The 144,179-nt window shown below is 44.6% G+C and overlaps 1 long non-coding RNA gene across 1 annotated transcript; it reads right to left on the reverse strand.

Annotated features, from left to right (window-relative positions):
• Positions 1–4,261: 4,261 nt before the first annotated feature.
• LOC115073020 lies at positions 4,262–75,287 on the reverse strand. Its single transcript, XR_003851918.1, has 4 exons — positions 74,996–75,287; positions 70,917–71,014; positions 13,926–14,054; positions 4,262–5,409 (listed from the first exon to the last, which is right to left on the reverse strand). It is a non-coding gene; the product is annotated as an uncharacterized LOC115073020 (long non-coding RNA).
• Positions 75,288–144,179: the final 68,892 nt, after the last annotated feature.

Genomic DNA, 144,179 nt, shown 5'->3' on the forward strand with positions numbered 1-144,179 from the left:
CAGCAATTCTATACCACTGATCAGAGCAGGAGAGGGATCAGCAGTTCTATACCACTGATCAGAGCAGGAGAGTGGATCAGCAGTTCTATACTACTGATCAGAGTGGGAGAGGGGAGCAGCAGTTCTATACCACTGATCAGAGCAGGAGAGGGGATCAGCAATTCTATACCACTGATCAGAGCAGGAGAGGGGATCAGCAGTTCTATACCACTGATCAGAGCGGGAGAGGGGATCAACAGTTCTATACCACTGATCAGAACAGGAGCAGGTGAGGCACAGATGCCCTATGACTCTGATCAGAGTAGAATTGGGGAGTAGTGACTCTTCATCACTTATCACAGCAGGGCCTAGAAAGAAAGAAGCCAATTAAATTTAGTAAGATGCACAGGGGCTGATTTGCAAAACAAAAAAACAAAGGTTTAGGAGCTACTGCCCTGAGCACTAAAAGCCAAGTAGAGCCACCCTGTTGCTCTGTCTTAACAGTTCATTGCATGCATGGCCCAGAACGCATAAACATTAGCAAAGGCAGTGTGCAGAATGTGCAGAGAAAAAGGTCCCCTAGCTTGAGATGACTAGAATGAGCTAAATTGTAATCATGCCCTGGATTGCTAAGTAGAGCAATTACAATCTGGGTTACTGTATTATGTACCAGTGCTCCCTCTGCTTATTTTAGTAGACTCTCAGGCTGTGTCCCAGTCTTTCTCTCTGCTTATATTTATTTACACAGATTCAGAACTGGTCTGAGAGACGACATAATTGCCATGCAACATCTGTCCATTCAAAAGGAGCTTCACCAAGTCTATAGACCCTCATGGATGCTGCTGGTGACCATTACTGGGACCCACCTGAGTGGCATCAGCAGAACCTGGGGATGCCATTACAGCGCCACCATAAGGAGAGCGCTGTCCGTCCGATGAGCAGTGACAGAGACAACTGGCCACAGGAAGAGTGAGGGTCGCCTGACGTGATCATCATACCCACTGGCCTGTTTTTCACATCATGCAGGCAATGGCATTCATGCCCTCAATACTAGAATAAGGAATGGAGAAAGAACCTCAATCAGGCCCCCTGTAGATCTCATCTGTCCCTAGAAATCGGTCAGGGGCATGTCCATCTCATTTCTAGAAATAGGACAACAGCTTGGAGGTGTCCCCTTCCCCTCTCTCTATTGCCGCCCACTCTTACTACCCAGGGAATGTCGGAACATCTGTGCATAGGCCTAGGCCCAGGGATAATGTAAATCTGGTTTGAGACCTTCTGCTTTATGTTTCAGGTGCTGCACCGAATCCGGTGAGAAAGGAGCGCACTGCAGTCCCACGGCAACAAGAATGCAGTCGCTGTGAGAAAACGCTAACTTTTCCTCAGACTGCGTGCCTGCTCTCTGAAACAGAGGAGTTGCAGAGCTCCTGATAACCCCTCGTAGCTGGAGTCTTGTGGCCGACTTCCCCACCGAGATAAAAAAAAACGTAATGAGCAATGCACTTGTTAACGTGATTGGCTCCTTTCTCATCTGAAGCGCACTGCAGACCTGGTTCAGTCGAGCAAGCTATTAAGACCTCGGTGTCCCCCGCTGGTGCTGGACAGCGTTCCAAGGATGTTGCTTTCTAAAGCACAATTTTCTAAAGTACTTATCCGACTGAGAGCTTCCCTCCTCAGATGCGCTCGCGTGTTTGTAGCAAGCGTGTTTAGGTCGTACGTGGAAAACAGCGCGTGCACGTTCGAGTTTTAAACACGCGCGTGCTAATTCCCTTCCCAGACATACAACAGGTGCAGAGCACACGGGTGCTTTCAACGCAGGGACTTTATTGCATCAGCCCCAGTGAGCGCAAAGTGCATCCAGCCGAGCGCATGGGTCTACGCGCGTTCTGGATGCGCTAGACTAGCGCCCGGCGCAGTGAGGAGATTAGAATGTCCAAAACGCACGCCCTAACAAACGTGAACTCATTAGCACCCATCAAATGTAAATTGCATGTAGATGAGGGGCATTAGCTATTACCCCCCCTATGCAGGAAAGTGCAGGGCACCCAAACCACACTTTTTAGGGCAGAAAATGTAACTGCAGCCTCGGAGGTGAAATAAAGTCAACGCACAGTCAAGGGCTCATGAGAAAAATAAAAAAATAGGGCTCTCTGTATGCAATAAGTGTGTCCTCCTCCTCAGTATCGTTGTGACACTTTTATTTTTCTCCACTGCAAGAAGTAAATTAATGTATATTTTGACTTAATTAAAATAAACCACTTTTCTTATGGTCACACATTTTAGACGTCCATAGCAAGGGGCGCCTAATAAGAACATAAGAACATAAGAAATTGCCATACTGGGTCAGACCAAGGGTCCATCAAGCCCAGCATCCTGTTTCCAACAGAGGCCAAACCAGGCCCCAAGAACCTGGCAATTACCCAAACACTAAGAAGATCCCATGCTACTGATGCAATTAATAGCAGTGGCTATTCCCTAAGTAAACTTGATTAATAGCCTTTAATGGACTTCTCCTCCAAGAACTTATCCAAACCTTTTTTGAACCCAGCTACACTAACTGCACTAACCACATCCTCCGGCAACAAATTCCAGAGCTTAATTGTGCCTTGAGTGAAAAAGAATTTTCTCTGATTAGTCTTAAATGTGCTACTTGCTAACTTCATGGAATGCCCCCTAGCCCTTCTATTATCCGAATGTGTAAATAACCGATTCACCCGTTCTAGATCTCTCATGATTTTAAAGACCTCTATCATATCCCCCCTCAGCCGTCTCTTCTCCAAGTTGAACAGCTCTAACCTCTTCAGCCTTTCCTCATAGGGGAGCTGTTCCTTTATCATTTTGCTGAGGTTGCTGAAGTGAATTATAACAAAAAAGAAGCAGGATGAAAATAGTCGCTCGTATGGGGCGCCGGATGCGATAAACTATTCAGCACTAAGGACTCACAATTCTTCCTTTTTAATGCTGACTCTCATTTAAATATTGCATTGGGCGCAGGGGATGTGGCTGTGCGCACGTTAAGACAACGGGTGCTCAATACCAGCGCCCGTTTTCAGCGCACGCTTTCTTGCATCAACCCCACCGTTTATTAAAAAGAAACAGTGCAGGTTAGTAAGTCTTTTGAAATTTGCATTTAAACATGTGCATTAAAGCCGATCACCAAATTTGCAGCCAGGTGGGCTTTGTAAAAATAGCCCCTGAACGAGTCCAAGAATATTTTTAGTATGAATTGAGGATCAGTGGTCAAACAGAAGATGCAAAGCAGACAACTGCGAATATATCCATTGACAAATGTGGCAAGAGTTTGATGAAAATTAGATTACGCCTCAGTAACTAAAGATGGCAGAGACCCACGCTTGTCTGCCCATCCAGAATTTACCAAAACCGTATTTACTGCTATGGTGCAATGAAGAAATATTTCAGCCTTTTTGCTTTTTGATGTCTCCAACTTTGATTCACGCCCACCCCTACCCCTGTCCGTGCCCCCTCCCACTCATGAACCGGAAAATGGCTATCCTGAAATGGGAGCCAACGTAGCACCTGCCCCAGAGATGAAACTCGGCAACCTCTGCAGCCAGAGATTTCATAGTCCAGGGCATGATTTGCACATCGGGGACAGGGAAGGGAGCGGCGAGCTCTGCAGTGTGTGAGCTCACCTTCCATTGCACAAGCCAAGCACATTTCATGCACTCAATGAAACAATTCTACACACAAAATTTAAAAATTCTGCATACTTTATATTGGTCAGAATAACACAACATACATCTCAGTCTTTGAGTAATTAATGTAAAATGTAGTACAGAAATATTATTACTCAAAGATACAGAATTTGAAATATTTTGAGCAGAATTCCCCTAGACATGCTCTGAGGGAGTGCCCTTCCACCCCCCTCTCCCTAGTCCTCTGGCCAGCGCCTTTCACTCTGCCCTCTCAGGCTCTAACTCCTCAGCTCTCCACTACCTCTCCCCTCCCACTCCAGGCTCAACCCCTTCCACTGTCTCCACCCCCAGGCCTCCACTCCCAGAGTCTGACCCTTCTCTCATACAGCCCCTCACATAGGCTCTCCCTCTGTCCCACTCTCACACAGGCTCCCGCTCTCTCTTGCATTCACAAACCCCCTCACACAGGCTCTCTCTCTCTCTCTTGCACACACACAACCCCTCACACAGGCTCCCCCTCTCTCTTGCGAACACACAACCCCTCACACAGGCTCCCTCTGTCCCATTCTCACACACAGGTTCCTTTTCTCTCTTGCACATACACGCACCCTTACACAGGGCCCCTCTCTCTTGAGCACACACACCCCCTCACATAGGTACACACATCCTCACACAGGCTCCATCTCTCTCTTGCACACTATCACACCTCTGCACATTGGTTCCCTCCCTCTCTCTCACACACAAATATATACCATCACATACACATACACACATACGCACAAACACCTCACTCAGGCACACAGGCTCCAAATCTCTTACTACACACATATCCTCTCATGCACTGTCATTTTGGGCCTTAGCGTCATCTTCAGATGCAGGCGGGATAGTCTTCACCTGCATGTCTCTTGGACCTCTCTCGCCTTCACTGCTCCTCGGCTGTCAGCAGGCTTTGCTCGCAGCCCACGAGGTGATTCTCTTCTCTCGCTGAATCCTGCGCAGGAGGGGAATTCTGCGCTGTGCGGTAGTGCAGAATTCTCCCAGGAGTAATACAATTTATTTTTGTGTCTCTGGAGTTCACTTTGATTAAGAAATAATGAAGGTCAGCATGATAATAAGATTAACATAAGTCAATTCTGATGCAGTTTTAAAAGCCACACGTTAAAGCCTTGCAGAATGTAATTGTGCATGCTAATCTTGGGAAGAGAGATGGTAGCCTAGTGATTAGCGTAATGGACTGAGATCCAAGAGACCTGAGTTTAAATCCTCTTGTTCACACTGCCACTTTCTAGGCCCCAATCTTCTGCTTAGACAAAACGTAAGATGTTTTCTTTATCTTCGAGCTGCAGGGTTAGACTGCAGTACCGTCTCTTTAACTAGGCGGCATCACGCAGCAGTGTGCAGTGGTGCTGGGAGGACGGTTCTCGTGTCCTTCCTACTGGTGAAGATTGGGACCTTCTAGAATGGTAAGGATTCATTCCACTGAGTGTGTGTATTTTTTGGGGGGGACATTTTGATTAAGCGAGATGCTGCCTTTATGGGTGGCGGTTTGGAGGCGCCTTGACAGGGGCTATTAGAATACACGTTAACCTTTAATGCATTGACCCCCCTTACTGTATGTATTTAACGTTGATGTCCGCTTGGCTAAGGGAACCAACATAGTTATCACACTGCAATAGCAACTGGTAAAAACTTTCAGTCGGCAGCAAATTCACCAGGACCCGATCTGTCGGAGATTGGTTACTGCTGAATAAGCCGTTCTTGCGTTGTCAGGAATCTGCAATAAATGTAGAAAAAAAAAAAGATCAGTAGTCTGTAGTTTATTAGTGAACATCGTTATTAATGTAGAAGTTGTGATGATCAATTAAGAGAGAAAATTACTGAGACCACAGTGCTGTAACTCATTACTTTGTGACAAGTACGTTCATATCTCAGAAAGACATTTTCCATTACAACTCTACATGGGCCGTACAACAGCCAGAGCTCCGAGGTGAGAAAAAATAAAAGAGAATTAAGTCAGTTCAGCCTGCTGAGCTCCTACACCGGCGGTGTCACAGCTAGACCCCAGCTTGGGTGCAGGAATGTTTCTTTTACAGCAGAATTGCTAACCAGGGCTGGTGCAAGCCTATTTAGCGCCCTCGGCAAACCTTCAGCGCGCCCTCCTACCCACAGCAGTGACTCCATTTCCTTCTTTGCCGCTATTGGTTCTGGTATGGCACCCCTATGGACCTTACACTGGCGGGAATTTGCAGTAAATTTAGGGAAGGAAGGGTGCCTGGTTTTAGGGTTCATGAAAGTGAAAGACTTTGTAGCTCTGCCTCTGAAGCATTGCTGGAGATACCTTGGTGGAGCTGCTAAGGAGCTCCGTGCCTTAAGAGACTGGCTGAGCTGGTCCTGGTTTTGTTCCCAACCCCTACTATTACACCTTCGGATCTGCAGATCTTGCTTTCCTTAGAGACATTGTAACTACAAGTTCACAGGTGAAAGAGGGGCAAAGCCAGGCCCAGATTAGCCAGTCCGCCCGAGGGGTGCTTGTTAGCATTCATAAACACATTTACCAAGATACACGTCCCAATCTGGTCTCCTGAGCTGGGACTGTCAATTCTGGCCAAACCCCTGCTGTTATCTTATTTACTGTTGATGCAGGCTGTACTGCCCATAGGCCTAGCCTCAATTAGTCATGAATCTCTACTCCCTCCTGACCTTTCAGCCTAAAGATAACAAGTAGAATCAATGCAATTAATGTAAAGGTGATGCAGTGGTAAACACGCCTGTTCCATTCAGATTAATTTACTTTGAACTGGTCTTTCAAAGCCATAAAATTCACTTTGCTAAAATCCCCTGTTAGCAGTTAATACTTCCTCTGTATGCATTTGGGTGCTGGAGAGTGAGGTGATCGGGAAGCGATGGCAGCTCCTGAAGGAACCTTACTCTTAGAGCGACTGGTCAGTTAAAGAATAGAAAAGCAGCCAGGAGGGAGTCCCGGTCACCTACTGACCTGGCTCTGGAGGAGGGAGCCACAGTCTGTGTTCTCCCCACCATCCCAGTCAAGGATTGTCCTTCTCATGGCTGGACTAGATGGGAAGAGGGATGGGATTAAGAAATGGGAAGAAAGAAAGCTCCAGCAGGGGAGCAGCACTCAGTGAGCAGGAAGCCAAAGGAAGCTGATGGGCCTTTGGGTTCAAGGGGATAAAATGCACCGGGCATCTGATAGAAGTTTCCCTGCCCAGAGTGAGCTAAGGGCTCTGGTACAGCTCTGGAGGTCTTGGCGGATTTGCAGTGCATCACTGCCTAAGCTTCTCGTTAGGGCTTCAGAAATTCTGGCAAATATTTTTTTACGAAAACCACGGCAGAAATTTTCTGAGAAGTCGAGAGCTCAGAATTTAGGAGACAGTTTTGTAACTGCCAGCACTGACACAAACTTGGTGGGTACCTTTTATCCAAAGATTGTGCTCTGATTTTCACAGGGGAAGTGCATGTACCCCTTTGCTTTGAGAATTATCCCAGAAAAACTAATCCCACACATTTTCACCTGCTAATTTGTCTGGGTAGGGTTTTTTGGGTTTTTTTTCAGGAAAAACTAGACGCGTAACAATTCAAAAGCATGGGCAGAGAAGCAGGCTGCTTCCCAGTACCCCTCCCCCAGGAATGGACGCCTCCCCCTACTGTGGGTAATACATGCACCGAGGCCCTACGTGTTATCTTTCACACGCATGTGGGGCGAGCAGTTTTATCCACTGAAATGGCTTTTCAAATTTCCCTCTCTATATCACAAAGGCATCAGCTGAAAGGGATGCATGAAGTGCACTGTCCTGTGCCAGAGGAATTGGGATTACAGGGTGCAGAGGTATTCATGGCGGCCATGAGTTGCAGCGGTCGATGAAACCGTGTCGATACATCCCATGGCTGGGACTGAAAGCACGCCTCCCGTGGACTATTATCTTCCAACGCGATGTGCTGCTTTATATTTTTTTTTAACTCGACATTGGTTCAGTTTCCAAGGGGTAACGGTGAAAGTAACAGATAGCAGGGGGCACAACCACAGAGTGCTGAAGATAACTGCTCGGTCTTGTTGGGCAAGTTGCCTGATGGACAGTAATGCATTCCATAGTACAGTAACCTGATTTAAAGCCTCCATTAGACTGAGGGTAATTTCGTGATAACAGTTTATCAACATGTTGACAGAAGATAATGGGAATCATGGGGAACATGGCCTATGTGTGTATATCTTCTCTTCTCCTTTCCTGCCAGCTGACATTTCTCTGCCTGCTCCACCACTGTTTTCTGTTTCTCTCCTAGATTCACATTCTGGATTATGCAAGCTGTGTAAAAAGCCAAATGTCATCAGCTGTCCTCTCAGTATTAGCTTCCCTTTTCAGTTCATTGGCAGCTGACATGACTGCCAGCCAGTGCCGCCTGCATCTATTAGGAAATTATCACAGGCTCCGCACTCAACCGTTTTTAAGGGGTCATTTGGACATCTTCAGGACCCAGGGATATTTTTTTTCAGCAGCAAACAGTAATAAGGACTTTCAATGAGAGTGAGGACAGCCAGAAAGAATAACAATAGAGAGAGGACCCTGCTCAAAGCGACTTACCCCTGTTATTGGGTCCTCCTGAATGTGGCTTAAAGCAAGGGCGCGATTTTATCCTCACTGAGAGGCAGTGTTTCCGGGGACGGCATTTCAGACCTTCATGCACGTTTCTCCAGCCAAGGTCTACGCTCAGAAGAAGCAGACGCCAGGGACCGGGCACACGCCATACCCACGCCGAGATCCAAAGAGAAAGCACACACATAGGCCCATGGAATAAAGGCCCCACTGCGCACAGTTTAAGAAATTGTTATCTGATCATTAAAGGCTGTCACTGGTAAGCACTGGGAAATAAAGTGACTTAGGAAAAAGGGACCAGAGAATTACTGGCAGAGATGGGACAAGAACCTAATGACCCTCCCCGCTCCCTCTAGAGCCAGTTTGTCGTCTGTTTTGGCATAAAAAATAAAAAAAAAAGACAAGCCCTGCTGTCCAGGTGAAATAAGAAGGAATGGGTCTCGGACACTAGTTTGGAAACGCACTCCTCGTTGTCACCATGCTCTGCTAATCCAGAGAAGCTGGCAGAAGGCTGCAGTGCACCGCGGAGGAGGCTTACTTCTAAATATGAAAACAAATCAATTCAGGAGACTGCAAGCTGGGCAGCAGCTTAAGATTAGCATTTCATACGTTTATAAAAGAGTAACAGGACGCAAGTCGACTGACCTTTGATTTGAAATGAGTGGCCCGCAGCCTCCTCCCTCCTCATCCCATTATTGGCACAGACTCAATGAAACAAGCGCCATCCGCAGAGTTACTATACCCAACCAGCCCCAAACCAGCTGGCAGAGAGATGGTTTTGTTTGTTTTGTTTTGAATTTCGAGTTTTCCCAGGCATTCTTTGGCGTGCTCCAGGGCTAAGTGGTGTCCAGCTGAGCCATCCCCTTTAGGTACATTTAATCCCTGTTGTTCACGGATATACAACTGATTTCATATCAGGGGGACCTCACTGACTCATTGCATCACCAGCTGAGCACATCGATCTCACTGCTGCTGTTGCATGTGAAGGAGCTCACATCCACCGACATCTTGGATGCATCCCCCTTTATGCTTTACGATCCCATGATAAAAGGAAGCAGGACCCAGACGTACTGTAATTCATGCATCCCCCGAAGAATCATTGCCTCTCTCCAAGAACCCATGTAGCGGTGCTTGTGCGCACTCAGAATCAGCTCGCATTCATGGAAAAGGCAAGCTTCTCACATGACCATGGGATTTGCTCCATTTCTGAGGGACTGTTTTTTTCTTGTTTGGTGTCCCACTGGAAAAACCTGTGGATACTTCAGTAGCTGGCAGCAGTTAGGTTTACGAATTACGAGCTGTATGGTGGGTATTGTTTCTTTAGGGATATGCATTCATTTTACACCAAAGTGGAAAATATAACAACCGAGGCTATTTTCAGTTCATATGAATGGCACGAACTGAAAATAGACCTTGGACAAATAAACAGGAACAGTTTCATGTATATTCATTTTCTAAAATAAAAAATGCCCAAAATACGGGCCTCTGGCAGGACCAGGCCTTAACCTAATCCCATCCTGTCACCAAGGCCCAAGTCCAACGCTGAGGCCAGGGTCTAGGCCTAATTGCATGGGGATTATGAAATAATGTAATCAGTAAATCGAATGATAATTCCAAATTTTTATTTATTTTTATTTTGGGTTTTTATATACCGGCATTCGGGAACGCAGTCCCATCATGCTGGTTCACATAGAACAGGGGTGCATCATAAAACATAAACTAAAAACAGTGGTGCGGAAAATGCAGTTACATATAACAGGGAGATTGGAACTTGGCAGAGAAAGAAGAGAAAGGACAGGTTATTAATTCAAACATGTAAACAATAATGGAGATGGTCAATCATGGTGTAATTGGAGATAAGGAATTGGCGAGGATGAGATATATTAGTTTGAGTCCGGGAATGCTTGTATGAATATCCATGTCTTTAGTCTTTTTTTGAAGGTTGAGATGCATGTTTCCAGTCTGATGTTAGAGGGGATAGAGTTCCATAACGGTGGAATGGCTGTAGAGAATGCCCGATCTCTTAGCGTGATGTGTCTGGTGGATTTGGGCGGTGGTACCTGTAGTGATCCTTTGTATGCATCTCTTGTCGGTCTTGACGAGTTATGTAGTTGGAGAGGGATCTGTAGGTCAATGGGAGCCAGTAGATGGATATTTTTGTATGTGGTAAGAATGGCCTTGTATATTATTCTAAAGTGTATGGGTAACCAGTGGAGGTTCTTTAAGATGGGGGTTATGTGATCCCTTCTCCTGGAGTTTGTCAGTATTCGTGCAGCTGCATTTTGTACCATCTGCAGCGGTTTGGTGTAAGAGGCGGGAAGACCAAGTAGGATGCTGTTACAATAGTCCAGTTTTGAAAAAATGATTGCTTGCAGTATGGTTCTGAAATCTTGGGCATGGAAAAGAGGTCTAATTCTTTTCAGCACCTGTAGTTGGTAGAAACAGTCTTTGGTTGTTTTGTTGATAGTAGCTTTGAAATTCAGACGATTGTCAATTAGGACTCCTAGGTCTCTCACTTGTGTAATTGTTGGTGTGTCTTGCTGTGTTGGGATGATGGTGCTGTTCTCAGAGGTGATGAGTAGGAGTTCTGTTTTGCCTGAATTTAGTACCAGGTTCAGGCTGGTGAGGAGGAGTTGAATTTTTTGAAGGCATGTGTTCCAGTAAGACAGCGTTTTTGCGAGGGAATCCTTAATGGGGATCAGGACCTGTATATCATCAGCGTACAGGAAATGTTTGAGGTTGAGGTCGGTGAGAAGTTGGCATAATGGTGTGAGGTAAATGTTAAATAAAGTAGGAGACAGGGAAGAGCCCTGTGGGACTCCTACTGATGAAGGGTGTTGTGAGGATTCTTTGTTCTGTAGCTTGACCTTGTATCCTCTATTGCTGAGAAATGATATGAACCAGGAGAGTGCTGTGCCTGATATACCTAAGGAGGCTAGCTGGTTAATGAGTAGGGAATGGTTAACGGTGTTAAATAAATATTGTATTTGCTGTCCATTTTTGTTTAATGTTTGTGCATATTAATGGTGAACAAACACGCCAGCAAGGAAGCCTGGACAAAGGCTCAGTGTAGTTGCTTTTACTGCAGTTGTTGCTCCATTCCCAGTTTACGTGCTCAGGGCACAGATAGAGGTTCTCAAACCTGGTGCTTCAGACTCAACCCCCAGGTGCAGGTCGGTTTTTTTGGGTAAGCAAATGGCCAAACTAACCAACCTGTTACATCGAACGCAGCCAGATTTTCCTGGCGAATGTTCATTGTGGATATCCTGAAGCCAGGCCTACTTGGGGACCTCAAGGGCCACATTTAAAAATCACTGGGCCAGTATCAAAGAAGTCTGAAAGCAAACTAAGGGTTTTAGGGGACCAGCTCTGTTCTCTTGTGAATATGTGTCCTGCAGAGGGGCTTATGTATGCTCATATATATATGTTCAGAGGGAGAGGGAGAGGTGCACTTTGGATGAAAGATGCCAGAGGATGTGGTGGAAGCCGCTAATGTAGCTGGATTTAAAAAAAACGTTTGGACAAATTCATGGAAGAAAGGTCCATAAACCATTACTAAGGTGGACTTGAGAAAATCCATTCCTTATCCCTGGGATAAGCATCTTGGAATCTCTCTACCCCTAGGGATCCTGCCAGGTACTTGTGACCTGGCTTGGCCACTGTTGGAAACAGGATGCTGGGCTTCATGGATCCTTGGTCTGACCCAGTATGGCAGTCCTTATGTTCATATGTAAGATGGAGATACATGAATACAGACCTTCCAAAAGTCAGCATCCCCCATCTGTTCCCGCAGCAGAGTAATTCAGAATGTATCACCTTTTACGTTTCATTAGCTTAAGTAATGTGGCATCTTGGTTCCATGATGGTTTACATAATAAACAAAGCTGGTCAATTGCCAACAAGGCTAGCGATTGTGAAAAGTAATAGATTCCATTAGATTTATTCTATATACCAGCCTTTCTTTTTTCATTTCACGTTCAAGAGCAATTTGTCTCATGTACATGGAAAATATGCAATCTTTCAATAAGGAAGCAAATCATCTCTCTGTTACTTTCAGGACGCTAGTTCCATTTCCATTTCTAGCCTGCAGGCTTCTCAGTGCGATTTGCAGAACAGAAAATATATTCCCTCCCTTCCGAGCCAAACTTTGCAATGTCAGAAATTAGGTCCGAAGGACATGAACTTATATCATCTCCCAGACCCTGTGCCGTCGTTCCAGGGACCCCAGCTTCTCTGTCTGTAGGGGGAAAACTTTTTCATGTCATTTCTGACTGGAAAGAAAGCAAATGTAGCTTCTTTTTTTTTTCAATGAATGCACATCCCTGTCCTCCGTGCATATTTTAAGGCATGAGCACCATGATGGTGATTATAAATCACATTTTTTTTTAACCATTTGCAAAGCAATAGATGAGGCTTTTCTTATGCAACCCCACCATCTCATTCAACATCTTCTCACGGGAAGGATAACTTTCAAACCTGTACGCATTACTGGATTTGCAAGCGGAAATGGGCTCACAGAGTATTTTATAATCCGTGCGGTGGGAGCTGCACAGTTTTCTAAAATACAGCATAGTTCAGCTCTGCAAGTACATGCATAGGTTTCGTTACATGTGAATATGAGCAGTGCATTGAGAGCACATACTTTCTCTATTATATAAACATACGCATGTATATTTTATGCATGACATGCATACATAAAAAACCCTGATTTATACACACAGGCACTGGCAGGTGTATTTTAAAGTATGCATGTTTACCTGCAATCACCAGTTTGCTGATAACTCTACCGGTTCACCCAGTCCATCTCCAGTTCACCTAGAATTTCACCCTGAATTCTCCTCAGTTCACCCAGACCTCCTACCCAAAAATGGCAGAATCCGATTTCATTCGTGGGCTTGTAATTAGCAGGTGTAAAATTGCTTGGATAAGTTGCCTAATGTAGTCACATAAATCTCATATAAAATAGCAACCTCCTCACAGAACTCTTGACCCATCATGGAATAGCCCTGGCCCTCCACCTTTTTGTGCAGGTAAATGTGTGTGCAAAACCCAAAATACTTATATACTTTTGATATTTATAAAATAGCATGTATGCGAATACAAGCTACTTATATTCTCGTTTTCCGTGAGCAAGCCTTTTGAAAATGGCTTGCTCACGGAAAACGTGAGCAAGCCATTTTGCTCGTTTTCCGTGAGCAAGCCATTTTGCTCGTTTTCCGTGAGCAAGCCTTTTGAAAATGTACTCAATAGAGAGAGTCTTTCCTATTTACAGGGAGAGGCCGACGTGAGATCTGAAGGTCTTTCCCTGATCGAAACCAACGGCATGAGATTGCCTATCTGCCTGTGACGAGAGGTAGACGGCAGAGGTGAGCTGAAAAAGTAACCATGAGAAATTGTAATCAGAAGGTCTGCCCCTAAACAGGTGGGGTTTATTGGATCAGAAGCGCTACAGGACTCCAAAACGGAGGGGGAAGCAAGCCCTCAGCGATATCTGGGAAGATCCATGGCTTATGGACGGCGTTTTCAAGTCGTAATCTTGGGGTCACAACTTTTCACTCCCTTTTCAGCAGGCAACTTGACTTACTCTCGTCCAGTTTCACATCCGTTAAATCAGGCACCCCCAGCAAACTTTGCCCTTTTAATCCCTTCCAGACATCCCATCGCGTTTCAAACCTCAAATCACCAAATGCTTCTTCTTTCAAATCCCGCATCAGAAGTACCAAGGCGAGTGCAGCAGGGAACATAAGAGCTTCCTTACGGCCGCGGCCCACAGGCCTTTTCTCTTGATTGGAGGACACCAGCACCCTTGACCCTATTAGAAGAAGAAAGGTTGAGTTTAAGTACAACTTTCCAGAGAGTAGAAATTGCATTGCTGTTAATCTAAATGGAGTTTATGGAGTGGAAATAATGAGACATTTTTGCAAGATTTTCATTTAAATTATGACAGTTATGGCCTTATCGAAATACAGCAGATGATGTTAATTATATATTTATTGCAACCAAAATATAAGACCTGAAATTAGAAATTGAAGTGAAAGATCAGTGATGCTGTCTGTCACACATTCAGCCTGAGCAGGGGTTATCATCATTTTCCTCCAATATTTCTGGTGAGGACAATGTTCTCACGTTCCTGAAGATGACCCTGTGTCTTGCCTTCACCTTGGCTCTTATATCACCAGACCTTGAGCAGTGTCCTGGGGCTACACTTACTGTCTAATGTCCTTTTCTCTCCTGAGCCCTGTCCCTTCTTTCAGGGCTGAATTTTCCAAAGGATTTACTTGCATAAAACCTGGTTTTATACACATGAATGGGCTTTTGAAAACTGCCCAGTGTGTGTTGGGGGTAAGGGGAGGTTTAAGCACGTAAATGTATATGCAAAAGCCGTTATGTGAATGCTTTTCCGTGCACAAGAAAGAAGCATTTTGGAGGTGAAATTAGGACTGGGACTCCATTTAACATAAGAACATAAGGTATGCCATACTGGGTCAGACCAAGGGTCCATCAAGGGGCCAATCCAAATCACAAGTTCTTGGCAAGTAGCCAAACATTAAATAGATCCCAAGCTACTAATCCTTATTGATTAATAGCAGTTTATTGATTTCTCCAAACCTTTTTTAAACCCAGTTACACTAACTTCCCTAACCACATCCTCCGCCAATGAATTCCAGAGCTTAATTATGCATTGAGTGAAAAAGAATCTTCTTCATTTGTTTAAAATGAGCTACTTACTAACTTCATGGAGTGCCCCCAGTCCTTTTATTGTCCGAGAGAGTAAATAACCAATTTACATTTTCCTGTTCAAGACCTCTCATGATTTTAAACACCTCTATCATATCCCCCCTCAGCCGTCTCTTCTCCAGGCTGAACAGCCCTAACCTCTTTAGCCTTTCCTCATAGGGGAGCCGTTCCATCCCCTTTATCATTTTGGTCACCCTTCTTTGTACTTTCTCCAGTGCAACTATATCTTTTTTGAGATGTGGCAACAAGAATTGCACACAGTGTTCAAGGTGTGGTCTCACCATAGAGCAATACAGAGGCATTATGACATCCACCATTGTGGGAAATTATTTTAAGCAGGAGTCAGCTTGCGGAAGAGTATTGTACCACGATAGAAAAGAATGAAGCAGAGAAATCACTGATATTATTGGTGTAATTATTTGATATAAAGCCTATAAGTTCTGAAAATACATATGCCATTTTTCTTAGCCTGCTTGTAACAAAAAAAACAAGTCCTGAGATCAGATATATTGAAAGAGCAGTTACTCAAAAAGGCTAACTGTGCAGATATTTGAGGAAAACAGAACAGTAGCCTCTTGGCCACACCTAACTGCTTTGCTGTCATAATGGACAGTTGGGGGCCTGTCAGTATGTTGATGATTTATTACTCACCACAACTACAGAGGATCTTTGTATTCAGCTGTCCATTGACCTCTTGACCACATTGTATAACCTTGGCTACAAGGTTAACCGTAGGACATTTCTGTTAGGCCAAACTTCTGTTTCCTTTCTCGGCGTTCATTTGGGAAAAGCACTTGGGAGTGGCCCAGAGAAGAAATTGGAGCAGAGGTCAGCAGAATTAACTTAAAAAGAGCAACATGAGATAGGCTGTTGGAAATCAGAGAAAAACAGCTGGGAGGAAAAGCTTTGGAACATTACCAGTGGCTAATGAAGTGACCGACGAAGGCAGGAAAGCTTTTGAAACATTACTAGTGGTTAATGGAGTTGTTTTGATTTTCCGGTGTATTGTGTTCCCAAGCTTTCCAAAAATATATAACACCGAGAACTGTGAGGAAAGTATTTTTGTGTAGATATTCTTTAATGCAGTCTCCAATCATATGCTTTTATTGCTTATTCTCAGACTTATAAGTAAACTTCTATTCTTGTAAATAAGTGTGTTGTGTATTCTGTGACATATAACCTACCAGTCAGCCACCCCCTTTTACAACCGTTTTATTCACCATTCCCTTCCTAATAATTCCTAACATTCGGGCCGATTCAGTAAAATACGCGGGAGAGCAGGTGCTCTGAGGCAAGCGCCCACTCTCCCAACGCGTGCCCAGGCCACTCTCCTGGGCACGTGATTCAGTATGCAAATGAGGGCCCATACTAATAAGGAGGTGCTAGGGACACTAGTGCGTCCCTAGCACCTCCTTATTGACAGAAGGGGTGGCTGTCAGCGGGTTTGACAACCAACGCTTAATTTTACTGGTGTCAGTTGTCGAACCCGCTGACAGCCACGGGTTCGGAAAACGGACGCCGGCAAAATTGAGCGTCCGTCTTCCGACCTGCGGGCAGATTTTTTTTTTTTTTAAGATTTTTTACTTTTTTTTATTTTTGGCGCCTCCGACTTAATATCATTATGATATTAAGTTGGAGGGTGTACAGAAAAGCAGAGTTTTTTTTCTGCTTTTCTGTACACTTTCCCGGTGCCGGCCAAAATTAACTCCTGCCTTTGGGCAGGCATTAATTTCTGAGAGTAAAATGTGCATTTGGCTGCACATTTTACTTTTTGTATCGAGTGGGACTAATAGGCTCATCAACATGCATTTGCATGTTGAGCACGCTATTAATTTCGGGGGGGTTGGACACGTGTTTTCCATGCGCTATTACCCCTTACTGTATAAGGGGTAATAATAGCCGCATCGAAAACGCACGTCCAAACGGGGGCTAATGGTGCGCTCAGCCTGAGCACACCGTACTGAATCAGCCTGATTGTTTGCTTTTTTGGTCACCACAGCACACTGAGCCGATGATTTCAATGTATTATCCACTATGTCACCTAGATCTCTTTCCTGGGTGGTAACTCCTAAGGTAGAATCTTACATTCTGTAACTACAGAAAGGGTTATTTTTCCCTATATGCATCACCTTGCGCTTGTCCAAATTAAATTTCATCTGCCATTTGGAAGCCCAATCTTCCAGTCTCACAAGGTCCTACTGCAATTTATCACAATCTACTTGAGACCGGAGGAGATAAACGCATGGCTAGCTGTTTTGAAAATGCGCTCGGCGCGCACTTGGCCTGGCTATGTGCATATCTCCTGGTATTTGCGCACACCAGGCTTTGAAAATTTACCCGAAAACTCTTAGCTTATGGCTGCTTCTGACTAGCTATTTAAAACTCACACACACTCTTAACATATGGCTGCTTCTGACTAGCTATTTAAAACACACACACACACTCTTAGCTTATGGCTGCTTCTGACTAGCTATTTAAAACACACTCACAAAACTCTTAAGGCTGAATTTTAAAAGCCCGGCGGGCGTGGATGGGATGCACGTGCACCGCAGGGATATTAAAATGCCCGCAGCCAAGCTCGTATTTGCCCATACATGTACAAGAAAGGCTTTTAGAAAAAGGAGTGGGCCAAGGGGGCATCTGGGTGGGGCGTGGGTGAGCCAGGACAGCGTCATTTCAGGCACTGTCCGGCTGAAGCGTGTGCCGGAAATGATGGACCTGCGCAACTTGCTGCTACTCCAGACTGCGGGTAAGTAAGAAAACAAAAATAACTAGGGTAGGCAGCATGGGTTTTAGGGGTCGGGGCTAGTAGGGGAAAAGGGAGGCAAGTTAGGTAGGGGGTTTAGGAAATCCGCTCCTTTACTGGGGCAAACTGGGAGGAAACAGGGAATAGGGCAATTGCATCACCACACACAGGTTGTAAAATACCTCCACTGATGCGCGTGATTCGGCAATCGTGCGCACGTGTGCACCAATATAAAATTGTGCACGCAAATGTGCATGGGTACAGGATTTTATAATATACGTGCATCAACACACGCATATTATAAAATCAGCGCGTCTATGTGCGCACACGTGGCAACCACGCACACACGGATGCCCGTGCGCGGGTCTTAAAATCTACCTTTTAGCTTTTGCCTGCTTCTGACTAGCGATTTAATGCAGATACAAAAACACAATAAAAAATATAACCCAATAAGTAATTCTCCCTCAAACTTTTAAGTTCTAAACATTTCCCAATGGAATACTTGCCGATTCTCTTCAGCCACCAGCAAGCTGATGCTCTCCTCTCAGTGCTCTGGATTTTGATTTTCAAAAGCATGCGAGTAAATGCACACATTGCAGACCCATAAATGTGTGCAGGTTTGTGCTGGGGCTGGATTCTGTGCTCACCCGCTAATTTTCAAAGCTGACCCCTCGTGAGTAAGTCCGCGTTGAAAATTCAGCCTAAAGTCTGCGGGCATTTTCTGCATGCAAACTTCAGCTCGATGAGGGCTTTTATAAAAGTACCCACTTTTCGAGAGCAATTTAAAAAAATCATTTAACTGTAGAAATGATTATTTGCCTGGATAAAAGAGCTTTGCAAACATTCCCCACCCTGTGCATGAGTCAAAGTGCACAAACTTTTATCCGCTCTGATCAGAGGCATCCGTGAGGGTGCAGTTAGGGAAAGGAAGGGAATGAAAGAATAGGCCTAGTTCTGAATTTTCAAAACTAGGCATAAGGTAAATGTCCGCAGAAAAGACACCAGGAAGACCCCCTTCTGCGGATGTGCACGGTTCATACATAAGAACATAAGAACATGCCATACTGGGTCAGACCAAGGGTCCATCAAGCTCAGCATCCTGTTTCCAACAGTGGCCAATCCAGGCCATAAGAACCTGGCAAGTACCCAAACATTAGATAAATCACAAGCTACTATTGCTTATTAGTTACCGTGATAGCAGTTTATGGATTTTATGTGCTGGAGACATCCAGCTTCAACTACCATCACAGTCCAGTTTCCCACAAAGATCTAGTGGCTTCTAACTGCTTGCACAGCATCTCTTTCTGCTTCACATATGGCAAGATTTCTAAGAAAAAGATGCAAACTACAGAGCTGACAAAAGAGATTTATTTACTTATTTTATTTATTTAGGAATTGTATACACCGTCATTCCGAAAGAAGATCACAACGATTTACAAAAGCAATATTCATATTCTAGGTCAACACAACATCAAGTAGGGGCTAATATCAAGAAACCTGTTCTTTAATTGCAGCATTAAAACGGGGAAGGATACATTTTTAAGAGATGACTTTCCACCTAGTTTGCAGAAATATTTCTCAGTATTTCCAATTAAATATCTGTCCTTTTGCATTTTGCTGTTTCAGGAATATTTGCATGACTAACAATGGAAGTCTTAGGCCCAGAAGAGTAAATTAAATACACGAATGCATGAATACACGATTCCTTTGGAAATCATTTCATGACAGCATGTGCTTTTACATGCTAATCGCAAACGATTGATATAATAACTTCATTATAATAGCCACCCACCTCTTTCTCTTTTTGGTATATACCAATGTAATGCCAAAGTATCTGAAACAAGTCCATAAACAGAGCTAGTACTGCTTACTCATGTTCTGCTATTAAATTGTACTATTTCCTTATTTGATAAAAACATAATTGGCTTCAAACAATGAATATTGCCTGATGCTACCTTGCTGGATTAGTTTTTGCCATTTTGCCTTTCCCTTTAATTTAATGGCAGGAGGGTGCCGGAAGTTAGAAGCATTTCAATAGTCTTGTGACCTTATTAAGGGAAAACACAGCCAGGAAGGAAAACTCCTGTCAGATTATTAGAATGGAGATGTCCAAGCAGGCCTCAGTGACACGCAGCACTGCTGATGGTCATCCCAAGTTATTCATTGCAGAGATTTGGGCTGGCCCAGCAGGAAGAAGAAACCCAGAAACCTGCCCCATTTAAGAATACCCAGACTGTAATAATCGGAGGGGAACTGCGCACTCCAGGCAATCGTTCTGAAAAGCTAGGTCCATCCCCCCAGCCAAGAAGTCTATAGTGTGCCAGGGAAGAGAGAAAGATGCACTCAACTCCGGTCCTCAACAGCCACAAAGGACTCTGCTTTTCAGGTTATCCACACGGAGCTGCATTTGCATGCACTGCCTTCGTTGTGGGCAAATAAATCTCATGCATATTCATTGTGGGCAGCCTGAAGACCAGACCTGCTTGTGGCTCTCAGATACAGTGGGGGATGGGGACCCTATCACATGTGCCTCTCTCTTCTCTCTCGGAGCCAGCGTCAGATATTTGCCTTGCTGAATCCCGGTGTGTCAGAGCAAGGTGTGTACAGGAAAGGGGAGGGCTCTGCACTGCACATCCAATTCTATCTGGTCCAGTGCCTTTCTAAATTACCCACCAAGGCTTATTATTTTGAACACGGCTGGTGGTAATGAAGTACGTTTCTATACCGCATTATTGCGACCTGTGACTTATCCCTGGGGCATTCCGTACACACATTTATTATTGCTGCAGAAATACATAATGGGATGAATAAATTGTTTAATCTGATATAAATTCTGGTAGAGACAGACCATCAGCAGATGTTCCTTGAAGAGGGGTGGCAGACACCAGCGTAAAGGCGGTGTGCTGGGGAGGGGAGCGATGCCTGATTTCACCCTGTGCCAGGAAACGTTTTTCATAGCATGGAGCCGAACGCAGCCATAAGGGGAAAAAGCACAGGACTGCTTCTACGGCCAAGTCCACAAGCGAAGCTCATCAAGCAGCACTGTCTGAATTTTCAAGGAATCTCGTCTCCCAGTAAAAAATGTTGCTAGCTTCAGTTTTTATGGGTTATCTTAAGGTTTGGGGGTAACTGCGTGGTCTACCCTTAAGAGAAACGTGGGGGTAATCTGCATGGCACGGCAGATTTTACCATAAGAAGCTTGCTGGGCAGACTGGGAGGACCTTTTGGTCTTTTTCTGCCATCTTCTCTATGTTTCTAGGGTTCGCCAAACTGCGATATCAGATTCCTCCTATTCTCCCCCCCCCCCCCCCAGTGAAAGGCACTGACCTTACTGGCATAGAAAGTGACAGAACTGGGGAGGGGGCTTTAAATGCACAAGGTTCAGGTCCCCTCCCTGTTCCCAAAATCTGGGCTACAGGTGCTGGGCTACAGGTGCTGGGCTACAGGTGCTGGGCTACAGGTGCTGCAGCAAAGATTCAGGCAGCCTCGCTGCCTGAATCTTTGCTGCAGGACAAAGTGTAACCAGGCCAGCGGTTCCCGCAGCTGGACCTGCAGTGGACGTTGCCGTAGTCGCCGGCGCCGGCCAAGTTCCTGTAAACCGCATTCCGAGGCGCCTGCGTCACAATCCGAAGCATCGCTGCGGGCCCCGCGCTGGTGCCGCCCTGCGATAGGGGGAGGTGGCCACGTCAGCCCATCCGGCCGTCTGATTGGCTGAATGCCCCCTGATGTTTTAGCTCCTCGCATTTCTTGTGAGGTGGAAGGCCCAATGGATTCTTGCCCTCCTGCCTGAAAGTGCAATTCTTGACCGGTACTGAAAACTACTTAGAGATCTGAATTTCCATGACAACTTTAAAGCTTTTATTGCATCAGCCTGTTTAGCATTCAGGGTTAATCAGTTGTTTATTCTTTCAAAGACTACAAAGAACAGGGGGACCAACAATGAAGTTTCTAGGAGATACATTTAAAACAAATACAATAAATGTTACTCAAAGCACAATTAAGCTCTGGAATTCATTGCCAGAGGATGTAGTGAAAGCTATTGGTGTAGCTGGGTCTAAAAAAGGTTTGGACAGGTTCCCGGAGGAAACGTCCATAAACCATTATTAAGGTGGAGTTAGGGAAATCCACTTCTTAACCCTGGGATAAGCAGGTTGGACTCTGTCTACCCCTTGGAATCCTGTGATTGTGCTCTGGATTGGCCACTGCTGAAAGCAGAATACTGGTGACCCAGGATGGAAAATCCTATGTTCTTAGGGGTCATTCTAACCCTGAATTCCATGACTAGGGCTGCCGGTTATTTCACGTCGTAAAGGACAGGCTAATGCAGTCCTTCTGGTTTTGTCCCCCTATGGAGATGGTAGTTCTGGTTTCCTTAAGGAAAGCAGCCCATGTCCAGGCACACACAAAACATGACATTTATTTATTTCATGGAGATTTACATCCCATTAGTTCAAGAGACCTGGCTCCCAGCAGATTACAACACAGAGACGCTCAATTCCCACCACATAACAAGGACCATATAATAGAACTATCGATAACCCCTACGGCCATAACTGCTTCAAGAGTCCGAAAAGGGTGTGGGAGTCCCCCGGAACCAGGCCTGGTTTTAAAACTGGCATCGTAATGCCTGATGGTATCTGTGGTTTAGCTTCTTTTCTCCTGAAATCAGCGCCACAGGCACCAAACGTTTATCAAGAGTGGTTGATCAAATTATCAGGTTGGCCCAGAGATGAAACTTGTTCTTATCTGCTTTAGAAAACGATCTGTCTCTTCCATCGAGCCTTTTGCCACCTGATTCTGGTCCTCTCTTATACTCACAACAAAGGAATGCGTGAGAGTCTGGCCACATAGGCAGGACCCCGTGGCTGATTCTTGACTGCTATTTCCCCTCTATGTTTTCCTGTGATGGCTTCTAGTTTAGGACTGGAAAGCAGTTCTGATTCTAACGTGGCATCCCACCTCCTTGTAATGGGATGCTTCTGTCCTGTCTTTCGCCTTTCTGAGGCCTGGATGGCCATCTGAAGGGGGGGTGCAGCTTTCTTGCTGGTAAGCAGCTGCGATGAAGGCTTTCCATTTACTTGGAATCTGGAAATAGCGCCTGGTGGTGAGGTTAGCTGGCTACAATATATACAGCAAGATTTCAACATGTTTTCAGCCACAGTCTAACTGAGTGAAACATTTCCTAAGCTTAGCTTCCTATAATGCCCTCGGAGAAAACCTTGCATGGAACAAACTCCTAGAACCCTACTGGGCCAAAAGATAAACAGTTTGTATGGAAGTTTAAAAGCATTGGCATTAGTTAATTGTAGTTAGCTTTGGGGCCAATACGCCAAACTTCATGAGCATTAAAACACATGTGCTAGGTAACCTGCGTTAACAGCCCTGTTAATGTGCACAACCTAGCTTGCATTAATGTTCATGCAAAATCTATGCTAGTGAGGTAATCAGATGCAAAAGTATGCAAAAGAGCTCATGACTTATTAGCTAAGCAAAAATAATGCATGTTAAAATTCACAAAATGCAATGCAGATACTTTAATGCAAAAATATAACTCTACCTCTGGGAGCTGTAGTTAGGTTTTTGGACCACAGTGTCCACATTATTTATTTATGTGAAATTCTTAGAGTCCTCCTATTTAAGGTCAGATGTACTAGGCAGATCACGTCTGCCTCATTTGCATCTCATTAAGCTGTCAATACACCTGAATGCAGTCCCCTTTATCTTTAATAGGTTTTGAGTTACAGTACCTACCTAAGTGATGTTGCAAAACCTTGTACAAGAGCGGGAGAAAGACAACATTACCGGCGTCTTCTGGGAAAACAGCAATCTGAGAAAGGAAGCGCGCTATTAAAAAATACTAATAAACCCTCCAGAGGCAGAACCGAATCTGGGTTGTGACAGAAGGCAGCACATGCAGGAGCCTTCCTATCCAGGAAGCAGGTGGGAAGTCACCTGATGTTTCCAGGGAGCAGCGGCCTGCGACTGGATAGGAAGAAGGGATGTCCTCTGCTCCACTAACCATCCTTTAAATGAGCTCTGCTGCCAAGTGCTTCATCCTGAAGGGATACGGAGGTGGCACACTGAAGATGAGATGAAATGCTAATTACCGCTGAACGTTTTGAATTTTTAATTGGGCTTCGAGCCGTCGTGGACTCGCTCCGCTGGAAAGCCGTCACTGGTTCCGAGGGGACAGGGCTGAGGGGATTCACATCATGGCAGTTCAGTCGGCCTGATTGCAGCCGAGCAGGAAAATCCTTTTCATTAGCAGCTCCGTTATCGTGAATGTCTTGAAGTCTCCGTGGTGGAGAAATCACCCTGCGTTGATCTTGTTTTACGGTGACTTGCCTATAGTCAAATATTTTGTGACTTCCCAGCTCTTTCCTAGGCCTATTAGCAAAGCAAAAAAAAAAAACCGTGTTCTGCAGGAAAGGGATTCGAGTCACAGTGAAAACCTCACGGGGCGGTACGGAGAGTCCTCAAAGAGCCATTACATTTAAGGATATTTTCACTGCTTAATAATGTAAGAAGGGGATCGTTTAACATTGCATGACAGCAAAGAAAAGTTCCAGGATTATGTAAGTACTTAGTCTACAGGGCAGATTACTGGAAATCTGTAGACAGTGGTGGATGTAAAGGCATGAAGGTTTCTCTGGGAGCCCATGGACTTTATTCCGGGCAGAATACCTAGAATTATTCGGGGGCGGATTCAAGACGACTTCTGAGGCAATCTAGTGGAGCATCGTCTCTCTCCTTGGCATTGCTCATGTCTTACCTATAGCAAATGCATTCTGTTTGTTAAAAATGTACAACTCAGGTGAACAGTGCAAGCCTGGCATCCTAACGAGTCTCTGCGGAATTTACCTTGCGTTTATGCTTACACTAAAGTTCAGGTCAATGACAGATTGGCAAGGTCAAATAACATTGCCTTTCCATTTTACAAACCAACTTGCCCTGCCCTGAGTCGTTGTGCCTTGGCACATGGTGTCCTACTTCCTCATCGCTTTACATTACCTAGCACACCTTGATCATGGTTTCATTGGGCTCTCTTGCACTTTCCGTCCATTCTTCTTAGCCTAACAGGCATCTTCTCCCCCTCAAAGCCTGCTGAGTGCTGAACTTAAATCCTTTGAAATGTAGATTCAAATGCCATTGGTGCATCCCCATCGCCTATGATGCACCTACATAATAGCGGCCTTACTGCAGGACGTGTGTATTCAAAAGCTCTCCTGGCGACATGAATTTTTAACATCTATGCACGGTGTGACCCCTTTTCTTTAAACTCCTGCATGCTCTTTTATTTTCCTCTTTGTTAAACAAAAGTTTGGGGGAAGAATAATTTAACAAAACTCTCATTTTTAATGCGTGAAATGCCATTTCATCAGAACAAAGCAGAAAGATAATTTTAGTAACAGATCTGTCCAAATGAGGTAGGAAAATAATTACTCTGAATGTATTCTTAGAAATAAATTCCCTATTAATCTTTACTTTGCTGCTTAGGTAGACGCATTCCACATCAGTAAAGATAAAAAGTTGCATTAATTGACTTAAAGCGCTTTAATGACTTGCTTTAGAATCTGGTTATTGTGATGACTGCTTTCCTTTTTTAACTTGATGTATTCAATTAAAAAGGTCATTATGAAGAATTATAGGTAGGGAAAATATTTAAAATCTTAGAGGATGTCATCGTGTTCAGGCAGTGGTGAGTGTGGTTGCAGGCAGTGAAGCAGAGAGAAAAGGTGAGGAACATCCTTCTGTAGTGACATGCAGGGGCTTTGTGATGTCACAGGCTTGCAGGACAAAGGGACTTTGTGATGTCACTGGCTTGTGGGACACAGGGGCTTTGTGATATCACAGGCTGCTCTCCCCATGCTACTGGCACAAAATGGATGCTTCACCTATGGGTCTTTCTTGAAAGCTCACAAGGCATTTTCTGGATAATTTTTATGTTGTTGGTCTTCTGACATCTTCATGTTCTCCAAGAGCAATTTCCTGACTAAGAGTTTTGCATGTGACAGTGAGGCACCTTGAATTCTGAATACAGTTCTTTGGGATCATTCTGGCAACTCAAAATATTACTATATAGGACACCTTCTAAGTGATTGCCATACTGGGTCAGACCAAGGGTCCATCAAGCCCAGGATTCTGTCTCCAACAGTGGCCAATCCAGGTCACAAGTACCTTGCAGGATCCCAGAAGGTCAATAGATTCCATGCTGCTTAGCCCAAGAATAAGCAGTGGATTCCCCAAAGTCCACCTTAATAATGATTCATGGTCTTTTCTTTCAGAAATTTGTGTAAAACTTTTTTTATATCCAGATACACTAACAGCTTTTACTACATCCTCAGGCAACAAATTCCAAAGTTTAATTATGCATTGAGTAAAAAATATTTTCTTCTATTGTCTTAAATGCATCACCTAATAACTTAATTGTGTGTCTATTAGTTTTTGTACTTTTTGGAACAACCAATTCGTATTTACCCTTTCCATGCCACTCATTATTTTATAACCTCTGTCATATCACCCCTCAGCCATCTCTTCTCCAAGCTGAAGAGTCCTAACCTCTTCAGCCTTTCCTCATAAGGGAATCGTTCCATCTCTTTTATCATCTGGGTCGCCCTTCTCTGTACCTTTTCTAATTCTGCTATATCTTTTCTGAGGTGCAGGAGCGGCACTAGGCCGCAAAGCCAGGTTCCAGCGCTGGCGGTGGCTTCTGAGCTGCGAAAAGGAAGTTGGAGGCGGCACCATGCCGCACAGGAACAGCAATAGCGGCCCAGCCTGCCGCAGGAAGAAGATGATGTTGGCGGCCTCTGGGCCGTGAAGGTGCCAGTGATGACGGCAGCCTCCGAGTCATGAGGGCTGAATGGCAGCGGCTCCGACCGCCACGGAGCACGAGAGATGGTGCGGGCAGCCTCCTGGCCGCAAGGCAGAACGGCGGCGGCTCTGGGCGCCACAAAGCCAGGCAGCGTTCTCCGGGCCGTGAGGGACGGCCGCGGGAGTCTGTCGGCGAGGTGAGAGGCTGCTCGAGGCTAGATCCATCGTCTAGCATCGTAACACTAACTCCATTTTCATAGAGGAGAGTTGTGAACAAAGGGGGCAAGCCCTAAGCTTCCAGACAGTTTGCTTCAAGATAAAGGCTCCACAGTTGTTACATTGAATAATAGTCATCTTCTTCATTTGATTTGATAGATAACTTCTTTAATCTGATTTAAAAAATTAGCAAATTGTCTGGTTACCAATTATGTACCCTAGCAAGACTATATTAGGAGAGCAACCTCTGGGGTGGGTGTAATTTTCAAAAGAAGTTGCGCACATAAATGTAAATACTATTCTAGCAATTTTCAAAAAGCATTTTCTCGAGTAAAGTGCACTTAAGCATGTAAATCCTATGGGCAATTCAATGGTATATATTGTAGCAATTTCTAAAAGCCCACTTACTTGAGTAAAGTGCATTTACTCGAGTAAAATTAAGCCCATTATCTACGAAGAAGCCTAGTCCTTTTTCTGGTTGACGACTCCCAATGTGGAACCTTGCATTGTGTAGCAATAATTTAGTGATTTAACAAATCTGAATAATTTTGTCTCATTAGCAAATTTGATCACCTCATTCATTCTCATCTCATCATTTATAAATATATTAAAAGGCAGTGGTCCCAGTACAGATTCCTGGAGCACTCCGCTATTCATCTTTCTCCATTGAGAACATTGACCATTTAGCCTGAACTCTGTAGTCTATCTTTCAGCCAGTTCTCAATCCACAATAGAACATTGCCTTCTATCCCATGATTTTTAATTTCCTAAGAAGTCTCTCATGTGGAACTTTGTCAAATGCTTTCTGAAAATCAAGATACCCTATATTAACTGGTTCACCTTTATTCACGCCTTTGAAAAAATATAGCAGCTTGATAAGGCAAGATTTCTGTTGGCTTTGTCCCATTAAACTGTGATTATCAATATGTTTGTTCAGTAATTTTGTTCTTTATAATAATTTCAACCATTTTGCCCAGCAATGACACCAGGCTCACTGGTCTGTAGTTTCCTGGATCCCCCCTGGAACCCTTTTCCTCCTTCGATGGAAATTCCTGGTGATATGGGATCCATATATCCAGAAGCTTGATTTTGAACTATTAAAACATTCTCTTATTTCCTGCTTCTGGACACTCTGGACTACGGTATCGATAGTGGATTTTTTTTCTTTTCAATATGGCCGATTCTATTATAGTAGACACAGTGTGATACTGTTATGTTTTCCGTATTATATTAGGGTGGGTGGAAAAAAGGGGGGGGGAGGGAGGGAGTGGTCTGGCGGGGGGGGGGGGGTGGATGAGTGAGTTAGGTTAACAACCTTCTACTTTTTTCAATTTCTGTAAATTTGGCAGAGGATGTAAAGAAGAAACACTGCATCTTCTGTTCTGTTGAGTTTGTTTATGACAATAAATAAAAACCATTTCACGTAAAAACTGAAAAAAAAAACTGGCATTATGTTGGCCATCCTCCGGTCTTCAGGTACCATAACGGATTTTAATGATAGTTTGCAGATTACTAATAATAGGTCTGAAATTTCATTTTTTCAGTTATTTCAGCTCTCTGGGATTTGCTACTCTTTAGTTTGCAGTTTTCTCTATTGCATCTTCCAGGTTCACTGAGATTTGTTTCAGTTCCTCTGAATCATCACTTTTAAATATCACTTCTGGCATCTGCCTTACATCTTCCTTAGTAAAGGCCAAAGCAAAGAATTAATTTAATCTCTCTGCTATGGTTTTGTCCTCCCTTAGTGCCCCTTTTACCCTTGATCATCTAACAGTCCAACTGACTCCCCTGCCAGCTTTTTGCTTCCAATGTTCTTGAAAAAGTTTTTATTATGAGTTTTGTCTTCTACAGCAAGCTTCTCTTCAAATTCAGTCTTTGCTTTCCTTATCAATGCTTTGCATCTATCTTGCCAGTGGTTATGCACATTCCTGTATTCTTCATTCAGATCCCTTTTCCATTTTTTGAAAGATGTTCTTTAGGCTAGAATAACCTCAATCACCTCACCTTTTATCCATGTCAGCAGTCATTTGTCCTTCTTTCCACCTTTTTTAATGTGTGAAATACATCTGATCTGGGCTTTCAAGATGGTATGTTTAACAACACCCATGTCTGATGTAAACTTAACCTCTGCAGTTGCCCCTTTCATTTTTTTTCCTAATCATTTTCCTCATTTTATCAAAGTCTTCCTTTCGAAGATTAAATGCTATCGCAGTAGATTTCCTTAGTGTCTTACTGTCTTCCCTCCAGTTATCAAGTCAAATTTGATCATGTTATGATCACTTTTGCCAAGTGGCCCCCAACACCGTTACCTCATGCAATCGTATTCCACTAAAGATTAGTCTGAAATAGCTTCCTCTTTTGTTGATTCTTGTACCAGCTGCTCCATGAAGCAGTGATTTATTTCAGCTAGAAACTTTACCTTCTTAGCATGCCCAATCACCCATTATTACTATATTGCTAATTTTGTTAGTTTCCCTAATTTCTGTTAGCATTTCATCATCTGTTTGTTCATTCTGGCCAGGTGGATGGTAGTATAGCCCCACTGCTATTCTAGTTTGAACATTTTTATTGAGCATAAACACAAAGACATCGTCAATCAAAATCCAGGGGGGACCTACACTCTTGCACCCCCCCCCCCACCCCCCGGGTAAAAGGCTTACAGGAGAGTAGCTAGCTCATATGCAATTTTCTCCCCTTCAAGAAGCACCCCCACTGCTATTTTATTCCCTTTCTCACATGAAATTTCTATCCATAATTGATTCTATAGTATATTTTGCTTCTGGTAGAACTTTTATACAATTTGTCTTAATATCCTCTCCATCAGTTTGATCCATTGTATCATTGTTATATCATTTGTACCCTGGTATCACAGGGGTACATTTTCAAAGATGCGCATGTGCATCCATGTACACGCAATTCCCAGCGCGAGCTCATGAATGCGCCCATTTTATAACATATGCAAGTCGCTGCATGCATGTTATAAAATACGATGCCCGTGCACACATGCATGCCCGATTTTGTATCAGCGCACGTGGGGGTAATTTTGTAAAGCACACACAGTGACGCGATCGGGCCTTTGCCCACTTCCCTCCCCCCTACCTAGCCTTCCTCCCTTCTGACTCCTAAATTTACCCTTCCTATCCTTTTTTTTGTTTTTTAACTTACTTCCTCCTGGGAGTAGAAGTAAGTTGTGTGCACCGGCACAGCGCAAAATAACACTGCCACAGCCACCCCACCCTGCCCCACCCAGATCCCGCTCCCAGCCCACCCCTCTTTAATTACCTGGCAGTTCTGCGCCTACCGAGAGATATATTCATGGCCGGGCCGTTTCTAAAATGCACTCGGTGTGCACATGGCCCTGCCAAGCGCATACCTCCCAGTATTTCCACGTGCCGGCAAATAATAATGTATTCGACAGTGTCCCATTGGTCATCCTCCTTCTAGCAGGTCTACCTCTTCATTCAATGCTATGCATTCTAATTCTCCCATCTGGGAAATTCTATGATTCTCTGCAATAGTCCTCCTATTACACTATTGGTGTAGCCATGGGTAGACCTCAATGCTTGTGCCCTTTCAGTTTTGGCTCTGGCCCCTATCCCTAGCAGCAGGGTCATGTCAGCTCCTTAAAGATGCGCACAGAGGCATTGGAATCACTACCAGTCCATGATTTCCCCTGCCTTTAAGGTGACTCACTTAAAAGGGAAATATGGCTGCCTTAGAGCTAGACATGTAAAAGTATGAGGCCATCAAATCTCTCTGTTTACTTTTGGCAGGTAATAATTTATCCCTCTCCCTCAAATCACTTTAAAAGTTCAGGAATGCCTGGATTAGGTAGAAGTCTACTTACATAATTGTTCTTCAGCAACCTGAATTAACCCTTGTACAAAGTAGGTGGCCTTAAGCATAGAAGGAGAGCCGGAGAAGAGCAGGAGACACGGGGCAGGGAGAGAGTGAAGAAGGGTTTTGTAGCCACTGCCGTGAAGACCCACATGGGATGAGGGCAGGGCAGAGGGGCTGGCTACAGTGCCCACTCATGTTAACTTTGGGCCCCCCACCCACCCCCGCAAAAAAAATAAAAATAAATAAAATCAGCTCTGGCTATGCCCTTCAGTAGGGTCCCATACAGCCCGGGTCCTTGCTGTTTCCTCACAACTGCTGCTGCTTCAGCTGATTTTGGAGTAGGAGGCTCTTATCTTAAAAGTCGAGCAGAGCACTATGGATTGCCCCTTTCAGAATGAAATCGAAATGGAGCTCCTAACTGAGCAAGAAAGCCGCCTCATGCTGACCAGATATCAGTGTCCTGAAGAGCAGCCAGCTCTTCCACTTTTAAAGGACAGCCCCTCAATTTTCAGTAATGAAAACATGGTCTGTTCTCTTCTGGTATTACTACAAAGAGTTCCCTGCGCCCCCAGCGTGCCTGTGGGAGGTTAAGGCTGAGCCGTGCTCCGCAGAATACATTTTAACTCTGCATCGTGGAAGGCCGGCAGTATTTTCTGACCGCACGTAACACATAAGACAAAAGGACCTTATTCATAAAGATTTGTTTCTATTGCAACAGAATGGGGATACCGTTATTTTTTTTAATAAATCCCAAAATACCTAATGCTCCTATCTTTTTTTTTTTCTTCTATTCATAGCTCAATAAAGGAGATTTTTTATCTTTTCCCAACTTGCTTAATAAGTAATCGGGTGTCGATTAAAATTTAATGTTTCTGGATTTCAGTGCCTTTCATGTCGTGGAAGGGCCAAGGCATAGGGAGGACGCTTGCTCTCTGTTCCCTCGCTGGGGCAGCTGCCGAGTCTGGTCTTGCTCATTACCGTTTGCTCGTATGGATGGAGCACTCATCTGAAACTGCTAACAATTAGTTAATATTAAAGCCGGCCCAGTCTCGTCCCCTTTGCTGAAATGCTACATTTTTTATTTTTCCCTCAGTATCTGCTAATGACCTTTTTTTTTTCGGCTCCCCTCCTAGGGATATCAATAGATCCGCCCAAGCTCTCCCAGGAAAGAAAGGGAATTGAAAGCGCACTCTGTGGCACTTCAGAAAGCAGCGTGGCCTCACAAAAATGTGACCTCTCCTGCCTTCAGAGAGACACTAAATGTCACCCAGGAATTTCTCATCGCTGGAGCCAAATTAAGCAGGCGCGCGCTGACTTCAGTTGCACTTTTGACAGCTGCCATTCAAGCTGCTGGGAAATATTTTTCTATTTTATTGCCCTGGAAAAAAAGTGCCCCCCCCCCTCGCACATCCCAATCGTTCGTGGCTACTGCCAACCTGCTCTTAAAAACGTCACAGACTCCAACTAACAAACTAACATTTTATCCAACACAGACAGAACCCGCACCCGAAACAAAAGCGGAAATGTCATTTGTTTTTTAGACCAACATGAAAACAAATACAATTCCATTTGTTTTCCGTTTTAGTTTGCTTTCAAATGGCTGCCACGACTGCAGCCAAGGTTCCCATAGCATCACCACCCTGGGAGCGCTGGTAGACCCCGAGCCTGCCCTGATTTCATTATTTGCAGGTATATCTGTAGCACCTTACAGAGGTGGGGATCGTTCCTGCCTCTCAGACCTGCGGATGGGGTAAGTGACTGAAGGAAGCCCCTGGGGGGAGGCGAGATTTTGGGGTGGTGGCAGAGGGGGAGGTGAGCAGAGCGTTCCTTCCTCTTATTCTCTTTGCGGTTTGTTTCATTTTCAGTAGACGAAACAAAACAGAAAACCAGAAAATTCCGCACTGTCCTGGGAGCGGAGAGATGGGCCGAGCACGGTGCCTGCCCCATGTTTCCGTGATGGCCGCAGTGGTGGTGAGGCGCAGAGATCCAGTGCGGGCCTCCCGCATGAGGTGGAGGGGGTGGGGGCAGGACTTGCTATTGCACGTGACCTCAGGAGGCTGAAATTCTGCTGCGGCCTAAAGATTGCGGAAATGTTACTCTCATCGGTGACTGATACAATACTTCAAGGTTTTGATACAGGACAGCCGTACATCTTAATGCTGCTTGATCTTTCTGCAGCCTCTGACGCCGTGGATCATGCAGTTCTAACACACAGATAAATAGAAAGCGCTATCTCCGGAAAAGTTCTAAAACGATTCAGTTCATTTTTAGGAAACCAAACTTATCAAGTAAGAATAGGACGCAGCTTCTCAGATACCCACAGGGTTCATCTCTAGCAGCTACATTATTCAATGCATGTTTGCTACCATTATGCAAACTTCTTTCTGGTCTTGGTGGAAATTTCTGAATTTACACTGATGACGTACGGTTCATCATACTGGTTGATACCTCCATTGATGTTGCGACCGTCGCTGCCCGACGTCTCCACTCCGCCCACCCTACCGCGTTGGCGACTCCCTCCGGGGTTGATGGAAGGTTGGCTGCCGCGGCGTTCTTTGGCCATCCTCGTCCGGCGTCCCCGAACTGGCCCGACGCTGCAAACCGCTATGTTGACCTGATGCCTAGGGGCATGGGCGCGGCCCCGCCTCAAGTACCAGAAGTGGCGCGAACTCAGGGGCGTCCCCCTGAGATGACGTCATCCGCTTCAGATATTTAAAGTCTCTAAATTGCTAACAACTCGCGTTAGCAAGGATAAGGATTCGTTCTATGCACGCTACTCTGCCTCCTCGGACTAACCAGGGGTACCCGCTCCTCGGGGGCCTCGTTCTCTCTTACTTTGTAGGTTGTAGTCTGGAACTGGTACTCGCTCCTCAAGGGCCCTCGTTCCCGGACTTCTTCGGAATTCACTTCTGCCTGGAAGTCATTGCTGCCTACTACATCTGTGAGTTACCATCGCACTCTCAGAGCTTTCCCTGGAACCAGGTACTCGCTCCTTGAAGGCCTACTTCATTCCAGCTCCTGGGCTTCTATGAGACATTGTGTGTGAGTGTTACCATCAGGTTCTGTCCATGAACTCTGCATACCCTGCCTACTCACTATATTTCAGTTTCTCTGCAGCTCAGCCTCCAGGGATCGCTGTTCCAGTATCTGAGGGACTACAGTCCAGCCGGGCATTCCAGCTCACTACTGCCACCTCTGGTGGTTCAGTATACTGTCTAATAAAAGAACTAGTGTGTGTCTATGTCTCCTAACTAGGGATGTGAATCGGATCCGATATCGGATCCGATTCTGGTTCCGATTCACATCTCTATAGATGTGAATCGGATCCGATATCGGATGTGAATCGGATCCAATATCGGATCCGATTCACATCCCTACTCCTAACTCTGAGCCTGACCAATGGTCCCTCTCAGGATTTTCCCCCGGGGACGTGGTCATCTGCCACCGGTCCAGTGATCCACCCACACCTCTCCTAAATAATAACAGATTGCTAACCCCTTGCAACAGATTAATAACAATTGAGCAGACATTTAAAATATTAAATAAATATATGTCTGCAATTCAAAAACTGTTATCCCATATTAAGTTGGTATTGAATGTGCAGAAACTGAAATCATATGGTTAAATAGAAAGAAATCAATGAATACATACCATTAAAGTAGTGACATTAAAGTAGTTGAAAATGTACAAGATCTTGGCCTAATACCAGACAATAATCTAAGAAGAGATATATTAACATAATAATTAAGGCTGGGTACAATAAATTATGTCTGTTACAACGATTAAAACTTCTGTTGAATCTAAACTATTTCTGCACGGTTTTGCAAGCCTTGATTTTTTCAAATTTAAATTATTGTAATGCATTATTACTAGGATCGAACACATTAAGATTACTTGAAATGCCCCAGAAAGCTACCAGAAGAGTATTCACTGGAAGTAAAAGATATGATCACATCACCCCGGTATTAGTGTCATTACACTGGTAAGCAGTAAAACTCCGCATTCAATATAAAGCACCTCGCGTCATCCATAAAATCATCAATAATAAAGAGTCTGATTGATTGGGAGCCGCCTTACACAAAGAAACCTTAGATCAGCAAACAAAGGCTCATTAAGTATTGCCTTGGATTCAGAGGGCCCATCTGAGTCAAGTTAGGGACAGGGCTCTATCAATCGCTGGAATACGATGCCTGATGAACTCCAAGTGCAAAGAGGTTTTATGAATTTTAAAAAGGACCTGAAAACATGGCTCTTTAAAATGGCCTTCCAGGGTGATTAAATACATTGAATGTAATTCAGAGAGGGAGTCGCTCTTAAGATAAGATCAATCTGGCATCCTTTTGCAGCAGAGCTTTCCTTGGAGAATAAGTGTAAATGCCATTTGCTTTGTTTTAATGTTTTAAATACCTACGGGCCGGATTTCAAGAGGTACATGCGGGTGTACATTTGCGTGCGCAACCCGGCGCGCACACGAATGTACACCCGATTTTATAACACGCGTGTGCTGCCGTGCGCATGTTATAAAATCCAGGGTCAGTGCGCGCAAGTGGTTGCACAATTGTGCAAGATGCACGCTCCGAGCCACACAGTCTTCCTCCGTTCCCTCCCGCCCCCCCCCACCTTCCCCTCCAATTCCCTACCTAACCCGCCCCCCAGCCCTACCTAAATCCCACACACACCTTTGTTTTGTTATTTACGCCTGCCTCCGGGCAGGCGTAGGTTGCGCGATCTCCAGGCCCAGTGGCAGTGGAGAGGCCTCTGGCCATGCCCACACCCCGCCCCCAGACCGCCCCGCCCATGCCCCGCGACTTACACACGTCCCGGGGCTTGTGCGCGTCACCGGGCCTATGCAAAATAGGCTCAGCGAGCGAAGGCTTTGAAAATCTGCCCTACGTATTTTGTTATACTTATTCTATGTATGTTTAGTTTGTAAACCACCGTGATTATGGACTACAACAACAGGATATAAAATGGATAAATAAACAAATAAATTGCTGGCCCCAAGATACTGGATCTGCCTGAGCTCAGTGAGTGGGGAGAGCAGAAGGAAGGAAGGAGAGACAGAGGCGAGGGTGGGCTGGAGCTGCGGGGATAGGAAGAAGAGATAGAATGGGTTGCAAGGCAGGAGAGGTTTCAGAACTTGCAGCGGCAGCAGGTGAGGGGGAGAGAGAGGAGATCTTGCAAAGAGGAGGGGAAGAGCTTGCACATACACAAACACTCTCTTCCCTGGCAATCTGACCTCCCTACCCTTTGCCCCTCCAAATGAAAGAGTCAAACCTCACCTATGGGCATTTCAAACCTACCGCAGTGCATCATCCAGAAGGAGAGCATCAATCTGATGAATCAGGAAGCAATCCTGTAGCTAGGACCTGCCTTCAAGATGATGTAGTATCCTTTCACACTGAGGATAAGTCTCCAGGGGCATGTGCCCAGGAGAGAAGGGTTAGGACGGCCGTTGTAGTTGGTGATTTGATTGTTAGGAAGGTTGATAGCTGGGCGGCTGAGGATCGCTTGCTGCCTGCCTGGTGCGAAGGTGGCGGACCTCACGCAACACATACATAGGATTTTAGACATTGCTGCTGGGGAGGGGATCTGAGGGTACCAATGACATAAAGTGTAGGAGGGGGGTTCCGGAAGATTAATTTAAGATTTCAGGTAGAAAGCTGAAATCCAGAACTTCTAGGGTAACTTTCTCATAAATGCTCCCAGTTTCACATGCGGGGCCCTAGAGGTAGGCAGAGCTCCGAAGTCTCAATGCATGGATGAGACGATGGTGCAGAGAAAAGGGCTTTAGATTTGTTAGGAACTGGACATCAGTTTGGGGAAGGGGGGGGCCTTTTCTGAAAGGATGGGGTCCATTTTAACCAGAGTGGAACCAGGCTGCTGGCACTAACCTTTAAAAAGGACTATATGATGAGAGAAAGCCGATAGTTGCTCAGAAGCCTATGGATCGCAATAATGAATCTTTCAATCTAAGAGAACAGGGAAAATAGGACATCCCAATAGAGAGGTTGTAATAAATGCCAAAGGAGACCAGGTGCCTTTAAATAAAGTGCAGAAAGATTCCAAATTACTCCTATCAACTGATGAGCAGGTTGCTAATACAAACAAGATACATACTTTCAAATGCCTATATACAAATGCTAGAAGTCTAAAATATAAGATGAGAAAGTTAGAGTGCATAGCATTGGATGAAGAGGTAGATATAACTGGCGTCTCAGGACACTGTGATACCATGGTAAAAAAGTTACATCAAAATGATAGGATGGATCAAATTGGTGGAGGGTTGGCACTATATGTTAAAGAGAGCATTGAGTCAAACAGGATGAAAGTTCTGCAGGAAACAAAATGCACTGTTGAATGTTTATGGATAGAAATTCCAGGTGGAAAAGGGAATAAAATAGCAGTGGGGGGTGTATTACCATCCACCTGGCCAGAATGAACTAACAGACAATGAAAAGCTAAAAGAAATTAGGGAAGCTAACAAAAACATCAGCACAGTAATAATGGAAGATTTCAGTTACCCCAGTACTGACTGAGTGAATGTTACCTCAGGGCACTCTAGAGAGGCAAAGTTCCTAGCTGGAATAAATGACTGCTTCATGGAGCAGCTGGTACAAGAGCCAACAGGAGGGAAACTATTTTAGTCCTAGTCCTTAGTAGAACACAGGATTTGATGCGAGAGGTAACAGAGCCACTTGGCAATAGTGATCACAACAAGATCAAATTTGACTTAATAACTGGAGGGAGGGCACTAAAGAAATCTACTGCGATTTTAACTTTCAAAAAGGTGGCTTTGATAAAATGAGGAAAATGGTTAGGAAAAAACTTAAAGGAGCAACTGCAAAAATTAAGAGTTTAGATCAGGCATGGATGTTGTTTAAAAATACCATCTTGGAAGCCCAGACCAGATGTATTCCACGCATTAGAAAAGGTGAAAGGAAGTCTAAATGAATACCAGCATGGTTAAAAGGTGAGGTGAGAGAGGCTATTATAGCTAAAAGAACATCTTTCAAGAAATGGAACAGGGATCCGAATAAAGAAAACAAGAAAAGGCATAAGAACTGGCAAGTTAGATGCAAAGCAGTGATAAGGAAGGCGAAGAGAGAATTTGAAAAGAAGCTTGCCATGGAAACATAAACTCATAATAATAACTTTTTCAGGTACATCGAGGTATAAAGCCTGCAAGGGAGTCAGTTGGACCATTAGATGATCAAGGGGTAAAAGGGACACTTAGGGATGACAAAGCCATTGCAGAGACTAAATGAATTCTTTGCTTTGGTATTCACTGAGAAAGGTGTAAGAGAGATGCCCATGCCAGGCAGAAATAATATTCAAAAGTAATGATTCAAATCTCAGTGAACCTTGAAGATGTACTAAGGCTAACTGACATACTAAAGAGAGGCAAGTCTCCTGGACCAGATGCTTTACATCCCAGAGTGCTGAAAGAACTGAGAAATTAAATTAGATGGAAATTTGTAAACTATTACCCCAACATTAATGTCTCTATGCTGGTTTCCCATAAAATTCCATATGCAGTACAAAATTCTAATCTTAATCCAGAAAAGTGTTTACAGTAAAGACTCATACTGGATAGGAGCAGCTGTAGATTATTTAGATCTGCCGATAAGGATTCCTGGACATACCATCTACTCACAATGCTCATGTAGGCCGACTTTTGAATACCAGTGCCTGATGATTTCAGATACTAAAGTCTTCAAAAAGGAACTGGGCTCTTTAAATCAGCTTACGATGTAAAATAACTGGAAGGACTAGATATATGTTTTTTAAGGGAATTGCTATTCTTGTTTTATTGATCATGTTGTTTTAAATTTGTTTTATAATATGGAAGGATGGCATATAAATACATGCAAATGAATAAATGCCCTGAATGCAGAATAAGTGCTGCAGTGCCCTATTGTGGCTGAGAGTGAAGGATGAAGCTCAGTACAGAGTCACCTCCTGCAAGATCTTGGGCCAATCGCAAGACATCACAGGCTTGGTGATCGCTTCCCTCAGAGCCTTGCACGCTGCTGTTGGCTCCTCCTATAAGTGGCTTACCCAACAAGTTTAATTGCACTTGCTTGAAATTGCAACATAAACTTCAGGCTATGCTTAGAAAAAAGTGAAACGAGAAATAAGCCCATAGTTTTAAGAAAGTGTGCCAGAGCAGTGAGAACTTGAGCCAGGAATGAAAGCTTAACTCCAACACGGCATTTGGAAGTGCAGTCCATCAATCACTCGCCTACTGGGGGGGACCATTGGACATGTAGATGTTTATTAGGGATGGTGCACTGTGCCAGTCGCTGAATCACTGTATATTGCCAAGGGTGCTTTTAATGGAGCTTCTCATGGGCTTCCCCTCAGTCTATCACAAGAAGCCAGAAAGATGCAGGTTTTCAGTGCATCTTCCTTCAATAAATATTCTATCATTATTACTGTATTATTATTCCTGTTTTTATATAGCAGCACAGACCAGGGAATGTTAGAACAAATTACATAAAGGTACAATGAGTCCCTTTCCTGGTGAGCTTACCATCATCCCCCCCAGGCATTTCTATAGTGCTAGTGGATGCACGTAGCGCTCACTATACAATGGTAGTAAGTATTCAGGTATGATAAGTTTTTCCTCAAAGATCTTACAGTCTTAGGAGTCCTGCTAAAATCAGCCACTCTAGCAGGTGTTATTGGCCGATTTTAACACAGATGACATAAGAACATAAGAACATAAGAAAATGCCATACTGGGTCAGACCAAGGGTCTGACCCAGTATGGGTATTATTTATTAAAGGGCACTAAATCAGCCCCTAAGTGGGTGCCTGGGGCAATGCTCAATGTCACAACAGACGTCAGAGTCAAAAGTAGGATTTGAATCCTGGTGTCTTGGCTCCCGTTCATTTGTTCTAACCACTAGGTCACCCACGTCTCCCATTTTCCGACTTGCTTGAACATCTGTGTTTTAATACGCCATCAATTAAGATTTATGGCTGTACTTAAAGAGATTTTAATTAGGATCTGTTAATTTATGTTTTTTTCCCCCCTTTGTCTATTATGTGTCTGTTGACGTTCAGCCATTTCATTAGGTTTATTAAAAGCATCCCATTGATGCTGTGATCTGTTCCACATCACGGTGGATGAATGAGGCGGAACAGCGAGGGGGGGCTTGGTTTAAAGAGGGAATATGCCATTTCCTGAGCTTCGGGGCAACGGTCCTCGTGATCGGAAAGCACGGGGGCTCCCGCACGGAAAACGCAGGGGAAAATGTCCAGTTGGGAGTGAGCGGATGCCGAACTGATACGGCACAGCCATCCAAAATTCCAGCTACCCGTCGGAAGGAACAATTGGTGTGGTGAAAAATGGGCCTGCCCCTGCCTCAGGCAACTGCACTAGTGGGAATAAAATTGTCTTGTGTACGCACTGCACTAGTCCATGATGCATTGAACAATGCGTTCATCGGGGGTGGTCATGGGTGTACAGCAATTACATCTAATCTGTTTTTATCATCCCACGAGATACAGGGAGAGCATTGCACCTTTTTCAATTCAACAAAAAGCTGTAATTATCTGTATTATCCTTAATTGCCTGATGGAAACCAATTTTTTTTGTTTTATTAACCACTTCTCTAATTACTGAAATAGTTTTTTTGTTTTTTACTTTGATGCCAAGAGCGAGGAAGTTTAAGCTGTAATCATATTTGCTCTGTTGGAAAAAACTTACAGAAATGACATTCCATGTCTGGGGGAGAATTGGGGGTGGGGAAAAGAGGATTGCCTGAGAAATCAGAGGGATCTCAGATCCACTACCTTGCAGTATTTAATGCAAGGACAAACAAGGTGAGAACATTGAGCTATGCTCAAATACAGGGTGCCATCCCCCTGTCTGCCTGCAGTGTTATAATTAGGGCTTCTGATTTTAGTTTAAACCAATAAAACACCCCAAAGCAAAAAAAAAAAAACCTACATATATATATATATATATATATATATATATATATATATATATATATATATATAAATGTAAATGACTACACGGGAAGGAACAGAAGTACTTAAATAACCAAAAACATGCTAATATTATCTTATATAGATAATATCTTATAAATCTATGGTAACCCTCCTCCATCCTCCCCCCCCCCACACATTCCAACCCCCCCTCCAACCCCCCTACATCCCTCCTTCCTACCCCCTCCTTGGTCTACCTTTTCACCCCTATAAGCCAATTCTCTTCAGTTCTTACCAGTTTGATACGTTACTTCCCCTTGCTTAAGTTATATCCAAGTTCTCTCTCCTCCTGTTCTATGTAAGACAACAATTTTGTCATTGTCTGTTTACGGTTGCAATGTAAACCGGAGTGATAATTAACTCTGTTATTTGAACTTCGGTATAGAAAAAGTTATAAATAAATAAATAAAATATAGAAACATAGAAATGACGGCAGAAGAAGACCAAACGGCCCATCCAGTCTGCCCAGCAAGCTTCACACATTTTTTTCTCATACTTAACTGTTTCTCTTAGCTCTTTGGTTCTATTTCCCTTCCACCCCCACCATTAATGTAGAGAGCAGTGATGGAGCTGCATCCAAGTGAAATATCAAGCTTGATTAGTTAGGGGTAGTAGGGGTAGTAACTGCCGCAATAAGCAAGCTACACCCATGCTTATTTGTTTTACCCAGACTATGTTATTCAGCCCTTATTGGTTGTTTTTCTTCTCCCCTGCCGTTGAAGCAGAGAGCTATGCTGGATATGCGTGAAGTATCAGTTTTTCTTCTCCCCTGCCGTTGAAGCAGAGAGCTATGCTGGATATGCGTGAAGTATCAGTTTTTCTTCTCCCCTGCCGTTGAAGCAGAGAGCTATGCTGGATATGCGTGAAGTATCAGTTTTTCTTTTCCCCTGCCGTTGAAGCAGAGAGCTATGCTGGATATGCGTGAAGTATCAGTTTTTCTTCTCCCCTGCCGTTGAAGCAGAGAGCTATGCTGGATATGCGTGAAGTATCAGTTTTTCTTCTCCCCTGCCGTTGAAGCAGAGAGCTATGCTGCTTTTATATAAAGATTTTATATATAAAATTTATATAAAGATGTCTATTAGTTATTATAGCAAATATTAGTAAAAGTACTAATTCATGTAAAACAATGAATCAAAAGTCAATTTGCCGACTAAATCCAACAAATGATGTGCGATATCAAGGAAGAGGTGAATTTCCATACACATGCATGCATATTAAAGAATTTCGGTATGTACTATCTGGAGTCTGTTGCTTTTACTAATCAGAGAAGGGCTACCAAAATGATAAGGGGAATGGAACAACTCCCCTATGAGGAAAGACTAAAGAGGTTAGGACTTTTCAGCTTGGAGAAGAGACGACTGAGGGGGGATATGATAGAGGTGTTTAAAATCATGAGAGGTCTAGAACGGGTAGATGTGAATCGGTTATTTACTCTTTCGGATAGTAGAAAGACTAGGGGACACTCCATGAAGTTAGCATGGGGCACATTTAAAACTAATCGGAGAAAGTTCTTTTTTACTCAACGCACAATTAAACTCTGGAATTTGTTGCCAGAGAATGTGGTTCGTGCAGTTAGTATAGCTGTGTTTAAAAAAGGATTGGATAAGTTCTTGGAGGAGAAGTCCATTACCTGCTATTAAGTTCACTTAGAGAATAGCCACTGCCATTAGCAATGGTTACATGGAATAGACTTAGTTTTTTTGGGTACTTGCCAGGTTCTTATGGCCTGGATTGGCCACTGTTGGAAACAGGATGCTGGGCTTGATGGACCCTTGGTCTGACCCAGTATGGCATTTTCTTATGTTCTTATGTTCTTATAAAGGTTTTTTAAATAATTTTGTATATATCCATCATTAGTGCTCAGTTGGAGTTTTTTTGGTATATATATCTATAGCATATATCTATAGCAGGACTCTCAAACTGGAATGATATGCCACCGGACCTCCGGCTGGAACCCTGTCCCCACAAATTAAAAAAAAAAAACCCCAAACTAAAAACCTGGCTCTTCAAACAAGCCTACACATAATCCATCTCCCCTGCTCTTTGCCCTTGCCAACCACAAAGCTGTTTTTATTGACTCTGTAAAGGCCAACTTTATAATGGTAAAATGTTATAATGTTATTTATCTATTTTCTCCTTACCCAGTTCTACCTTGTTAGTTTGCCTTATGTTCCATTTTATGTACTGCACAGTTTCCATTTTATGTTTTGCTTCTACACCTGTTACATGTAAACCGATGAGATGTCCTTCGAACATCGGTATAAAAAGTCATAAATAATAAAATAATATAAATAAATATAAAATAATAGGTGTTTATTAGATAAACCTTGGAAAATCACCCCTTCCCCTCCTACTCTCTCACCTCTCCTTTGCCTATCCTGAATCTTCCATTTTCTTTTTATGCCTTTTCCACACTAAGGACTCCTCAAGCTGTACAAATGTCTGTATTTGATTCAACTGGAAAAGGTACCCAACAACAGTGCCGGTGCCATGAAACCACCGATAAACACTAATTTTTCCTACCCACAAAGAACTCCTAATTAGAAGGAAAATAAACCCCTAGATTTACAATTTATGGACACCTAAAACCAGGAGCCCTAGTTATAATATATTGTGCCTGCCTTCACTACATTTGTTCTATAAAACAAATGAAACCGATGATTTTATATCACGGTCCTTAACTCTGCCCCATCATCCAGAAATTTGCCAGCATTATTGGTTGGCCATACAAGATCCCCCATCTTTTCAAATTTTTACAGGGGTTTTTTTTTTTTGTTTTGTTTTTTTTTAAATGGGATGTTTCATCACAAACCAAGGAACCCCTCCTATTATGTGTGTGCTTTGTGACAGCAATCCAACACAGTGGTTTCTCTCCCCCCTCCCCCCAATTTCTGTAGGGCATAAAAAAAAAAAGAAGAACCAGCGACACAAAATTGCCAGTGAAAACATCTCTGCCAATATAATTATTTTCTTATGGGTTTACTTGCGTTCCTGACCAGCCACAGTGAGCAGTTTTCCACTAATGCTTTGTAACATTGATTACAGAAAGACCTTCCACTTATGGGGCATTTCTAGGATCATACTCCTTTCTTTAATATTCAGTTTATACCGCTGTAGCGTTTACCTCATTCACCTTAAGCACTGGTGTCTAGCATCCACATGGCCAAACCCAGTCCTTAGGTACTACAGCCTGATCTGGTTTTCTGCATAGCCAAACTGTGCACATTAACTGGACTCAGAAACTGTATATATGCAAATACATTGCATGAATATTCATGATGGAAATACTGAAAAATCAGATCAGCTTGTGCCACTCAAGGAATGGAATTCACTGTCACTCACCTGCAGTCGGTTCATCTAATATTGACCTTCATTATCTTTGTCAGCAGGGGTCACCCAAGTTATGTGGCATCAAGAAGCACAAACCTCACCCCCAGTTCTAAGCACATGTGGATCCCCCACCCCCCCAGTTAGGCTACCTGTAATGGTCACTGCTATTATCTGGTCATAGGCCTAGTCTAACGCAAAGCTTGCAAATCCTTTAGTGCAGAAAGGGCTCACCCATATCAAAACCAAACTGAAGTGTTCAATGTATTGAGCTGAGAAACCATGCAGCCAAAGCCATGCAAATGAGCAATCCAGACATAATTGTTGTAGATGATTCTTAGGACCAAACGTCCTAAAGTATTTTTTGTCTTTTTGGGCTTGCAAGCATAAAACACAGGTTTATTTGAGTAAATGGCTGGTTACAGAATTGCCCTGGATTTGCACAAAGAAGATCACGTAAGAACGGCTTTTCCCCCACGTGCTTTCAGCCTGCACTGAGCGGGGTTAGCGTTTACATGGCTAATACTCCTCGACGCTGACAAGCATGCATGTACATTTTCAAGGCAAATTTGTGTGCATCAAGCACTGAAACAGTTGTAACTTGTGCTGATACTTTTGTTGGGATCATTTTTTAAGGGATCCTTATTACACAGAAGTTCCCTTTGAAAACTGGTGTAACTTATCTGCATAATTGCTGCATAAGTTAGCTGGGGGTCTACATAATTACCCTTTTTGTGTCCATGAGCAAAATGCTTACAGGTGAATTTTAAAAGCCCTACATGCAGGAGATAAGTGCAAACGTCAGGCCAGCGCACACGGCGAGGATTTAAAAAAGCATGCAAGTACGCGCGTATCTCCTGATATGCACACAAACATTTTTTGTACAGAAAAAAGGGGCAGGTTGGGGACATGGTCTGGGTGGGGCGTGCGTGTTTCTGGATTTATGAATGGAACCAGCGTGTAAGTATTTACATGCACAAGTGCACGCCAGGGTCCCCTACAGTGTAACTTTACTTACTTCTGCTATGGATGACGTGTAAGTCATAAAACAAAAAAACTAGGGTAAAAGGGAGGCTATTTAACCAGGGGGGTTAGAAAGTCCTGTCCTTTACCTGAGTTAACTAGGAACAAAATAAGGAAACTGATATTTGCGTTGGTGCGCGTCTCTTAAAATCTCCCCACTTACCCGGTAGAGGCAGCATTTGTGCGTGCCCAAATAACATTGTGCACACATGTACGCGCATACAGCCTATTTTATACCATGCACGCATCTACGTACATATGTTATAAAATGGCCCCTTCCTTTGATGTAAGCCGGCATATGTGCATACATGTGCACCCGTGCGACAGTGTATAAAAAGTGCCATCCTTGTGCATAGGGGCTGCTTAAGGACGGTGTGTACATTTGGGTTCAGAGTTCTTAGGTAGGAGCATAGTTCCCCCCGTTTCCCTATTTTGTAGGTGAAGTTGCATGCTTCTGTTGGACTTGCACACAGATGTGTTTGCATGCAAAGAACACTCCCAAATACAAACAGCCTGCCTGTTTTCCAAGAAGAATTGTATAGTACACATGATTCACTTGTAATTGCATTTCCTTGTGTACCCATGTGTGTGTGTGCCATCTTGGGTCTCTCCCATATACCGGGGGAAAGCTGAGAATCCTTCCAGAGATTGCATTGTCATTGTTCAGACAATGAATTGTCTTCCTTAATTGTTTTGGGGTTGGTTTTTTTTTTTGTAACAGTGAAATTGTTAGCCCTCAGACCGTTTGATACAAAGAGAATACCGCTGGGTTTGTGTATTCAATCAAGTAACCATTTTTAGATTCAATTTGAGAGAAAGCTTGCTTGCAATTTCAATGTTTTCCAACAGCAAAGCCCACGGAGACTAGAACACGGAGGAACATCTGTTACCATAATAATAAAAAAGGCTCAGCATTAGAAATGATTATCTGACTGATGAATTCCGGCTGTACGAGATTGGCTCTGCGCTCTTCTCATGCAATGTCCCACCTTGACGAAACAGAACTTTGAGTTCATCTCTTCCACTCTCCAAGAAATGGAGATTAGAGAACAAAAAAAAGGTGGGGGGTGGAATGATTTTTATTCAGTTCCCATTCAAGCCGGATGAATGCCTCAGAAAGACGAAGCCAGGCTCCTGTTGTTTCATTGCTATTTACGTAACTTGACTTTATGAAATAGAATGATTTAACCCAACCTTCCTTGCGATTTAAAAAATACTGTACAGAGCCCATGAACCCCTCATCACTGGCCCTGCCTCACCTTCAAAGCCATTCGCGTGCGTAACTCGTCTGTCTGGAAATTACCCTCCCTCAATACGGCGAAAAGTCAGAAATTACCTTGCACAGCCTGCTTCTTTCAAGTTAATTGCAGATGATGCCCACAGTGGACAGTCTTAACATCCCCCCCTTTAAAATTGTTCATGTGACCTGTCTCTGTCTATCCATCTGTCTGTCTTTCTATACGTACATATATGTAGACGCACACGTATAGGACCTGATTTACTTTCTCCAATCGTGTATCTATAAGGAAAAAGCTTAGATAAAGATATATAGACCATATGTGAATGTGTGTGTGCAAGAAATACGTCTCTCGACACAAACAGGCCAATACTGTAAAGTGTGCGGGAAAACAGGCACTCAGTGCTGACCGCCCCCTTTCCCAACGCGCCCAACCACCTCTCCTGGGCTCCTGATACTTTATGTAAGTGAGGGATTGCAGAAAAAAGGAGGTGCTAGGGAAAATAGCACGTCCCTAGCACCTCCTTAGCAGCGGAAACCCAGGAGAGGTTCGGAAATCGGACACTCGTAAAATTGAGCGTCCGTTTTCCTAAACGGACCTGCCGGCACATTTTTCTGTACACTTTGGGCTGCTCAGAAATTAGGCGCCTGCCCTTTGGCTAATTTCTGAGCATAAAATGTGCGGATTGGGCACACATTTTTTTATGGTATCTGGGATGAAATACTAATATTTATTTATTAATTTATTTAGGCGTTTTACATACCGTTGTTCCAAAAGAAGATCACAACGGTTTACAAAATTAGCATTCATAATCTGGGTCAACACATCAACATCAAGAAGAAGTTAACTCGGGTGCTGTGATTGTGGTTTGTAATCCATAATTTTCATTTCATTATCCTTCATGTATTAGTCAGTAACAGGCAGATTTTGAAAGGTGTGCACACGCTTCTTGGCGTGCACACATGGGCGCACTGATTTTATAACACGCACGCACATGTTACAGTTCTGCAAATTTTGCACGGCAATGCAGCCCGGCCGTCCCCAGTTCCCTACCCCCTACTCTAACCTCCCTTCCCCTTCCTCTCTCCTCCCCAACCCCTAATTCCTACCTTTTTTTGTTTTTTGTTTTTTTTCCCCAACTTACTTCAGGGCCCGACCTGAAGTAAGTTGCGCGCGCCAGGTCAGCGATCAATGCCGCTGTTCCGGCCTGCCCCCCCGTCCAGAACACCCCCCCCCCCCCCCCCGGGCCAGCCCCTTGCAGAAAGGCCGGCATGTATGCGTGTACTGGTCTTTACGCACGTGGCCAGGCCTTTTTGAAAATAGGCTCGGCGCGCATAAAGGCCGTATTTTACGCACGCGAGGTATTTAAAATCCAGCCGTAAGTTGTCTTGTTACCCTTTACATTGCTCAATACTTATTGCTCATTCTACCAACCTTCTTATGGCCTGGATTGGCCTCTGTTGGAAACAGGATGCTGGGCTTGATGGACCCTTGGTCTTAACCTTATCTATGGTTTTTACAATGAAGTTATGGGCATATTGGTGTTTTATGTTAAATCCTATGCATTTCTAAAGAGCCATGTTTTCAGTTCACGTTTGAAACTCTTTCTTTCTGTTGTAAGATGAAATGATTCTGGAAGAGACTTCCCGCTATGGAAAACATTCGGTCTCTTGTTTGTGTTAGATGTGTATTCCATGTTGTAGGCACCTTTAGAAATCCTTTGATGTGCGATCCTAGGCCTGTCTGCGTTGTGTATGGTTGAAGTGTCACTGCTATTAAGCATGGGTTAATGTTGTTGATAATATTAAAAATTAGAGTTAATATTTTATTCTGAATTCTGGATTGTACAGGAAGCCAGTGCAGTGCTATCAGCGAGGGGGTGACGTGGTCAAACTTCCTTGTCCCTAGAAAGAGTCTAGCTGAGGCGTTTTGTAGTAACTGTAGTGGTTGTAATAGCCCTGAGTACCAGTAATAGTGAGTTGCAGTAATCAGTGTTTGAAAATATCAATGTTTGTAAAACAGTACGGAAGTCGTCTTGTATTGTTAGTAATGGTTTCAGCTGATGTAATATTCTGAGCTTGGCGTATCCTGTTGTAATTAACTTGCTTATATGCTTTTTCATTGCAACGTTCTCGTCGATCTGTGTTCCTAGGTCCCGTTCTTGATCTGAGGGTGTAATGTTAACATTTCCTAGGTCTAGGGTTGGAGGTTTGATTCTATTCGCATGTGATGAACGCTATTAGTTCCAGGGGGAGCTTGGACGCCTGCTATGGATGAGCTAAACCCCTTAGGGGTAGATTTTCAGACGAGCGCGAACAGCCTACTTTTGTTTGCGCTCCAGGCGCAAACAAAAGTACGCTGGATTTTAGTAGATACGCGCGGAGCCGCGCGTATCCACTAAAATCCTGGATCGGCGCGCGCAAGGCTATCGATTTTGTATAGCCTGCGCGCGCCGAGCCGCGTTACCTCCCCCCGTTCCCTCCAAGGCCGCTCCGAAATCGGAGCGGCCTTGGAGGGAACTTTCCTTTGCCCTCCCCTCACCTTCCCCTCCCTTCCCCTACCTAACCCCACCCGCCCGGCCCTGTCTACATCCCCCCCTTACCTTTGTCGGGGGATTTACGCCTCCCGGAGGGAGACGTAAATCCCCGCGCGCCAGCGGGCCTGCTGCGCGCCGGGCCGCGACCTGGGGGCGGGTACGGAGGGCGCGGCCACGCCCCCGGGCCGTAGCCACGCCCCGTACCCGCCCCCAAAACGCTGCCGACACGCCCCCGGAACGCCGCGACGACCGGGCCCGCCCCCCCCCGACACGCCCCCGACACGCCCCCCTCCGAGAACCCCGGGACTTACGCGAGTCCCGGGGCTCTGCGCGCGCCGGGAGGCCTATGTAAAATAGGCTTCCCGGCGCGCAGGGCCCTGCTCGCCTAAATCCGCCCGGTTTTGGGCGGATTTAGGCGAGCAGGGCTCTGAAAATCTACCCCTTATTGTATAAGTTTGCAGACTGCGAGACGTTTTCAGACTTCAGTAGGGCAGTGAAAGCTGCTGCTCGTGGCTCGGTGAAAAGTCAGGATGGCAGAAGAATCACAAAGTCCTGAGGGATTCAGTAAGCCCGCGCCCCCTCCCCCCATGTGCAGCCCTGAGCGACAGGACTGGCATCAGGAGGAGCTTCCTGGAATCCAGAGAATTAGTCTTTCCAGTACCGTGTTGGACCTCTGAACAATGTCCTCTGCCTAGGTTTGGTCTTTGGTGTTTTGATCCACCCGCCCAGCAGCATGCCCTGCCAGCTCGGGGAGACATTGTCTGTGAGTGGATGCCATCTCTTGGCTGGCATCCCTGATCAGCCTCGGATCACGTTCCAGAGGGAGGGGAGTGACAGCCCCTGCTTTTTGGCATGGTGGCCCGGCAGTGGCAAACTGCCGCAGCCAGACGCTGCTGGAATCTTCTCTGACTGAAAGGTAGAGATACTTGGGCTGCCTTTGTGCCCGGGGCCCTGCCCGGATCTGATACCAAACCCAATTGCGAAGTCTGCACCTCTAGCACCGGGGAGCAGGGGGAGGGGAGGAAGCAGCTGCACGCTGAATGCCGCAGTAAGTGTTTCCCTGCCATGCACCTCAGGTGAAAGCAGAAGTCTTCGGGAACGGCAGTCCAATGTGTTGGTGCTTTATCAACTGGAGTTAAATGAAAGCCTGCGCTTCCCCTGGCGGGCCCTGGAGATTCTGCTCCCCCTCCCCTACAAGCAGGAACCTCTGCACTCGCCAGGGCTGCATAATCTCTCAACAACATTCTGTAATTTACTATAATTAAATCTACCACATGCAATGCAAGGCCCCTAAATCTCATTTACACACAATGTCAGGATATTTTAAGCACCTCTTGAGTAATACATACTGTAATTAATGCCATTTCAAATTGTGTTGTGCCAAGTTAGGTCCTAGCGTACCCAGCTGATGAATGAACGGCGTGAGCTCTTTCCAAACGGGCTGCAGTGTGCTGGCAGGAGGCTGCCAGGGGCCTTCGTGCTGAATTATTTCATCACAACAAAGAAAGTCTTTACCCAGTCAAGGGTTCATTATTAATATTCTGACATTTATACAGAATCCTGAAGCAGGGCACTTGAAAACAAAGTGCATACAGGGTCTCCGCCACAGAGAGCTTACAGTCTGCGGGCACCTAAGGCAACAGGACATAACGTCAGCAGGCACAGCAGGATCTCAGTGCAAGTTAAAGGCCTGGACTCTCTCCCCTCTTACCTTAACAAGACGTTGCTGGCATGGCACTGTACCCATGCCAGTTCTATAGAGACACTTCATGCATTCAACGCTGCGCACAAGGCAGCTGGCATCGCTTGTGGATCACTGAAGCAATGGTGAAAATCCTAGTGCCCTTTCCATACTACCCGAGTCCCCTATGATGCTATCCCATGGCGATCCTCATTGCACTGCAACCACTTCCAGGCTTTCTAAAACAGAGCCCGGCCTCTTCTATCCTCTCCCTCTTCTCCTTTGCTGAAGGCACGAGGGCCTCCTTTCAAGCAGCTGCTCCCCAATAGCGGCCATTCAGGGAGGACCTGACTCAGGGACCCGGGACAAGAATGATCTACATTTCAAAAGGACTTTTTGGTTCTCTGTTGTGCATTGGCTATTATGAAAAACTTCTACTATAAGCCAGTCTGATACTGCACGTAAAATGGGTTTTAGCTTTGTCTGATTTTCTTTTTTTTTTCTCCAATAAATTTGGATTGGAGCTGGTTTCAGACTTGCACTGCTCATAGGCTTGAAGTGAGAACAAGAGATGACTTCCCTGCCCTGTTTTCAGATCTGCAGCTTCACTCTGTCTTAAGTGCCGGCGTCCTTGCTGGCTGGAGCTTTGAAGGCCAGCTCTCTTTGAATTGATGTAAGTGATATGTCAGATCGATCTCCCTCGATTGATCAGAAGTGTTCTATCCTCAAGGACGACCGTCGGACCACAAACTGAGACCGCCCAAGTGATTAACCTTGCAGTGTAATGGAAAAGAATAAACCTTTGCAGCATCACCAGTTACCGTAGGAAGCTTTCCCCTAAAGCTTGCAAAGAGATATGCGTGCACATGCGTAGGCGCCCGTGTTACCCAATCATAGTGTCTCAGAGGAAATGCCTGAAAGAGCCCGACTTAGTAACCATGGCCAACGTTCTTCTATTTCTCCGTCTGTCTATTGAGCTCACCTGCTGCTTTTCCAGTCAGAAATGGCTTCACAATTCAATACGTAATAAATAAGCATAAGGAGGGTACTTTTTGAAGCCATTTCTGTGAAGAAAATAGGGTGTTAACTTAAAAAAACAAAAATATATATTTATGCTACATACGTGTGTTTTGGAGGTTTTTATATTAGTAGATGACTACAATACAATCAAACTAACCTCCCAATGCAAAAAAAAAAAAAGGGAAACCACGCCAAATGTCCAGATCTAGCAGCCCCCAGTGAAGGGGCACACAAAGAGGCAAACATCTTCGGTTGGCCACTTTGCTGGCGACCCTCCAGTAGTGAGCACCTGCACCACATGCGGCGGGACGCTTTTTGAAAGCAGACTCATTCTCAATCAGCGCCTTTTTTTTTTTTTTTCTTTTCTCTGTGGTCTGTGATATCTTCCATGGGAGTTGTCCAAAGATGATGCTGTCCATGAGCTTCTTTCTTTACTGCCACTGCTTATGGTTTTCCCCCCCGTGAGGAAGAGCCATGCTTGTGAAGCAAGATAAATCGCACCTCTTCACATTCATCTTTTGATCAGCTGCCGTTCCGTTGACGGACTTTTAATCTTGTGAAGGTCATTAGCATAGTCCAGGTCACCCTGTGCATGAGTGTCCCTTACCTATGGCTCTCACTCCCTTTCTGGCCCTCTCAGATCTGGGAAGTCTCGGCCTCATCTGAATTACTTTGCGGATGAAAGTCAACTACAGAGTGCGGTGTGTGGAGGCCCTGCCAAGGAATGAATAACTGATATCACACACAGGTATTTTTACAGCATCTGCTCATCTCAACCTCTTCAAAGGACACTCACTTGAACTGCCATGCGGAATTGCAATGGGCCAACCAAGCCTAGGATTTGACTCCTCTTGCCAGTTGCTGCTGGAGACTTGATGACAACTTTCATCACATTAATAAGCAAATGATGATGTAAATCCCGTGTAGGACTGCCAAATGTTTTCTCATACTTCAAATGCATTTTAAATATAAACTTATTTTAATTTAGTTTTAAAGTATTTGAATGAAGATGTCATATGACATAAAACTAATAATACATCCCTTGGGAATATAGATGGATTCTAAAATGTATTGGATTAAGGTGGATTCGTACTGGGTGTTGAATGAAGAACGGGAGAAGCAGCAGAAATGTGACAGAGAGGGCTGAAAGATAGAGGGAAATGGATGATGATGATGCTGGAACACAGGTATGGAAGAGAAAGGCCATGGACAGAAGAGAACGATCAACAAAGATGTTTAGTGGAAGCTAAGAAAGTGTGTGGTGCATGAGAAGAGAAGGGTGGAAAAGGAATTATGAAGGTTGGAGAGGACCCATGGGAAGACTGGTTAGTGATAAGGAAATAACATCTTATTATAGAGAATATTTAGGTCTAACATATTCATCCTCCGCCAATATGAAAAAACCTCCAAAACAAATAGAAAGAATTATAAAATGGCACAAAATCTAATTTTGTCAAGTCATTTATGGAAATGTTTTCTCTCTTCCATTTGATACATCACCTGGGCTTGCCATTCACCCTCAAATCTCCTGATCACCTTTCCTATGCTGCTGCTGACTTCATGTGGCTCGGGTTTCTACACCACCAAGCTAACAACACACAGAAAACGGGTTCCGTTGTTGGGACTAGCATCCTCACCACTTAATCTGGAAATATCCTTTATGCACAGTGTTGTGACCGTCGCTGCTCGACGCCCTCACTCCGTCCTCTTTACCTCTGTGGCAACTCCCTCCGGGTCTGATGGACGGCTAGCTGGTTCCGGACCCCCGCTGAACGACCTCCTGCAGTCAATCTCCTGCCGGCGCCATTTTCCGTACGAAAACGATTCGCGGCAAGAAATCGCTCCCGGAACCCCGCTGGACTCCCAGGAAAATTTTGGCCAGCTTGGGGGGGCCTCCTGACCCCCACAAGACTTGCCAAAAGTCCAGCGGGGGTCCGGAATGACCTCCTGCGTCGAATCGTTTTTGTCTATGGCCGCCGCCATTTTGCGGCGGCCATTTTGAAAAATGGCGCCGGCTGAAGACAACACGATTCTATTGCGGGGGCCGTTCCGGACCGCCGCCGTTCTGGACCACCGCCGGATCCCCAGGTAATTTAAAGCATTGGGTGGGGGATTTAATTTAAAGGGTCGGGGGTGGGTTTTAGGGGGTTTTAGTGTGCCGGTTTTCCTGCCCTCCCCCTTCCCCCGATTTACGATTTTTTAACGATAAATCGGGGGAATTGGTATTGTATCGTGGCCCTAACGATTTTTTGACGATTTAAAATATATCGGACGATATTTTAAATCGTCAAAAAACGATTCACATCCCTACTAAAAAGTGAAATGTAGTGCCCTCTGTGCTGCCGAATAAGTGCCTGCCTGCGATTACCCTTCTCCTACGGTGAGCGGTGCTGCTTGCACCTTTCAGAATATGGAGATCAGTCCTCAAGTGATCATTAGCCGCAGCAGCAGGAGCTGTTTCTGCTCTATGGCATTTTATCAACTGCCTACAGGAAGCTAAACAGCCTCTGTGGATTATTTTTGGCTTTTCTTTGCAAAGAGAGTTGATCCGTGGAATACATTCCCTACGTTGTCCAGAAAGAACAACATCTATACTGGTGGATGAGGACAGTAAACTGATGAAAAGAGATTCACCTAATAAAACAGTGAATTATAATACAGTAGTTAGAGTGTACATGATGTGCTTCCAGGGTACAGACACTTAATGTACTGGTTGAAAAAAAAAAAAAAAGACATTTTTATGCACATAGGGACAATTTCCAAACTGTCCACCTCAAGGCATGGATCTGAGTGCACCAATTTTGGACGGGAACATACACGCGTACTTTCGTTTGGAAAATCTCAGTGGGTACAAAATACCTGCAGTCATTTGCACCAGCCTCCTCTGCAGAGTTTAAAATGACTTGCATCCAAGCATTGCAGCAGGGGCTGGAGGACAATATCCGACCTATGATACAAAGCAACCTCCTGACTGGAGAGTCGTTTTCAACCCCATCATTTACTTACTGGAAATAAATGCTTGCAACATGAGAGAGATGTGCACTTTTCGAACTTCTAATGGCTCTGTAATTCATGACCGTCTTTTATCGCTTGACAAGCTATCGGGTTGTTTTTCTGCCTAATTTTGTTTTGCTTGCTACCGAGCAATTTAACTCATGAACCATCAGCTTCCGTACATGTTCATTAACTGCAACTATTTAGCTGCTTGGACAGCTGTGCTATTTAATTGAGCTGAAAAAATTTACAAATGCTGGCTTGGCAACGTCATATATTCTTTTGTTTTGCCTTCCAGTGCAAGGTTGAGTGACCAAGACAATACGTTAGCTTGACAAGCACGGCAATTAGCTCTTTATGCACCTAACTGAGCAAAGGTTCATGTGTCACTTTGGATAAAAATATTAACAGTTTAAGCTGGATAAGGCCTTTTCTTAGAAATAAAACAGGAAATTACAATGAAGTTTCCTTTCATTTTATTCTAGTTTGTCTTATTTTATATTTATTTTTACTTGTATTATTAATAATTTTAAGTTTTAATAATTTTATTTTCATTTGTTTTAGTACTGTGTATATTTATTGCATTTGGATTTGTATGTAACTGATATTATGATTCCATTCATTTTATCTTTTAAACCACTGTGATTGAATAGATAACAATGGTATAGATATTCAATAAATAAATAAATGAAGCAAAAGAAAGAGAAAATATTTTTTTAATCTGGAGCCCCTGACCACCTATTGCCAACCCATCCGAACCCCTTGGGTCCACCTCCTCAGTAGTTTACACCATCTATCAACTCCCAATGGAGCAGGAGAAACCCCAGTCATTCCTGCCTGCCTGCTGCTATGTTTTAAAATGGTGCTGTGACCCAAGGCCACTGCCATTGTGCTATTTGATGCTTTGCAGCTACTTTCCAAAATGGAGGACTAGCCTAGTGCTTACTGAGCAGCCGGCTATGAACCAGGATTCAAATCCCCCTGGCACCCCTAAATACAATCATTCTGTTGCTAGCAATTGCATTAAGGTGATGCTGAACAGAAAAGGAAACACTTCCCTGATGCCTGCCTGCTCCTGTTCTACACTGACGACTTCAACCCCAACTAAAGGAGATCTACCACGGCGATTGTGTTTAGGATTCTATTGGAAATTAAAAAAACAAAACATAATTGTTTACCATAAGACATTTTAATTTGTAAATGTCTATTTTAAAAATGATTCACTCCTCCTTTTCTTATACATATATTTCTGAATATCACATGATACTATAATTAGTGGGAACTTGACTTCCCACGTCACCGCATGCATGCAGTTCCTGTAGTGACATCACTGCAGCTTGGTTTCAACACACGCAGAGGCACACAATTATGAAAAGGGCTAAGCTGATAGGTCTGTCGAGTTGTAGTGATGGACGGACGCTGTATTTTCATTATTAGATTGGACAATTGTTGATCTGCTTGTGTTGATGACTGAATTTGTTTGTAGCTTCTATTATGTTCGTATTTGATTATTTTTATTGGACCCTGCTTTGATGTGACTGGCGAAATGCGGATGATCAAATGTCATTGCTAGAGGATGTGGTTAGGGCAGTTACTACAGATGGGTTTAAAAAAGATTTGGATAAATTCCTGGCGAAGAAGTCCATAAACTGCTATTAGTCAAGTTGACTTAGGGGTAGATTTTAAAAGAAGCGCGCGTGGCGTACATGTGCGCGTGCTACCTGGCGCGTGTACATGTACATGTACATGTACATGCACGATTTTATACCATGCGCGCGCAGATGCGCGCATGGTATAAAATCCAGGGTCGGTGCGCACAAGCCACTGCTTGTTCCCAGTATTAGCAGCTTGGGATCTCTCTAATGTTTGGGTACTTGCCAGGTACTTGCGACCTGTATTGGCCACTGTTGGAAGCAGGATGCTGGGCTTGATGGACTCTCGGTCTGACCCATTATGGCAACGTCTTATGTTCTTTGAAAGCAATCGTAAACATTCTGGCCCCTTTCAGGCTGCTCAGGATTCAGCATTTGCCTCTGCTGCCGCTGCTGAGTTTGCCTGAATTCAAACCCTCCACATTGTGGTTTTGCCAATCCCACGCGTCTGCCCTGCGCTTTCTTGCATCATCAGCATGCCTCACTGTTCTTTGATTTCCCACAGGCCTTTTTCTCATTCTGCAAAGCCATGTGAGAGGGTTTGCAGCAGGCTTAACCTTTTCCAAAGGGCATATTTAGTCATAAATCATTTCACTTATCCCATGCCGTCATCCCCTAACGCTTCTAAATTCCAGCTGTACTGTGCATTAACCTTTCTCCTCGTTTTTAATCCAGTCTGTCCTCGGATTGCCAAGTTAATATCTGACCCTAAGCGGGAGAGCCCGGCTGTATTTCTTGGGCATTGTTTAACAATGCTTTCAGGTCAACAGACTGCTGTCTGATTCAGATGCCGACGCCTGGCATGAGAATCATCTACATGAGGAGGAAGGAGACTGCAAATTCAACCTGAAGTCTGGGTTTATAGAACCACGAGCTGCACAGATGGAGAACTGATAATATTCATGCTCCAAATGTAATTGCAGTGGTTTGATTAGAATTTTGTTTCTACTGCTTTAGAACCTGACAATTACAATTCTTTTACTCGCTAGGGCTTCACTGTCATTTAAAAACAACATTAAAAGTGCACCATAATTTGTTCAGTTTTGTGTCGCTTCAAGTCCAAAATGACACAAAAAAAAGAAAAAAAAATGATGTTTAGTTTTGTTTTCTTGTTTCAGAGTGTGCTAAAACCAGTTTTAAATCAAATTAGCAAAAGCTAAAATGAAAAGAAATGAAAAATAAGTGCTACGAAAGGTAAAACTTCATTGCACAGCCCTCGTACTCACCAAATCTTTCCCACGCCTTAGAGTCCATTTTCAATATCAACGTGTGCACAGTGTGAACTGCAGAAGGGGAGCGGAGAAACCTTTGCACAGTAGTGGTTGGATCTCCATCCTCACACATAACGTTTCCAGATGCGTCATCCGTAGCTGCCAAGAACCCACGGCAGACGCTCGGATGGTCTCTTGAAATTGACAGCTTATTGGAGCGCCACGGTGGCATTAAAAAACCCCAACAACTGCACACCTGATTAATTGTGATAATGACTTCACCTGGTGCTAATCAGAACAATGAAACTTTCCTCATTGCCTGACTGATGGTTTAATTGCAGTGTTTCCAATCCCATCCCAATTATGAATTTTAAGAATGGACTTTGAGAGAGCTGTCAGTGGTAGAACTCAAGCATAATCTTCTTTGTTTCTTCTTCTCTTCCTGCCTCTCTTCTGTGCTTTGCCTAGTGTGTTTTAGCAAAATAATAAGTATATATCACGAAGGCCCTGATTAAAATGTGGTGGAGGCCTAATACTGGAGCAAGGATCTGAGGTTAGAGCAGCAAATGCAGCGTTTAAATTTCAACTCTCCCACTGACGCTCCTTGTGAGCTTGGGCAAGTCCCCTTTTATTGCCTCATGTCGGGACAGGGACCTTCCTACTGTTCCTGAGTACGACACCCTTTGAGTTTGGGTTCGGAAAGCCAAGTAATTAAATATAAACTCCAGGATTTATGGGATTTGCAATTTCTGCATAATTGTGGTTTAAGTAGGGCCTTACTGGTCACCTGCGTCCTGCTAGCAGGCCACCAGTCAACTCCTTCCAGCAATTTTGTCTGCCTTGCCTCTGGCACAACTATTTGATGTTCATCCCACAATTCTGTTAGGGCCCTCTGTGACCACCGACTTCTGCAAAAAGGAACATTTCAGTAGCACAGTGGGTCTCCATTTCACTAGAAGTTTCTTTTTATCTACAGGAGTATAAAAACTGTCAGCAGAGAAAGACCACGTGGCTCATCCAGACTGCCCAGATATTCCTGTGCACATTTTCAAGGATTTATCCCAGCTTCCATCCAGGGGGTGGTTCTGGTCACATCCTGGTTCTTGAGAAACCTGGATTCTGTGTAGGCTGCGATAGCCAACTACTGGACCAGCGTAAGGATTATGCAATGCTGATGAGGTTAAGGTTTCCAGAGCATGCCTTCTTCACCAATGAGGAAGGGACAGTGCCAGAATCCAAGCGTGCATGAAACAGACAGAATGGGATCCTGGTTGTGGTGGGGATGAAGAAAACCACAGATCGAATAAGACTGTGACAGCACATCAGGCAGACTGATGGATCAAGTAGTCCTTATCTACATTTCCATAGACGGCTCTTATGGTAGTCCAACAAAGGCTATCACACAAATTGCAAATAATCCAACAATTTAGTAATATGGATCCAGTTATTTATTTTAAAATATTTATAATCCACTTCTGCAAGGTTCAGAGCAGGTTTCAAAAAACATACATAATAAAAAATACATAATAGTAAAAATATAAAACCAACTATAAATGTAATAGAAAAGCACTGCAGAAAGACAGGTCTGAAGAGGCTAGGTATTAATGATGTGGAGATCATGTCTGGGTTGTTTGCATAGCATAAGCAAACATATAGAGGTGTGTCTTTAAATGAAAAGACTCGGAGTCTTGGGTTATACGCCCTGGAAGAGGAAGAGAGCTCCAAAGAGATGGCCCGGCCACCGAAAATGGCTACTCTTGGGTCTCGTCAAGGCGCGCCAGCTTAAACGAAGGAACTTTGAGGAGGCCTTGACTGGATGATCTTAGAGAGCATGATGTCGTTATACAGTTTTAGTGTAGAAGAAATCCTTGGTGAATTAAGATGATATAACAAATCTGTTTCTAGCAAAGCTGGCCAGTTATGCAGTTTTCCTACTCTGTAAGGCCCCTGCACACATTCAGCTTTGCCAATACTTGTGTTAGACGATTGGTGGAACGCAAAGCCTGGCTGCTAGAAAGTATTAGAAAGTAATGGACGCCAGCCTGGGAAAACAGTTTCTAATCTGTTAAACTTTCCCCCTAATGCTTCAGTTTTGTTATTCTACATTTTAATTTGCTCATCATTTCTGCTGACACCGATTGTCTCCCTGTTTATAAAAGTTAATGCTTCAGAAAGCTGGGCACAGGGGTACCATCCAGAGCCCATCGTGCAGAGCTCATGGGAGAACAGACTATTATGATTCCAAAGCAAACAATCAGACATCTGGATTCTTTAATTTCTCCTGAGGGTTTCTGCCTGTTGATTTAAAAAATGGAATTGACATTTAGAAATTAAAGAGTCCAGCTGTCTGATTATGTGGTTGATGATCCATTTGATGTTGAACAGAAAGGCCATGTTTCCATAAGCGCATGACTTTGCAGCACTACCAGTAATAGGAACAGAGCCGATGCAAAGGCGAGGTGAGTGGACGTGCAAGAGAGTGAAAATTAATGTGCACTAAAGTTAGCACTGGGCAAGGCCAGATTTAGGGCCTGCACACCCATAGGCAGGAGTGGAGAGGGGGAGATCCTGGAGCTCAGATAGTGGGTGAAGTCCCTCTACCTTCACTCCTCTCCAGAGTCTCAGAGTGCCATGGCAGTGCCCCTCTGAAGTGGGATTTCTGCAGCAGGCTCCTCCTTGGCACAATCACACTCCTCTCTGGCTTGGGTATTTGGTGCTTTCGAAATCTGGCACCCTAGGCAATTGCCTGGGCTGCCTGTGCCTAAATCTGGGCCTCTGGCTCTGGGACTGCAGCAGTGAAAATGTCGTCCAGGTCGTTGACTGCTGGACCCTCAGGAGCCGGCAGAAGATCATTGCATGGTGGCCAGTGGCAGCTGTAAAAATGTTGCCCCCTTCTGGCATGGGGCTGAACTACGCAGTGGGCTGCAGCTCTAGCACGGGGCCAGCCGGCACCCCCATGATGGAGGGCATCAGCTGTAAAAGAACCTGCCGGCTTCCACATGGCATGAAGCTGGGCCACAGTAGCCGGCAGAACAAAAAGCCCGAGCGTGGCTCTGACATCTGTAAAGGAGGTGGTGAAGGAGTGGCCTAGGGTTTAGAGAAATGGGCTGAGAAGCAATGAAATCCGGGTTCAAATCCCATTTCCCCCTACTAATGCACCTCGGGCAAGTCGCATTATCTCTCAGCACCTCAGGCACCCACTTAAGGCCTGATTTTTAATCCGCTGTGCGCAGGGAAACCAGGGGGTTAGGCGCACAAGAGCCAGGCCTCTTCCAAGCGGCGATCCCGGGGGCGGGGCGGACCTGGAGGCCGCTGGTACAGCAGCCATTTGTTCAAAAACAAGAACAAAAAATAAAGGTAGGCCCTTCAAAGGGGTCGGGGAGGGAGGGGGGGAAGGTAGGGGGTAAAGGAAAGTCCAGTCCGCTCCTTAATTGGAGCAGACTGGAACTGGCGGAGGCCCGATCTTGTCGCCACACGTAATCTGGCCAATTCTCCTCTCTCCCCACCCCCGCGTGCGCCAGCTCGGATTTTATAACATGCATGCGCACTTTTTAAAACTCTCCCTGTTAGATTGTAAGCACTTTGGGGCACCTGACTTCTAATAATGCTGTAAGCTGCCTTCAGCATCATTTGAAAATACCCAAATGAATGAATCTCTATGTAGGCAATGCCCCTTTCATGTCATTTTGTACCAGCAGTGATGTCTGGAAGGGGGCTCTGGAAACCTGGTGCAAGCCCCTTGATAAGAAAGGGGTAGCAGGTCACTGACTGATGAGCAGCCAAGCTGCTTGGCATCTTCTTAATTGCCTTTTTGTAAACATCGTTAAGATGCATTGATCCACATTCACAGAAGATCTGTTATAGCAAGGCCCCAGTCCTGGCCTCGTGATTTGCCATTTGTCAGGGAAAATAAAGATAATATTTTTTTAACGCCGCTGGCTGCAAATGAATTCATGGTTAGCTGCTTGGGTCTGCTTGGAATGACTGTAAGATCTGAAAGATGAAAATATTTTACGCCCTTTTCTAGATGATTGTGGGCGGCTTTGAGTCTGTCCCCACAGCCAAAGCTGATAACATGGCATGGGGGGGGCGCGTTTGACAGGGGCAGAGAGTGAATTGTCAGAGGGCATCCGGTAGCCAATCAGCTGCTACTGCTCAGTTGGCCAAAGAATGGAGGGAAAGATGCTGCACTCGTTTTGGGGTTTTAAATTAATTAAATTCTCTGGCAATGGCACTGACCATTTCTCCAACTGAAAATGCCCGACAAAAGATACAGTCGGTCTAGAAGGTGGTTACTGAAATGGTCGATGATCATTGTTTTAAAAACTTAATTTTTTTTTTTTACAACTCTTTATCTTTTTTTTTTGCATGCACCAGTGGTGTCAGCAAGAAATGTGCACTGTTACAGATAAGCAGGCCAGTCTCCTGGTTCCTGGGATATCATCAGTTCTTCAGGAAAGGTCTTTAACGTCTCTTTACACATCACTATGTTGACACAGAGGCCAGGGGTCAGCTCAGGCACCAGATCTTCATGTAAAGCCCCGACAGGGTGGCACATGCATCTGCCATCTTGCTCCTCCACTCTGAATACTAGGACAGACTTAAAGATCTAAATACATATATTGTAGAGGAAAGGCAGAATAGGGGAGATATGATAGAGATGTTTAAATACCTCCAAGGTATCAATGCACAGGAGATAGGCTTCTTTCAATGGGGTGAAAAGGGATAAACTCAGGGGTAATCTAAAGAAATATTTCTTTACAGAGAGGGCGGTGGATGCATGGAACAGTCTCTCCAGTGGAGGTGGTGGAGACCAAAATAGTATCTGAATTCAAGAAAGCATGGGATAAACCCAGGGGATCTCTGAGGGAGTGGTAGGGATTGCAGAGCTGAGTAGTTGGTGTAGATGGGCAGACTAGATAGGCCATGTGGTCGTCTTCTGCCATCACATTTCTCTGTTTCTATGTTAAATTTTTCTTTGATTATTACACCTAGGAAACATATCCACTCTCATGATTCTAGCTCAGATGGTTTGTGCGAACTCTGATTTTTCTTCAGAATTGTAACTCGAGAACCCAAATGTTTCCAGCAGACACACAATTTGCCAGTATTCAGGAGAGATGCCCCCTGTCCCTGAGATGTGCACACCTGCTGCAACAGGCACTGGCACTGATTGTAATTTGTGAACCTTGGAAGACTCAGCAAGGGTGATTTTCAAACAACCCACACAGAGCTAAAGTCTGGGGGTACTGTTCACTCTCAGACATTAGCCTGACTTTTCTAAGAGGACTGTAAGGGCATAAGTCCACTTTGAAAATTTGTGCACATGTGGACATTCATGTCATGCACAAAGGTAGGCTGGCTCCTGAGCAGGTATAACTTTGCACATGTAGATTTATGTGCATACATTCTAACATCAAACGTATGTGCGTGAATGCTTTCCCTGCTCCCAACTCTGCCCCAAGAATGCTTACCGCACAAAATTATATTTCATGCAGACTTTTACATTCATGACCTCCGGTTGAATTTCAAAATGTCATCTTATACTCATAAAACAGGCTTTTAGGCTACTAAGTCATTTTGAAAATCAAGCCCACAAGGAAGAAAAACTTTGGAGTGCTTCAACTTGTCTGGGGATAGTAGATAATCAAGAACACAGGAGACAAGTACAACATCAGGGAATATAGAGTAAAATGTACTGCGATAAGCAGTCCAGATTTAGGCCAGTGTATAAAAGATTCAGCTGCATATGTACAACATCAGGGAATATAGAGTAAAATGTACTGCGATAAGCAGTCCAGATTTAGGCCAGTGTATAAAAGATTTAGCTGCATATGTACAACATCAGGGAATATAGAGTAAAATGTACTGCGATAAGCAGTCCAGATTTAGGCCAGTGTATAAAAGATTCAGCTGCATATGTACAACATCAGGGAATATAGAGTAAAATGTACTGCAATAAGCAGTCCAGATTTAGGCCAGTGTATAAAAGATTCAGCTGCATATGTACAACATCAGGGGATATAGAGTAAAATGTACTGCGATAAGCAGTCCAGATTTAGGCCAGTGTATAAAAGATTCAGCTGCATATGTACAACATCAGGGAATATAGAGTAAAATGTACTGCAATAAGCAGTCCAGATTTAGGCCAGTGTACAAAAGATTCAGCTGTATATGTACAACATCAGGAAATATAGAGCAAAATGTACTGTGATAAGCAGTCCAGATTTAGGCCAGTGTACAAAAGATTCAGCTGCATATGTACAACATCAGGGAATATAGAGTAAAATGTACTTCAATAAGCGGTCCAGATTTAGGACAGTATACAAAAGATTCAGCTGCTTCCTTTTTGTTGTGCAATAAATGATGACAGAGAGCGTTCAGTAGCTCAGGACTCAGGAATTACTCTGCCACTAAAATTTGTTACCCGGTACATAGATGGTGTTATGGTTTTGAGGTATTTGGTGGATTCTTAGGTGCTGCAGGGATGGCCACTCCCACGGGGAGGAGCCCCATGGGGAACTGCAGTACCAGGCTAGACTCAGATGTACAAACACAAAGATAGTTTTCATTGTACAGCTTGTAGAGTTCACCAGAGGTGGCAGTAGTGAGTAGACTCCTGCAGCAGCAGTCTTGGGTCCTCGGCTGAGGAGACCCGTCCCACAATGGTGGTATAGGGAGCTCCGATGCAGGTTTCCTATGAGGAGCTGTAGATGAGACAGACTGGTAGATGTTAGATTACTCACAACTCTTGTAGCTGTAATGGTGGAGTTCCCAGCAGGTAGAAGTACTGGTAGCAGGCACCAAGGTAGACAGCTCAGACCCTCGAGGAGCGAGTACCTGGATACTGGATAGGCACCTGGAAAGAAGCATAGGGCCCCCGAGAAGCGGGTACCCAAGTTAGTAGAACCCCAGAGGGTAAAGAGAGCTTCCAGCAGCAGCAAGAAGCGGCAGAGAAGCTTAGACTGGATGAATCCAGTCCTTGCTAACTCAAAGTCAGGGCAGGCTAAATACTCGGATGTTGTGCCGTCACTCGAGGGGGACGCCCCCCAGGTTCGCGCCAACGTTGGAATAAAGACGTGGGTAGCACGCGCACCCTAGGAAGCCCTCAGGTGAATCACGGCGGAATGCCTTGCCATAACTGTTCCGGGGACGCCGGAGAATGCGGCAAGCAGACGCGGCGGTCGCCATTTTCCCGAGGCTGGTGGAGAAAGCAATATTGAGGTGAGGCATGTGGGACGAAGCCGTCTGAGTGCGACGGACGCAACAGATGGACAGCAAGACTTCTGCTGAGGCATGGAATAAGCAGTCATCAGTTTTGACAGCAGTCCTAGAGCAGCTGGAAGCCAAGTAAGTTTTTGCTTTGGAGTCACCCCCTGTCCAAAAAGCTCATCCTGCAGTCCTTTGGGATTTTGGTCCGCTGGATCAGGCAGATCCTGATTCTATCCAAGCCATAGCTAGCGAGGTCTGCCCTGTGTGGAAACCAATCTAATCTGATTCCAATCAGTTTACCCACCTCTAGGAATTACATAAACTGAGCATATCTTAGAGCAGTAATCATGTGCCAGCAATAATAATGAGAAGATAATTTTGGAAGGCCATTAGCCCATTGAATCCCAAAAGACTTTGGAATATTCAGTTTGGCTAATCTTCAGACCATTTTCTAAACAGCATTGTCACAACAGACTTCAATTTTTATGCATGTGGTGTTCAAATTGGGAGAAAATGAATTGCAAATTGAAAAACGAATCGAGGTGCAAATAATTTAAGAACTCCAGATGTGTCAACAAGCTATGATGCACCAACCAATAATTACTGGATATGCCAGCAGATTTTTTTTGTTTTGTTTTGACCTGAGAACAACAGAATCATGCAACTTTACAATGTTATTAGCATTTTACGGAAAAGAAATGCTGAAAATAATCTCTCAAAAACGGCAAATACTCTGGGCTCAGGCCAAGTAATTAGGTTTCTTACTTGAAATGAAAATGTCTCGCTTGAAATTAGAATTTAAATGAATTAGCTCCATCCATCATCGCCACTGAAGAAGTTGCTTAATTTAAAAGTGAGGCATTGTATAATCCAGCCCTTGGCATATATGACTTAATTAGAGGCAGGCCAGAGAAATGTACGTACAGGGCCTGAGCCTCCACAGTAACTACTGTATTCTTTTAATTAATTAATTTTACAAGTATTTAAAGCGCTTTCTAATTAATTTGCTTCACTGACCCAGCAGCAGGTCTGTGAAATAAGGTTCACTTGACTGGATTTCTAGCTGAAGAGCACCGTTGAGGTTCACAGAGCTGTGACCCATGCACCAGAGCGTGTCCTATTGAGCCAAAACACAGTGACCTACACGTCCCTTCTGCAAAACCCCACAACTCAACAAAGTGTCATAGATCTATTGGTTTTCAACCCACTGCCCGTTTGTTTTCTCTCTCTGTTCAAGTCGGCTCTGTCCTGCAGAGAGTTCCTCCTGTGTGTATGATTTTTTGCACACTTCCAAAGTTTGCAGACAAGAGGACAAGCTTAACAGTCTGAAAATTATATTATTTCCATTTAGCCTTATCCTGAGCACAGCAAGCCACAGACTTTGCTGCTCAGATGTACCTATATCCAGTACTGGCACCTTTTCCTTCACCTGCTTGATTTGCATCCAGAACGTGAGCACTGGCACCTTTTTTCCCCAGAAAGAAAGCACTGCCTATGTCCATAAAGTCTACAAAATTTACCATATTATTTTTCAGTATCTCCTCTGAACCTGCTTCAAAGACATCCGATGCCCAACTCTTCCCAGGCCCTCCTACACATCCTATAAAGTAGAATGGCTTTCTAGAGAAGAGTAGAGGCAGAAAGATAAATGATAAAGTTGTGACCTGTGGCCTGGAGTAAAGCAGATTAATTAGTGGAGTTTAGTGGTGCATGGCCCTGCAACTCCAATGCCTCTGCTTCTGGAATCCCGACTCGAGGGACAGGTGTGGGTTCACTTGCTCATTCTCACAGGAATCTGTGCAGCACACACAGGTTTCTAGAGGAGCCGCCCTAGGTAGCCTCAGGAACTCAGGAAAGTTGGATTGCTTGCGGAGCACCTCTCACATGCCACCTGCTGCTCTGGTACATTCCGGGTACACATGGCCATTGTCTGAAGATCTCTGGCTCCCATTTCAATTGTTTTAACAGTCTGCAATATAAGAATGATCACATTTTGTGAATTTAAGGAGCAAACACTGAGGTTTACGAAAACTGCCATGAAACTCGCTTCAGGTCCACCTACAGCAGTTTGGATTGGAAGCGATCCAAAAACCAGAAGGGGGCTGGCAGCATTTTTGGACAATCTAGATTAGATTGTCATTAGATGTTGAATGAATGAGAAAAACAAGGCGACTTGCTTTTCCCCAGTGGCCTTTTCTGGTGATTTGGCGAGGACTCACAGTGATTGATAGGTTTTTCGGAGCAGTCTTAAAACCAACACAACAATTTTAGAAATAGGCAATTGCAATTTCTTTCAGAAGTGTTTAATGGAGAGAGAGAGAGAGGGATAGTAAATAGCAAAGTCGGCAAGTACAAAAGATCTTCTACCTAAACATTTTCAGCTTTTTGATTTTTATGTTACTGTAAATTACATTATAAATTTAAGTGGTTGGGTTTTTTGTTCACATACTGCACAACATACTTTTCCTGAAAAGGCATTAAGCTAGCAGAGACTTCTTATTTGCAGGAAACAAGATCTCTCCTGTTCATTGCAGAGCCAAAGTACTAAAGTGCGTTACACCGGCCATTAATGTGCATTAATTAGTTTGTGTTAATGGCCCACATTAATGACATGCAAATGAGTTTTTCATTAATTTCCAAGTGTGAAAGTTAACATGTTAATATGGACATTATCACCAAAATATAACTACCCCCATCCTCTGGGAGATGGCTTTTTGGAGGTTAACAGGTCAGTGTTAAATTTTTGCATTTTAACATACTTAATTTTTCCATGAATGCTGCTTCCAAGGAATCCCCAGCCCTGGCAGAGTCCCGGGAGCGAGAACCGGAGAACTTCTGCCTGGCAACGCACAGCACTGGCACGGAGCCACGGGGCCACGGAGCCACGGAGCCAGGCAGAAATAAAAACCGTGCCCCAGGTGCACGGTTTTTATTTCAAAGAGCAAACATAAATTTAAGGAGGAGGAGGGAGAACCCAGCACAATCCCAAAGGAGGAGAGGAAAGAAGTCAAACAAGGTGACCTTTGATTCAGCAGTGTTAGGGGCAGTTCTGCTGCGCTCCAGGCAGGGTCCGGTGGCTTTCCTGCTCCAACGCAGTAGTGCAGCGAAAAGACCGGGATCGTGAATGCGAGAAAGGACTTCCGTTTTACCAGGAGCGCATCAGACTTTCAAGCAATCGGGGGGGGAGGCTTTTTATTCTCTTAAGTCTGTAAGACTGGCAAGGCGGGGCCTATTGAAACCAGAAAATGGAAGCCTCCCCCTGGCTGCGCTTCCGTCACTGACACTTTGGAGCCTGGGCTGCGGTTCCGGATGGCCCCCAGCTCGTGCAGCGCAGAGACTGAAACCGGCGCGAGCAGGGGCCACGCCTCAGACCTGGCTCGGAAGGGAGGGAAACCCTCCCATAGATCGGGCCTCGTTCTGCCTTAATACCGGATGAGAAAAATGGGCTTTCAGGGGTTAATTGCCAAACAGCTCGCACAGATTTTCAAATCAGATTTGTGCAGGCTTCCCACCACTTGTCCTGGGAAACTCAAAGCAAGCATTTCCCCTTTGCAAATTATTCTCCCCCCCCCCCCCCCCCCCCCCCACACACAATTATAGCTGCTAATTTGTGCGCACAGATTTGTCCGGAAAATTTAACATCCACGTAACTTTTGAAAATGCAAAATTGTGCACGTAAAGGCAAACTCTTCCCCAACTCTGCCCCCGGAATTCCTCTTCTCACTTGCAGGCAAACAGGCGCTAAACGCGTAACTTTACCTACATATCCCGCGAGCAATTTTGTAACGGGTCACAACATCATGGGTAAAAAAAACAAAACATTTTACCATTGGAAATGCCTTTGAAAACGACCTTCTCAATTCATTTTCTAAGTTCAAAGTGAAACAGTAAAGCCAAGAGCCTGATGGACTTGCTACCTCCGTGGTGACCAGAATTATTTCACACTATACGTCTACTAGGAAAGGTGGCACTGACCCCTCATCTTCACTCAGCACAAGGCCCAATGGCCTCCTTTCTGCAAAGGATCCCTGGTGCGCACAGGGACTCTTTCCCAGGTTCCTTCCCTCTGTCTCGGTCAGGGCTGGCAATGACCCAAAATTATCCAGGAAAACTCCACCACCCCTTCGGGATATTGCTCAGACTTTTACTGGTGGCTGCTGTCTTGGACCATCAGTGCAAGCTGACGTCCCTTCAAAGGTCCCATTGCAGTGCACGGCATTCAGAAAAGCAAACGTGGCCTTCCAATGCAGAAGTTATTCAGGACTTTGTTATCATCGCTCATGCACAGGGGAATATTTATTTGGCGTCTGTGCAAAACCTGCTGCCAGGGATAAGCCTGAATAGTTTCCGCTAGGTACAAAGAAGGATGTGAGAGTTTCTGACAGTAGAGAGGAACACGATGAAGGGGATAGAAACTTTTGATTTCCCTGAAAGCCTGTGATAGTTAAATTTGAGGAGTGAACTTTAAATGCCAAATGGCTGTTGACAAACTCACCATGTGGTTTAGCTCCATCTCCGGCGTGAATGTTGGCACCTTTTCAGCTGACTGGAGATGTGCCATCACTTCTGCAGCGTCGAGGCAGGCAGTGAGGAGAATTCCAAGGGGCTGCGCCAGGCTGAGTGCTTGCTTATTTCTCGGCTCTTTGCAAAGAACGCTTTCCTTCGTGCTCCTGCTCCTTACCACTCCCTCGTAGGCCAGGCTAGCTCACAGAGCAGGTCTTCCAGTCCATGCCTGTGAAGGAATACTAACCGGAGGGAGCCATGTTCCTCCCTTTTTCTGATTTTTATGTCTTGATAGAGAGAGGGGATAAGGATGCATATAATATTTTGATTACGCTGTGTTTGATTGTTTTGTACTGTTTAATTGTTATTGTATTTTACTTGAGTATGAATTACATTTTATGACTTGCATTTTAAATCTGTTGTAAGCCACGTTCAGCAATCTTTCAGGTTTGAGAAGGTGGGTTTTTAGTTGCTATATAACATAACATGTACGGAGAATGTGAAACGCCAGGGAGGTTCAGAAGAGAGTCAATAATGATTTACAGCTGCCTGAGGGCACTACTGTCACTGGAAGTCACACTTCCTTCCTGAGGGGCCTGTAGTTTCCTACTATGGCATTGATTTTGATGGGTAATAGTTATAAAAATGCCAGTCTTTTTAAGTGTTTGCGAGTAATTTTGTAAAAAAAAAAACAAACAAAAAAACCCCACAAAAATTGCATAAGAAATTGGTGAACACATATATAAGTTAAACTCATTTTCAAAGTGAACGTCTGCATGTGTTCACGTTCAAAATTATCCCACCAAAGACACCCACACACAATTAAACCTAGAAATTCTCAAGGATATTTACATAAGAACATAAGAACCTGCCATACTGGGTCAGACCAAGGGTCCATCAAGCCCAGCATCCTGTTTCCAACAGTGGCCAATCCAGGCCATAAGAACCTGGCAAGTACCCAAAATGCCAAATTTATGCACACACTTTTGAAAATCCAAAAGTGTGCTTGTAAGTCCAACCCCTTCTCCACCTCTGCTCCCAGGAACACCTGCGCTCAGTCTGGATAAACAGGACACCTACATACCAGGCCCATGCCATGAGTAAAGCACTCTTTAAAGTCATGGAAATGCTTTTGAAAATTACCTTCCCTAAGAGTAACAAATGCAAGCTGTTCTCTTTATCCGACTGCCACCCTTAGGGCCAGATTTTCGAATCTATGCCCGATTTTATAACATGCGCAGCCGTGCGCATGTTATAAAATGCGGGGTCGGCACGTGCAAGGGGGTGCACTGAGCCCTAGGGGAGCCCCGATGGCTTTCTCCGTTCCCTCCCCCCCCCCCCCCAATCTTCCCCTCCCTTCCCCTATCTAACCCGCCCCCCCAGCCTTACCTAAATCCCCCCCTACCTTTATTTCTTTATTTACACCTGCCTATGGGCAGGCGTAGGGCACGCGAGCCCCCGGCACGACCACTATGCCGGAGGCCTCAGTCCCGCCCTCGCCCACTCCACGCCCATTTTTTCAAGCCCCGGGACATATGCGCGTCCCGGGGCTTGCGCTCGTCACCGAGCCTTTGCAAAATAGGCTCGGCACATGCAGGAGCGGGTTTTCGGGGTTACGCTCGTAACGCTTTGAAAAGCCACCCCTTACTGTTTTTTGTAACTTTGTGGTCTTGAAAGGCTCTGTTTGCTTTCTCCTGAGGAAGCCTCAACTTGTTCATCCCAACATTTCTCTCGGTCATGAACAATACAGGTGTTTGCATTTCTAATTATCAGCTAAGGTGCTTAGTACATGGTACATCCCACTTTCCTTGGGCAAACCTGGATATTTGCATGCTGAGTAAAACAAATGACCACCTAATAGGTAGGTTAGTAAAATAGGGAAATATAGTGCTCGTACTTTAATCCTTCAGAGAATCCAGGGCTACCTGTCAAAATGTGCAGTCATCCATGAAAAATCACTGTTCAGCTCACACGCAAACTTCAGACACACTTGAAATTTTCCAAGAATTTTGGTAAAACATCCCTGAAAAAAAATCATGAATGAAAGGGTTTAAAGGTGGGAATGACTGGTCAGCATGTATATATATATATTTAAAAAAAAAAACAACCCACAGTTGTTCAGCAGCTGGATAGAGAGTAGAGAACGGCTATTGTCCATTGCAGATGTGCTCTGGAAATTTCCAGTCATGGCCATATTTGAACCATGCCCACTAGAGGTTAAATGAAGGAAAATGGATCCTTTATTCCACTTGACTTCAGATGTACTTATTCTCTTCATCAAAATGAAACCAGTTGGGGGAAAATATTCAACTTCAGTTTGTTCCAATCTTGGCCCATCATTAAATTTGGGTAGAACTTGTTTTGAGTTGGTTTACCCATCGCTTGACTAGCTTCTTGAATTTCATAGCAAATGTTAAGCAAGTTCTTTTAATGGAAAATATGGAAATTATATAACTGGAACACAGTTCCCGCTGGTAGAACAGGCTGCCGATAGACATTTTCACTGATATGGAAACATGCATAATGTATTACAGTTCCTCCACTAGAGTGTGAATACCATCATAGCTTAGGAACTCAGATTACAGAAAGTTTGTTTTGCAGAACAAGCATGGTCAGATATATATGTTGGGTCCTTTTTCTAAAGCAAGGTCTATTAATGTTTAGGACAATTTTCTGCATAGACTACAGCACATTTTACTTAGAAGGAAATCATCTTAGAATTAATGTCAAAAGTTTAAAAAAAAGTTCATCTTTTAATATTAATTCTAAAGCTACTGGGCCTTAAGAATGATCTGCCTTTCATTCCTGGACACGATCTCTGAGATAGATTTTAAAAGCCTGGTGCACACAAAACTGGCCACATAAGCACATAAATGTTCCATGTGGGAGCTACACGAATTTTAAATAGCTGGGAAGGATGCACATATATTCATGTATGTGCGCCCAGAAAAGGTAGGGTGTTCCAGCACCAATGCATATATTTATTATTTATTTATTTTTGGTTTTTATATACCGATCTTCCTGCATTAAATACAAATCAAACCGGTTTACAAGGAACAAGAAACTGCCTGAACGGCGATACATAGAACTAAGAACAAATGGTAGCCCTCATTTTCCTCAGCCAGGGTGTGTATGAAAAGGAGTTGATTTGTACAAGGCAGCTAGCAGAGACTGCAGAGTACAAATCAACTCCTCTTGTAAGAATTTTCATTGCTTATAAGGTCTAAAATTCTTCAGTGATGTCAATTTTACAATGAATACCTCTGAATGTTTCTGTAAGAACACACCCCTAACCCCAAACTACCTCCCAAAAACTCACCCCGAATCAAAGAGCCCCCTTACAATGGTCCCTATATAGGGGTAGATTTTACAAAAGTACGCGGGATTTTATAAGATACGCACATAGCCGCGCATATCTTATAAAATCCAGGGTCGGCGCACGCAAGGGGGTGCACATTTGTGCACCTTGCGCGCGCCGAGCCCTGCGCGCGCTGCCCCGTCCCTCCAAGGCCGCTCCGAAATTGGAGCAGCCTCGGAGGGAACTTTCCATTCACCCCCCGCACCTTCCCCTCCCTTCCCCTACCTAACCCACCCCCCCGGCCCTATCTAAACCCCCTCCCTACCTTTATCTTAAAAGTTACTGCTGCCTCTGGGCAGTAGCAACTTCCGCGCGCCGGCGCAGCAGGCCCCGACACAGGCTGCTGTGTCGGGGCACTCGGCCACGCCCCCGAAACACCCCCGAGCCGGAAACACGCCCCCGGACACGCCCTGAAAATGCCATGTCACTCCCGACACGCCCCCGACACGCGTCCCGGGGCTTGCGCACGCTGCCGAGCCTATGCAAAATAGGTTCGGCGCGCGCAGGGGGGGTTTAAAAGGGTTCCGCGCGTAAGCCTTTTAAAATCTGGCCCATAGCGTATCAGACTGAGACTTATAAAGTGTCTCCCTCTCTTTCTCAGAATCTACATGCATACTTTATAAATAGTGCACTCGATGAGTGCACGTGCAGCCCTTTCAAAATCTACCCATTTAGAGGCAGCGTGCAGAGCTCCCTACCATGGCTTGCTTATGGAAGAAGGAGAGTGGGTGCCATAAATGAAGGTCCATGGTGACTCCTTGGGACCCTAGATGTATTAAATAACAAAGAGGGGAGGTGAAAGCCGAGGTGTGGAGGAAGATGAACAGGCTAAAAAATACTAGCACTCCTGATTTGGGAAAAAAGGAACAATGTAATAGGGAATACATTGAGCTGGGCTTGTATTTCCAGTGCACATTTTAACAAACTGTACAAATACAGCATTTTAGTGAGCAAGAAATTTGCAAAGTATTAGCCAGTGAAATACATAAATGCAAATGTTAGCAACTCGGACCTGCTTATTAAAGAGAACGTGTGAGTATTTCAGGCCACTGGCTATGTTCCTATTATTTTTGTACTTGGGTTGGATTACGCTAGATAAATGCATCCATAATAATGAAGCATACTTTGAATTTGTTTAATTTATTGCAATTCAGCCACAATAGCACGAGACTTGTTCTTAACAAAAAGGTGGCTTCAAGCTATCTTTGCAGGTGCTATCAGGTTAAATCACAAAGGAGAAGAATTTAATTTGTACAGAATATTTGCAGGGGTAGGTGAGCGACTGAAAGGGGCAGGCACAATGTGGTTGTAATAGAGGGGCCAATGCAATACCATGCACAGCAGCTAAGGCGCGGCTTAACCCGTGATCGGACGCGCATCCACAACCCCCAATGCAATACGGGGATTGGCGCATCCAAAACCCACGTCCAAACCACCGCCTGGCTAATAGCGCTCAACACGTGTGAATTCCATGTAGATGAGGCCATCAGCTAATCCCCGGAATGCAAAACATCTCCCGCGCGGCAGCAAACGTTACACCAGCCAGGAGCAGGCGTAAAGGTCCTGCTTTCGGCGATTCCTCCGAATAGTATTGTCGCAATGCTAAGCAGGAAGAACCAAAGAAATCAGATTTAGGTAAAACGAAAAAAAAAAGGTTTTTGAAAAGAAAAAATCCTGGACGCCATTACACACACACGAGAGGCGCTGTCCAGGTCATGTTTCTCGTGCGTGTCTACGCCGGTATCGGGAGAAAACGTGCTCCTAGATTGAGCTTTCATTTTTCCAACGCACTCGAAAGCCGCCTCTCCTTGGCGCCCGATGCCGAGGAGGCGCCAGGGACGCACATTTCTCCCTGGCGCCTCCTTTTTAGCGCGACCCCCACCGATTTAAATATCGCATCCTGCACCCAGGAGAGACGGCTGGAGACCGAGAGCCCATTCTCTAAACACAAAGGGGCGGATTTTCAAAGGGTTACGCGCGTATATTACGGGCGCAACCCCAAAAACCCGCTCCTGTTTCGGAGCGGCCTCGGAGGGAACGGGGAAAGCCACTGGGGCTCCCCTAGGGCTCGGCGCGCGCAAGGTGCACAAGATTGCACCCCCTTGCGCGCGCCGACCCCGGATTTTATAACATGCGCGTGCCGCTGCACGCGCATGTTATAAAATCGGGCGCGGATTTGTGCGCGCCGGATTGCGCGCACAATTCTGCGCCCGCGCATAATTCTTAAAATCCGGCCCCCGTATATTGCATCAGCCCGAAAGGGAGGAGAGAGATATACAGCCCTGGTAAAGTGACCGCCTGCCAGCTTGGGGAGCTGAGGGTTACATGAAAAAATTTCAGGCGGCAAAACAGCGAGAGCACTCTGGACTGCTAGAAAAGGAAATCTCACAGTCGATAGCCAATAACAACAAATACATTTAAAAGATGGCATATTTAAATAGAACTAGCACAAAGAAAATGCACAGATATTTGAACAAGTATTATAAAAATTTGCATTTTGTCCTGCTTAAGTAGTGAATCAGTCCTGTCACCCCTTATAAGTTTTCCTGTCTGTCTGTTTATAGCTGCTGAACAAGTAAGGAAATTCTGTGCCTGTCAACAAATGTAACCATGAAATCTGCCACTTCTAGTCTATTGTCCTATTACCTACATGTATCAGATGCCCATCAGTGACAGGTAAAAGAGAAACATCTCAGCAGCAGACTGAGTGAGGCGGGAGAGGAGAGGAGGAGAGAGAAGTGCAGCTTGACTTGACTAGACACAACCGCAATTGACTTGCTCGTGACACACCACTGTCAAAGGTGACCTCTTAAGTGAGTCTCATCATCGCAGATCATCCGTGTTAAGGAGCTGTCCGCCAGGTAAGTTCTTTTTGCTGTCACAATCTTGGGCTGAATCCCAGGCGAGAGCATGGCTTATGGATGAGTCAGGCAGAGCGTCTCCTACGAAAAGGGAAAGAGACGGGCATTTGAGATGCAGGAGGACAAGGGTGGTAAGACCTGATGAAATTCACCCAGCCAGGGCAGCCTGAGAAAACGGAGAACTGGGATTCGTATGGCGGTGGGCACCGGCTGGGGATTACCGATGATTTGTGGGAACTTTATTTCTGAAGGCAGATGGAAAGCTGTAAAGATTTCTTTTGCTTTTTCTTCCTTGGGCTGGCAGAGATGATTGCAGGGGAATTGCTTGCTTTATAATTATTACTTCCACTCTTTTGTTCCTTTCTGCAGCATGGAAATTGGGGGGGGTTTAAAAGGGTGTGAAAACAATGAAAATTTTAAAACATTTTGTGGCATTTCCCATTTGAAAATGCACACAACAAAAACCTAACGAAATATTACGTTTGTCACTTAGGTCATTCTAATACTCGCAGTTTGAAAAATTCATCAAATTACATATGTTTTAGAAAAAAGTATGAACTCTGTAAAATAAATAAATAAATAAAATAGCACACGTTATAAAAATAGCACACACTAAAACTGAAACAAACAAAACAAAACAATATACTTAAAAAAAAAAAAGAAACTAAATTAATGGAAAATCTAATAAAGTGAAAAGCAAAATGAATCAAACTTTTTTTCACATGCACACCTCGAATAGAAACTGACCCATGATCCCCTGGCATCCCAAGTCAAGTGGATGGAAGATCGCCAACATTGGTATTTAATATGCATTTGTGCCCTGCCTTCTTTACATCTAAACAGAGTCTCCGCTTTCTTCAGCAATTAAAGGAAATCAGAAAATGCAGCTGCCTGGAGGATGGATGAGCCCAAGATGTCCTGTGTGCTCAGTGTTGAACTCAGCCTTATCAGTGCAAGAGTCTTTTATCACAGTGGAAGCAGATGGGATGCATTTAAAGCCATCACATCGATTTTTCGATGATGAATGTGAACTAACCCAATTGATTACTGATCAGCAATGCATTCATCAGGGCCGAGCCCAGCTTTGCTTCTTGCACTGCACAATAACTTTTAACTACAACTATATGATTGCTGGAGGAAAAAAAATAATGCATGTGGTGCATTATTTTTTTTTTTGTTGAGTATTCATTCAAATTCAGTTACTTTTTTGTGGGTAGACAATTTATTTATTTATTTATTTATTTATAAATCTTTCTATACCATCGTTTAGTGATATACCATCACAACGGTTTACAAATAGGCACATAAATAAATTTGAGATGGATTGTACTTTAACTAGGGGGTGCCTGATGTGACCTGATGTCCTTTTGGAGGCAATTAAAGATCTGGCTGTGGTCTGTACATACTTGAAAACCAGAACTGGACACTGTCTCCTTATTGGTTGGCAGCTTGGCTTTGCCTCTTAGCAGACAGGCAAGAGGCAGGCCCCCAGGGTGTCCAAAACATCTCTTTCCCCATTGCATAGCATTTACTGTAGCTTGGTTGGCTCTGGCTGCATGATGCCCTAGATCTAACCTGCTATGCATGGTCTCCTGAAGAATGAAAAGGTGGGGGTACTGGCTCTATCTTCTCTGAGCTAGGCATGACACCAGTAAAACTACATTCCAACCTAGAGCGAGAGAGCTCCTTGAGGCATGAGTCAATGCCTGCTAGCTTCCTTCTGAACACATGCTTAGGCCTTTGTCTCTCCGGTTTTTAACGTGGATAAAAAATTATATTGGCTCACGAGATCCTTATGGTCAGGAGCTCAATTATTTTGGAAGTTCCCTCTTTTAGGTTAATATGACTCGATGAATCGTGTGAGCGACTTTTTATGATCCAGGGTCTTATATTATGGAATATATTCCCGTTAGAAATTATAAAAGAAATTTGTCTTGCTATTTTGTTGCTGAGGCTGAGACCAGAATTCTGGCAATCACTCAGCCCCAATGTACACGAGACCAGAGAAGGAGCAGACTACAGAGGGGAGGACTCTAGGTTTGCATTTATCATAAGAACATAAGAAATTGCCACACTGGGTCAGACCAAGGGTCCATCAATCCCAGCATCCTGCCTCCAATAGTGGCCAAGCCAGGTCACAAGAACCTGACAAGTACAAGTATCCAAAAACTAAGTATATACTGATGCTAGTAATAGCAGTGGCTATTTTCTAAGTCAACTTGATTAATAGAAGATAATGGACTTCTCCTCCAAGAACCTATCCAAACCTTTTTTAAACCCAGCTAAAATTTGAACCTGAAAATAGGCATTTATCTCTACAAATCAGCAATAAATTACTTATCTATGCTATTCTAGAATTTGTTTGAATTTATGCCAGAGTGTGAGAATTGCCAGAGTGAATGTGTGCTACATGTGATAGGCACACATTGCCCGCCTGTAACAGAATGAAGCCAATAAAAATACAGATCAGGTTACTTATTTAATCCACTTATCATATTGCCCTTCTAGCAGAGGAGAGTACAAAAATAAAATATAAAAACAATCAGTAATACACACACATATCCAATCAGAAACACAAAACTAAAACCATAAAAATATATATCAACAAAAATAAAACATAAAAACAAACAGTAATACACATACACATCCAATCAGAAACATAAAACCAAAACCGTAAAAACCTCAACAAAAATAAAAATAAAATCCCAATTAATAAGGGTGGAGGTAGGCTCTCTTCGAAGCTGGTCACTTGAGGTTTCTGGAGTATTTGCCTGGAAATGTAGATCTACCTTGAGTGGAAGGTGTTAGATAAATGTAAGTTAGCATGAGTTTTATTATTCAAGAAAATAAGTGGCAGTGCTGCCTCCTCCCAAATGATATTCAATTATTTTCAGAGTCTGGTGCCACAGTGCTAATACTTTGTGTCCATCATCTACCATAACATAGCAGCTGACATTTATTGGTGTAGCCTCAAAGCTAAAAAAAAAAAAAAAGACAGTGCTAATTTTAGCTGAATAAAAATATAAATGGCCCTGGGACCATGTAATATACATACCAGCCCTACAAGATGCTTAGTCAATAAAATTGTTCAACTTAGTGATCCCAGTATGTAATTCCATAAGGATTTTTTTGCAGAAGGAAATTTTATCATTTTCCATTTCTGTTTAATGAATCATGTGAATTATAGTAACATTACAAATGGTTTTCTTTGCAGGCTATTAGCTTGTTTCTTTAGGGTTCTGATAGAAGGGATGCTTCATTTAGATCTTAGCTTGCCCCGAGCTATAAGGAATAAATTGTATTATTATAAGCCGTTCCCTTTTTTAAATGATCTCATAAAAAATGTGCTGCAATATTACTGCAAGGGCTTGTTATTTTAGCGAAAATACTGCAGGCACTTCATTGCAAAACTCTATTTTTATATTTTCAAATGCCTGGCAAGCTTCTCACATTAGAAGTCTAAGGAGCTGTTTTTTTGAAGCTCCTGTTGGATGCCATGAGAAACATCTCTCTTACTCTGGATAACAGCAAAATATCTTCTGTTCGGCTATCACAGCTCAGTTTGCCAATTATTAAAATATGAGACAGAAAGTTTTCATGGAGGGAAGTGGAGGAGGAGGTAGGAAGAGTTTGCAAAATACCTTCTCTGGGTCACAGTTTCATGAAAAGGCCCGGCACATCTGTGACGTCTGTGTGCAGCTGAGGATCAAAGGTTCAAGTCCCAGCATGCTCTGTTCAGGCTTTCTATTGGCCACAGGGTATTAATCGCCGTAGCAGTGCTAGAAAAAACTGGAGGGGAGCTTCACAGTCCGTGTCATCTGGTTGGAATTCCAATGTGGTGAACAACTTAGTGTGTTATCCTTCCTTCCGCCACGCACATGTTATAAAGTCCAATGCCCGTGCGCCTGATTTTATATCGGCGTGCCCATGTGCGCGCGTATGGGGGAGGATCTTTTAAAATACATGCGGCGACACGTGCATGTTATAAAGTCCGATGCCCGTGCACCTGATTTTATATCGGCGTGCCCATGTGCACACGTATGGGGGAGGATCTTTTAAAATACATGCGGCGACACGTGCATGTTATAAAGTCCGATGCCCATGCACCTGATTTTATATCGGCGTGCCCATGTGCGCGCGTATGGGGGAGGATCTTTTAAAATACATGCGGCGACACGTGCATGTTATAAAGTCCGATGCCCATGCACCTGATTTTATATCGGCGTGCCCATGTGCGCGCGTATGGGGGAGGATCTTTTAAAATACATGCGGCGACACGTGCATGTTATAAAGTCCGATGCCCATGCACCTGATTTTATATCGGCGTGCCCATTTGCGCGCGTATGAGGGAGGGTCTTTTAAAATACATGCGGCGACACGTGCATGTTATAAAGTCCGATGCCCATGCACCTGATTTTGTACCGGCGTGCCCATGTGCGCGCGTATAGGGGAGGATCTTTTAAAATACATGCGGCGACACGTGCATGTTATAAAGTCTGATGCCCATGCACCTGATTATGTATCGGCGTGCCCATGTGCGCGCGTATGGGGGAGGATCTTTTAAAATACATGCGGCGACACGTGCATGTTATAAAGTCCAATGCCCAGGCACCTGATTTTATATCGGCGTGCCCATGTGCGCGCATATGAGGGAGGATCTTTTAAAATACATGCGGCGACACGTGCATATTATAAAGTCCAATGCCCAGGCACCTGATTTTATATCGGCGTGCCCATGTGCGCGCGTATGGGGGAGGATCTTTTAAAATACATGCGGCGACACGTGCATGTTATAAAGTCCGATGCCCATGCACCTGATTTTATATCGGCGTGCCCATTTGCGCGCGTATGGGGGAGGGTCTTTTAAAATACATGCGGCGACACGTGCATGTTATAAAGTCCGATGCCCATGCACCTGATTTTGTACCGGCGTGCCCATGTGCGCGCGTATAGGGGAGGATCTTTTAAAATACATGCGGCGACACGTGCATGTTATAAAGTCCGATGCCCATGCACCTGATTATGTATCGGCGTGCCCATGTGCGCGCGTATGGTGGAGGATCTTTTAAAATACATGCGGCGACACGTGCATGTTATAAAGTCCAATGCCCAGGCACCTGATTTTATATCGGCGTGCCCATGTGCGCGCATATGAGGGAGGATCTTTTAAAATACATGCGGCGACACGTGCATGTTATAAAGTCCAATGCCCAGGCACCTGATTTTATATCGGCGTGCCCATGTGCGCGCATATGAGCGAGGATCTTTTAAAATACATGCGGCGACACGTGCATGTTATAAAGTCCGATGCCCATGCACCTGATTTTGTACCGGCGTGCCCATGTGCGCGTGTATGGGGGAGGATCTTTTAAAATACATGCGGCGACCCGTGCATGTTATAAAGTCCGATGCCCATGCACCTGATTATGTATCGGCATGCCCATGTGCGCGCGTATGGGGGAGGATCTTTTAAAATACATGCGGCGACACGTGCATGTTATAAAGTCCAATGCCCAGGCACCTGATTTTGTACAGGCGTGCCCATGTGCGCGCGTATGGGGGAGGGTCTTTTAAAATACATGCGGCGACACGTGCATGTTATAAAGTCCGATGCCCGTGCACCTGATTTTGTATCGGCGTGCCCGTGTGCGCGCGTATGGGGGAGGATCTTTTAAAATACATGCGGCGACACGTGCATGTTATAAAGTCCGATGCCCGTGCACCTGATTTTGTATCGGCGTGCCCGTGTGCGCGCGTATGGGGGAGGATCTTTTAAAATACATGCGGCGACACGTGCATGTTATAAAGTCTGATGCCCATGCACCTGATTTTGTATCGGCGTGCCCGTGCGCGCGCGTATGGGGGAGGATCTTTTAAGATACATGCGGTGACACGTGCATGTTATAAAGTCCGATGCCCATGCACCTGATTTTGTATCGGCGTGCCCATGTGCACACGTATGGGGGAGGATCTTTTAAAATACGTGCGCCAACACGATGCGACTTTTTCCCAGTTTCCTCCCAGGCGCTCCAATTAAGGAAAGGGCTGGGGGGGTACTTTCCTATCCCCCTTTCTACCCTTCCTACCTTTTCCCCTCTCCTCTCCTCCCCTCATTTTTTTTGTTTTATAACTTACTTCTGCTCCTTTGGAGCAGAAGTAAGTTACCGGCGCGCGATTCCCCAGGACGGGGCCTAATGGCCGCTGACCTGGTCGACCCCAGCCACGCCTACCCGGCCCCCACCTTTGAGACAGGCTGGCACTTCTGCATGCACCAGGGGATACTCGCGTGACCGGGACGTTTTTAAAATGTGCTCCGTGCGCGCACGGCCCGGCCACGAGTGGATCCCCCGGATTTAGCATGCACAACACTATGAAAATTTGGGAGTATGGGTGTCAGGTACGTTTGGCGAAGGCAATGTACAAATAATTAGTAAAAAGTGTCTTGCATTGCTTGGGTAGTCTGGTCTATAACTACCTGTGGCTGTGTGCCTGTGCCCATGTGTGTGTGTGTAGGGGGGGAGCGGTATGTGCCTATGCCTGTGTGTGTGTGTGGGGGGGGGGGAGCGGTATGTGCCTGTGCCTGTGTGTGTGTGTGTGGGGGGGGCCTGTGGCTGTGTGCCTGTGCCTGTGTGTGTGTGTGTGTGGGGGGGGAGCGGTATGTGCCTGTGCCTGTGTGTGTGTGTGGGGGGGGGGGCCTGTGGCTGTGTGCCTGTGCCTGTGTGTGTGGGCAGGGGGGGCCCAGGGCCGGGGCCTGTGACTGATGCCTGTGCCTATGCATGTGTGTGTGTGTGTGTGTGTCTCCACAAATGTTACCAATTGGCTCCAGATTTTCAGAATAGGTTAATCCAGTCCTGGTTTTACAATAGGGAAATCAGAATAAGTCCCAGCATGCAATGGGGTAAAACCAGAATTAGATCAATCTGTCCTGAAAATCTGGAGCCAATTGTCAAGCCTAGTCTCCACCTGTGTTTGCTGCCTGTGCCTGCCTGTGCCTGCCTGTGTGTATGCCTGAGTATGTGGGTGAGCATATGTGTGTGCGAGCTTATTTGTGCTTCTGCTTGCTTGTACAAGCTTGTGTATTGGTATTTCAAGTCTGTATTAAGTTGCTGTGTTTGTTAATTTAAAAAAAGGCTGGTATCTACAAGAGTTGTTTGCTCTGATACCCTTGTCAGGTCCTTGGTGAGGCCTCTCCTGGAGTACTGTGTTCAGTTCTGGAGCCCTTTTCTCAAAAGGGACAGAGACAGGATGGAGACGGTCCAGAGAAGGGCGACCAAAATGATATGGGGTCTGTACCGGAAGACCTATGAGGAGAGGCTGAAGGATGTGAATATGTACACCCTGGAAGAGAGGAGGTGCAGGGGAGATAGGATACAGAAAGGTTTTAATGATGCACAATCAATAACGTACCTTTTCATTGGAAAGAAATCAGTAGAACTAGGGGTTACGATTTGAAACTCCAGGGAGGACGACTCAGAACCAACGTCAGGAAATATTTCTTCATAGAGAGGGAGGTGGATGCCTGGAATGCCCTTCCGGAGGAGGTGAAGACAAACTGAAAGAATTCAAAGGGGCATGGGATAAACACTGTGTATCCCTAAAGGTTAGAGGATGGAAATGAGGAAAAGAGTGCATGGGGGTAACTTGCTGGTGTGGCGGTTACCACCCTTAACCAATAAGCCTTCATACTGTCAATGCAACTCCATCATTGCTCTCTGCTTTTACAGCAGGGGGGAAAATGAGAATTGGATTCGAACAGCAAATAATGAAGACCCTGACTTTTACTATCTGGGAAACTGTTAAGCATGGGGGGGTAGTAATATGTACAGCATGGTAGATTCTACCATAAGCTTGCAGGGTAGACTGGATGGACCATTTGGTCCTTTTTTTATCGTCATTTCTATGTTTCTATATGTGTGTGTGCACCTATTCCTGCCTGCAGATAGAGCATATTAGCAAACATTAACTGGCATTGCTTGGGGTTTCTGGTCATTAACAGCCACTGTGGGTGTCTGTTCCTATGTGTGTGCATGGGTGCCTCTGCTTGTGTATGTATGTGGAAACATGTGCTTGCATGCATGTGTGTGCGTGGATGCCTCTGCTTGTGCATGTATGTGGAAACATGTACCTGCATGCGTGTGTGTGTGTGTGGGGGGGTTCCTCTGCTTGTGCATGTATGTGGAAACATGTGCCTGCATGTGTGGGTGTGTGGGGGGTGCCTATGCTTTTGAGTCTGCCTGTGTGTGTGTGTTTGGGGGAGTGTGTATCTATGTCTTCCTGTATATGTATGCCTGTCCGTGTAGCTGCCTGTGTATGTGTATGTGTATATGTACCTGTGTGTGTGCCTATGTGTATGTACCTGTGTGTGTGTCCGTGTGAATGCATGTGTGTGCGTGCCTGTTTGTATGTGCATGTGAGACAGTGCTTTGCAGACAGAGCTTATTATCTTTGCAAGTGCACCTTCCACCGTTCCAGGTGCCACCTGATGACCACGGACAGACACGACAGTGTGACCAACTGACTGACCGACACAAGCCTTTTATATAAAAGAGATAATACTACAGTACAGTTGTGGATAGGTAAAATTGATGAATATAGTAGAATTGATGAATATGGGATAACTGATCACACAAGAGACAGATTTACATTTCAGATAGAAGACAAAAAAGGGCACAAAAATTTTGTAATTGCTTGTAGAATTTTGAAATAGCGCATGTTTTGTACCCTAATTAAATTTTCTGCCACTCTACTGAGAGAAAAAAACACAGAAGGAACTGCACATGCAAAGGAGATCAACATTTTTGATTGACAGTGTTTACATTTAATAATTGGGAAAACATTGCATTTAAATCTAAACAGCTTGAAACAGAAACATTAGGGGGAGAATTTTAAGAGAGTTGCTTGCACTAAAAGGCCCATATACCCGAGTATCTGCGCTAAGCGTGAGCAACTCGTATTTTAAAACAGCCCAATTATACACATACATGTGTGTGTGTGTGTGTGTGAGTTGGGGCATGTCAGAGGCGTGGCCAACATTTACATGCGTAAATACGGATTTTAAATCCCACGCCGACAGTGCGCCTTGGGCTGGTGTCTGCACTTATTTACTTCTGCTCTTGATGTGGTGCAAACTCTGAGGAAAACTTGTTTCAGGCCTAAAGTGACTGGGTGAGAGGTCTGGGCAAACTGGGGGAAATGCAGGCTGAAGAGCCAGAGGGGTCTGGATGACCTATAGGTCGGCTGGGCAAACTGGTGGACGTATTGAACAAACTGGCTAGTATTCTCTTCATGCGCACATGTTTTAAAATCTGCTCAGCTACGCACAACAGAGCCAACAAATTCCTAAGAAAGAGACACGAATGATGTTTGCTCGTGTAACCGGTTAAATTAGGAGCCCGCGTATGCACGTTAGGTGTATTTTAAATACTACTATGTGCGCACTTGTGCCGTCGATTTAAAACTCCTGTGTATATGATCACCTGTGCGCTTGTTTTAAAGTTACCATCCCTCGGATTTAAGAAGGCATTTATACCATGCCCACAGTTTGCTCTTCTGCACACCTCGGGAGCCATCCCAGGCTGCTTTCCATGCAACATCCCTGAACTCAGGGAGGACGACTTTCAAACTCTGCACGGCGGCCTATGTGCCTGGGTTTGGCCGCACATAGTCTACTACACTATTTTATAATACACGTATATGATATACTCACGTTTTATAAAATGCACGAATCTCTATCTTGCAACATACGTGTGTGTGTGTAGGTTTATGTGCAAATGCATCAAAATCACGCATTGAACAAGCATACTTTACCTACCTGTTTTAAAATACACCTGCATATATTTTACACACGGAAGTAAACTAGGGCTTACTCGCACAAATCCTGTTTTACATGCGTAAGGCAGCCCATATTTTACCAACTGGTCCGAAGGTTTGCCCGGTCCTTCTCCATATCATGGAGGCCCTCCTGGTTCTTCATCCAGACCTCCCACCCACTCAGTGCTGCCCAATAAACAGGTTTAATGTCACTCACGCCTGATAATTAGCAGGTGTAAAAATACGTGAGTACGTTGGAAAATGGATGCGCGCAAGTGTCTTTTAAAATAGCAAATCGCGCGCATAACTGCTTGGCCCGGCCCGGAACGCCCCTGGACTGCCCCCTGTTTATGTACGTATAGGTGCTTGTGTAAGTGAAACTATATATGTATGTTTTACGTTTATAAAATACGGAGTATGTGAGTAGAAGCTATTTACGGGCGTTTATGCTAATTTCTACATGCTTAATGTTTTGAAAATTCACCGGTATCTGTGGTGCACAAGCGGCTGCCTGAAGTTTAACCTCACAGGTTTTGTGTTTTTCGATTTAACTGGATACTCAATCGTGACTTTTTGCCGTCTCCTGCAGCTGAAATTCCAAAGTTAGCCACAGTTAAAATGAACCGGTTCGTTCATGTTCCTGCTCTGCAGCTTTCTGGGAATCTGGCCCGGTGCATGAGGTTTCCTTCGGTGAACAAGCAGGAAGCATCAGAAGGAATTCTTGCCAGGAGTATGAAGGCCAAAGGTCAGTCATTAGAGCAGAGCTGCCTCTCTGTAACTTTCTTTGAGGGAAGCATTCAGTAAACTGGCATTTATTCCGTCAAATGAATTCGTAATAATGGACTAGAGTGTTAAGGATAAAGTGTAAGGTCAAAATCCTTACAGAGAGTCATAAGGATGGATCTTCTCTGGTCTACGCGTATTGTAGATTATTCATTTTCATTTGACATGATAAACTACAACATTACTGAAATAGCAAACACTGGAACTTAGATTTGTTAATTAATAAAGAATAGTTATTAAAATTCTCATTCTGATTTGAAAAAAAGACCCGAAATATCAGATGATAGGAATGGCAACTTTAAAACAGCCACGCGGGTGAACATAAATGCACGTACAATGGACGCGGCCATTTTATAACATGTGCGTGTATATGCACGCGTCTTACAAAATCGGCTGGACGCGTCTCAGTGCGCGCGGAATTTTATATGGATGCGCATCTGTACCGCTTCTATCACGTAAGTGGGGGGATTTTAATATATTACGCACGCACCAACACAATTACCAGTTAAACCGGTTCGTTCCCACTTTTTCCAGTTACAGGATAGGACTTCCTAACCCCCCTAGCTAACTAACCTCTCTTTTACCCTACCTGCCGCAACCTTTAAAACCCCACTGGCTAGCCTGGTATTTTTGTTCTATAACTTACCCGCCACCTACAGCAGAAGTAAAGTTACACAGGTGGGGACCCCGGCGCGCTGGTTTCCATTTGAACTCCCGGAACGCCCATGCCCTGCCCAGACCTCGCCCATACCCCGTCCCTTTTTTGGACTTTTTCTCTTGTGCATGTACCGGGAGATACGCGCATCCATGGATGCTTCTTAAAATACGCGCACTGCGCGCTGGCCCCAGAGCATCACGTATCTTTCCGATTGGGGAACGTAAAGCTTTGAAAATCTACCCCTTACTGTATTTGCTGGATTTTCCTTCTAAGGCTGTGTTCATGGGGGTGGACACATGCGAGACCTTCCGAATAAAACCTTGAACCAATCACATTTCATCTTTCCTGCAAAGAGAGTTTTTACAAAACAATACTCTCAGTTCGTGTCCCTCCATCCTCCCCCTCCCAAACATGAGAAGATCCATGCTGGGTCAGCCCGATGGTCCGTCACGCCCAGCATCCTATCAGCAATGCTGGAAAATTCTAACAGGAAAGTTCATTTCTTGTTGCTGGCTCTCAGAGATGGCGATTCCCCAAGTCCACCTGGCTAAAAATTGTTAATGAAACTGTCCTGCAGAAACGGGTCCAAACCTTTGCTTCCTCCTCTCCCTTCATCCCATTCTCTCTGATTCCGGACATTTCATGCCCTGTTTCGTCTCAGCACCACCCAGTAAGGGACAACTGGAATTTTAGATACATCTGGCGACTGAATCCGCCCCTAGGATTTGCTGCTCTTGCAGGCTCCCTGGTCTTCATTGACACGGAGCGCTACAAATTGCTGCAATTGGAAGGAGGCGGAGATGATAAACAAGGGGAACGGAACATAATTATTGAGGCCTAATCCTTAAAAATATAACGAGGTCCATATTAGGTAGGGCAGTTAGTGGACAAGTTATCCGGCTAAATGGCTTTTGAATATGGACTTCAAGGACCTTTATTGGAGGCTTTCAGGTGCATCCTCTCCCATTAGCTTTCCGCCAGAATTGTAGGTTAAATGCAAGTTTAGTAAATGACAGCAGCTCATGCACTTCTCGGAAATCTAAATATTCTTTCATTTTGTGCTTTAATACAACTTCTCAGAATTGTCCTTAAATTGTACTAATGCCAATTGCTGCTCAGTGCAGAAAGATAAAGACTTCGCTTTAAGCAAGTCTAATTGCAATTAGACTAAGTTTCATGTTGAGTGGCAGCTCATTAATGTTGGAATAAAACATTATTACAGCATGCTCCCAGAAATGTGAATCTTTCTTTCTGAGAACCTGCAAATGTTTTCCATGAAAGCAAATTAATGCTTCAGTTGAAGTACATTTCTCAATGTGTTTGAAAACTTGAGGGGGGGGGTGGTGGTGGTAGGGAATGATGCAAGGAGGCTGAGCCGCGTTGAGGTTGGCTCTTCATAGCGCAGCTTTCTCCCAGGACGACGGACTCCAAGAAGACCCAGGGAAATGTGGCTTCATCAGAAAAACATGCAAGTAAAAGGATACTTTCATTTCAAACTATGGAATACAGAAAGCAAAATACCACATTGTGCGTGTCGCTGCTGTGTAGGGTTTAATTCAAAGGCATGAGATAGGAGAGTAGGGCTGTAAGCTGCCTCGCTCATTGAAGAGTAAAATAGCAACGATACGATCTGTAATACCAGGGGATGTCTGGCATGAATTCATTTCACACAAGGCGCCATACAGCGTTCGGTGACACTTTGCATTAACTTGCATTAACTGGCAGTCGCCGGGCCCACAAGCAACGGTAGCAGAGGCTCCTGCTGAATTACGTCCTGTCACACGGCAGTCACCTTCTCAACTGAATACTTTTGCAGGTTTTCAATTAGGATGGCATTACCAGCAGCTGTTATTCGGAGCACGCGTGTTTGTTTTTTCAACATCAGGGAAAGGAATCGGTTCTCTGTCTACCTACCTATTTCCTGCTCTGGCGTTCAGAAATTGCCTGCTGCAAATCGGTTGATTTTATTCCTGTGCAAAGCCCTAGCAGGCCAAACAATATCGCGTGCGTAAAAAACGTGCATCCAAAGGTGAGGCACGGTTAATGAATGCGTGCACATCCACCTCTCCTGGGCACGCCATGTAATATGCAAATGAGCCGCCGCGCTAAAAGGGACACGCAAGGGATGACGTCTGCATCAGGTGCCCAGGAGAAGTGGCTGTGCATCCACAGCAGACTGGTCAGAGCCCTCCTTGACAAGTGCCAGTGAAAGGACCAATCCCCTTTCCTGAAAGGGGATTGGTCCTTTCACTGACATGTGACAATGAATGGACCAATCGGCAGTAAGTGAAGCAGCGCATAAATTAATATTAAGTGCCCTGTTTGTGCAGGTTACCAAAAGGGACACTCAATATAGGAGCATCCGTTTTATCCTGCAGCAGCTAATTTACTGGCATAGTGTGCACACACAATATACACGGCCCTGAGCGTGTATATTGTGGGTGTATATTGTGCGCCCTTCCCCCCCCCCCCAAATATATTTTTTTAATGTCCATACTGTTTTTTGCATGGTGCTGCTTTCTGCTGCTTACTATCGTGACAATACTAAGCAGGGGGAACCACAGAAAAGCAGTTCTTTTGTTTTTAAGTTGAACCCTTGATGCATTGGAAGATTTTACGCCTGCTCTGGGCAGGCGTAAAATTTGCTGGGTAAAAAGGTGCGCCTTAAGCACACGGAGATTTTTTGCCTCTCGGGGTAATAGCTAATTGCCTCATCTATATGGAATTTACACATGATGAGCGCTTTTGGACGGACTGAGCCCTTATTGCATCGGGGTTTGTGGATGCGCATCCATGCACTTGTTAACCTGTGCGCTAGGCTCAGCCATTGATATTGCATCGGCCTGTAAACGTGGCCCAGGTAGAGCCCAGGTGAACTTCTTCCTTATACTGTAGGTTCGGCAGCAGTGGGAAAGTTCATCAGATTGGCTTGGTGAGCCTTTTTAAAACAAATTGTTTAGAATCTACTCTGGCTCTCTCAAAATTTCAAGTTTCATCCACCCAGACTGACAGGTAAATGGCTTAGAAACCTGCCCTCATTGTAGGGTGACAGCAAAGACCCATCAATCTATCCAGTTTTTCTCAAATACACCGCGGCTCTAAGAATATATCTCATCTGTCAACCATACAAGCTTGACCATCTGCAGAATATTTATTCATTTATTGGTGGCTGAAGGTGAGCTACATTCAGGTACTGTAAGTATTTCCCTGTCCCCAGAGGGCTTACAATCTAATGGGCCCAGTTTATTAAGCGTTCTTCCCAGAGACACAGAATGGGAGGAAAGCTTTAGTAGATCAGGCCCTAGGTTTGACCCTGAGATGATGGAGGGTGAAGTGACTTGCCCAAGGCCACAAGGAGATGCAGTGGGAGATCCACTCCTGAGAATTTAGGGTGATGAATAGGTTAAAATATAAAATGCAAGGTGGATATCACACCTTAACCAAGCCAGTTTCTACGCCTTCTCTTCTTGGTCCTCTACAGTTCTAAGTGCTTGAATCAAACACCCAGGAAGAAGAAGATGGATGGGGCTGGACAAAGGCAGCTGTACTGGCTCTGGCTTATTCCAAGAGGAAAAAAAGGAAGGAAACTTAAAACCTTCAGCCACCAGTAAAAGGGGCCAGCTATGGGTCTCAGCCCTCTTCTCACCGCTACCCTCTATATCTGCCACAAACATGCTTCACTTCTCTCATAGTATTGGCCTCCATTAGTACGGATTTCCTCATCGTTCTTCCAAGCTTCCCTCCCTCCAGTATCGTATGATGGCCCCTGGTCGTTTTCCTGATGATCTGGCTACTTAATTATTTGTTTACTTAATGAAATTTAAAAGTAATGACTTGAAAGTATTTGCTTTAATGGTAGAGTATGAATATGTTTTCTTGCAGTGCAGTTCAGAAAACTCACCGTGTTCAGACAACACAGTTTTCTGTGAAATATGTAAAATTGTGGTGCGATGTCATTAACTCTGCCGTATCCTCATGGTTACAGTATGAGAGCTTGATATGGCCAGTTTAACTCTTTGATCTTGATTTTAATTGAAACAAATAGATGGAGGGCATAGAGGCAAATGGGGGGATTATCATGCACACTACAATTTATAAAAATGACCGTCTCTGCAAACTATCCCTGCAAAAATAAGTAAAATAGGTTATTGCAATGTTACAATATAAGCCAAAAGGGTAATCCACCTTAACTGTAGAGAGAAGGAAATTGGCTTCACTGAAAATATGTGACAGTGAAGCAATTAAAGATACTGTGGTAAAAGAAATGAATTTGATTTACTCTTAATGAATAGGGGACACAATGGGGTGTTAATGAGCCTATTAACTTTACTGTAGCTTTAGGGTTTCTTTTCATCACAAAAGAATGCATAATAAAAAGACAAACATAGGGAAAAGAAAAAGTCCCAGACAGGTTAATACTCTGCGCTCAGACCTAAGGCCAGAACCCCCGTAAACAGAGCAACTGCAGGCAACAGAAAAATGGAATCTCAGCAGGACGCAGGAAAACGCAAGCGGAAGGCATTAAATCCTAGGCCCAAGAGCAGGTGGAAGCAGAGCTTTTACAAAACAATGGGAACAGAACCTGCTCACATATTTTACCAGGTAGCAATTACAAGATATTCACAGGGATGGTAACTTTCAAACCAGCAGGTGGGAACACGTCGGCACGCGGTATGTCAGTCCATGCAGGGATGCGGCCATTTTAGAACATACGCACACATGTAAAATAGCCTGGCCGCGAGCACATGCGTGGGCAAGAGCGTGGAAATGCCACTTCTATCGCATAAATCGGAGGATTTTAAAAGGTTGCGCGCCGACACTATTCCCAGTTTTACCAGTTTGTCCCCAGTTCACCCAGTTAAGAGATAGGTCCTCCAACCGCCCCCTAGTTTCATCCCCAACTCTTAAGACCCCACAGATCTTCCTATTTTTCTTTATTTTTTAACTTACACGTCATCCACAGCAGAAGTAGAGTTACACGGCAGGGGGGCCTTGGCACGCGCCAGATCGCATAAGTATTTACTTGCAAATCTCAGGTTCGTGCCCCAAAATGCCCATGCCCCGCCAAGACAATGCCACTCCCTGCCCCAAAATGTGCACACACCGGGAGATATGTGGGCATCTTGACAGCTTTTAAAATTTGCTTGGAGCGGGCAAGCTCGACATATTCACGCATCCCCTCATTAATGCGTGCATCGGGCTTTTAAAATTCACCTTTAAGCATTTAAAATTAATGACATTTGTGAGGATTGCATTGCAGAAAGTTGATGTGTTGAACTTTCTTGACTTATGAATTGCAGTTAATTGTCTATGGTCTTCTGAAGACAGAATAATTGAGATCTCCAGGTTCTCTGAGCATAGCTGAGATCTTTTAGTTTGCTTGTGACAGCATAGCCATAGCCTACCCTACTGAGGGAAGATGGTTATAGTGTTCTGAGCTTGTTAGAAGTCCATGACTGCTGGCGTTTGGTCTTCTGGGAAGTTTCCTGGTCCAGAGAAGAGGATAAGCTCCTTTGAGGACAGTCCGAACAATGGCTTCTGGTCTGCTAAATGGAGCATGTCAATAGTCCTTTTGAGTCCCGAGGAAAGCCTGCCTCGAGTATTCTGACCCTGAGACAGGAATCCCGATGGTCCCCTGCTCTGCATGTCCATGGTATTCTTAAGCCCTGAAGACAGAATTGGTGCCCTAGGCGAATCTTTGTTTATGCACCTCGTGCCCCCAACTTACCCATTGGCAGCAGCTCTAGCACATCACTCCCTTCTTTGGCACAACTGGTTCTTTTCCTTTTGCTGGAGGGATTTTGCCACTCCCAAAATGTTGGTGCTGTAGGCGACTGCCTAATTTGCCTAATGGAAGCACCGGCCGTGTCTGAGGAGAGCTTAGCAATGACCTTCTGGTCTTGTTAAAAGAGACTACTTTTGACCTTCCAGTTTGCTAGGAAAACTCAGCTATGATCTCCCTAGAGAAATTATAACTATAAACACATTGTTGCAGTTTTTCTTGTGACAGTAAATTTGTTTCTAATTAGACATTTTTTTAAATATTATTTTCTCAGTAAAAACATTACGAAAGACCTATTGTGACTATTCACACTTTGTACTGCACTACGTTACGTTCATTTTATTCATCCTCTGGGGTGGAGGGAGTCCTTTGCAGAATGGATCTTTTTCAGTCTTTTGAAACAAATTATCCCCCTAGCAGAATATTAATTCTTGCCAGAACAAAATAAAAGTGAACGCCACTTGCTTAAAGTTTGCAATTGTAAAAGTCCATTTTCTGCATGTTCCCGTCTGTGTCCTCCTGGTCTTGCCAGAAGAATGAAATCATTCTGAATGAGCAGCATTTCTGCCAGACGTGGCCATGCAGAGCCATTGGAAAGTTACTAGAGGGAATGTTTTCATTGGCTGAGGAAGTTTCTAAAGGAGTTTGATTAATATCTCTGGAACGCTGACTCTTGCCTTTTAAAACGTTATTCTTAGTTCAAAATGCAAAGCCAAAGCAGGATCTCTGCTGGATTCAACAAACCTGTCCAGCAGACTGGACATCTCATTTTTTTTCACCCAACTGTTTCCTCCTACTTCTTTGAATTTCGGCTGAATCCGGAACCAGGACTTGGATCTGGCACCATGAGCCTTCGCTCGCATCTACCCAGGGATATTTTTTCCTCTACATAAGAACATAAGAAGTTGCCATGCTGGGTCAGACGAGGGTCCATCAAGCCCAGCATCCTGTCTCCAATCCAGGTCACAAGTACCTGGCAAGTAACCAAACAGTAAATAGATCCCGTGCTGCTATGGTGCAATGATAAGCAGTGACTAATTCAAATCTACTTGGTTAATAACAGTTTATGGACTTCTCCAGGAATTTGCCCAAATCTTTTTTAAACCCACTATGCTAACTGCCTTAACCACATCCTCTGGCAATAAATTCCAGATCTTAATTGTGCGTGGAGTAACAAATAATTTTGTCTGATTTGTTTTGAATGTGTTACATACTAATTTCATGGACTCTCTCCTAGTTTTTGTATTTTTGAAAGAGTAAATAATTGATTTACATTTACCTGTTCTATTTTATATCCTTCTCTATCCTCCTCCCAACCCCATCTTAGGTTTAATCCTCTCATTACAGCAACAGTTCTAGCCTGAGGGGCATGCAACCTTACAGTCATAGGTCACAAATCCAACTAACTATGGGGGTTAGTTACTGAGGCTTTATCATGTGCATTAGAGCCTTTTCGCATGCAAATTAGGGGAGGGGAGGAGTCGGGGTGGGGAGGAGGCGGGGTGTGCAGGAGGAGGGGGAGGAGGAGTCGCGGCACCGCAGATGGCGAAACCATACCGCCGTGGTGGGAACGGCTGTGGCCTTTCGCAGGTCCGCCCGCCCCTTCGCCCCGCCCCCTTTTTCTCTGGATTCATCTGTGAAGAATGATGAATCCAGCCCTATGTGTTTCCATTGTATGATAATTATGATTCCCTCCTACCAAGAGGTTGTGAGCGCTGACTCTGCAGCATCCCCAGGCCCATCAGTCCCAGGGAGCGGACAACCTGAGCTGGGAATCAAACCCAGGTCCCTTTCCACGATCCAGAGGCACTGACTGTGCCTCTGGATCGTGCCCTGAAGATCTACTATTGATACACTTTAACCATTCCCAGCTACAATGATTCCAGTAAAACTTAACTGTTGGGAGGGATCTCTGGGAAGAAGTTCCCTTCAGGTGAAGGGGGATTCCTTTTACTTTGACCAAGATGAATGTACACATTTAATGTCGATTAATAAACTTTATAGTGTGGGACATCTCAGGATACATCACTGGATTTCTCCATTGTAGTCAATGTAATTTTAGAGACACATTGGAGTAGATATTCAACTATAGCCAGTTAAGTAAGGTAGCCAGATGAGTCTTATCTGGCTAACTTCAGACTTCATATTGAACAGATCTAATTTATCCAGTTAACTTAACTGGATAAGTCTGAATATCGGCACTTATCAAGCCAAGTTAACTGGATCGGTGGCTCCTCCCCAAAACATGCATTTCCTGCCCACCGCTTATCTGGTTAAGTATATATTTGGCTAAGTGGCAACCACTAAATGGAGCCGGATATTCAGCCACCGCCACTTAGCCATATAAGTTGCCACATATCCAGCTAAGTGACACTGAACATCGGCCTCATTGTGTCTGGAACCTCCACGGGCCCTGTCTTGTGTGTATCTGTACCGGGCTGCATATGTCTAGCACTGCAGACGTGATAAGCAGAGATAGTCGTGGTACTGTCCCTCATTACCCAGGACCCCACTGTTGCCCATTACAGATTGGAAAAGAAGGCGATGGCATTGGAACAGGCGAACAATCAGGTCTGCCATCAGACAGAGCTGGTGATTGATGAGTCCTCCGTGGAAATGATTACACTTGCCATTGTAGCCATCACCAGGACACGACTCTCTCTCATTGTAGGGCACTGGCAGATGCTAATGGGTTTAACCCCTTAAGGTGAAACTAGGGGATGGAAGCATAGAAAACAAATGTTCGTTTTGCTTTGTTTTCTTTTTCATTTTCAGTTATTTTGAACCTTTTTTTCCATCTGCTTCATGCACTTTGTTTCATTTTTAGAGTGCTCTGCTTTTTATGATCCGTGCATGTTTGCAGGTAGCGCACACTAAAGCATTTTGGCTGCAATAAAACAACAGGAACAACAAAACTGATTTTGTTATCTTTCTTCGCATTGCTTCGGAAGGGAAGTGACGCAAAACGTTGGAACAAATATCAGTGATGTCTTTTTGCCATCCCTGGGTGACACGAGATGCGAGGGAGGCTCTCCTGCTCCGGCAGGTTAAGCTCTTTCAGCCTGACCTCTCGGGAGGATGCTCCACCGCTGCAAGGAGCCGCAGAAATTGGCAGGAGCGGCTTGGCTTTGCTCCTCACTCACATCTCCGAAGCACTGGAGATCAGAGAGTGAACCTCGTGCAAGGAAAGGAAGCCCACGCTGCCCGTGAGCTCCCCCTTGTCTTTGCCAACTGCTCCATCCTCGCCCTGTGAGCGAAGAAACTGTGCAGCCGGAGCTGTGGGCAGAAAGCAAAGCTGAGCCGGAGCCCGGCAGCGCCCGCAGGATGGGAGCCTCTGACTGGCAGCAGCTTCCTCCTCTGCTGATGCTTTGTGCTAGAGATTTGCCTCTGCTGAGTGAGGGCAGGAGGGGTGGGGATGATGGCGGGGGGGGGGGGGGGGGGGGGGGAAAGGATGCCATTCACACACACACACACACACACAGACCAGGCCGGGGCTCCCGGCTATGCCACGGCAGGGATCGAGAGGGCCTCGGCTCATTTGGCAGCTGCAGCTGTGCCAGGCTCTATTTGAAGACTCCCTGGAGTCTGACAATAAGACAAACTGTTCATTTGAAAAATAAAAATTGGAATTGTCAAATATATCTCAGTAAACAGCTAAGACTAACGGCTTTAAGACACTGTATGGTGCATGACTGTTTCCTCATGTAATGGAACACAATGCTAAATATTTAAAAATGCTTCCCTTTTGCTCTTTTATCCGGTGTTATTTATTTTTTAAAGTTTATGCACACATTGTGCATTTATAATTTTATCTGGGGCTTCCTGGGGAGAGGAAGGGTGAGCATGATGTTCCGTGCACTGTAATGTTGATGCCAGAAACCAGAGGAGGCAGGCAATATCTCATTGGAAACGGTGCTAAGGAGCTTAAGGCGATTCCCTTTCAGACCCAGTGGCAGAGGGAATGAGGAGACCAGGGCTCTGCTTCAGTTCCCGACCCTTTTCTTTCATACCTTCAGACCCAACTCTCAACTTGCGTCTCTTAAGCCTTACTTTTCGATGTCCCTTAAAGCATGACTGCTGGAAACCAACAGATGGACACCTGTACACGTGACCTTTCCCTCTCACACTTCTTCTTCTAAGCAGGCGCCGCTAATCAGTGTTCGGAGATAGGACGCTGGGCTAGTGGGAACCATTGGTCTGAGCCAGGTTGGCAATTCCTATGTTCCTTTTTTTTTTTTTTTTTCATGAACATTTTTATTGATGCATAAAGTGCATAACACAAGAATAACAAGAAAATATATAAAACATAAAAATGCATCATAGTTTCTGTTCCCGCCTTCCCAACAGTTAACCCCCCCCCCCCCCCCCGGCAGCATCACGCAAAAATGTATACATAAGAACAAGTAAGCATTGGTGGAGGACCCCTCGCCTCCACCATCAGCAGCAGTAATATGAATATGCAACAGCTCAGATATGCGACAGAGAGACAGGTATCCCATAAATCATAAATAACAAGGAACTGAGACCCAACCCCAAGGAAAAAGACTCCCTCATCCCTGTGGAGAAGACTGGTTTACTTCAGCAGTACCGTAGTATCATGAGCAGTCCGTATACGTAGAGTCCACTAGTCTGGAGGTTGGTGCGAGCAAGAGGTGCGCCACTGTAAGTAGGGACTCCAGACTCGGTAGAAAGTGTTTAGTCGCTTGTGCCTTTCCGCCGTAAGTTTATTCAGGGTGCATATTTGATCCGTCCTACTCTGTACCACTGCCAGGCTTGGCCCAGTCTTATCTTTCCATAGACGTGCAATTTCCATTCGTACAGCTATGCATACTTGGACACAAAAGTCCGGTGCCACTGTGGTGTCATCTCTGCTCATATCATTCAGCAAAGCTCCTTCTGCTGTGAGACGAACGGTGTGTGCCAGCACCGCGGATAACCAACATTCCACTTTCTGCCAAAGGGATTTAATACAATCCCCTTCCCACCACATATGCAGAAACGATCCCTTAGTATCACACCCTCTCCAACATTTACCATCAAAGTTAGGTAGCATTTTCCCCAGCCTTTCCGGGGTTATATACCAGCGGTACAACAGTTTATACCCATTTGCTACAAGGGCTGAGGATACTGAAGCTTTACTAATGTGGAGATATAATTCCTATGTTCCTAGTCAGGGCTTCCTATACGTGTCCTGATGAACTCCCAGCCAGTCACGTTTTTCTGGATATGTATGAGATAAATGTGCATACACTGAGGACCCACTATATGCTCATTTATCCTAGGCTTATTCCTTGTGGATATTCTGGAAAGTTGACTAGCTGAGGAGTGAGAGGACAGATCTGGGAAATCCTGATCTTAGTCTTCATGCTCTCTTGCTGAATTTCTGCATGGTGATGAATTACAGTATGTATGTGGAAGTGGTGTAGTACATCTTGCTTTGGGATGCTTTTGTATGTGTGTGGGTGGGTGAGAGAGAGAGATATGAGATTCAGCGTGAGTTCACGAGACCGAGATATAACATGTCTGGAGTCAGCTTGTGTTGATATTGCTGCCCAGTGGAAGTACATATTTTTTCAACATAAGCTAAGTTACAAGACTTCAATTCACTTTTAAAAAAATAGCACTGGACTGTCAAACATTTTTTGGTGTTAAATTATTTTACAGACTTCCATTCTACCTTCCATTTGGGGGTCAGATGGACTGAATGGTTTTGCTTATTTTATGTCTAAGAGAAGACTACGTAGAACTTCTGATCCCCTCATACTTGCAGCCATCACAAATTGATGTCAAACATAACCAGGAGAATGCATGAGCACAAATCAATACATGTGTCTTTTAAAGACAAATAACCAAATAAAAGTCATAGCCTCCAATGTCATAGAATTAAATATAAATAGTATATATAATGTCAGAGGCAACTATTTGATTTCACTGGACTGTTACCTACAAGTATTCGAATGCTCTTCTGAATGCTTTGCCCTGCTTTTCAGACTTCCCCAAAAAAGAGAGGAATCCACTCATAAGAAATTAGATGAAGTGAATTAACACCACCCTTATGGCTTTACATTTTGTTGAAAGGCAGATGTGACATTTTGTTTTTCTGTATGCATATTACTGATAATTTATCCCACATAATCCATCAGTATGGGACTGAATGGTGATCCCCTCACACAAACCTGGACTGACTCCAGCCTTTCTTAAAACATTTTATCTTTATTTGCCACTTTAACACATACATATTGTTCTGAAGGTAAGGCAGTCTACTATTGTACTTAATTACTCACAATTTGTCTCAGCTCAGCGTTTGGACAGCAATATTTTACAGGAGCTGCCTTCCTCCTGGAGACCTGGGTCTGGTCTGGTTATCCCCACCTGGATCCCAGCTCTTATTTCCCAGTCTCTGGTTACGCCCTTTGAATCCCACCTGCCCTGCAGGATCCCAACCATAGAGTATACTCTCCTTAAGGACTTTAAGGTAGACCAGGTGTCTAGCCTGGTCCTGCACAGGTAAATAGGGGAACTGCCTCACAATCAGACAGCAAAAGCATTGTTGTCAGACCACAAAGTCCCTTCTCACAGACAGTATCTGGCATAGTGAGTCAAGTAACTTTATAAAAATAAGACATGTAGTCACATGAATATATTCTCTCTGCATTTTCCATTTCATGTATTCTCAATGTAGTATCCCAAGTCAACTTGTTTTTTTCCCCTAGTTTCAGAAACTGGAGGACCAGTCTAGCTGAGGAAGATCAGGCTGTCTTCTCTTCCCATATCACCAGCAGCCCTGCCCCATCCCCCAGTAAATACTCCAGAATTGCATTAAATTTGCTGTTCTCCTTTTCATGGCAATATGTAAAGAAGGAACAAAAAATCCTGAGTCTCATAAACCAGCAGCAGCCGAGTAACAGAAATGTAATTTGATCAGTGAATTAAGCAAACATGACATAAAGGCCGATAAGGAAAACATGCATAGAGTTCTTGTTTTCAGAAGATGAGTTACCGGATGACCTCCCTTTATGCATAATGCATGAAAAATGGTTTATTAAATGTTGGCTCTCCATAACATTTCTACATCTGCTTTGAGTCAACAGAAATGTATGTACATAGTCTACTGTACACTATTCTAACAAGAAGGATTTACCATTTACGTACAGATACTGTACTTATAAGTTTAGCCTGGCATCTTCCTCCTGCATACCCTACCCCCTCCCAAAATAAAAAGGTAGCTTATTTATCAGAACTTCAAGGGATGTGCGAGTGCACGATCTTGTAAATAATTAAACACAAAGAATTTCTGAGGGCCCCGAAGGTCTGATTTGAATTTTATTGTGGGTTTTATTTTCCTGTGGGGAAGGGAGGGAATGAATCAGTCTGCGGCATGAGGCCTGGATGATATCAAACACCAGGCGAATTGACTCTGAACGTCAATAGTATCGAAAGGGTCAGAGCCTGTAATTTCGCTGTTTTGGCTTCTGCTGGACAACCGGCTCCTGCCGCGGGCTGCAGGGGGCACCTCCAGAAGAGATGAATTAATGCAGTGGGTGAAAAGCCGCTCCAGCAGCAGGTCCAGGGGAGATTTCTGCCCTGCAGGAAGAACTTTGGAAGAAAATCACCGATGACGACATAACCTAGAGGGAAGTGTACAGAGAAGAAAGGAAAAGCGAGGGGGGCTAGAAGCCAACAGAGTGGCAGGAAAAGCAAGGCAAGGTGCGGCGCAAGGGAGAGAAGAGGAAAGAAGGAATTAAAGGGAGAATGAGATCAGGCAAGGATTGGCTAAGGCAGTGATTCTCAAATCTCTGTATCTCGTGCAGATTCATTGTGGATATCCAGAAAAGCAGGCCTGTTGTGGCTCTTGGGGACCAGAGCTGGCCACCCATGGGGAGAGGGGTAACTTGGGCTAGGGCTACTTTTCCTGTGCCCCACAGTGCTTATGGACTGGCCGGGGCTTGTCTGGCTCGCGGCCGCGGATGTGTCTTCACGCACCTTTCACCCCTGGAAGTCGGGCGCATCTGAGCTGTACACAATGTGAAAATCCAGGTTTAACAATGAAAATAGCTCTCCATTGATCCCCCCCGGCTGGGGCAAATTTCACTTAGGAAACATGCCGGGGCAAAACTGGAACAAAACCCTGATTGCACCTCCCTCCTCTCTCCCTTGGGTTCTGTTTGTAACTCTTGGTCAATATTCCAAGCTCCTTTCTGGTGCAGTTCTAGTCCTGGGGATAATTTTCAGAAGCACATCCATATGTAAAACACAGTTTTATGTGCGCATATAAACTTTATGAAAATTACCCTGTGGATCGTACGGGTAAAGGTATGCGCAGAAATGATTTTGCGTGCAGTTTTACGCATCCTGCGAAGAAGCATTCCTGAGGGGGGGAGTGGAGTTGGGGCAAGGAAATAATTTATGTTTGTGTTTTCAGTTTTCCAAAGTATGTGTGCGAATGTGCACACAGATATTTACATCTGCTTCCCAGAAGGTGCATAGGTACGCCCCTGTGCCACGCGAAAGTACATGTACACCCGCTACTTCTCAACGCAGACTTAGGCGTGTAAGTTTGTTTGAAAGTAGGGTTGAGTAGTTTGTACACGGGGGGCTGTTATAAAACTGGGCTTAATGTGCAGGCCTGTTTGAATTTAGAATTTGCATGCAGAGCAAAAAAAGAAAAAGTTATAGGTACCTGGAACGTTTCTTTTCCTCCGTTTTGCTTTACCTGCCAAGCTTCACGTTTTACGATTCCAGCCGGTACCTGAATAATTTCACAGCCCTGCACAAAACAAACTACAAAAGCTGATTAGGATTCACTAAGACAACGATGCAGGGAAAAGGTTAACGCATGTCACAGTGTACGAAATTCAGAACGTGGCGCAGACAAAAAACATAGAAAGTGCCTCCAAGCTCCCGACAGAAAGAAAACCTTGTTCACGGGAGCTTGTCCTCAACTGCAAAGAGTGAGAGAGCAAGTTCTTGCATTCATTGTGGAATCGGGAAGACTTAACTCGCCCTGTGATCTCCAGGCTGCTCTCGGAGACAGCGCCTCTACACATCTGCTGGGGCAGAAGTTGGTTGGAGATGGCATGAAACTTATCACAAATGTTAGATCTCAAATTGTGGCGTCTGGCTTCTGCTGGTGAAAAAGAAAAAAGCAACTCTAATTATAACTGCAATCTTTGGAGCCTGAGAAGCAGCAGGAGATGGGCAACCATCTGTATTTGTACCTCATGTGTATAATCCTTTTCTTTCTTTTTTTTTTTTTAAGATGCACCAGGTATGAAACAGCTGCTGAGGGTTTTACCCCGAGGCGTGCAGCTGCCTTCCTGAAGAACACTACCAGCAGGCAGTACCTGCAAAACGCCTGTCCACAATCCATAGGCAACATGCAATCGTGTGCTGCGACAGGGATGAAATGAATTGAGTTTGCGTAAGGAAAGGCCTGAATCTTTGGCCTCCCAGCTACAAACAGCTCCTATCTCATGTTCCCTTGTAGGGTTGCTGGGTCACAGCAGAGGGAGGTCAGATGTATCCAGTGGCAGGCAGTGGTCAAACATATCTGGGATCAAGCCAAGGTCAAAACCAGCAATCCGTGCAAAAGGAAAAGGTGGGACGGATAGGCAGGGCAGAAGGTGAGGAAGCGAACAGGTGGGCAACAAGGAAGGAGCTGAAGAACTGAAGACTAGGACGCTGGATAGCAACTCACTCTACAGATGTGATGAGGGCAGAAGCAAGTGAGCCCTTTATAGGGGTTTAGCGGTGATCTCATCATCCTGTGCTGCTGGGCTTTTCCCGCCACCGGCCCTTAAATCAGCTGGGGCTGGGGGTGTCGGGCCGCGTGGGAGGTCGGCAGCATCTTGCCATATCAGAGCATGGCGGACCGCCTCTTGGAGTATGACCGCATCAGGAGGAGGCAGGAAGGGCCCGGCCAAGGATGTGAGTGCGGCGATCTGCGGGAGCAGCCCGCGGACGGCCAAACGTAACAGGGAGTTTGCAGCTGTGTGGCTCCAGTAGCTTTGTGTAGCTGTGACTTACAGCATTTAGCTCACAAAACTCTCAGTTTGCAATCGCCACTCTGACTGCCACTTCCTGAGACAGATTTAAATTTTAGGCAAACATTGATTTGGGAGAAAAAATGCAAAACCCCTGCAGGTCAATTCACTCATGCATTTCTGGAATGGTGCAGTTTCTGCCCAAGCTTTGGAGAGGGTGATTTTTGAGATGGCCAATTTACACAGGTAGATGTTATTTAGTACACGTAGTTTTGTCAAGAGAACTTACGTACACACTTTTTAAAATCAAAAAGTATTTGCAAAAGTCCCAACCCTGCCCAGGACTTCACCCTCTGGCATGTATCCTCCCCTGCATGCTTAAATACATTTATTTATTTTAAAACCTTTCTATACCGTGTGCATGCACGTATAGGTTGCCATGTCTGAGGGTAAAGCATTACTTTACCTGCCGAAGTCCCTTTGAAAATTACCCTCATATATAATTAGATCATCATTATAATCGTCTCTCATTGAGGTGTAGACTGTGTGCCATTTTCTTTGACCTATCGTGCTATAATATCCATGTGCTTGAATGAATATACTTCTGCGTGCCAAATAAAAAATAAATAAATACTAGAAATGCAAATGAAATATGCAATCTCTGTCTCTGAAGCTTGCTATCCACCTCAGAAAGGGTCACGTCCTGTTTCTCTACTAGGACACGCTCATGGTAAGTGCATCTCATTCATTATATGAAGCTCAGTTCTGTTCCTTCTTAAGTCATTGATTATGGACATCCTGTATACCAGAGATAAACCAAACCCCTTTTTCATTTCAGTGCCCTGCCCGCGTTGGCTCGTTATGTGAGTAGACCATTGATGAATGGCCTGCTGGGAAATCAATAAAAGCAGCAGTGTGTCATGGCCTGAGATTAATGAAAGCAAGTTGGCATAGGAACTTTGCAAAGAGCACTCGGCCAACGTCGGTTGCAATACCAGCAGCCTTTGCTTCTAATAAAGTTGGGTTGAGGGATGAAGGGAATCCATATTCTTTATAGGGAACCCCTAGGGCTAAGGCACAGGCAGCCACCATGGAAAGGGATCCCGGAGGCTCACTGCTGGAATAGGCCTGCCACAAACAGACCAGGACGCAGGAAAGGCACTGAACAAGAGGAGATTATTCTTCACTGTACCTGTATGGTGAACAGGCCAAAGCAAGCACAAGGTAATCAAGATCAGGACTCAGAGCCCAAGGAGGATTGCAAGGTCCAAAAAATATGCCACAGGATTAGACGGCAAACAAGATGTGGTGCATGGCTCCAGGAATGCAGGAGACCATGGAATAAGCAATCACTGCCAATCAATGAATCAATAACAGGGCCAGGACCAGATCAAGGCAGTGGGGGGTGGGGGGGGGGGGGGAGGGAAATTATCATCCCCTTCCTTGTGAGGGGGTGGAGTGGAGTGTGGTGGGGTTGATCCCGCCTACTAAAATCCCCTTCCTCCTCCCTCTGCTCACCTTCGAGTCGCGGCGCTGAAGATGAAAGAAGTATGGTGAGGTCTTCAGCAGCCCTGCCCTCCTGATGGGCCCTGCAATTCCGCACTCCTTGCGCGGGTTTCCAGGCTAACAGGAAGCCCATGTGGAAGGAGGGGCAGGGCGCTACAGGGTACATCAAAGTGCGAGGGCTGCTGAAGACCCTGCTCTGCTTTTTTTCATCTTCTGACCTACTAGAGGAGAAAAACCGTGCCATGGTTGCTGCAGGCTCCGATTTAAGGCATGCGGGTGGCGGCAACACTCTAGTGCCTATAAGAATTTGGCACCAGGGGCAGTTGTCCACATTGCCTCTGACTAAATCTGGGCCTGACCAAGAGAGAGCATAGCCCAAAGTGGGGAAGAAATATCCTTATCAATAAGGTATAGTCCTTGCTGGGCCAATCAGAACACAGGAGAGCACTATATGAACAGAATCAACAATAACTAGGGTGCAGAGAACTCCCCATGAATGTCAGTAGTTCTGTTCCACTTGGAAGTACAGTGCCCGACACAGGGCCAGTCCAAATCTAACTTGAGTCAGTTCTGTTCTGCTGGAAGTAGGTTGAGAGGATGAGGATTTGGAGTTTTCTGAGTCATGGCAACTTCCAACCCAATGCAATTTCGGTTTTCAACCAAGTTAGTTCAACAAGACCCAATGCAATTCTGATTCCTTTGTGTGTGCTTGCTCGTCTGATGGAGGGTGGCTCTGTCAGGCTGACACTGAAGGGTCTGGATGAACCAGGCACTCGTTGGATATCCAGCTGTCAGATGATTATCACAGGACAGATCACAGCCTGCACCGAGAATCTGCTCAGGTGGAAATCTGATATAAATTGCTTAAAGACGTATGAAGTGAGGTAGCCAAGTCAACTTTAACTCAGCTGCAAAAATCCTAAATCAGATTGCAGCCAACACAGAAATCTAGACAAAAAGAAAATTGAACCAGGGAAAATTCATCCCAGTCTCTTCTGCTGCTCAGCAGGAGTTTTCTTTATGAGCGGCTTATGAATACCAGTAAATAAATAATTAAATTTAAGGAACTGGTGGGGCACTATTGATCCTCAATGGAGCACCACACAGGAGTCACACAGCTAAAGAAAGCATGGATGCACCACGAATAGCTGCAGAGTGAGGTGGTTTTTTTTTTTTTAAAGATATTAATTTTTCAAATGTATGAAAATCAAAGAAAAAAAAACACAGGGTAAAAAATAAAAAATAAAGGAGAGCTCAGAATAAGAGCACAATCAGGGCCTCAGATGCGTGAGGGAAGTAAGCGGCTACATGAAATAATCTACAAAGAGTTAATGACACATCATAAGTTCCATATCCGCTCTGCCTTCCTTTCAAAGATGCTGCCGAGAACGTCCCTTGATTTGGGTTTAGAAAGAAGCACGCGTACCTTTCGCTGTCGCAGAGTCGGCCCCGGTGCCGCCCCGACTCCTCCTCTTCCGGGGCTGACTCCGCCCCGCGCTAGCTATCGCACGCGTGCACTAGCTTTAGAAAGTGATCCAGCGTGTGCTCCTTTTCCATTAATTACCCTCTCAGACTTTACGCTTCTCCATGCATTAAAGATTTCATAGATTAGCATTACTGACAGAAGGCTGAAAAAATAACTCGTTAAAATCTTAAGACAGGGGGTGCTTCTTTCTAAACCCAAATCAAGGGACATTCTCGGCAGCAATATTGACTGGGAAGTTATAACATCAGGACATGCCAGAGAGATAAAGTTTCTGGATGGAAGAAATGACAGCTTTATGGAGCAATTGGTTCAGAATTGGCGAGAGAGAAGCAATTATAGATCCAATTCTCTGTGGAGTGCAGGATTTGGTGAGAGGTAACGATGGTGGGGCCGCCTGGCAATATTGATCATAATATGATCAAATTTAAATTAATGACTGGAAGGGGGACAGTAAGTAAATCATGGCTCCAGCACTAAACTTTCAAAAGGGAAACTTTAATAAAATGAGAAAAATAGTTTTAAAGAAACTTGAAAGGAGCAGCTACAAAGGTTAAGAGTGTGCAACAGGCATGGAGATTGTTAAAAAATACCATCCTAGAAGCACAGTCCATATGTATTCCACACATTAAGAAAGGTGGACGGAAAGCAAAACGGTGAAAGAGGCTATTTTAGCCAAAAGATCTTCATTCAAAAATTGGAAGAAGGATCCAAAAGAAGAAAATAGGATAAAGCATAAGCATTGGCACGTTAAATGTAAGTCATTGATAAGACAGGCTAAGAGAGAATTTGAAAATAAGTTGGCTCTACAGGCAAAAACTCATAACAAAAACTTTTAAAAATATATCTGAAGCAGAAAAACCTGCAAAGGAGTCGGTTGGTTTGTTAGATGATCAAGGGGTTAAAAGGGCACTTAGGGCCTCATTTTCCAAGCCGCTCGCACGCGATAAGGGACCTTTTGCAAGCGAAAAGTCCCTTATCACTTGAGATACCAGGATGGGGGCGGAGTCAGCCCCGGAAGAGGAGGAGTCGGGGCGTCACTGGGGCCGACTCTGCGCCGACGCAGCGGATAGTGAAAAGGTAAGTGCCTTTTCGCTGCCTATTTCGCTCCCAATAGCTACACCTCCTATGGTGGCGCTATTGGGTGCGAAACTGGCAGCGATCGCACCGCGACAGTGCGATCACTGCCGGCTAGCGCAGGCCCGCCTGTTTTGGCCCCCCGCCCCTCATCTTCTAAAGTATTGCAGGCCTGCGATACTTTAGAAAATGAGGCCCTTAGGGAAGATAAGGCCATCAATGAAAGATTAAATTATTTTTTTGCCTCAGTATTTACTGAAAAGGATGTTGGAGAGATACCCATTCTGAAGATGGCTTTCAAGGGTAATGATTCAGGTGAATTGAACCAAAATCACGATGAACCTGGAAGATGTGGTAGGCCAAATTGACAAACTGAAGAGTAGTAAATCACCTGGACTGGATGGTATACACCTCAGGGTTCTGAAAGAGCTAAAAAATGAAATTTTAGAATATTTCAATTAATTTGTAAACTATCATTAAAATCTCCAATGTACCTGAAAACTGGAGGATAGCTAATGTAACCCCAGATCCAGGAGTGATCTGGGAAACTATAGACCTGTGAGCCTGACTTCAGTGCCAGGAAATATCGTGGAAACTGTTATAAAGAATAAAATCACAAAACATTTAGAGAGACCTGGTTTAATGGGACACAGCCAGCATGGATTTACCCAAGGGAAGTCTTGCCTCATAAATCTCCTACACTTTTTGAAGGGGTGAATAAACATGTGGACAAAGGTTTACCAATAGATGTAGTGTATTTGGATTTTCAGAAGGTATTTATTTATGTATTTATTTATTTATTTTAATTCTTTTAATATACCGATGCTCAAGACCAGGTCTTATCATACCGGTTTACAATAAACTAGGGGGTAAACCAGTTAACACTGAAAGCTAAAGTTACATTACAACAGGGAATGTGGAACAAGGCTGTTAGAAAAAAAGGGATAGATTAACAATTTCTAACTGGAGAGCAGTTAGAAATTTGACAAAGTCCCTTATGAGAGGCTTCTAAGAAAACTAAAACATCATGGGATAAGAGGTGATGTCCTTTTGTGGATTGCAAACTGGTTAAAAGAAAGGAAACAGAGAGTAGGATTAAATGGTCGATTTTCTCAGTGGAAAAGGGTAAACAGTGGAGTGCCTCAGGGATCTGTATTTGGACCCGTGCTTTTTAATATATTTATAAATGATCTGGAAAGGGGTACGATGTCTAAGGTGATCAAATGCGGATGGCACAAAATAATGTAGAGTAGTTAAATCTCAAGTGGATTGTGATAAATTGCAGGAGGATCTTTCGAGACTGGAAGATTGGGCTTCCAAATGGCAGATGAAATTTAAGTGGACAAGTGCAAGGTGATGCATATAGGGAAACATAACCCTTTCGGTAGTTACACATTGTTAGATTCTATCTTAGGAATTACCATACAGGAAAGAGATCTAAGTGACATAGTGGATAAAACATTGAAATCATCGGCTCAGTGTGCTGTTGCGGTCAACAAAGCAAAGAGAATATTAGGAATTATTAGGCAGGGAATGGCAAATAAAATGGTGGATGTCATAATGCCTCTGTATCGCTCCATGGTGAGACTGTACCTTGAAATCTTGTGCAATTTTGGTTGCCACATCTCAAACAGGATATAGTTGCACTGGAGAAAGTGCAGAGGAGGGCAACCAAAATGATAAAGGGGATGGAACAGCTCCCCTATGAGGAAAGGCTGAAGAGGTTAGGGCTGTTCAGTTTGGAGAAGAGAAGACTGAGGGGGGATATGATAGAAGACTACAAAATCATGAAAGGACATGAACAGGTTAATGTGACTCGGTTATTTACTCTCTCAGATAATAGAAGGACTAGGGGGCACGCCATGAAGTTAGCAATTAGCTCGTTTAAAACAAATCAAAGAAAATTATTTTTCATTCCATGCATAGGTAAGCTCTGGAATTCATTGCCAGAGGATGTGATTACAGCAGTTAGTGTAACTGGGTTTAAAAAAGGTTTGGATAAATTCCTAGAGGTAAAATCCATACACTGCTATTAATTAATAAGCAATAGTAGCTTGTGATTTATCTAATGTTTGGGTATTTGCCAGGTACTTGAGACTTGCAAAACATGGGAATTTAAAAGCTGCAGCTAATTTCTAGCATTTATTTGACCATGAAGTTGTGAAGCTCGGTGTGGTTGGTGAGCAAGGAATTATAGCTTGCAAAGGGGAGGAGATATGGGGGGTGTGTGTGTGTGTGTGAGTGAGCGAATGTGTGAGTGTGTGAGTGTGTGTGTGAGTGAGTGAATGTGTCTGTGTGCACGCGTGTGAGTGTGTATGTGAGTGAGTGAATGTGTCTGTGTGTGTCTGCGCGCGCGCGTGTGTGAGTGAGTGAATGTGTCTGTGTGTGTCTGCGCGCACGCGCACGCGTGTTTGTGTGATTGTGTGTGAGTGAGTCAATGTGTCTGTGTGTGTCTGTGCGCGTGTGTGTGTGTGTGAGAGAGTGTGTGCTATCAGAAGATAAGAGAAACAGCATGGATTTCCTTTCTTATCAGGATCTCTTATTTTCCTGGCAGGATGTGTAATTTTGTGCCTTCTAGCAGACCTTAGAGGGAATGTTGTCACTTTTAGGAGATAATGCAATGCCTCACCTTTACTCTTAGACAGGATCTGAGAGCTGGTAAAAAAAAAAAAAAAAAAAGCTGAGCATAACGCTTCCAATTTTTCAAATGCCTTGTCCAGGAAAGAGGCATAAAGCTAAGCCTGGCATTTTTATATTGGCGAGCATGCACAGAACGATGGCCGCTTATTGCCGGTATCTGTGTTAAAGTCGATTTCAGGCTACAGATCTAAACCCCAATCTGTAAAAACAATTGAAGACGGAAGAGGAACAAGCGCCTGGCAGCAGTAGTTAAAGCATCGCTTTTGGTATGAAAGGCGCTTCTGTACTGTTAGCATTGCGAATGCATTGCAGAGGCCACAGATTTAACTGATAGCAGGAAATTGAACTGCACTGAGGGCGTACTTGAAAGCCTGGTGACAATAGTTAGGAAATGAAATTGTGGTTGAACCGTACCAGACATTTTTCAGTTTACTACTGAGGAACAGAGTTTTGAAGGCAAGCAAGAATAACAAGTCAAGATGAATGTTGACCTGATTTGTGCATCTTTACAATGCTTATTGCTTAGAATCTGCTTAAAAAAGAAAGACCCCCAGTATTTGTGTATCTGTTTCATTTGCTGGATCGGGCATAATCCCTGACCCCCAACTACTAAGTACAATTCTGTTATCTCCTGCCTTTAGGGTTTCTTCTCAACCATTCCTTGGCCCTGTCCATTCTTACAATCCGAGCCTTTTGTTAAAGCCTTTGAAACTCGCAAACACTGAGCAGTGAAGCAGATGGCAATCCTGTAAACGATGGTGGACCAGGAGTTGTAATTCTAGCCACTTCTCTGCTCTCGTCTTCCTATGGCTGGGGAAAGCAATAAATTAATCCATTCCAGGGCTTCACATGAGGCTCATATGGATGGTGGCGATACCAGCAGGAATGGGTCAGTTTGGACAGGAATCCAATAAGTAAGTAATTGTCTGAGATTCTCCGCTGCCACGCATTCACCCGTTTGCGATCTGGGCTGCCCTCTGCAGCTTTGTTATCTTACAAGTACAGCAAGATGTCAGGGGTGCACCATGAGCAACAGGATCTGGCCACAGCACCGACTACCAATTCCCCTGAAGGTGCTCATTTCATACCGAATCTAAACTCGGTTTCTACATGTTTTATATTTTCTAGGCACGGCGCTTACTTCCAGAAAAAAGCTTCAGATAATTATTTCCAGAGATCCCTGGCTCAAGGTTTCGGCCCCAGCGGAAGTATCAGATCCGTAAGTGAATGGTTTCCCTACCACTCAGTGACCAGTGACTGCCTGACGGGCAGTGAGGGGGCTAAGGGTTGGCGCGGACAAGGGGGTGCACACTTATGCATCGTGCATGCACCAAGCCCTAGGGGAGCCCCGATGGCTTTTCCCATTCCTTCCTCACCCCCCCCCTCCCCCCACTTTCCCCTCCCTTCCCCTACCTAACCCGCCCCCAGCCCTATCTAACCCCCCCTGACCTTTATTGAATAAGTTGCGCCTGCCTCTGGGCAGGCGTAGGTTGCGTGCGCCGGCCAAGTGTCGGCCAAGTGCGATCCCCCGGGACGGCCGCTGTGCCGGAGGCCTCGGTCCCGCCCCCAGACCCTCCACCCCGCCCACTCCCCGCCCCTTTTTTCAAGCCCGGGGACATGCGCGCGTCGCTGGGCCTATGCAAAATAGGCTCGGCGCGCGCAGGAGCGGGTTTTCGGGGTTACGCGCATAACCCTTTTAAAATCCGCCCCATAAGTTTTTTAAACAGGTTGAAAAAGCAAACATGTCCAGTGGCGGGGGGAATGAAGAGATAGGATTTACATCCAGACAACATCTAACAAGGCATTGATCTGAGCAGTATGAGTATACAAACATCGGGGTAACTTGCTCGACAGGACGGTTACTACCCCCAAACATTAAGCCTTATACTTCACTTTGATGCAGCTCCAACATTGCTCTCTGCATCAATGGCAGGGGTGGATGGAAATTAGAATCAAAAAGCTACCAATAAGAGCCCTGAACTCAGCAGTCGGAGTAACAGATAAGTATGAGAAAATAAAGTGTGAAAGCTTGCTGGGCAGAGAGGATGGGCCTATTGGTCTTCTTCTGCTGTCATTTCTCTGTTTCCAATGCATTGCATGTATTCACATGTAATCCTGTATAGGTTATGGGTAGAGATATGCATACATCGTCTGTGCAGACTTACAGCCATATAAGATGCTGCACATGTTTTTGAAAGTTTTCCTTGCTGTCTGTACCTGAGGCAATGGAGGGTGAAGTGACTCAACCAGGATCACAAGAAGCATCAATGGGAGAAGCAGGATTTGAACCCTGGCTTCCCTGCTTCTCAGCCGTCGTCTCTATCCACGAGGGTATTTGTCCCCCTTACTGCCTATCAGAGTTTTCTCATTGGAAGCTCCTGAGATGTAGATCATTAAAAAAAATGACCTGAGCTTACCTTCAGCATAAAGGCTTTTTCATTCTCCATCTCGTAATGACATGAAAGAGCAAAATGATGTTATGCAAATGAGCGATTTTTTTTCCCCCATGATTTTCCCACATGCCACTGACAGGATCGTTGCCGTAATAAAAGGATTGCATGTTTAAGCTTGCTTCCTTCTTTGCAAATAAATAAAGATGCAGAGATATTCAGCCACCAAATTAAGCTACTGCCAGATGTCCAAGAAAAATAATGCAGGAAGGGTCTGTGTGCTGCAGAACCTCTAGCTGAAGTGGAAACTGCACAAGCTCCAGGCAGGCACCGCATTTTGACAGCTGCCAGAGTGCCCTGCCGCACTGTAACTATGTGAGATATAACTTTATTGTATCACAGATTCTAAAAGAAGCACCCAAGGGGTGGCTGGATTCCAGCTTCTGCGGTACTAGAGTCCAGAGCACGTTGAAATCCTGCTTAGAGGCAAGAATCAAATGATTCCTATTATCGAACCTAAACACTGCAGGCTTAAAACTTTTCTGCCACCTGATTGGTTGGGAACAGGCATGGCAGGGAGCAAGTACATCCAAGGCTTGTGTCTTCAAATATGGACCGCACTGAAGTAGGGACGCCTTCTGACACAGGTGCACACCATGCAACTTGCCCTGTGCCTTTGCTTCTGAGAGGGGCAAGGGCGGCATGAACTGGGCATCTGAGTTCAGAAAACCTTTCCAGCCATGGCTTCTCTCTCTATGGCTTCTGACAGGTTCATGATAATTTCAGTGGAACACGGAACCTGGAATCTCCCCCGTGTCATAAGCCATAGAAGGAGGGGAGTATCCCGGTGTTAGAAAGATTTTCTCTTGTGGAAGGCGCCTGATTAAAGGGCAACTTTTAGTACTTCATAAACGATCGCCAGCTGGGATGGTATTGCCCCGCAGGAGAGGTTGGTAGTTGGAGGGAAAGCCAGGGCATTAGCAGCAGCAGTAAATCGCCGACCTCAGAAACCACTTTTACTATCAAAGAACTGCCAGGGAAGGTTTTAACTTACAAGGCTGAAGCAAAGCGTTACTTAAATGGGAAAACTGTCCAAGAACTGTTGCAATAAACATTCTGTTTACTCCTGAGACAACAGAGCACTAAACAGGTTGTTGCCAAGCGTCAATCAGTCAGAATGCAGGATATCGGTCTCCCAATCGTGGGCCAGTCCCATGCAGTCGGTAGGATGCAAGAAGGCAGAAAACGAATTTCTTCTAAAGCCAACGACAAACAGGCCAATGCAATATATAGTGTGCTGCGGCTAGTGCACGGCCCAACGCGCAATCGTACGTGCGTATTGGACGCGCATCCATAACCCCCGATGCAAAATGGGGATTAACGCGTCCAAAACGTGCGTCCAATGGAGCACATAGCTAATAGCGCTCATCACGTGTAAAGTATATGTAGATGAGGATATTAGCTAATCCCCGCGATGCAAAACATTTCCCACGCAGCCAATGCGCCCTTGCAATGCGGCAAATTTGACGCCAGCCTGGGGCTGCACTCAAGAGCTCATTGTAAAAAAAACAAAATTCCTGCTCTCTGTGATCCTTCCTACTATCATCGTCGCGATACTAAGTAGGAGGACGGCAGAAAGCGGAATCGTGTAAAATCAAAACATTTGCTAATTCTGGGCGCCCAATATACACCCACAATATACCCGGTCCAGGCCATGTATATTGTGCCAGCAGCGGGAGAACCTGGACGCTCGTATGGCGCATCCATTTCCTAATCCCCCGCCGACAGCCACTTTTCCTGGGCGCCCGATACTGAGGAGGTGCTAGAGCTGCACAGTTCCCCCTAGCGCCTCCTTTTCAGCGCAGCAGCAAATTTCATGATTAAATTGGGTGCCCAGGAGAGGTTTTATTTATTTATTTATTTTTCATTTTTATATACCGGAATTCCTGTATACAATACAAATCAGTCCGGTTTACACGAAACGATAAGTTGCCCTGGTCTGGGAGCTCCGACCGGGGCTTTTTACAAGGAACATTGAACAGTAACAATAAACCATTAAACGTTTTCGTATTTTAAAAACAATTAGCGGGTTAAACATTGCAAATTAACTGGTGAACAAAGATAATCCAAGTTCTGTGAATTGACTAGGTTAAACCATGAGCATAATACTTGCAGGATGATATCAACAAACTAAATACTTTTACACTTGGGAGTACAATGGAATACTAATAAATAAATATACAAATATATAGTATAGGTTATAAATGACTGTTAAATAACTTGAGAGTAAATAAGTATAGTATTAAATATATATCGAAATGGTATTAGCGACAGTAAATACAGGTTAACATAAGTTTACTGGTGTGGTAATAAAGCAAGGGGTGGCGGGGGGAAGGAAGGTAGGGGGGAGGGAAGGCCGGAGGGAAGGAATGTAGGAGGGAGGAAGTCAGGGGGGAAGGTGGAGAGGGGAGGTGGGAGTGAGGGATCTTGAGATTGTGGGGTAGGTGAACTGAGAAATAGTCCCTGAAGGAATAATCCCTGAAGGTACCTGAAAAGAGTCAATGAAAGGACCTGAAAAGAAGTCCTATTTTAAATAAATTAATTTACTGAATCGCGCCCATTGGAGAGTGGCCTGTGTATGCGCCGAGAGAGCAGGCGCTTGCCCGCTTTCCCGCGATCTTTACTGTATCGGCCCGAAAGTAACTAACCCCTTTCTCCCGCTACCACACACACTCTCACACACACACTCTCAGACACACTCTCACACACACACTCTCACACACACACTCTTCCTCTTCTCACTTCAGTTCATGATATGCGGAACAGGGCTGCTAGGTCTGAATGCGAAACATAAATATAAATATATATATATATATATATATATATATATATTTATATATATATATATATATATATGTATATATATATATATATATATATATATATATATATATGTATATCCAATTAGGACTCCCCCTCACTTTGTAGCTGTAACAGCAGACTATTGAACGTCAATTATCTGATCATTTGACCGTCCATCATTCCTTTAAAACATAATTTTTTGCTCTAGTATACAGGTCTTGATTTCAATTTGGATTATTGTAATTCTGTGATTATAATTTTTATGGGATTACTGAATGCCAATAGCTTTTAATTTAATTACAATTGTATTCTACCTTTTGCAGGTTTGTATTATTAGATTGTTGTGTGTCTTTTTATATTGTTATTATTGGATTTTAAGGGGAGGGGGTTTTAATGATTTTTATGCTTTGATTTTGAAATTTGTATTCCCTTACTGTTGCTTCTTGTCTTGAATGCTACGTGAGCCGGCAACCAATATATAGTTAAATAAATAATCAAATATGTGCTGAAGTAGCCACTTTCCTTACACTCGCAGCCTGAGTGAGTCACCGAGCACTTACACGTCTGTCGGCTGGTACTTCTGCACAATGACCACTGCCAACAAGGCATTTGAACGAGTAACTGTTTCCATATCGTGCTACACACGTGGCTGTTCCACTGCCTATAATTTAGCAGTTCCACTGGAAGGCGAGGAAACTATTCCCTGTAAGATCTTGTGTCACTGCAGTGACTTCATAGCAAGCCCAAGTTTCAAAATCCACATGAAAAACACAGAGCAGATGGTATTTATATTAAATTTATTAAAATGTTAAGCTAATTTAGGTCCACGTTATGATTTGCATTAACTCTGATGCGCTGGTAAGCTGCAGTTGGGGGGATGTCATGAATCTGAAAACAGAAAAACCATCTGGGCCCAGTAAAACATATATCCCCTTGGTTCTTCTCCAACAAATGTTCATTCAGTTACCGTTTCATCACCATCCACAATGCTCCTTACAAGACCAGAACGAAAACCGATGAGTGGACGCTTCTGCGTCTAAGCTAGAAATTGCCGGTGACGTTCCTGCTCATTGTGAGTGAATGGATTGCGGGAAGGGCATCAATAATCAGGAGCAGGGGTTAAAAGTCAGCACTTACTGACTTTATTATCTATTCATTCCCTTCAGCTCCTGCCGCACAATTAATGAACGAGACGGATGACGCCCAGATGTAAAAAGAGTGTACAAAGACTTTGTAGCGCCACAAACAAAATGGAAAATAATGCAACAAAACAGCCTTCTTTCACTTCATTAAAAGGATTTTTCCCCATTTCCTTTCATTTCCCTCCTGCACCCAGGACTTCCCCTATGGACGCCTCTTACCCCATCTGTGGGCCAGGAACCATTCCCAGTCACAGGGGCAACTGGGGATGACTTCAGAGAGCCCACGGATGGGGTAAGAGGCGTCTGGAGATGGTAGGGGGATAGAAGATCTGGAGAAGGGAGTTTGCAGTTTTTAAATCCCAGCGGTGCTGACTTTTTGTCAGAGGGGAGGGTCCGACCTCTTCTAATTTTTTTAATTTTTTTTTTTACTTTGATGTTTATTTTGTTTCTAATAAACAAAACAAACTGAAATCTGCATCAAGCAAAATAAAAAATGAATGAAAAAAATCCAAACAAACAACAAAATGAGTTTTTTTTCTGTGCTCACCCCCTGCTTCAGGAAAGAAAGTTTCTGTACAGTGGCCCAAGGCATTTTTTTGCATCAAAAATCTTATGGCAAATGATTTGAGGGGAAAAAGCAGGCTCGTTTCGGGCCCCATCTCACAATGGCGAGATTCTATAGAGGTTCATGGGAAAATGTTGACGAGAAGGTGCGGTGCTCCAGAGACGATCTTTTCCTATGTACAGGAACGTTGCATGGAGGAGATGCGGCCACAGAAGTGTGCATCAGTCACCCGGGCCTGCCGGAGGTGTTATTCCGAATATTAATAATGTTCCTTCTTCCAGGCACTGTAGAAATTGATTTCCTAGAGAAGGGGGATAAAAGGCGTTTCCTCTCAGGGTAGAAACCTTCTCCCGGGGCATTTTCTGTCGCCGGTACATCTACTCCATCTCTCTGACTGCTCCAGCCAGCTTAGAACGTTCTGGAAACCGAGAAGCTGAAGCTTGAATAAAGGACAAAAGCAAATAACTTCCTAGACATAGGAGGGAACTTTTCTGTCACATTTTACAGCAGCAGACAGGAAAACAAAGAGATAAGTATTTGCTCTAGCAAGAGACAGACAACTGTAATTTTTCCTCTTTCCTTGGCCTTTCATTTTAATCATTCTGTCTATTACTCTGGCAGCAAACGTAAAATTGCCCGGTCAGTCTGAATCTGGCAGACAACCGTGTTGACCAGAAGTTGTCCTTGTTGGGGGACACAGGCACAGCTCAAAAACATAGGCACATGGGACATTTCGACTCCTGCCACTCCTGCCATCCCAACGCTGGCAAAGCCTCGGTGCCACATTACGGGTGTTAAACAAGGCCGCAGTTTATTGTTCCCCAGCATGACGCAGCCGGAGCCCGTAGACATGAATATACTACAAATCCCAAGCCTAAGGGTAGTAACCGTCACGACCCAGCCATAACCACCAACAGCCAACCCAGCTTCTGAGTCGCAGGGCGGTGGGGCCAGTGCCGCGTCCCGACAGGCAAGGCCGGGCCATCAGTCAGCGACCACACCGACGCTGCTGCCGCCGCCCGAGCTGACAGTGCCCCCTTTAATGCCCGAACGAGGCTCCAAACCCTACATCTGAACAGCAAGATAAAGCTGGGCTGGGGTCACCCCCGATGCTAAGACAGCACCGGGGAGGGAGGGAAAACGAAACACAAAATAAAAAGAGCAGGAAAGCGGCGGAACAGCGCCTTAGGTGCAGAGAGAAAAACGCTCCGCCTGCTGATTCTGCCGGGAATCCCTTCCGCCCCCCTGCTCGCTGTGAAATCCCCACCAGGACTAATGTACAGGAAAGGAATACAAGAAATAAAGGGGGGGGGGGGGAGGCGGGGGGCAGAAGAGGGAAGCAAAAGGAGGGAAAAGGGGGGAGGAGAGGACCTGCAGCGAAACAGAAAGTACATCAGCTTTAACTAAAGCCCATTGCTTTCAGGGTTTGCCCCAGGCCTCTCTGAACGCTGGGATCTCAGCCACCTGCCCTCCAGTTAAAGATCTGGAGCTCCACATTCAGCAATGTTAGCCGGATAAATGTATCCGGCTAAGCTTAGAGGTATATTCAGTAATGAAACTGCACCACTGAATATAGGCGGCTGTCTTAAAGTTAGGTGGCTAACGTTGGTCCGATCAGACTTAGCTGTGAATCCTGGAGGTAACTTAAGCCACCTAACTCAACTCCTCCCATTTATGCCCTGGGAACGCCCCTTTCTCGGCCGCCTAACTTATTAGCTGCCAGAATTTAGCCGATTATGTGCCCAAATATTCATTCAGCCGACTAACTTCTGTTGCATAAGGACCTCTGGATGTTGTTGCGTGACCTCCGGGACGGGGGGAAGAGGGGAGGGACCAAGGGATTATTAAGATGTTCTCTGATCTCATGTTCCTTGTCCATCATTTATTTCTAGATTTAAATGTTTTGTTCCATGCTGCACTTGATTTTAAGCAATGAAAACTACAATCAATATTCAAGTTTATTATTTGTTTAAAGTTTATGGACAAGCCTAAGTTAATCATTTCTTGGTGATGGAGGTGATGGTATCTAGTGTTAGGGACCAGGAATCTCCTTGTTTCTCCAAGAAGGAGACAAAGCTGAAACAATGATTTGTTGGCAAATCTAAAACAAAATGGTCTTTGTTGATCTAAGTGCAGTCTTCTCTATTGATTCACAGTTTTTGCATTCGGCTGTACTTGTAGTGCCACAACAGCACTTCCGATGTGCTATGTTGATAAAGAGTACTGCGGATAACTATTCTCCTATGTTGACAGCTTTCGAAGGCGACAATGTCAAGTGGACGGGGGAAAAAAAATGTCAAGCTGAAACCTGTTAAAAACTTAAAGATGTGAGCCCAGAGAGCTTGGAAGGGAGTGGCAAGAGTTTGCATGCAGTGCGCTACGACCGGCCACCGGTCGCCGAAGGATCAGAGCTGGCAACCTGCGAAAGGTTTTCCTTTATTTAGAGGACAGAAAGACAGACACAAAACCAGTGCACTCCCACCCTCGCTGATCAGGAAGGGCAGACGTTTTCTGTCACGGCAAGTGGAGCCAATACAATGGTGGCCACATGGCATCCGGTGGCCTAGACCTTCCAAAATTAGGGGTGTGAAAAGACATTTTTTTGTTATCAAATTCCTATAAATATAGCAGAGAGAGAGAGAGAGAGCCTCTCCAACTGGGGGCGGGGGAATTAACTGCAAATTTGATATGACTGATGAATTTCTATCATTTGAATCAATGCAAGGAACCAACAAGAGGAGTTGATTTGTACAATGTTATTTAAAATAAAAACGAAAACCACAGCAAACAACAAATTTTAAAACAAACAAACAAAAAAAAAAGAAAGCAAAATGAAAGGAAATGTTGGGCCCTGTCTTTGGGGGAAAAAGAAACCCTCTTACAGGAGCGAGCCTCGGTTGCTCCTGCCCCACCCTAGGCGGGATTAGAAATAGCAATGGAAGAATGAGGCCGGCACCGTTGTTAATTTCTTCTGTGCAAAACGGTGCCAGCCCGGGTCTGGGCCTGGTCCGCCGAAGGCGTTTCTAAGTGTGCGTCCAGTGTGGCCGGAGGGAGCAGGGGGGGGGGGGGGGATCTCTGCTGCCTCACCAACAAGACAAAAGCCAAACCTCGGTAAAGAGAGTTCCAGGGTGATAGGGCAACTGGAGGGGAGGCCTGGCACGGTTGGGATTTTGTTTTTTTGTTGATGGTGAAACTTTAAAATAAAATGAACGAAAACAAATTAAATTTCATTGTTTTTATTTTCATTTTTCTTTTAAAAAGAAATTGAAATGAAAAGGGAGGTTTGGTTAAAATGTCCTGTTTTGTTTCAAGTCGAGGCCCATCCCTAGTCAGACGATTAATGCCAAATGCTGCTTATTGCAGACTCGGAAAAGTTGTCCACTCTCAGTTTAATGAGTTTTTGACATCTAATAATTAACTCCATCAATCCCAATGCGGATTCCATAAGGGGGCTTAGTAGGAAAACCTTGCTTCTTTCTTCTGTGGGAGCTTGATTCTAGTTGTACAGTCATTGCGTGTTTTTAAACATGGCCTCTGCCATTCGCTTTTCTTGGATACCTTGCACTGATACTGTGCACCGCTGGTTTGTCTCCTATTTGCCAGGAAGAGAAGAACAGGCGCGAATTTCAGATCAACAATCAGCCTGGTCTGCTCTCCAGTCCTGTCTTCCACAGGCTTCTGTTCTGTCTGTGCCTCATTCAATATTCACTTATCTCCGCTTTCTCTGACTATTATAACAGCTATTCTTTCCGGTGAAGACAAATTTGTGGGATGTCTTGCAACAGATTGACGTCTGCCTGTCTATTTTTAACTGTTGGATGGTGAGGAATAGCCTGGCTCTAAATATTTCTAAAACAGAGGCCTTAGGGATTACAAGAGGCGAATCACCTAATGTGTCAGAATGTATATCTTGCTTTGTACAGGGTTCCCTGATCCTCTCTACAGATAGAGTTAGGAACCTAGGTTTCCATTCTGATTCTTCCTTATCTTTTAGGCCACAAATTAGTACAGTTTTGAAATCATATCATTACAAACTAAGGGCCAGATTCCTTAAGATTTTTCTCCCATTTTGTGTCTATGGGAAAAACCCTTAGGGCCGGATTTTAAGAGGTATGCATGGGCGTACATTTGTGCACGCAACCTGGCGCGCACAAATGTACGCCCGATTTAATAACATGTGCGCGCAGCCGCACGCGTGTTATACAATCCGTGATCAGTGCGCAAGGGGGTGCACACTTGTGCACCTGGCGCACGCCGAGCCCTAGGGCAGCCCTGATGGCTTGCCTTGGAGGGAACTTTCCTTCCGACCCCCCACCTTCCCCTCCCTTCCCCTACCTAACCCGCCCCCCAGCCCTACCTAAACTCCCCCCAATCTTTATTGTATAAGTTGCGCCTGCCTCTGAGCAGGCGGAGGTTGTGCGCACCGGCCAAGTGCCAGCGCGCACTCCCCCGGCATGGGCGCTGTGCCGGAGGCCTCGGCCCACCCCGCCCCCGCCCCTTTCACAAAGCCCCGGGACTTGCACGCGTCGCTGGGCCTATGCACAATTGATGGGATCCCTACTATGGCTCCCTTTATTGCAGAGAATTACATTTACGATCTTAATCTTGGTTTTTGAATTTATAAAACTGGATGGCCCTCCCTATTTAGCTAATCTGCTTCTCTCCTATCTTACCTCCCAAAGCTTCCACTCAGGAAGGAGGCGGTTGATAGCTCCTTCTGTGAAAGAGGCCCATCTAGGCAAGACAAGATGTCATGCTTTCTCTGTGGTGAGTGCTACTCTCTGGAGTGCACATCTGGATCCTGTTCGTCTTTTATTAGATGGCTTTATGATTTTCTAGAAGCAGCTTAAAGGTTTATTATTTCAGGAGGTCTTTGGTTCTTTCAAGGGTTCAGGCAAGAGAGTACACCTAGCATGTGATTTCTGGATTTCTTGTATGATTTTACTCTTTGTTTTTTAATTATGTTTTGTAATTTTGCTTATTTATTGTAAGCCACTTAGCACTGTTGGCTTGTTATAAGCGGAATGTAAATATTTTTAGATGAATAAATAAATAAACTACTCTGAGGTCATGAGTTCAAATTGTGGCCAGTCATGTATATATGTACTATGTAATTCTTGCTGTATGCATTGGTCATAGGTCTGCTTAGTAAAGAACCTGTCAGTGCTTTGAGTAGCTCCTTACACAGCTGTTGCACCATAACTTTTCTACTTCTGCTGGACAGAGCCCAAATAAAGGAAATCAGATGTAAGGCTTTTTCTATACTAGAGCCAACATTATGGAATTCTTTGCCATTAGAGTTAGTGCGGGAGTGGATCCTTCGGCCGAGGGGGAGTTGGCGCAACCTGCAGGTCCCCACCGTCAGCAGGCGGAGCCGGTAGAAGCAGAGACCCCGCTGGAGCTTCACCAATACCAGCCCTTGCTCCCCTTAGGTTGAGCCCTCGGTTGCCGGGGCCAGCTGACTTAGGCATGGGCCTCTGTGGAGGTGAAGAACTGCCACGTGGAAGTAGCTGCGGGCCAGCACAGTGGGGGAAGCGGAGTCAGGTCAAGCAGCGGTCAGGACAGGTGGCAAGAAATCAGACTCAGACTGTGGTCAGAGGTCTCTCAGAGTCGAGGTTCAGGCAGAGGTTTGGCCAAGCATAGTTCAGACAGAAATGGTAAACAGGCAATGGTCAGCAGCGTCAGGGTCCAATCCGAGGTCAAAGCCAGAAGCCCAATCCAAAGAGTCAAGAAATGAAGAAGAAGATAAGGGACCACAGGAGCAGGAAGGTTCTCTGAAGACAGATGAAGAAGACTGACCAGGAAGACACGAACGCAAGACAAACCAGAGTGCCAAAGGAACAAGACAAAAGAACACAAGAACTCAGGAACGCAGCAGGAATCATGAACCAGGATAAGAAGACAGGAACCAGGAATGCTGAGGCGATGCACTTCTCAAAGGAAACAACCTATTTCTGAGGCGTTGAAGGGACGTCCAGGAGGACCTTAAATACTGAGCGTGCTGTGATGTCATTAGGAGGAACCTCTGCCTGATTACCACTGCTGGCCCTTTAAATTGCCGGTAGTTACTGAGCGCGTACCCTAAGAGGAGCGGGGCCAGGAAGAGTGGCGTCCTGCCACAAGCGCTGCATGGCGTGCTGTCGGGAGGAGGAGGCTGGTGCTGGGACAGCAGAGGGCTCTGCGAGTGGAGGTGAGGACCCGCAGACCGCCGAACACAACAAGAGCTAAGCTTGATTACTGATTTGATAATTTTTTGAAAGCCATTAAAGGTTTATCTTTCTTGCGAAGCATTTAAACTTTCAAGTGTGTAGTGGTAATTTGAACATTTTAAAGTTGTAGGTTTGTAGCAACGGTAATGAAGACACCTCACACGGGATTCAGGGTGAAGCGTGCTCTCAGCATTTTGGGCAGCCCCCTTTTTATTGTAAAATCTTGTACATAGCATTGCATCGGATACATACGTCACATATTTACTGCTACAATATTTCCACATAAAAGTTTATGCTGACCTTTTACTACGTGGGTGCAAGTGGGCAGTAGGTGCAAGCGGTCAGTCTTCAGGCAGGGAGGGGGGAGGTCATTAGCTGGTCATGAGGCAATGGTACTGAGCTACCTAGGTGTGAAAACCCACAGAAATGCAAGTAGGTCATGAGCTATTCTGGGGCTGCAGAAAAGCTTGCACTAGATATTTCCTGCTGACTTCCTGTTAGCTGTAGCAGGAAGTATGTTTACTTGCTAAAACTTGCTGCGGTCGGCACAAAACAGTTTCTTTATGCTAAGAGTAGGTTTTAGACATGGGACAGATGTTGACCTTCTGAGGTGGCGTGCCATCTGTCAGGGAAGCCAAACACCCAACCCCCACATAGGTTTTATGTTTATTATTATGAAGATTTTAGTTGTAACCCGCCCAGCACTGATGGATTCTGTTATGGGCAGAACATAAGTATTTTAAATAAATAAACGAGTCCTATACCCTGCTGCCTCCTGGGACCAGTTTGCCTTAATCTGGATTTTCCAGGCAACAACGTGGGGGCCTGATGGACTAAACCATCATGTTCTGTGTTATCTGCTTCTCCAGCCTTTTCTCATAGATTCGAATGGGAAAAAGAACAAACAAAGGGAAGGTATGGATGAATAAGAGCAAAAGTAGCAAAGGTAATGATGTTTTTTGCAGATGTCTCTTGGAAAATGGCCCTTTTATGCAGGGCGGTTGCTCCCAGCTCCATGTGTACCCCCTGAGAACTGGAGCAGTACGCGTTGGGCACCGATGTCTCTCAAAACCGAAGTCAAGACAACCGATGTCAACTCTGCTCCCCTAATTAGTCAGGCATAAATAAACATCATTTACAAGACGGAAGCATTAAAAACACCCTGTTAAGCATCTGAAACATAAATGTTTTAATTATAGAAGAACGCAACATTTAAATAACACTGAGATAAACACTATACAGCAGCTGTCCATGAATATTTTACAATGAGCTTGCTCTCCCTTCTCTTGGTCTATAGGGATAGCACAGGTTGGAAACTGCAGTCTTAGTCTTCAGAATTACAGCTTTTATGGCTGGAAGCAGGGAAATGTCATACACAATGCATTCAAGTAAAAATGCTTCAAGACAGCTTGTAAAGGGAAATGGATCCTCCTCGGAAGAGAGAGCGGTGGCATGTGGAGTGCCTCAAGGGTTGGTTCTGCGGTCAGTTCTGTTTAATATCTTCATAAACGACTTTGCGGAGGGCTTAGAAGGAAAACTTTGTCTTTTTGTGGATGACACTAAGATCTGCAACAGAGTGAACACGCCTCATAAATGATTTAAAAAACTTGAAGAGTGGTCGCAGATCTGGCAGCTGGGATTCAATGCCAAGAAGTGCAGCGTCCTGCATCTGGGGTGCGGTAATCCAAAAGAGCTTATGTGATGGAGGATGAAAGACTAATGCGCACGGACTGGGAGAGGGACCTTGGTGTGATAGTGTCTGGGGATCTGAAGATGGTGAAGCAATGTGACAAGGCGATAGCTAAAGCCAGAAGAAGGCTGGGCTGCACAGAGAGAGGAATAACCAGGAAGAAAAAGGAGGTGATAATCCCCTTGTACAGGTCCTTGGTGAGGCCTCACCTGGAGTACTGTGTTCAGTTCTGGAGACCGTATCTCCGAAGGGACAGAGACAGGATGGAGGTGGTCCAGAGAAGGGCGACCAAAATGGTGTGAGGTCTGTATGAGAAGACCTATGAGGAGTACTGTGTTCAGTTCTGGAGTCCTTATCTCAAAAGGGACAGAGACAGGAGGCGCTATTAGGTTCGGGGGGGTTGGACACGCATTTTGGACGCGCTTTTACCCTTTACTGAATAAGGGGTAAAGCTAGCGTGTCCAAAACGTGCATCCAATCGCGGGTTAACAGTGCACTCCGCCGGAGTGCAATGTACTGTGTCGTCCTGTGTCTTTGAAAGGCTCAAGAAGGTCCCTGGCTGGAGAGAGATGCTCACTGCCGGTGATAATTTTTCGTTGGAATACTTTCAGGATAAATACATAACGAGAACGAGCCTGCTGCCTCAGCCTCTCTCAGAGGAAGGGGTGCGATATCTACACTGATGCAGATTGATAACTTGGATGCTGTGTGATAATGTGCGGCAGGGGCAATGGCCGACTGCAGAGAAACCGGGGATAATTCATGCTGATTCGCATTCAGAACTGGAGCAAGAGGCCATGCGAGGAATATCCGAGAAACGCTACCCCCTCCCCCAAGCCCATGAAAAGAAATCTTTCACACCAACCTCTGTCAGAAATTCTAACAGGCCAGGCTGGGGCTCTTTGTTTGTTTGTTTGAAAGCAATTTCGTTTCTTAGGATAGGAATCCTTAATATGATTGGCAATGCAAGCCATTAACAGTAACATGTACTGGGTGGCCTGACGCGTTCAAGTATTGGAGAAAACATTATCCACTGACAATAATTATTACCAAGGTGCTCTTTTAATTTCTTATCTGTCATTCTTAGCTTGCCGAGTCACATGAAGCAGCAGGTTAGAAGGATCAGGGAGTCTGTAATTTCAACTAGGACTGGCTCACCTCTCTGTGCTAGATCTGGAGCTCTCGGGAGGTGCCAGCAGCCCCTTGTTAAATTACTTTCTGGAAACAAGAACATTTCGCCAAGTGGAATAGGCCTGGATGACGAGCAGGGCATCAGTGGACCTGCACCCCAACTGACCACTGCGTGCAACAGCTGTGTGTCCTCTGACCTGAGGATCGTGAAAATAAAAGGGGGAAGGGGGTGGAAACGGCAAAGAAGATCATGAGCCACATCAGAAGGTGCTTTCCAAACAGATCCCCAATTCCATGTCCGTGGCAAGAGCAGCGCCAAGCCCTGGAAGGGTTCCTGCCAGCACGAGCCAGGCTGCTGGCCTTGGGATGGACTCTGCTCTGCCCTGGAATCCCAGCCTTTCAGCTGCCCTAAGCAGGAACAGGATAGCGAGGAGCAGATGGCAAGCAGGGCAGAGCTGCGAGCTGGGAGGTAGAGATTCCTGGGGGAGATGGGGTTAGCCTCTCTAGCCCACTAGCCATCTGCTCTGGTCCCGGGCCTTTCAGAGATTTGCAGAAGCAAAAACAAACCGGGGAGAGGAAAACCCTCTGATCGTGTATCTGGAGAGTAATGACTTTAATGTTTTGTTCTCTCTCTGATTTGCTTTACTGAGTAGCTATTAGAACGCCATCTGGAATTCATGAAACGAAGCAAAATGGAAAATAGTTGTGTCTATTAAGCGTTTCCTTCCCATCCACATTCGGTTATACTTTCCTTAGTCTGTAATTCCGTGATTGCTCGTTCCTTCTTTTTTTTCAGCTTTGCATCAAAATCAATCCTTTTCCCGCTTAAGCAAAGAAATTCTCAAGCCTTATTAAAAAAAACCCTTTCTATTTCAATTTTCCTATTACCATGAACTGGAAATAGGAATAAAACCTATTTTTCATGAGCACATATTAGATAAACCATATTATCATAGCAAAGAATAATAATGTACATATTTTTCCTACATTTTACAAAACTAAAACCTTCCATATCACATACGGGCCGATACAGTAAAGTGCGCTCCAGCGGAGCGCACTGTTAACCCGCGTTTGACTGCACGTATTCAAAGCACTGTTTTTACCCCTTATACAGTAAGGGGTAATAGCGCGTCGAAAACGCGCTGCCAACCCCCCCGAAACTAATAGCGCCCGGAACATGCAAATGCACGTTGATGGCCCTATTAGTTATTCCCGCGCGATACAGAAAGCAAAATGTGCAGCCAAGCTGCACATTTTACCTTCAGAAATTAACGCCTACCCAAAGGTAGGCGTTAGTTTCTCTCAGCACCGGGAAAGTGTACAGAAAAGCAGTAAAAACTGCTTTTCTGTACACCCTCCGACTTAATATCATGGCGATATTAAGTCGGAGGCCCCAAAAATTAAAAAAAAAAATCAAAAATTTAAAAAAAAAAATTAAAAATCTGCCCGCGGCCCATGGGTTGGAAGACAGACGCTCAATTTTGCCAGCGTCCTTTTTCCGAACCCGTGGCTGTCAGCAGGCTCGAGAACCGACGCCGGCAAAATTGAGCGTCGGCCATCAAACCCACTGACAGCCGCCGTGACAGAGCCGCGCTCGGTAGACCACGTGGTATCTCCTGGGCCGGCCTGGGCGGCGAATCCCCGGGCCGGTCTTCATCGGGAATCCGCCGCTGGGCCCGATAGTTAATAAGAAAACAAAGAGACAGACACGGAAAGGCTTACTCTCAGCATCGCCGGGTCTGCCGCATAGCAATGACTGTGCATTCACCTTAATATCCAGGATTCATTCAGCCTGCTTGACTGTGGACCCTCTTGCTAACGTTTAGACCTATGTTTTCTCTGCAAAATTATTAATTGACTTTGTGTCTAGAGCCAGATTTAAGAGTTTGCCACCCATTGGTGGTGCTGGAAAGTGGAGAATGGGAGACCCTGGAGATTGTGGTGGGCATCCCTTACCTCCTGTCTCTCACCCCCACCACCTCCCAACGTCCCAGAGCACCACAGCAGCTTCCTTTGAAGTGGACTGGAGCAGGCTATGCCTTGGTACTGTTACTCTCCTCTTTGGTCTGGGTTTTTGGTGTCTTAAAAAAATCTGTTGCCCTAGGCAATTGCCTACGTTTTGCCTGTGTCTGTCTGCGACTGCAAAGATTGATCTTTGTTTTCTTCAAGACCCAAGTCATATTAGACAATCTAACAGTATCAGTACAGGACATTCCCATCTTACTATTTCACTATTTTATTACAGACAAAGTCAAAACAAACAAAAAAAAATATAGAGAGAGAGGATACATTTTAATACTGTTCACAAGTGAGCACAGACGCACAGAAGTCGGTTAAGGCTGTATTTTATTAACTGTCTGCCAGCAGTCGCACAGATTATAAAATGCTGCCTATCTCTGCCCCCAAACTATTCACCTAGGCATCAGCATGCACACTTTCATTTTAATGCAGGGATCCACTCGCTTACTTTTAACTCACATTTTCAAAACAGACGTACATGCATAAATCAGCTGTGAAAATTAGGGCAGCTTTACTGCCACCATGTTCATTTTTTAGAAATACAAGCATAAATGATTTCCCCGTCCCCCTGCAATACCTCCTTTTCCAGTACTAATACATGCATTAGTGAGCTACACGTTTACTTTTGCACCCACAAACAAGCCTCCCCTTTCTGGGAAACTCTTAAAAGCCCACTTACATGGATAAAGCCTTTACAAAATTCAGCCCTGGCAGGTAATAACCCTCAGTGTATGTGCGGTCACTCCTCTGATAATGTGTGCACCTTCCCTGCTTATGAAAATACTTTTGTGCAGGGCTATCATCCCCAGTTCAGCGCTACCTCCAGCATTTCACCCTTCCCACCCACCACCTACCCGGATCTTCCATCCAAAGGTTGCTGGCAAAAGGCAACTTATTTTACAGCCGTAATGCTGTACGGCCATAAAACAAGGTGGCACCTGCAGGGCAAGAGCGACTTGAGATTCCTTCTGCCACTCTCAGCTTTCCAGCAGCTCTAAGGAAGGAGGAAAAGAAAGAGTGCTGATAGTGATTCCAGGGCGTTTCTTTTTGTTTCATTTGGCAATGAACTGAACTGAAACAAACATATAAATGTAGATTTTAAAAAAAAAAAACACGCAGGCATCCGTGTGCGTGTGCTCGTGCACGCCAGGGGCGGATTGCCCTATTGGGGGATCGGGCATCCCCCGGTGGGCCGGTCGCTCCAGTCACGTGGTCTGCCGAGCGTGGCCGTGACGGAGCCGCGCTCGGCAGACCACGTGGTATCTCCTGGGCCGGCCTGGGCGGCGAATCCCCAGGTCGGTCGTCATCGGGAATCCGCCCCCGGCGCACACGGTTCCCGGCGCGTGCACATGGACGCGCTGATTTTATAACATGCACGCGGCGCTGGGCGCAAGTTATAAAATCCATGCGCGCTTGATTTTGTATCGGCGCGCGCATGTGCGCGCGGGTGACCAGTTGCTCGTGTAAAATACGCATGGCGACGCAAGTAGGGCCTTTCCCAGTTCCCTCCAGTCCACTCCAATTAAGGATCTTCCCTATCCCCCTAACGACCCTTCTCACCTCTTCCCCTCTCCTCCCCTACCCCTAACCCCTACCTAGCTAGCCCAAATCTTTTTGATTTATTACTTACTGCTCCGGCTGCCGGCTCGCGCTTCCTCGGGACAGGGTCTAATGGTGCTGCCCCGGTTGGCCCCCGCCCCTCCCTGCGCAGGCCTCGCCCTCGGCCCACCCCTTTTCAATGGTCCATCACTTCTGCGCGTACCGGAAGATACGAGCGTGGCCGGGCTGTTTCTAAAATGTGCCCGGCGCGTGGGCTTTAATGAACCGAGTCCTGAAACGTCCGTCCCCCAGACACAAACCGGCACGAAAATGTTACCGGTGTACATCCCTAAAAACTGCCCCCTTAGAGGTGAAATTTCAAAGGCTTAAGGTGCCTTTTAGATGATTAAAAATAGAATTAGCCCGCCTAAGTCAGTCATAGCCAGAGAAGGGCAGCCTTAGCTGCATGAAAGTATTTGCACACTTATGGCTGCTTAGAAAGGGGGGTTTGAAGGCAAGTCTGAAAGCTTTCGAGTTAATTTTGAAAGGAGTAATTAATACACCTAAAATGAACAGATTTGCATATAAGTAGTTTGTATTTGCCTCCATGCTGCATTATAAACATTGAAAGTTCATGCATATTTTTGGGTTTGTGTACACATTGCAGGAAAGGGGAGGTCTAAGGGTGTCCCTGGGTGAGACCAAGAGGGAAAGCACATAATTTGCTAATTTATGAGAGACACATGCAAATATATTTGGCAACTTATTCGTTCTATTTTATGCCTGCTAATTGTCCAGCGCTACTGATATCTGTTGACTGCTATTGGTTGGGTGGGAGGTCTGGGTAAACTGGGGGAGTTCAGAATGAAGAATTAGGAGGGTCTCAATGAACTGGAGATGCACTGGGTAGACTGGTGGAGGGATCGGGAAACTAGTGATTTCAATTCCGCACACGTTTTAAAATATACCGACTTCCATGTATGTCAGAGTTTTGCGTGAGCAAGTTATATTCTTTTCACACATAAAATATGTGTGTATTTATAAAAAAGGTAGGAAAAAGTGCATTTTCAATCTATTGCAGGTATTTGTCCATAACCAGATATGTCCAGCTTTGAAAATTCACCTTAAAATGTGCATAAAAGTACGTACATGGTTCCTCTATGTGAATGATTGATTCTACCTGCAGAGATACGAGGCATTCCCAGGGCGAAATTAAGGTTGTGTCTGGAACTGCACGCACACTTTTACATTTTCAAAAGCACGTGCATAATTTTTCTACATAAAACTACCTATACCAGGTAGAAAGTGAAAGCATCGTGCAGGCAGCTTTCTTTGGGTAAGGTTCCAAGTGAAAGTGTGTCTGGTTTGCATCAGTGTTTTGCATTTGGTGTTTTGTATTTTTACCTATATTGGTGTGCAGTTCTGGTGCTCTTTTCCAACAAGGTTTTTTTCTAGCTATTGCAAAATGAAAATTCAAATAAATAAATAAAAAGTTGTTTGTTTGGGTTTTTTTTACAAAAAGCACAAATGTGCTTTTCCCTTTGAAAACTGGTTGACAGTCTGCAGGTTAAAATCACATGCGGACTTTCCACCAATATGGACGGACTTAAAATGACCTCCATCGAGTCATCCTCGTCCACTGATCGATCGGAGAAGAGCTGAGCGATCTCTAGGGTAGAGGGCGATGTCCTGGGACAGGTGTGTGCAGGACAGGCCCCACCGTAACAGTTCCCCTCTCCTCCCCTCCCCATTCTTCACTGCCAACCCCCATGTGAGAGTTTCTCCATCATATAAACCCCCCGCCCTCCCTAAGAAATGCCAAGCCCCTGGACCACCAGCAGGAGGAAATGTAATGAGCCAAGTGGAGGAGCTCCCTAAGGCAGGCGGACTTATGGTGGTGGGGGTGGAGGTAAACGTGGAAAGCCAAGGAGAAGAATGCAATTAATAGAGTGCGCTAATGACGAGAGCATATTAACACAACCGAGCAAACAGCAATGAATCAGGCGCTGCACTGAAGGAAAAGCAATCTGCCATCAGTTTAATCAACTTTCTGATGGGGAGGTGCTGTCATTTGAAAGAAAACTTTTCATTTAATTTTCAAAACAAAATGATAGAAAAGCAAATGAAATTGTGCTCATTTGTTGTTTGTTGTTGTTGTTGCTTCATTTCATTTAAAAAAACAAAACAAAAAGAAAACAAGCTGCTGGCTCCGTAATGCTGTCATGGAAAGGGCCAGAGGTGCGGATATTTGCGGATTTGCCTAGATCTGGTGTCTGTCTACTCGTGATGAGGTGTTAGCAGCGGCTGCCATCTCCAGGGTCCCTTTCCCCGTAAATGGGTCCTGCTTTTGACTGCACTTAATATATTTTTCTTTCGGTTGACCCAATTATTACTCTCCCAAGCAGTCATAGCTCAGTGTGAGGTGAGAATTATGGGTTGAGTTGCAGTTTAATCGGTAAATCCAGAAGTCCATTCCAATGACTGCTTTCTTTTCTTTTCTGATTACAAATGTTGTAATACCACTGCAGCCCCTGCGGGTATTTTTATTTTTCTTTGAATCTCCTTTACTGTGGCCTCCTCCATGTTTTGATTATTGAAATCACCTCTGTGGGTTTCTATATTATTTGTCTTCTTGCAGATTTCTATGCACACAATTCAATTTCCCATCAAATATTTACCATTTGACTGCATATTGATATGCAATTAAAAATAAAGTTAAAAAAACAAAAAAAGAAGCAAGGCAGTAGCTAGCCCAGGGTCCCCCTCCTCCCCGGCCACAAAAACTGCAATTCTGCAACATAAAGCAAAGCCAGAGCAGGCCTCTTCCCCACCCCCACCTCATCTTCCCACCCACCCAGACCCCTGCCCCCAAGCTTCAGTCATAAGCATCTTCATGGGGCTGAAGTGATCCTTAGGCGCTCTTGCCCCACCGCTGATCTATTAAAAAACGGCACGGCGAGCACCATTATGCTGAATGGATTTATCTCTGTAGGGGGGACAGGGAAAAAAGCCTGGTGGGACTTTGTTTTATGTTTTAGAATCACAATTTGTGTGGCAGGCTCAGGATTGCTTGCCTTAAAAAAAACACAAAACAAAATAAAACAAACAAAAAAAAAAAAAGAATGAAAACCCTCACCAACAAAATAAAATTAAAACGAAATAAAATTGTAAAAACCCCTTGCACACCTCTACTTTCCAATGCTCAAAATAATCTAAAGTCTTGGCGTTAGGACTACAGGAATGTTTTAAATATGGTAAAAGTTAGAAGAAACTTACAGGTGCATTTTCAGTTCAGGTCCTGAGAGCCCAGTGTGTCCTGTAGAGCATTAGGAGGCAGATGCCATATCGTGCGCTCAGGCTAGCGCACAGGTTGAACCATGGTTGGACGTGCGTTTTGGACTCTCTAGACCAGGGGTGGGCAATTCCGGTCCTCGAGGGCCACAAACCTGTCGAGGTTTTAGGATATCCTAATGAATATGCATGACATAGATTTGCATACAACTGAGGCAGAGTGCATGCAAATCTATCTCATGCATATTCATTAGGGATATCCTGAAAACCAGACTGGTTTGAGGCCCTCGAGGACCAGAAGTGCCCACCCCTGCTGTAGACTAACACCCAATGCAAAAAGGGGATTAGCGCATCCAAACGCTCGTCCAAACTTGCGCATACTTAATAGCGCTCATCACATGCAAATGCCATGTAGATGAGGCTTTTAGCTATTGCCCCCCCCCCCCCATGCAGAAAATTGCCGCTCAGCTGACGCACCCTTTTCAATGTGGCAGTTGTAACACCAGCCCCTGAGCTGGCGTTAAGTCATACCGTGAGTCAAAGGTGCGTCAGCCGCGCGGCGATGTTCCGCTTCCCTCCTACCTGCAAGTCACAGCATCTGCAGGATTTATTTATTTTATTTATTTATTTAAGTTTTTTATATACCAACATTCAAGACGGTGGTCCCATCATGCTGGTTCACAAGAAACAGGGGTGAAACTTTACCATTTAACAAAAGTGCAGAAAAGCAGTTACATAAAACAAGGGAAAACAATAACTTGGAATGAGAAGGGAAATGAAGATTAGATAGTAAAATATAAGTATAAATAACATTTTGAAAGGTGGCTGTTAACGCTAATACTAGCGGAGCTTGTTGTGTGAAGGGAGATTAGATGGGGTTGGAGTTAGGAAAGGCCTGCGTGAACAGCCACGTTTTGAGTCTTATCTTGAATGTTGAGATGTTGGGTTCCATTTTTTTTTTGCAACAGAACTTTATTTATTTATTTATTTTGCTTTCCCAGGCAGAAAGACGTTTGCGTGCCTTCCCTTCAGTGCGGTCTGAATGCAGTCCATGTCCGTTGGTTAGGGTGTGGAGACGCTGCTGTCTGAAATGGAGCCCGTCAGAATTGCTAGAACTAATTGGGTAGCCTCTTCCTCGCTTTTCTTTTGGTTTCTGTGTCGCCCTTGAACTTCCTTCTTACGCTGACTGGATTAGAGCCGAGTCAGATCACAGATGTGGGCATGTTAAACCCCTTTGGCACTCAGGAAAACGGGTGCCCGATTTACCGCACGTCCTACTGCATCAGCCCCTAAACCTGAGACAGTGCTTAAGTGAGGGGAGGCCATGGTGCTCACTGCTGGGAAGGACAGAAACATGGCAGCTGATCCTGGGTACCAGGGAAAAGCTTGGATGATCAAGTTCATGTAATTAATTTTCAGAGAGTCTTGCCTTAAAGGTTAACCTGATTTATTGAGGACGATTTAATTTCCATGCATTGTGTACATTGTTATAAACGTCAAATCATAACCTTTGATTCTGTGGACCCAACTAAGCAGTGATGGCCTGCTGATGTCACCATTTGAAGGCCATATCATTAATTTTAATAATTAGCACCATTTTGTTGATATCACTGGGGAAAAATAATTATGAAGGATGTCAAATCCAAGTAGGCACATTTTGTCCCTGGCTATCACTGCATTACCTATTGTTCTCTGGTCCATAAATCTGTGAATAATTAAGGCTCACACACGATAGAAAATAAAAATATATTTCTGAACTGAGGGGGTGCAAATCATTTGGCTCCTTAAGCAGCAGAGTTTTCAACTTGACTTACAAGTAGTTCATTTATAAGCTCATCAAAACCCAGGTACAATGTTGGAAAGTAACCCCCCTCCCCAAACAAGAAACCATCAGCATCCAAGACCATGCTAAGGCCATGGAATACCAGGACTGCAATGGTGCAGTTAGATCTCATTAAGATGCTCCCGGTCTCTGTCATGTGCAGGTTAGTACTCAGTGCTTACAGGTACCAGGCAGTCAGCATAAAGGGGAAACGCAAAAGACACATTGAGAAGGATCCCAGCTTGTATAATATTCTCACTGGGCAAGCTTAAAATTGGGTTTTACTCATGTAAAATGCACTTTACCCGTGCAAGTGGACTTTTGAAAATTGCTACAATACAAATCATTGAATCGTCCATAGGTTTTACCTGTGAAAGGGCACTTAATATGGTAAATGGCTTTTGAAAATTACTACAGTAGTGTCATATATTTACACATGTAACGCCTTTGAAAATTACCTCCATAATGTATTCAAAAGATATAGCTCAGTAGCTATTTTTGCTTTTTTGCCAAACAGCTATGTGCATCACTAATGAGTTCTGCGTTTTTTTCTCTCCAGCCTGAGGGCTGATCACTGGGGGTGGGGAAGCTTTTGTGTCTATGAGATGTCATGTTTTGTTTTCTGTCTGAGAGCACAAATGAAGGGGCACAGACCTGGTGCCCTCAGACTGGAGAGCCCTCCTGCCTTCTTCCCTGCTTGCGGCACAGAGGAGATTTCTTTGTGAAGTGCACATTGGCAAAAGCTTTTCTGTCATTTGTTGCCGTCTCGCTTCTTTCCCTTTTTCATTTTAGTTAGGGTCTGGGTCATTTTGGAGTTTTAGCACAGGATAAATCCATTTAATGCACGCTGAGTGCTTTGACGTGCGTTTCTACAGGATGATTCCAAATCATTAAATATTTGAGCATGCTACACCAATACCTCTTAATCCAGATGTAACCTCAGTTTTTGAAGTCTTCACTCCTAAAGAAATAACCGCCAGTTCTTATTTACTTAACCCTATTCTGTAGACGTAAACTTTTCATGAAGACTGTAATCTGTAAGCACCTGTATTTATTATAAGAATTTGTATTTACTATTTAATTTTATTATTTAGCTATTAACATTGTTCTGTTACCACTTGGTACTATTTCTCTCCTTTACCTCAAACTCTAAGTTCCTACTAAGTTAGCCATGTTATTTATACCCAATCGTTGGATGTAATTGTTTATTTGTTTAATTGTTCAATCTGTTTGATGTAATTTTCTGATCCTTGTTCTGTGTAAACCGAAGTGGTATGCACTAGTGCATGAACTCCGGTATATAAAAGCCTTTAAATAAATAAATAAATAAATAAATAAATAAATAAATAAATGATTTCCAAAAGGATAATCTGCAGGTAGAACCGCGTCTTACACCCAGAAATGGGTCCTTACGAAACAGCCCGCCCGCCCTGTGAGTAAACCTAGGCACGCGTGTCACGTTCGCTTGCACGTTTACCTGGACTTAGAGGAGGTGTTCTCAGGGGCAGAGTTGGGGAGAGGACTGGAGGTGCGTTCACACTATTGGAACCCCAAAATTCTGCGCATACAATTTCAGGAGAAATCCTGCGTGCACTTTAGCAGGTGCAACTTGCGTGCGTAGATTCAGTAAGGGTAATCTTCAAAGTGTAGGACGGCTTCGAAATTTGGAGTAACTTATGCCCGTATTTCTTGGCCAACGTACTTGTAATATTATGGAATGACATAAAAGAGTTGTCACATGACTCCACACCCCTAGTGCTTCCAAGGGAGCACAGTTTGATGAGCGTATTACAAAAATGAAACACTATTGGATCGGACCCTGCACATATTTACAGAACCCAACTTTCAAAGTTGTCCGCAGTACACAATTTGCCTGTGTAAGTGGATGCACGGAGATCTATGCAAACATTTTATAAACTGTGTGGAGGGCGCCTCACGGTCTTTAAAAAACTGCGTATGGGTAGTAAAAGTGTATATTTCAAATGCCAGAAAACGCATGTCCTTGAAAGCTCATGCTTCAATAAATTGGTTAGTCTATAAGGTGCTAGCTGCCTCCTGTCACCTTTGCCTCACCAGACTAACACGACTATCCTTCTCTACCTGTTCTATAAACATACATGTGTATATTTTAGGCATATAAAAATATATTTATTGATTGATTTTATAAACTGTCATTCGGTTGGACCATCATAACGGTTTACAAATTAATACAACATTAGCTAATACAATAATTTCAAAGTAAAACACAGAAATTAAAAACTTAAAAACAGTACTAAAATATTTACAAACCGTAAGGCTGCAGGAGGCCTGGAAGCCTGCTAATATTTCAAATTCTGTCTGGGAGCTGTTCCTGGAATGCTTTGGTGAAAAGCCAGGTTTTCAGGTTTAGCCTAAATAGTTTGGGGTCTGGATGCATTCGAAGGGATAATGGTAGTGTGTTCCAGATTTTGGGGACTGCTAAGGAAATCGCTCGGTTGCAAACGTCACATAGATGGGCTGTTCTTATGGACTGAATTTTTAAGAGGCCTTTACCGGCAGAGCGACCAATGTAATGTCAGCAGAACGGGCATAATGTGGTCTATTTTCTTTTTACCTGTCGGCAATCTTGCCACCAAATTCTGTAGGGACGTAAGGTGACAGTGGGCTGACCAAGTAACATGGAATTGCAATAATCAATATTGGTCCTGAAATCATTTGTGGATAGTAAAGGTTTTAGGCGTCTCAGGGTTAATAATTTGTGGTATCCGTCCTTCACTTTTAGGGCATCAATCCCCCATGTTTCACAATAAGCTACATCGGGAAGGACACGGACCTTTTTAGAGTATAATTCAACAAGCGTGCAGGTCCGTGTCCTTCCCGATGCAACTTATTGTGAAATACGGGGGACTGACTTTTGTTGAAAAGGATGATTTTTATTTGGATTGCTTGACCATGCATAAAGGATCTTTGTGACGTCTTGATTCCCAGTGTGTGTATATTCACCTCTTTGAACCTTGTGCATGTCACCCTGTTTTGCTTATAGAAAAATATGTAACATATCCAGCTGATGATCCTGATTTGAATATGGAGGCAGGTGGTTTATAAAGTACATGCATTCACCATTCTGAAAATACTTGCACACAGAACTTGGACTCGCCAATTTGCCGATACCTCTACCAGTTCTCCCAGTTCTTTTTCAGTTCAACGAGACCCTTATAGCACTTCAACCTGGAGCCCCATAAGTTCACCCAGATCTCCCACCCAAAAACTGCAAACAAAAGACAAGTCCAATTTCACTAGCACAAATCCATTGGCAGGTTTAACAATGTTTGGTGGTGGATGGGCATATACTATACCTCTTACAAACTAGCAATTTGCACATGTACCCCTGAATCCCTCCCTGGAAGGCCCCTAGCCTGCCCCTTTTTAATCTCTGGTAAAATGTATGTGTCATACTGCAATTACGTGCTTACTCTCAAGATTTATAAGATAAAAGTCATGGGATAGGAGGCAATATTGTATTGTGGCCTGAGAACAGGTTAAAAGATAGAAAACAGGGAGTAGGTCTACATTTTCTCAGCGGAGGAAGATGGATAGTAGAATGCCCCAGGGATTTATATATTACCTAGAGATGGGAAAGACAAGTGAAGTGCTCAAATTTGCTGATGATGCAAAATTCAAAGTTGTCACATCAGAAGAGAATTGTGATAAATTGCAGAAGGACCTTGTGAGATTGGGAGACTGAGCATCCAAATGGCAGATGACATTTAATATGGGCAAGTGAAAGTGATGCACTTAGGGAAGAGGAACCCAGATTATAGCTGTATAATGCAAAGTTTCACATTAGGAGTCACCACCAAGGAAAAGGATCTAGGCCTCATTGTTGATAATAAGGTCATTTTAAGACCCGTACATGGACGCACATGTGTGCACGTTTGCCAGCTTGTGCACATGGATGCAATGATTTTAGAACATATGTGTGTATATGCGCTACATGTGCACATGATTTCATTCTGATGTGTGCGCAAATACCATTTTGCTCTCATAATAGGGGGGATTTTACTAGACCCCCACACCGATGCAATCACCTCTTTTCCCAGTTCATTCCCAGTTTGCCCCTGTAAAGGAGAGGACTACCTAACCCCTCTAGCAACTCGCCTCCCTGTTACCCTATTAGCCCCGACCCTTAAAACCCCACTGACCAGCCTATTTTTCTTTATTTTACAACTCACACGCCGTCCATAGCAAAAATAAAGTTATGTGGTAGGGGATCCCGGCGTGTGCTTGTGCACGTAAACACTTCTGCGCAGACCATGCCCCTCCCATTTTGTGAAAAATATTTTGTGCATGTACCGGGAGATATGCACATTCTTGCATGGTTTTTTAAATCTGCGCAGCATTCACCAGGCCAAGTCCCACATGTATATCCCGGCTTTGGCAAGCATAAGATTTTTAAAATCGACCAGTAAATGTTGAAATCCTCAGCTCAGTGTGGAGCAGCAGCAGCAGCCAAGAAAGCAAATAGAAGGCTGGGGATTATTAGGGAAGGAATGGAGAATAAATCGGAGAATATCATAATGCCTCTGTATCGCTCCATGGTGTGATTACACCTTGAGTACTGTGTGCAATTCTGGTCACAGCATCTCAGAAAAGAAATAGCAGAATTAGAAAAGGTACAGAGAAGGGCAACCAATATGATATAGAGAAAGGAAGATTCCCCTATGAGGAAAGGCTAAAGAGATTAATGCTGTTCAACTTGGAGAAGAGACGACTGAGGGGAAATATTATAGAGGTCTATAAAATAACGAGTACTTTATAAAAAGTCTAGGGTGATATTCCATGAAATTACTGGGTGAAACACAAGACAAATAGGAGGAAATATGGGGCGGATTTTAAAAGAGTTACGCGCGTATGTCTCGGGGCATGAAAAAATGGGAGGGGCATGGGCGGGGAGGGGCGTGGGCATGGCCAGAGGCCTCGCCACTGCCGCTGGGCCCGGGGATCGCGTGTCGGCACTCAGTTGGCGCACTCAACCTATGCCTGCCCAGAGGCAGGCGTAAATAATAAAACAAAGATGGGGGGGATTTAGATAGGGCTGGGGGGCGGGTTAGATAGGGGAAGGGAGGGGAAGGTGGGGGGGGGGCGGAAGGAAAGTTCCCTCCGAGGCGGCTCCTATTTCGGAGCCGCCTCGGAGGGAATGGGGAAAGCCATAGGGGCTCCCCTAGGGCTCGGCGTGCTAAAGGTGCACAAGTGTGCACCCCCTTGCGTGCGCCAACCCCGGATTTTATAACACGCGCACGGCTGCACGCGCGTGTTATAAAATCGGGTGTAAATTTGTGCACACCAGGTTGTGCGCACAAATTTACGCCCGCACGTAGGTTACAAAATCTACGCCCTATTTTTTTAACCAATGCATAATTAAAGTCTGGAATTCATTGCCGGAGGATGTGGTGAAAGAAGTTAGTGTAGCTGGGTTTAAGAAAGGTTTTCCAAGATCCTGGAAGAAAAATACATAAACCATTATGGACTTGGGTAAATTCACTATTTATCGCTGGGATAAGCAACATGGACTCTATTAACCTTTTGAGGATCCTCCCAGCTACCTGGATTGGCTACTATTGGAACCAGGATATTGGGCTTGATGGACCTTTGGTCTGACCCAATATGGAAACTGTTATGTTCTGTCCAAAAGATATTAATTAAGAGCCAGATTTTCGGAGGATTTACGCGCGTAACCGGCCTTGCACGCACCGGGCCTATTTTAAAAAGGCCCGGTGATGCATGTAAGTTCTGGGGCGGGGAGGGGGCAGGGGCGGGGTCAGGCTCACGGCACAGCGGTCATGTTTTCCGCTTGGCCGGCAGGCACAAAAGGTAAAACATTTTTTGAGGGGGGTTAGAGTAGAGCTGGGGGGGAAAGGTTAGGGGAAGGGGTAGGTAGGTCAGGTTAGGGGGAAGGGAAAGGGGGAAGGCAGCGAGGCTTGGCACGCGCAAGGTGCACAATTGTGCACCCCTTTGCGCGCGCCAACCCCTGGTTTTATAACTTGCGCGTGCCTGCGTGCACAAGTTATAAAATCGGGTGTACATGTGCGCGCGCCGGGTAGCACACGCACATGTACGCTGCACGCGCATATTATAAAATCTACCCCTAAAGCTTTATTTTGAAAGACAAATTCCCCATAGTGTTCCCTGGTTAGTCAAACTCTACCCTATCACACGGTTACATTTGTAAGTCAGTGTTGTTTTCTCATCAGGATAATGGCCTCATCTTGGCCATGAGAAGACAGCACAATGGCTACAATTTTTTTTTAAACTGCATTACTAGAGTATCATAACAGATGTCGGCAGATAAGGACCATTTGGCCCACCCAAAGGGTTAATAATTATTTATGAGCTAATAAAGACACTTTAGCAAATTAGCTGTAAGAAGTTAATAAGGTTTATGGAGCTGGCTGACTTGATGTGTTGAGGAAATATGCAACTTTGACTCACTGCATCTATTTGTCATTTTTGTTTTAATATTTACTCCTGTTGATTTCATTTTGTCATGGTCTATTACGATTCATGGAGTTGTGTTGGCAAATTTTATGCATCAAAATGCTTTGATTTATAGAGTTCTAGAGTTCGTCGCCTTCTGTATTGTCATAAATGTAGTCGTTGATGCTCATCTTATGACATTAATATGCCTCATTTAATTATGCAGTTTTCCTGAGGCACTTCTCTCACTGAAGTACAATTTGGATGTTCTGATGAGATTACAAATTGCCAGCTTTTGAAGCAACTTGTTTTTCTTTTCTCCTGGCACCATAAATGTCACCGTTTGTTTCCTGATGAAACAGTGACACAGACCAGGCCAGAACATTTACGCACTTGCGCATGGTTGGTTTTGGATTAACAGTGTTACTCTTCTTTCACTGGCATCTTGTCCTTGGGGGTTTCCCCTAATGGAGGGGTTAAAATCATTTGCTGTCAGGAGTGCAATCATCTGAACCAAGTTTCAATATTGTAGATCCAGAAACACAATTTAATTGATAACTGATGGACTTTGTTGAGCCTTTTCTTTGCTATTTTAGCCAGCCAGAAAGGACCAATAAAGTACTTTGCTGATTTCTGATGGCTGACTTTTTCATCCTGCTGTTATATATCCACACCGTCCTGGATGTCAATACCCAGTCCCCTCCTCACACTGAAATACAGCAAGAGGTCCATCTGCGATACAATTTTCCCTCTTGGCCTTTTGGCCCTCAGTGTACAATGGCTGCACGATAGAACTTGACTTTAACTTTGACCTCCTAATGCACTTTTGTCTACTCCCGACGTCACTTCAATGCATCCTTTTAGGAGGAGGTAGTAGGTAGTGTGGAGAACTATGCATCAGAAAATGTCTTGAGTCTCATGTGCTCTTCCAGTGACTCTCTGTCCGTTGTATCTCCCTCACCCTCGGTTTGCACAACTGTAGCGGGATCACAGCAGTCTTCTTCTCTCTTCCTTTTTGAAGTTTGCATATAAATCAGGCCCACGAGTGGCCAAATACATTCTCCTGAAGCATTACATTTCAAAGTGTGCTGGGATCAAGTTTATTTATTTAGATATTCATTTTTTATTTAAAACTGTTTATTATATGAAACAGCCATACAAATCATACAAATGAATAGTGCATTAACTCTTATGCAGAGCAAACAGCGTAGAGAAAATGAAACATTTCCAAATGTTTCTTCTTTTTCTCCCTATAATGCAACAGACAGCAACAACCTCCCCCCCCCCCCATTCCCACCACAACTAGAAAAGGAGAGTAAAATAAGTCACTGCCTCCAAACATAGCACCCATGGGACCAAAAAGGAAAACAATATAGAAATCAGAACTTATTTTTCCCCCAATAGAAATGCTTTTTGAAGAAAGAGCCGGGTACCTTGTCCCCTTACCCTTAAAGAGGCTGATACATTGCAGAGAATCCCATCAGGTGCTCAGGTCTGAGCGCTTCCCAAGCTTTAAAAGCTAATTCTGTTTTCTCACCTTCTCGGAAAGTTTGGAGATACTTATGTGACAGACTAGGCCATGCTTCTGAGGTTTCCCCCTATTTACCGATTCAGGGAAGCTTGGATTGTTCTCCAGGCCTGCAGCACAAAGCTTTTGCCGATTGGGCTCGTACGGGAATAACACAAATCCGACATGCGTTTACTGAGGAAGGGGCCATGCATATTTCCAGTTGAGAAACTGTGTAGCTACTTTAGGGTTAGAGAACTCGGCTAATAATTTTTGTACCCAATTAGAAAACTTTCTTAAAGTTGAGAAATTGGAAAGGATATTAATTTCTGTTCTGATATATTCGTTTTTTTAAAATGTCTGTACTGCCTCCCCAGACCAAATGGAATACCTGAAGCAGTGGACAACAATAAAACAACTTCCATACATCACATAAATATGAAAATGTAAACTAGCACAGCGATCTCTAGTTCCAACAGCTGACCTCGTTCCACCACCCTCATGGTCAAATCAGGAATAAGAAAGTTTTAACTTTCTTGTGAAACACAAGTAGATGATTTTCCAGCTGAACCTTGTGTGGCAGATTATTCCAAAGACACAGAGCCATCGCGGAGACAGCACGAGCTTTCCGTCACAGCAATTTCATATTTTTCATTGGCGGCACCTTTAACAAAGCACCTCAGGAAGACCATAATTCCTGTGCAGGAAAGTAACGTTCTAACCTTGAGGTGAAATGTGGAGAGCCTACACCATGTAGCGCGTTAAAGATCAGATTAGTAATTAGCTTGGAGGAAAAAAAAGCTATTTTTACCTAAGTCATCACTGTCATGTTCTGCAGTGAAGAGTCCTAGGTGCCCTAGAAGTCCTGGAGGAAACTGGAGTCTCAGTCTTTGCAGTCTGTGAAACCCTTTTAAAGGACCAACGAAACTAGAAGCTTATTGTAGGTAGCACAAGAGATGATGAGACCAGATGGGTCCCTTTTTCAGATAATACATTAGAATATGTTATAAAGCAGCATATGAATGGCTTGAGTTAATCCTGCATCTACATAAATTACCATAAATAAGCATATTCACCACAGTAATTGTATTACTGCAAACTAATTATTTCCTAAATAAATATGGGTTACAGTCATTTTTTTCTCATTGAGATTCCCCCTGTACTTTAACCCATGAAATACACCACTGGAATACAGAGCTACAGTAATTAACGTTCTACAGATAATATTCTAAATCATTTTCATGATTATTGATGCTTGATCATAATAGGCGGTTATATTTCATGCCCCTGGTGCCTTTCAACGCTGATTTCCATTTTTGTGCCTGAAAGGTAGACGAACGTTCCTAAGCTTTGTGTGATCAGGACGCAGCCTGAATGTTATCGCGCGTAGGCTTCAGCAGCTGATGGGTGAGGCAGGAGCTTGAAAATGGACCTAATTCCTCTGGAAATGGAGATTTTTTTTTAAGCATCCGCGCTTCAAAAGGCACAATTTGTTGGTATCAAATGTGTCCCAGGTGTTCAAAATCTCTGCTTCAATTACTTTAATTGTGTTCGCTCATTTCTAAGGGGTTTATAAATCCGAGATCAGATATGAAGGAAAAAATACATTGTTTTAACACAACAGTACAGGGAAAGCCTATGGAAGGGAAGAGTCCTGCTTCCTTTACGTTGAAGGAATGCGGCTTTAATTATCACTGATGCAATTAGCGTTGAAGTAAAGCTCGTCATACTGCTGATTACAGAATCGTTTCTGTCCTGTGTATGAATCTATCTTTCTATTCAACTAGAGCTGTTAGGCCCTTGGGACTGGAGGGCAAATAGCATGACCACAACCACAGGACATTTCTCAGATGCCCACAGCCTCTGTTGTAGGTGAAATATAAATACTTTTAAATAAATAAAGTCACTTTCTCTCACACGTGTCTCCAGCTCCACCCAGAAGGCACTTCTCTAGTCCGGCAGCGGCCAGCCTTTTAAGCCCCGCAGCTATAGTGGCTCACTACTGGTACAACAAACTTCTTGAACCTGCTCCCTGAAACTCTGCTCCTGCTTTCTGGCCTACCTGGATCCTTGCTGGTTCCTGATTTCCTGCCTGCCCAGACCATCGTTTCTTCCTCCCTCCCCAGTCGCTTGGCTGTAACCCGCTTCCCAGGGCTGGTTTCCCAGTTTTAACCTTGGCTCGGATCGCCTCTCACTTCTGCAAGTTTGCCAACACAGGCTTTTCTCAAGCCTGATGAGTTATTTATTTATTTACAATCACTTTCAACCTACCTATCACAGCCCTGGCCATTCTAGGTGACTTACAGTGTCACATGTGCATCATAAAACATACAGTTTAAAAAAGAAAAGCATGATCTAGGCCTTAGGGTGCATCAGGTACATTCCCATTAGGTGTATTTGCCTAGACCTCCACCCGTTATCCTCATCTCCATATATAAAAATATATATATAACTCCTGACTAAATTTAAGATATTTAGCTATCTGATGTATGCCTGCTAGGAGCTTGGAAAATAATTTCATCACATACACCTCGAACATGAAATACCTGTCATATGATCCAGCACCTTAAGTAGGGCATATGATGTGTCCATTGCACACCAACTGGGCTCCTAGCAGCTAATGCCAC

This window comes from Rhinatrema bivittatum, chromosome 11, assembly GCF_901001135.1.
Source record: "Rhinatrema bivittatum chromosome 11, aRhiBiv1.1, whole genome shotgun sequence".
Classification (NCBI taxonomy): domain Eukaryota; kingdom Metazoa; phylum Chordata; class Amphibia; order Gymnophiona; family Rhinatrematidae; genus Rhinatrema; species Rhinatrema bivittatum.